This window comes from Semicossyphus pulcher, unplaced genomic scaffold (genome assembly GCF_022749685.1).
Source record: "Semicossyphus pulcher isolate SPU_LCO1_2020_fin unplaced genomic scaffold, fSemPul1.0.p SCAF_10, whole genome shotgun sequence".
Lineage (NCBI taxonomy): Eukaryota > Metazoa > Chordata > Actinopteri > Labriformes > Labridae > Semicossyphus > Semicossyphus pulcher.
The window spans coordinates 7,648,620-7,770,515 of NW_027211604.1; the positions used below are offsets into that span (position 1 = coordinate 7,648,620).

At 42.0% G+C, this 121,896-nt stretch overlaps 1 protein-coding gene across 1 annotated transcript; it reads left to right on the top strand.

Moving 5' to 3' along the window:
* Nucleotides 1-32,156: 32,156 nt before the first annotated feature.
* LOC138595835 (roundabout homolog 2-like) lies at nt 32,157-120,704 on the top strand. The gene is made up of 27 exons (XM_069667303.1): nt 32,157-32,220; nt 35,744-36,070; nt 83,408-83,565; nt 83,711-83,831; nt 83,982-84,120; nt 87,140-87,276; nt 89,261-89,272; nt 89,768-89,892; nt 91,448-91,619; nt 94,553-94,758; nt 96,673-96,754; nt 96,872-97,037; nt 97,544-97,710; nt 97,798-97,919; nt 100,003-100,234; nt 106,118-106,242; nt 106,349-106,520; nt 107,629-107,799; nt 108,930-108,969; nt 110,499-110,626; nt 111,249-111,521; nt 112,357-112,519; nt 114,157-114,414; nt 115,164-115,372; nt 117,960-118,121; nt 118,243-118,503; nt 119,291-120,704. Coding segments are annotated over exons 1-27 (4,185 nt in total). The 5' UTR covers nt 32,157-32,165; the 3' UTR covers nt 119,293-120,704.
* Nucleotides 120,705-121,896: the final 1,192 nt, after the last annotated feature.

The window sequence follows — 121,896 nt, forward strand, 5'->3', positions numbered from 1 at the left end:
CTAACAGTCAGAATGATTATGATACTATTATTAAGACTTATATAGTCCTATTAACATAATGTTAATAAGCATCTTATTAGGACTTATAAGGTTCTATTACCTATTAACTAAATCTTATTACAAATACCTTAATATAAAGCGTTACCAAACTTGAATTCTGCTCTTACTTGGTGGTGCTTCTTAATTTACTTATTTATTTTTGGCATGATATGGGCCTCATTGCTTGCCCTTTGAGAGTGCATTTGGTTTTTTGCACTGTTTGGTACACGTGTGGAATTGGGAGCCAAAGCATCCTTGTCCATTTTGAAACCATTTTCACCATTAACCATTCCACTCTAAGCATGGAAAAAATAACAATGAAACAGTTGAAAATCTGAAAATGCAGAGGTTGGCAGCCTGAAGACACCTGACTTCGTAACAACCTTGTCTCCTAGAGTGATATTTGTTTATTGCAAAACTGCTTTCCCAATAATGTTGGTGTAATAACTTAATCGCTACCTGAATTATGTTCACATAACGTTTTTTAGAGGGAATGAAACACAACACTTATGAACGGCACTGGATTCACAAGGAGCTGGATTGGTTTGTTATTGCAGGACTGTCACAGCGGAGTCCCAGAGACGTTGCCAGATACGTTATAATTAACCTTTCTTCTCTGTGTTGATAGAAAAAAGAATTCAGTTGGCGTAATGTTTTCCACCCAAACGCATTTTCTGTTAACAAGAGAGTTATTTTAAGGGACAGACCTGAGCAATATTATGGCATACATAGTGAACAGTAGCAGAATAACCTTTTCCTCCCCATTTTGTGGTGCTTGTTTTGTGCATTATTAACACTGCAAATATCAATTTTGCTTGAAAGTCTCTGTTTTACAAATGCACTAGGACACAGTTAGATTGACATTCAGGCATACCAACACAATACTACTGACTTCTGACTTACACTTGATTGTAGCATTGAATAGTATAAAGTATATAAAGTACAAGACCGGTATGACTACATGATAACCAACCTGCTGTCAGGATACATTGACAGTCCAGAGCCTGAAGCTGACGTTGAATTGACTCCCACAACAACTGTTGACCCAAAGCCACGAGAAGACTCTCCACCACATCATCAACCTGTTTATAGCCAATGTGAGAGGCAGCATCAATCTCCACATGCCCCAACTCTAATGAAGCAACCTATGCCACTGCTTCGTGACAGGCCTAAAACAGAAAGTGAAGGGAACACGTCAAAGTCTTCCTTCGAAGTTATATAGCCGGTCATTTAGATACAACAGAGTCAAAAGAACATTAAGGTAAAGGAGGACACAACGGTGGTTCAAATTACAATGTCTCAGACCTCAGAAAGTTTTTATCAAAAAAAAAAAAAACCTGCCAGAAAATGACTCGGCTTGGTAATCTACGCTCTCCAATGCCACTGAAGACCTTAAGTTGAAGGGACATTCAACCTGCTAATAAGATGGCTTGGACCAGAATCCCCAAAGCATGTGGGAAAAGTGAACTCAGTTGATGTCAGACATCCTGCTGAGGCCCTCAGTACAGTTTGTGACAGATGAAATGACAGAGTGCAGAGGCAATGGAGACTCCTCTCTTTAACAAGCTCATACCTTCCTCGAATAGAAATACCCAATGTCTGTGGGAGTTAGGTGAACCAGGTCTGTCCTATCTGGACACCTCAAGTGGCTTTGACTCCAGGGTACATGAATATGTATCTAGGCAGAACTTACACCCGACAGTAAGGACCAGCATTCCTGCTGATGACATCTGAACACGAAACTTCCAATCTTCCTTTGACTTGGTAGACCCAAGTTTTAAAATTGACCGGCGACCACAGAATACCAGTGTCAACAGGGGCAGGTCAAGTATTTTGAGAGGTTCTCCGGCAGTTGACCACTTGCAATCCAAGGCCACCATAGTCCATAGTGTACAGGATAATGCCTTCATAGAGGAATAAGAATGCTTCCTTACATTTTTTACTTGCTTGGCTTTCCTTGGATTGGTGGATGCGCTCCAAAGTGAGCTTATGCAAAGATGAGTTATCTAATTCTTCCTTAAATGAGCACTGTCACATCACGCCTCTGCTCATTGACACTGTAATAAGCAGGTCCAGCATCAGGGGCATCAATATCACGAAGGGTTCCTTAAGAGCAGCAGGTCTGAGGATCATTGGTTTTAAATGAGACGTCAGCAGAACCCTTCATCATTGTGTCATATGCCGCAGACTAAGAGGGGAAATAAGAGACTCGGAAGATGTCAAAGGACGGAGCGCCTTCTAACCCTTCAGAGGGATAGGAAACTTATCTATCTTCTGAAACTGAAAGAAAACAAGGTGAAAAGGAACAAATTGCCCTTGTGCATCATAGTCTAGACATTTCCCAAAACAGTTAGGAGAGAAAGGAAGGTGAAGATCCAGACAGCAAGGGATGGTTCGTACAAGACCCTTCTGTGGGACTATCCTACTCCTCTGCCCAAAGACTGATTTTTAGTTGTCTCTTGGACTGTGTCCTTAGTAGTGGCATCTTTGATTGTTCTGAACTGAGAAATAACAACTTTATTCTACAGCCACTAGGTGGTGCTCAATCTGTTTGCATGACATGAGCCTCATTGCTTGCCCTTTGAACCCTGTTGGAGGCCATTTTGCACACCTTGCCCTCCTTGGTTCACATGTGGGTTCTTTAATCACAGCATCTTCATCTACCTTATTTTGGAACTACTTTTACAAGCATTATCTGTAAGTACAGTTTTTATAAGATGGTTTTATTGGTGTTAATATTTACATTTTTTGTGGATGGCTATGCTAGGCCTTGTTTCAGTATCATGCACTTTGTTGCTGCCCACCTTGTTACCTGCCCTGGCTTTTGGATGGCTATGTTGAAAGCCTTACATATATCAGATGGGCTTTATGAAGAATATAAGACTTGATAGACATTTATTTTAATGAGGGCAATCTTACCCCGTGTTTTCTTTTGTTTTCTTGCCCTTGTATTAGCTGTGGCCCATCATTATACTATTAATACAAAGCAGAAAACCATCCTTGATTGACTACTGTGTTGAAGGAGTTAGAAGTTAAAGGAGTTTCTGTCCAGTAAAGAAAGTGGACTCTTTGACGAGGGCAGAACATTATCTTGAAAGCTCATATGCACAAAGTAAATGTTGGGCTTTCTTGTTGTCATACCTTGAAGTTGCTCTAATTAAGAATGATGAAAAATGTGCTTGGTGGATAGAGATAAAAGGATCACCGACCACCTGCACATGGGCCCGTCTATTCAGCCTCTATAGCCTAATAATAACCAAGTATAATGCCAGATACAAAATCCTGCATGAAAACAGGAACATCACTTTGTCAATTGCATTAGGTTGCAATGTGATTAGTGGTATATGTTAAGCCTTAAAGTGTAAACCTTTTCAACAGTGCAAATTACTGGGATTGGGTGTGTCTGGATAGCCATTCATTCATTTAACCGTTCACAGAATCATCATAAAATACCCCCAAAACCCCAAAACAATTAGATTAGAACTGGACTGAGCAAGCCGGTAGCCTGCGGGATAAATACCTTCTTCATTTTTTGCCTATGGCACAGCATATAGCCGCTCAATTCTCACCTACAGGGGGTGTGAAGGAAGGATTTACTGTGTGTTGATGTGCTTTTTACTGAAAATGCATGCATGTACACACCAAATTTATGTTGTTTCTTTCCATAGTTTTAATTGCCCTGTACAGGGAGGGGCTTCCCAGTCTAGTATACTGTATATCTTTGCAAACTTGTTCCCTAACCCGTGTGTCTGATTTACCTTAAAGAACCTTCAGGTCTCTTTACTCTTCTTTGGAGCAGAGTTAGTGGAATTTGTTCTTGCGGCGGCATGTTAATTAGGTTCAGCTCGGTGTCAGCAACATTTCACCTAGCCAGACAGCTATATAACATAATAGCACATTCAACAAGATTCACGGACAGAAACTTAAAGCTGTCTGTTCGATAAATCAATGCATATAGGAGCAAGGGTTTATTCCTGTAATCACTAAGGAACAGAGTTCAGAGTCCTCCTGCGGGTTGGAAGAAATAGGTCCTGAAGCACGTTTTAGCTATAGTGACATTGGATACATACATTTTAGCTTTGAGTGTGCAGCCTGTTCTTCCTAACATTGCCCACAACAGAGGGAAAAAACATGCACCGATAACAATTACAAAAGTAATGTGCCGTTATTATTAACTATTTCAATTTCAGCACTGTACTGTAGAATCCCATTAAGGAAACTTAAATTGAACTGATAACTTCACGATGGTGACTTCAGTGTTGTGGCACATTTCTTAATACGCTTGTTGTGATCCAATGTGGCTAATGAATCTTGCTGAGTGGGCTGTGGGACTTAATGGGAGCCAGCTGTGCAAATCTTCCGTTTTAATAGCTGATTGTTCAGATGATGGTTTGCTTACTTTGAAGCGTATCATTAGTATTATTATTGCGGGATGCAAATATTCAATTGAACTGTTTCTGTCTAATTGATTTTAATTGCACTGAAAACAAATTTAGAGTGACTGAATGATAGACAGGGGTGCATTTTACATTAACATCCATAGGACAAGAAGTTTGATTATACTATCTCTGATCATAAACACTGGAGCAAAGGTGGATCTTATTAGGTTGAATGCCAATTGGCATCATTCATCAACTATAAAAGAGCCCTGCCAAATGAGACTTTGATTTACATTTTCAGAGCCAATTAATGGAGCTCCAAATCATCGGTGACCACCTGTAGTGCTTACATGAAGTATTTATGTTGTTTAGCCTAACTCTGTATATTATTGGTCTAACATATTTAATAGGGCAGTATTTTCAGTTGTCAGCTCCAATTGCTTTCTCCCACCATCCTATCGTCCCTTCAGCCAAACCAATTACCTTCCGTGTCCCACATGGGTTTAAAGGCAATTAAACGCCAAGAAATGTACACAAAACAACAATCAACCTCCTGGTTATGAACGCTGCCCTGAAGCGAACTCCTCCTGCATTCTCCCCTGGATTGGCTCCTGCTTGTCAACAGCTTTTACCCAAACTTGTCTCCTGCAGTGACGCAGCATTAAAGGATATGAAGGATATGAAAATATATGAGGCAGAGGGTCAAGGCTGTGTGAGTGAGTATAATAATAAAAAAAACCCACTTGTGATCTGTAGATGCTGCAATATTCATTACACGGCACGATAAAGAAGATTTGGATGCAACCAACAACATATTTTTTGATGATTTTTTGCTTTTTCAAGGCTGCGCGCAAATGATAAAGGACTTACTGGCAGCTGATCTGGGCACAGAGTCAATATCAGGAGCTCGGCTCTACATTGATATTCCATTAATTTATGACTTTGTGAGATAAACAATAAAGGCTTGCTTTTAACTTTGACTAATATGTCTCAGAAAGCAAACATGCTGTGTTTGTGCTTAAACTCCTTGGTCAGCTGCATTATCACCAGAAACGCTTTACAAGGTCGCTGCACAGCAAGGAGGGTGGAAGTTCAAATCATTTGAAATCTGTGGGCAGCAGAAGTGTGAAATCCAATATGTGCTGCGAGGGGGTGACATCTCTGTTCAGGGTTAAACAATGGCTCAAGCTGCAAAGCGATTCTGCTTCTGCTCCTGTGTAGACTGCCTTCGAGCTTGGTGCAGTTTGTGTTCTGGATGAAATGGGAAAAGCTTACAGTGGTTTCCAATGTTCAAGTACTGATATTGAGCAGATGACATTGCTTTAATAGTCAAGTAAGCTTGTGCATATTTAATTTAACCCTAATCCTTAAAATTAAGCTAGTCACTACATTATGTTATAGTCACTCATTACAGCATCGGACTATTCCAGTGACATGCGGAGAAAGGCATTCCTTTTTTAAAAAGTACATAAGGGTATGAATATGTATAATGAGTGCATTTTAACAGCTTATTTTTCAAAGCAAAATGAGTGGTGTTAAATGAAGCCAATGTGTTGTTTAATGTAATGAGCGATTGTTACCAGGAGATGGCAGCAAATCTTAGTTTCAGTGACAAAATAATTTTCCCCTCATTTCCTCTGACTGGTGTGGGTGTATGATGGCAGACTGGGCGTCCTATTGTTAATCAGTTAATGCCTATCAAATGTCACAACTGCAGACTGCAGTGTAGCGTGTTGTATGAGGCCTCTTTATATTGACTCATGGGAATATTTTCACAGCCGTACAGTACTGCTCAGAAAGCCTTAGAATTAATTCTTTGTTTGTACTCCAGCTATCCTTCAGTGTGTTCCATTTCATCTGAATACCTTCATGAATCACATTTTGCTTTCATACTCTCACTAAACTTCAATACAGGTTCAAGCTAAAGAAATTATTTGTCACATGTGTCTACTGGAGGAATAATGTGCTGCGAAGAAGAAGTATTGAGTCACGTGGAGTGACACTCACCCTAAACACCAAATTACCGCCTTTTACCACTTGATGGCAGTGTAACTGTTGACAATGCATTTGCCCAAATGTTAAAAGCACATCTGCTTCCCTTACCAGGTTATATTATGGCATTTAGTGAAAGTTATTTTATGAAAAACACATGAAGAGGGACACGCATGTATTTCACGCACTGTTAAGAGGCCATGGACATTACAACATGAGAATCAACAGAGACAAATAACAGATGGGTCTAAGAGCACCTCTATATCTGCTCTTCATTGAATAAAAAAACAGGAGAAGAATAAAACATCAGGGGTCTGGCTTTCTCAAAAGCAACAGTACACGACATTCTTTAAAGCAGAGTAGCAAAAAGACTGTGTAGAAAGCACCAGATCTTCTCTGTATTGTATGTTTGCATCTGCACCACTGAGTGAATAATCATATTTCATGCCACATCAAAGTGTCAAATGAAATAAAATGCTTCAAAAATGTAACAAGCTGAAGGATGTATATTGAGACTTCTCCAGTAGATTCCGCTTGTGTGTCTCTCTTGGTCAGTGGAGCAGCAGAAGTCCAGCAGACAGCACTGTTTGAAATGGTAAACAGCATGTTTTGAGCCAGTCACAGTCGGTGTTAAGAAGACTAGAGGCAGCCTGCTGGCTAAGTTTTAATGTTAAACAGAGCGGTGTGTTGTGTACTGTGCTCAGATGAATATTTCATCATGGATGTCATGGCATGCAGCGAGATGACCCCGGCACTGTATAAAATGACCAGCATCCTGCGACTATCAGTGCAATGCTTTGGCAGGGATAATTAGATTAATCTTTGCCCTGAAGATGTCAGACTGTTCTGGGGTCAAATGAGCGTCCAGTCCGGTGCAATATGAGTGTAAAATAATGTAATTATGTTCTTGTTTACTACCCAGTGAAGGTTTTTAGCTCTTTACATCTCTAAGCAGGCAACCTGTGAGCTTTTTCCACCACCGACTTTTGTGCTATTAGCTAATTCTTGCTAGCTCTATTCCCACATCGCACAGCACACCTGTCAGCCATTTTCCTGTGACGACACGCTCAGGGTGGGAAGCAAATAGTTTGACTGCTGTTGCTTTTTTAAGTCATAAAAACATAGGAAAATAAACAATCATTATCATGCTATAACTATCCGCTTAATTAGCAACTGAAAAGACAGCGTATTTGATGTTTAGCATAGTAAGCCATTAGCTACAGTTGGACAACAGCTAACGTGCACTTGCTAGCTAACATCACAGTAATTAATGCCTTTTCTATGACAGCATGTTACACTATCAAATGGTAATGCTAGCATTCAGCCACTCTATAGCTAACTGTAATATTAGCTAGCTAGGTAATAGCAGAAAGCTAACTTTATCTTCTGTCTAACAGTAGCTAATGTGTAACTTGTTGGTTTAACTTTAAATATATTGTCTCTCTAGATGTTCTCTGTCTATTGTCCTTTCAGCTGCTGATCAATTTGGGAGCGGTTTAATGATAATGCTTTGTTCAGTTCTCTACATTTATACAATATACAACCTGGAACACAGCAGCATGACAGTAAAACAACATATAGCTTCCCACCCTGAGCGTGCCATAAAAGGAAAATGGCTGCCGTATGAATATGGTCAATATGTAATTTCAGCCTGATTTCTGTTTACTAACCTTTTTTTTCGAGGAATAAAATAATAATTACAAGCTTGAGTATTTCTAAATGATCCTCCCCAGGAGGTTAAATATTTCATCATTTTAAATCCCACTTATTCCTTGAGATCCCTCATTTCAATGTTGTCAAAATTATCTGCAGACGAACTTCTCTCAAGCCCTCTTTGTCAGCCCGAGTTAGGCTCTGTGGCTGTCACTCAGCGGGGAAAGTGGTGAAGTTGTACAAGGTGTGTCAGCGAGATACAGCAGAGTCAAAAGCCCGGGGCACTGTGTGTATTAAGGTTAATTTGAACTGATTAGATTAAGCAGTGGGGCTGTAGCTGTGGGGAGCCGGAGCGTTGTCGCGTGTCCTGCCGTGAAGGGTGCGTAGTGCGCTTTATCTCGTGCTTCTCAGTGAGTTTGTTGGGGTGCTACTTCATGCTTAGGGATGGCAGGTCACGTGAGTTCAACTCTCTGATAACATATATCCAGCAGCTTGTCACGCTTGATGGGAGAGTCAAATTGGCAGTGCGTGGAACAAGGGAAGCTCTCAGGAGGAGGGTGAATATTGGTTTTTATTAATAGTACAATCTTCCTCACGATTTTCCTATTACCGTTGCACTGTTTATTACATTGAGTTGTGACTCTTTGTCTCTGTGTGGTGTCTCGATGTGATGGAGTCTGTCCCAGGAGAGCTGGAGTCATATCCCTGGTTATCCCTCCTTTTCTTCTTGCTATAGGTCCCTGTAAGACTGCACTAAGCTCAGTGCTTTGCCTATCTGCACGTCCATTACAGCCACAGATGTTTGCCTACTCCTCTGGTTGATTTATTTATTTATTTTTTGCTCATCAGAAGCTAAAAAAAAAAAAAGCCTAAGCCTAAGGCCGCCTTCTCCTACTGTACAGTATTTACAACTGAACTGAGCTTCTCCAAAATTAAAGATGTGAACAATTCTGTTGGTCTTATTGGGCCACTTACAGTTTAGTGCCTTGAACAGGCTTAAAATGTAAAAAGTTATAGTAATGTTTAGCAGGTACCATGTTCACAATCTTTGTTTAGCATGTTCGCTAACATTTGTGTGCTCAACATACAGTACAGCTAAGAGATGCCAGTAGTTCTGCAGGTGTATGATCATATACAAGGTATTGGCGATCCTAAATGTTAAACTGATAGTGGCCCTAATGACAGTTTTAAGATCACCAAAATGTCACATGTTCATCCTGTGTAGGACAGGGATATCTGTAGCAAATTTCAATGTCACATGTAGCCTCTCCAATATTTGACGTTTTACTCAAACCTTAAAATGTAGACCTCATGTCAGCGTAAGGGGAAAAGCCTGCTGCAAGCATGACTAAAGATGTTAGGAATTCTCATATGAGTAACAGTGAACACCTAAGAGGGCGCTCCCATTTTAACTCCCTCAGAGGGTTTAATACTGACAATAAATACATACTGTATTACCCGCAAAATTGTTTATTTGCCTACTAGAGCAAATAGAGGCAAGAATAAAGGTAATACTAATGACTCTGATGAGCATGGCTTGTAATTGTTTTTCATAAAACACACTTGACTGTGACTAATTAGGAGATGAAAAATGAAAATCCAACGCGCATATTGTTTCATCTCCAGTGGAAAAAGTGTAAACATATTAAAGTAACTGTAAGGAATTTAAGAAAAGATCAAAAACTAGAACGTAAAGTGAAATCAGCAGGAAATTGAGTTGTAGTGGTGAGTGCACGTGTGCATTGCAGAAAGGAAGAAGGGAAGGCAGAGAGACAGAGAAATCCACCTGGTTTACTCAGAGATGCTCGGAGGAAATGATGAGCAGCTTGGTTAAGCTGACAGGTCTTAAATCTGTCTGTGCTCTTGTTTAGATATGCAGATTCGTTGGCTGGGAGGATGTGACAGAATTTTGCAAACCTGGCTGATGAGAGGCACGTAAACAGCTGGTAAACAGCTAAGACTGACAATTAAGACACAAACAGATGTGATGCAACCATTAGAAACAGTCTGAAACTACCTGTACATATCTCATTTGGGGCCGTATGAATTTTGGCAACACAACTTCAAATACTTGCTTGTCTGGGGTTGGAATAAGATGATTAAAAAATGCGCCAATTTTCTGTTTATATTGCACATTTTCTCCTCCCGAATATGGCTTCGTTCCATTCCAGGATTAAGCTGAATATGCATGGCCCATTTTTTTATTTGGGTATGAATGTTTTTAATGCTAAAATGTACCTAATGAGCAGATAAAGTCCTGCACAAGACGGATTATACAGCTGATTGAACTCAGTTGAAAAGTTCAAGCGCACTATATAAGAATAACTTCACCAGAACTTCACATCCTCAACTTTTCTTTCTCTTACTCGGATTAGATTTTTCTGTGCGTTCTCAGCGCCGACTTCACTTTGAATTCAAAAACATATCACCTAGGGGAAATTAAATCTCATGGCGACATGCCTGGATATGCATGGTACACTTGCATTAATGTTAACATTGTTTAAAACTACATTGGCAAGGAATTAAAGTGTCCACATCTCCTCTTCAATTAATCTTCCTTCACCACATATTAAGTGCTCAGTGTAAGCTGTGGGCAGCGGAGGATGCATTTCAACACAGCTGGATTTCCTTTCATTCTGTCTGGCATACAGTATGTTTGAAGAAATTACTAAGCCCCTCAAGATTTTAGTTTTTGGAGGAAAAAAAAAAAAAATACTGCAGCCAAATTGCGACTCTCTTCATCTGTAAGCTGCTTTAAGCCTCACTAACGGCTTAGCTTCCCCTTATTAGTATTGGCTGCTGCGATTCTACAGACTACCCCCATTCCCTCTCTTTGCCACCCAACTATTTACCTCTATGCAACCCCCCCCTCACCGAGTTGCATGTTAAGACCACTTATGGTGGTTTTATGCAAGTAGATCTTACTGATTGTTTGTCCTGCGTGTATGCTCTTCCCACACAGCAAAGCCCCCCCTGAAAGAATATTGAAGCAGAATGAGTTTTATCCAAATGAAAACTATATGAGCTGTCAGCTCGAGTAAGAATTATTACAGACTTTTCCCGAAGAATATTTCACCATCGGAGGTGAAATTAGGGAGTATTTCTCGTTCCTGAAGATGACATCATATTTTATGTATGTGAAAGGCACATCTTCTTTCTGAATAATCTAAGAATAGGCTGATCTTCCAGCGAGATGTGCCGTGAGTAGCACCTCTCCTGGGAATGAATGCAAATGTGTTGGATGTATTCCTTTGAATCTTTGCAGTCTTGAGAGTGCCATCTATTGTATATTATGCTTCTGCCTTTCTGCTGTCTGTTTGACACCCAAAACAACAGCACTGAATGAACAAGTGTCTGGAGGCTGCTGGAGACGCTTTCTGTCATTTTTACTTTTGTTCATTGTTTGTAGGAATGAAGAATGGGTGATTTTTATGGAAATTACAGGATGTGACTGAAATCTGGGATATTTAAAAACAGAAAACAAAGCGTGGAAACTATTTTGTACAACTTACTGAACATTGGGGGAGTAGAGGCATAAAATAGGCTGTTTTCTGAGAAACAGATGTCTTCTCCACCTACTGCATTCACAAGAAAGGCGTTCCTCCAATATGTTTTTTTTTTTTTTTTTTACCAAAGCTCATAAGTAGGGGGCAGCAGTGCAGTACAGACAGTTTGTAGCTGTTTTTAATTGCTGCATAGGAAAGGACAAGAACAGCCGAGGCAGAGAAGGCAGATGCTTGTGTCAAAGGTTGGACAAACATAATATTCTGTGCAACTGAAATATTGGCTTTTCATGATAAATGTATCCTCCTTTAGAAATCTAGCCACAAATTCATAGTAAATGTGACATGCACTGTACAAGTACTTCAGCAGCTGCTCAGCACCTACAGCTGTGGGTCCTCTGATTACCTCCTTAAAATCCTTTGTGCATCACACAAACATGCTTCCAGCACTATAAACATAGTGTACACTTTGCCAGGCAGAATGAAAGGAAGTCCTGCTGTGTTTAAATGCATCCTCTGCTGCTTGCAGCTTGAGCTGAGCAATTAATATGTAGTTAAAGGAACTTAATTGTAAAGGGGGATGTAGAGTGGTTTATTCCTGGTTGTGGATGGCCTCTGTATCACCAGTAAGTACAGCACACCTACTGGGTATCGAGTGGTTGCTATACATGTGCAGTAGGTTCAAACATGTATAGAGAGCCTTTCCAATTAGTTAATTTACATACTTCATTGGAAATTCACCATTGATGGATGGCTGGATAGGAAATTCCCCTGTATAAGCGATGCTGCAGGATAGTTTGATCCATGTCCCATCTGTTAACATGGAGGAGGCTGGCTTTATGACCTATACTGCAGCCAGTCAGCAGGGGGCGATAGAGATGATTTGGCTTCACTTTTGGGACGCTGTCATGCTGCCAACTTTTATGCAGTCTATGTACAGTCAGATGCTTTCCATTATTTGGTTTTAAGAAATGGTTGAGTTTGTCTGGTTTCACCTGCAGAGTTTGCAACGCCATCGCACACATTTGCACCCAGTACCTCCACCTTGCCTTACCCATGAGCTGCATGGTTGCAAGCGCAAACACATTGGAGGGTAAGATCTCCATCACCCTTGTGACAAATAAAAACAGCTCCCTCACTGAGAGAGTCAGGTGTTGCTTCACGACAAGCATCACATTCAGGGGGGCTCTCAAGGGTCAACTTGAGGTTAATCCTTGTAGAGATTGTTGATTGCAGGTAAACTGAATTTACAGATATTCTACTGCGACTTCCCATGTAAAGTGTCACTGACCTGCTGAAAAACATCAACACAAACCAAGATTTCAGTTGGAGATCTCGAGGAAGAGGTCAATATAATCCAGCCCTAGCATCTGCACACCAGGGATAACTGGAATTTTCCATGCAGTTTCTTTTTCTTGGTTTCTGTGGGTGACACACCTGGTTCAAGGGCGATGGAAGGATTTTTGTCTCGCCAGTGTGACAAAGCGTAGAAATATGATGTCCTGGGATAAGGATGAATTAAAATGTTTCTATGACCCTTTGCTCTTCAAGGAAGTCAAGAAATTGCTGGTGTTTGTGTCAGCTCAGGTCAGCCCCAAACTCCCAGCAACTCTCTACAGTAAAGTGGGTATAGCTAATGGATGGATGGATTCTTGTTCAATCACTGTGGTGTTTGAGCTTAACTGTGCAGGATGACGCATGTGCAGAGTTTGGCACATAGTCTTCACGTTTAATTTTTTATTCATGCTCATTTTCAAGGTGCCCTATGGTGTTTTCTTGCAAACAAACAAAAGTTGCGTTTGAATTCAATATCACTCTCAAAAACGCATTGTGCGAATCATTGAGGACGAACAAATGTTCTGAAACATTTCCTTCCTCATAAAACATTTGTAAAGTCTTTTCGTTTGTTCTTTTTGTATTTTGAAAGCAGCCTGAGCTGCACGGTGGTGCAGTGGTTAGCGCAGCAGCCTCACAGCTAGAAAGTTCCTGGTTTGAATCCTGTTTAGGACGTAGGGGGCCCTTCTGTTGGGAGTTTGCATGTTCTCCCTGTGCATGTGTGGGTTCCCTCTCGGTACTCCAGCTTCCTCCCAAAATCCAAAGACATATTCATTAGATTAATTGGTGACTCTGAATTGCCCATAGGTGTGAATGTGAGTGTAAAAGGTTGTCAGACCTGTGATTTGACTGGCGACCAGTCCAGGGTGTACCCGCCTCTCGCAACTGACAGCTGGGATAGGTGTGAATTGGTCTGAGTTTAGTTGGCTTAATCATGAAAAAACGACGAGTTAGTGTTAACATTATGGTTTATGTAAGTATTTTGGTTTTGTTAGTAAGAAGTAAGAAAGAACATGTTAGATACTTGATGCAACTTGTAAATGTATGCAAGTTATATAAACCCACTTTTGGTTTCACATAAAACACAAACTCCAGTCTTCAAGGTATGCATGATATTCAGGAGCATCTGCTCTCCGTAGAGGTAACTGGTAAGGATCTTGGTGGTATCATATGTACACAAATTGGTGAAAGCTGGCTGCACTACTAGAGATGGAAAAAGTCCAAAGGGAGAACACCAGCAGGACTTCGTGACGTCTCATCTAGTTAAGAGCCAGTTGTGATCCAGCACTCAATGTTAAAGTGTGATGTAAAATAAAGTGTGAAACCTCCAAAGTACTTTCCGTGAAAATAGACTTTTCTCTGAGACTGTGAAGGACTATTTTTCAGTGAGTCATTTTAAAATGTCTCTAGTAACTTTTGTGAAGCACAGATGATCAGAAGGGGATTTTTAAATCTGACAAAATAATGTATGAGGGTCAACTCAAGTTCATTTGAATTCAGTAAGTATTCCAATTTCAAGTTTGCCACAATTTGTTTTCTCAACCCAGAAAATTAAACGGAACTACGAAACACACAATTAGAAATAAAAATTGCAACAGTTTTAACAAATCGTTCTCACTTTATAGTATCAGTGTTTCAGGGTCAGTGTCAGCACGGCCAAGTTTTCTGTGGTCATATCCAGCTCCAAGGTAAAACAAATTCTGTACAACTCTTTCATCCATGAAATCCACTTCCCTTCAAAGACAAGTGGCCTCTGCAGTACACAGAATGTGTAGTTGTACTTGTAAAGGACAGCGTGAGGCGGACTTGTAGGTTTCTTCAGTGCGTGAATTGATTAGCTACACCAACAAACACATGTACAACCCTGTTGACAACATAAAGACTACTTTAAGGTGCGTAAGAGTGTAGTTTGAAACCATGCTGCGAGCGTTTTGATTGGATAATTGAATGATTGCATGTGTGGCTTTTGAAAAAAAGACATGACTGCTTCTTACAAAAGGCTCAATGAGGCGTTCTTTATACATTTAAGTGCACAAGGCTGGTATGTATAAGATGCAGGGAATATAGGTCACAAAACAATTAAACAAAACAAACAGAATGGATATATAACTCCAGTGTAGTTGTGTTTGTGTTTTCAGACAGAAAGACATGGCTCAGTACCACATGTCTGTGTAGCATTTGAATCTTAATAGTACCAACTGTCATCATAAATCTTCATGAGGCTCCTTTCCAACACACACAAACATGTTCAAAACACTATACTTGCCGGATTCACATTCACTATTCACTCTGGAGAAGCATTAATCATTGAAGCATCATAGAGGATTCTGGGTAAAGAGGGTGACAGGAAGGGGCACTGTCACATCTCGGGGTGAAAAGGCCATTCCAACACTTTGACTTGCTTTTTTCATACATTTAAATTGTGTTTTAATCTTGTAATTCTATTCACCCAGAATCAACCACTTTATTAAAGCAAATGTTATTGTGTTGCTGAAATGAATAATATGGATGCAACCACATGTTCATCATTTTTAAAATGTTAGTTCAAAGCCAGCTAGAAGTTAGTTTAATTGGTTACTTTTAGCCAAATAACAGTGTTTGTGGAATAAAACACTTTCTTCATGATTCGTCTAATTGTATTACACAATATGAGTAAATTCTGATTAAACTGTACTTTGTCCAACAATTCGGTTAAGAGATTAATAATAGACAGTCTTTGGCTTATCCAATATTCACCAAATTTCCACAGCGGCCGTTTTCGTCTTTGGTCACATTAATGGTGAGAAGCTCAAAGGCTGTTGTACTGCTGTAGTCCAGGTTTTCCATTGCATCTGACAACCAGTTATCAATACACTTCTTCTTGCTTTTATCAGCAACTGAAAAGGCAATGAATACCAAAAATCTGGAGTATAATCATGCCTTATACCAGGTGAAATAATAACAGATAATTTGATAACTCAATATACAGCTTAGTCACAACATCCAAAATGATCATTCATCCATTTTCTACCATATCTTACTGTCAGCTTGCCTGCTATTAGCAAGGACTATTAGCAATTGACAATGTATCATGTAACACTATCAAACATTAATGTGACCTAGAGAGGTGTTGAATGCTAACGTTAGCTGTTGTCTTGCTAACACACCATGAAGTAGATTACATGACCATAAGCGGGGAATTTACAATTGTATCATATAACACAATAGGACATTAATGTTACCTAGCTTAATATTACCTTAACTGTTGAATGCTAATGTTAGCTTTAATCGTATAGTAGTTAACATTACAATTATTACCAAGTAGGCTAACTTACATTTTCTTAGCAAGACATTTTCATCAAACTATACTGTTAGCTAGCAAGAACTTATATTTTGTTTGTTTGGAGAGAGGACAGTGGATAGTGGCGGTAATGGGGGAAGAGAGAGTAGGGATGACACGCGGCAAAATAACTTAAATAATGCTAATGTTAGCTGTTATCTTGCTAACATGCCAAGTAGCTTACATTACCATTAGCAATCTTGCTATCGTTAGCTGTTGTCTTACAGCTAATAAGTTATCAAATATGTTTTTTTAAACTTGAAACTGGGCACGATGTCCCTCCAAATGCTATGTTTTTAGTATCCATTCTCCTTCAGTTGCTGATCAGTTGGGAAGGAATAAAATGATAGCGATTTGTCAGATCCCTACACTGTAAAGCAGTGTAACATTATACCAGACTCTTCCAGTCCTGAGCATGTAGTCAGAAGAGATGCCATCCTCATTGCCAACAATATCTTCTAAACTAGAGATATCGAAGAAATAGCTGTCTCAGACATAATATTTAAATAATAATAATTAAGTATTTTGTTTTAGGTAGCTTTGTGTTCTATGGATTCAACACAGCCAAACAAAACTAGGCCCAATGACAAGAACAGAAACAATCCATCTGCCTGCTCATATTATCATCATCTCTTACAAAAATAGCCTAAAAATATCACTCATTATACAAATCAACAGCCTGACAATAGGAGAAAAAATTTAGTTGGTGCCTTTTTATTACAAAAATTCACTCAGCCAATATTTAATACTGTGTATAACATTAGGGAATGGCATGTGACATTAACGATACATGACAATGTTCTCTATCACAGAGGCCAGCAATAGGAACTGCCTCCGCAATTCACTTCATGTATCTCCGCCAGTGAATAGTGGAGGAACTAAGGTTGGCAGAGTTACTGCAGTGACACCAGGGGACATCACTTTAGCTAAGTCTACTATTAGAGCTGACAAATGAAGCAATGGCATTAAGTAACCTTGCAAAGTAAGATCCACATCCCAAATTCAGTTTCTCATACCAACAGAGGCAAGCAAAGCCAGTTGCTGTCCTTCTAAATGTCAAGCAGCCTAACAAGGACCTTTTTTTTCTAAACTCATCAGTCAATCTAAGTTTATTACCTGATTCAGCAGCAAATAATGAGCTTCTTCTTGGACATTGATCTCTTTAATGAAGATCTACCAAGAGCTGTCCGAAAAACCCTCAAGCTGTATTACAGCCTTTGTTTGGGCTCCACTAGACATTTCTCCACACGGGAATAATTCAATAGAGGGGTTAAAAGGAGACCAATATCAAGCCTTACATGCATGGCAAAATTAGTGAGGAAAAATGTAACCATGTTTGGACTTCCTATGGTCACTGATCATTCATAGCCAGTCAAATTCTCTTGTCTGGCAAACTAAATCAGATATGTATTACCAACCATTCAGTATAAATAGCAAGCAATTTTCCCAGTTTTTAGGCACACATCTGCTTCCCTTCATTCGCTAGTAGATAGAGATAAAAGATGAAACTGACTGAGAGACAAGAGAAGGGTTCAGAGACGAGACAGGGCCTCATGCTGTTTCTACATTTTTAGCTGAAATAACTGTCTCTCTGCCAGCATGCATTTTGCACAGACCCGGACCAGCAGGTTAACTTTTAAATACAAGATAGTTTCAAGCTTCACTGTGTGATTTACATTTTACGCAGTGTGGTGGGAGTCAAGGATCTGGTACGATGATACACTGCGGTAGAAGCCGATGCATCATATTAGAGTTTGTATTTCTAGAAGGATTTAAAAACCCTTGTACATCTGAACATTTAACCTCCATAATGCACCCATTAGATTTTTTTTTCGACCGATTTTTAAGTAAAATGGTAAATGCAGAAAAGTGTGATGCAAGATAATTAGCTTCATTTTTACATCCTACAGTGAGGGGTAGCGTTAGCTTTATTAGGATGAGTTTTCATGCTAAGTTTATTTATATTTACTAGTCCTGCTCCATCAGGATTCCCACCAAATTCTACAATTCACAAACTCTGTTATGAATTTATTACAGAGAACTACACCTTAAAAAAGAGTGATCAAAAGGCTTTGGAGGCATCTTTCAATGGGCTGCGTCTGTACTTGAGAAGATAAGATCTGTTGGGAACAATTAAATCTACAGTGCTCTATGTTCTAAGTAGATACTGCAAATGTATATTTTATACAGAGGCTTTCTGTTGTGCAGGCAGGCATACCAGTATGTTACATGCGTGCAGAAATAGTTACCTCCTGGGTTTGTTTCCCTTTTATTCTTTTCCTTCCATGTGGAGATTATGCAGAGTTGCCACAGCATGATGCAGCCTCATACACCTGCCAACATGTTTATGTGGTATATTGTTTGGATTCACCTCGTGCGTAATGACTACTATAAACAACTTCAGATTGCGTTCAAGGTTTTATTAGTGCAGGCATTGTTTGTCCTCAACTCTCTTCTGTAATTATTGAGTTTGCATACTTTTACAAATAATGTAATGTTGATGTTTTCATCCTTTATTATCTACCTCAAAGTCACCATGCACATGAAGCCATGGCAAAATTTGAACCCTTGCAAGTGACATTACCGTCTAGATCACTTACTTTAGCAGCAGTATACTTCTGCAAGATCTTACACGTTCTGTACCGAGCATTCGTATATATTCTTTAACAAATTCAATTCCGATATCCAGCAGCTGAATTGCACTGCTGGGCCTGTTTCGTGGGATATGAATCATTATGTATATGAAACAGTGGCGCAGCTACGTTAGCTTGGTGAGTCATATATCATCCCCAGCTCTGTTGGAACCCAATCATTCTGTCCTGTTCAGACTGATGGTTAGATCAGAAATGACTCTCCTTAATGTTGCTGGGATGCAAGTGTCAGAGTAATGTGAGGTGAGTGTAGATGTACTGTCGTAGGCGTCACGAGAGTATAGCTCTGACTTCTGCTGTCATTTGTCTCACAGACAGCAACAACGCACAAGACGGTGTCCTTAACTGTGTAGTGCACGGTGTTTTCCCAAGGTTAAGAGTGAGAAGTATTGAATTTTTCACACCAAGTGTGAGTCACCTGCAAGTTAAGCTCCATCTCATTTTTCTGCTCCTGTCATTCAAAGGAAAAAGATTGACTCTAATGTTACGCTTCAGCTGCAGTTATGCGAGGGCTTGCTGTATTTGTTAGCAGTATTTTATCCTAAAAATGCTTGTTTGAAATCAAAATGTAAAATGAACCATTTCCTGATGGGTCATATGGGTTGAGAGGGTCACAGCCAAAGCCATCTGCTGCATGTAACACTGTAGTTAAGTATGGATAATGGAAGGCCATAACTTTAGCAGGCTTCTTAATGTGTCAACTTCTTCAAAGACATTTTGTCTAATGCATCCTATTGTGACACTGTCCAAATAAAGTGCAGGTAAAATGGCAGATGGACTGTACTTATAGAGCGCTTTTCTTGTCTTCCGACCACTGAAAGCGCTTTTACACTACATGTCCCTTTCACACACTGATGGCAAAGGCTACAATGCCAATCTCCAATCAGGAGCTATTAACGTTCATCCACACGCTCTCCCTTCTTTACAAAAAATGGCTCTGTAGTGTATATTTATATTGCTTTAAAAATAATCATGGTTTATTTTCCTATGAATTTTTCCTTTTCCAATGCTCCCTCAAACCAATGACAACTTGCATAAGGCTGTATTACAGCACATGTCGCTCCACTGGTCATATCCCTCCACTGGCTCCCAGTCGCCGCTCGCATCAAATTTCAAACCCTGTTGCTCGCTTACAAAACTGCAATAAAAACGGCTCCTGCCTACCTGAACGCCCTCATCCAGGTCTACACTACGCTCTGCCAGTGAAAGGCGTCAGGTACTCCTATCACAACAGGGCCCTAAGTCACTTACTAGACTCTTCTCCTCTGTAGTCCCCTGGTGGTGGAATGAGTTACCAAACTCCATTCGGTCCGCAGAATCCCTTTCACCTTATCCAGATCCAGTTCTTCATGAACACCTCACTTAATGATACCGATGCTATTGATGATGATAACATTAAAGTTGTTTATGTTGATTGGGATATTCATGATGATGATGATGACTATATTGACCTTGTCAATGTTGTTGACGTTGATGCACCAGTTGAAGCTGTTTGTTGGCTCTTACTGACGTTGTTCCCTCCTGTCTTGATCGTTGCTTGTGTTGTATTAACTCTCAGATGTACGTCGCTTTGGACAAAAGCGTCTGCTAAATGAAATTGTAACATTGTATTGTTCAGAATTAGTTATGATCAAGTACAGCTTTCTCAAAAGATTCTTAAACCTACAGAATTTAACAGTCCTGACAGCTGAAAGGCAGCTACAACAATGGTGCTGTGGTTTGACAGTGTATAACACAATGACTGTATATAAAGATGGAGGACACTCCCCCACTTCCTCTCGTTGTGCAGAAATGAAGCCAAATTATATGTTGTTAATGTTATTTAATGCATTTACTCCCATCTTGCATATTTGGAGCAGCGTCTGCGCAGTAGGAATCAGCTGGTGGAGCCACCGTATACATTTAACTGTTTATGTAGTGTATGAGTTTGTTTTCAGCATGTTGTTTTTTTCAGAATTAAAAGAAGTAATTCACTGTGAAAAGGAACAATGGACTGAAATGATAGCACATCTTTTTCTTACAGAAAAAAAAAATCACTACCTTTCCATATGGCAGCGCCCCTGGGTGCAGCCTGGATAGCACTTCCTGCCAATGTGAAGGAGCAGCAAAGACACCAAGGTCCTTTTGGATCACTAAATCCCCCTCGCTCTGTCACGCAGAGAGAGGCCACAAACTCTCTGTTCCTTGTATTCACTATCTCATTCTTTCGGTCACTACCCAGAAACCTCCTGATCGGGAGGGGGTCAGGGAAACATGGACGACTGACCTCAAAACAGAGAGTAGGAAGTGATGCACTAAATTTGCGGGCAAACTCACTTCCCCTCATACTCCTACTTCCTGACACACCTGAACTCTTCTGCTTGGATCATAGGACCTGTTAAAAGAGCAACCATTTATCCAGGGGAGAGCAAGGTCCTTAGACAGAGAGGCGCTTTCTTGTTCTCTTTATCAACAGAAAACAGTCGAACAATACAAAACTCTGTGATTGAAATTGACTCTGGTTGAGGTTTTATTGATGTGCTAAGAATCATATCTGATTTAAAATGCTATTTCATCTTCAATATGACCAAATATGTGGCCTAGATTCTTTTAAATGAATTGTCTATTCATATTTTTGTCCATATGCTTGCCCTGCAAAAGTAGGACACGCTTCTGCTTTGTGCCCTGGTTCACTTTATTAATCTTTCTGACTATCAAATCTTTGCTACTTCATTTTTATGAATCATCAAATAATCTCATAATAAGTCTGTGAAGGTTCTCAGTCACCCAGGTCATGGTAATTCTAAGCTTAATCCAAAAGGCAACTGGAGTCTGTTGTTCTTGAGGACGTTTCACCTCTCATACGAAAGGCTTCTTTAGTTCTATCTGACTGGTGGACGCAGCTAGAAATATAAGCCTCTGTGGGTCATTAGTATGCTCATAGATGTGTGTGCAAACAACTCTACAAACGCGTGGCCCAGCATAGGAGAGCCAGCTCCTCAGGTCAGGACTCAGCTGTCCGCCTACATCTAAAGGACACTCCTTTGAAGACAGCAAGGTTCACATCCTGGCCAGAGAAGACTGTTGGTTCGAAAGAGGTGTCAAGGAAGCCATCTATGTTAAGCTGGAAAAACCATCCCTTAACAGACAATATCACCCACTTCTCTGAGATCACACTCACACTCAGGATCATGTGATCCGAACAACCCATCAACACCAGAGGGTACTAACGACTCTCAGTGATGCCAAGTCAACAGCTCAGGTTAACGACTCACCCCTGATTACACATCTATTAGCATTCTAATGACCTACAGAGGCTTATATTTCTAGCTCCGTCCAACAGCCACTTTAGAGCTGAAGAAGCCTTTCGGGTGAGAGGTGAAACGAACTTCAACCAAGTCCAGTTGCCTTTCGGATTAAGCTTAGAGTCTCATAATGAAAAGCCTTTTTAGAAAAAGGACGATTACAATACTGGCAATGATTAAATGTGTTAAAAAAGACGCTGTAAACACATTTTGACATTTAAGGTGTTAAAGTTCCAGTCTAATTATGAATACGTAAATAAACTTAAAGTGGTAATCTTGAAGATTTTCATGTAAATAAATGTCTGTGAAGTCTCTATCTATCGCCGAATGAGGTCACACAATGGTGATTGAGCCTGTGGCCCACTGATGAAAGCCTTTGCATTTGCAGCATTACAGACTGGGTGTCTGTGGCGACATTCCTGGTGGTTGGTCTGCCAGAGAGGGTAGGCGGAGCTAAGCGGCTGCTTTTCCGCTCTCTGCAAGTGTTGCGAATAAAACAGTAATCTACTATGGCTGAACAAACAAAGAAAAAAATCGATGACTACAGATACAACTTCAAAAATAAGTGAAAATCCAAAGAAAAAGAAACAAATTCAACGCTCAGATGAAGGCAAACAGTCTGAAAAGGAAAGTGTCGCCAAAGAGAACAAAACTGAATTCTTTGAGATTATCACTTCAAACTTTCATCTTTAAAACAAACACGTCTTCACTTCTCTTAAATAGATTTAAGAGAAAATATGCTGAAATAAAAGGAAGTCATTTAATGATGACATCAGGCCTGAAGCTTGCCGTCAGATCTATCAATATTATATTCATAAAATGAATAATCTATTGATTTGAAAGTACCAAGCTGTTTAAAACTTGCAACTCTGGCACATGTTCTCCCTCTGTCTGCACATTTGTCCATCTCCTTTTCCCGTGTGCTATTTTAGAAAACTCTAACACGATTAAGAGTTGAGCGCCACATAACTCTCTCACCCATGACTACCTGTTTGAGACACGGAAAGAGACCATTTCTATGGAAATGCAATGTTTACACGCATGGGAGAAGTCTATTATCTGCCATTTTGAAAATGTTAAGCGCACATTGCTTCCTGGCTTTTTTTTTCTCTTCATATTGCTTTCAGCATTTTCTTCCTTGTTTTTTCTATTTTTTGCTGTGCTCATCCAGAGGAAAAACAAATGGTGTAAATGTCCTTGCGCCTGATTAAACACAAGCTCTTTTTTTTCATCCTCCATGTCTATGTCACTAGAGAGATATCTCACTCGTGTCCTCCAAAGTACCTCTCTTACTTCCAGAAGCTGAATGGGGCCTTTTTCACCTTGGAAGCATTTAAATGGAGGTGGATGGATTGGCCTCTTCTCTTCCCCACTCTGGTAAGGTGTGTCAGGAGTTCAATGGTGTTTTGTGGAGCATGAAGGTATACAGAGGAGGCAATGTGTCCACTGCAAAAGAATAAAGTGATAGTAATATATTGACAACAGCACTCACCTCCTAGAAGCGAAACTGCGTGCGTCTCTTGAGAACAGACATCTTGTGATGTCTTTGATTTCAAGAGTCCTTTGTATGTGGCTTCAAAAGTGTCCCCGGAGGTTTGGTACAGTTTGAGATTTAAAGAACAGTTTCCCGTCAGAACAACCACAGTCACACAAGAGCTTGAAGGAACTCTTAACATAACTATATGTTTTCATTTCATCTTTTTCCTCTGCAGTAGTAGGAAATATCCTGTAGATGGATGTTGTTTTAGGTTTCACAAGTATTCAGTTACTGTGTCCACCCACAGAGCACGCTTTCTGAGACACAGGGCAACATTTCAGGGTGATGGGCAAAGCCCTTTTCTTCCAGGGGCACTGCCAGCTATTTTAGGCTCCATAAAAATCATATTGGGTTACCCCACAGTCACAGGCCACGCCAACCTGGTGCTGTCGCTGTTATCCAAAGTCTGAGACCCAAGTGGTCCATTCAAAGCTTTAATTATCTCTACATGTGCAGACTCATAACTCTCTTGCAGTCCAATTCTAACTGTTCAATATTTACTGACAGTGATATGTGAAAATATAACAGTGGAAACATGCATGCGCATTCTGCATTAGGCTTGTGCATTAAGACTTGTGCTAAAGGATAAATATTAGTTTTGTTAAAGGATTAAATCTTTTTCCATAATAATAATCTGGCATATCATTCAACATAGTGCTCAGCACAGTCTTTAGTTTAGCGAGGTAGACACTACAACATAATCAGGCCGATTTTGGACCCGCTTCCCCCCTTCCGACAAAGTTGCGTTTTTTTAATGTTTCTAAAGATGATCTTGCCCGATTTCCGATGTTCCTGTGGGGTGAGGTTTGTAAGTGATTTTATTTCCCCTAACCTGCTCTGAAGAACGTCTGGGCCGCTCCGATTTCAAATCGTAAAAATTGTGTGGGGTTAACCCCGAGGACAGCCGAGCAAATACTCTGTGGATTGTCAGGTGGAACGAATCGAAAGCAGCACAACTCGCGCTGTAACATGTACAGCCTCCACTACTTCATCCGTTGTTTTTCTTTTTTCTTCCTGAGTTTTCAGTACAAAGTCCAAAAACTATCTGTCGTTCGCCATGTTTGTTTACCCTAAAGTCGCGTTTGGCCATGAGATATTTTGCGAGATTTCTAGTTGTGAGAGTCGGGACTGGTGTGTGCAGTTTTGGTCATATCATTGCTCTCCACACACTACAGAACAAAACTGTTAAATCTATCATTATTTGACGTCATGTGTGGGGTCTCACATTTTCAACATCTGCCAGCTGTATAGAGTAGCACGGCTGGTTCTTTGATGGTAGGGCTAAGAGAAACGGGACCAGGCTCCATCTCTTTGACCTGGCACCAGGCAGGGGCAGCAACAACAGATCTAGGATGAATGGCCAGCTAAAAAATTGCCTGCATTTATTGCAGGAGGAGGAAATGTAAACACTCACTTGTGGGGATATGAATTACTAATGCTAGCAGAGCAGAAGTTACAATAGCGTATTTCACTATGGACTTCGTCAACATAAATTTGCCCTATTCTCTCTCTTCTGTCTTAAGCCAGACTCATGATGCTAGTTTGCACCATCAACTCTCAACACTAGCATTACACTGCTAGCATCTCAATGAGGGGGCTTGGCAAAATAGAGACTCCATAAGCAAAAAAAAAAAAGGATTGACTTGCAAACTGTCCCATCTCACCCAATGTCAGCTTATGCTCCAACTTCCTGCAACACTTGATGGATGGATGGATGGGAAAAAAGATAAAGAACCCTTGAGTTTCATTGTAAAAAAAATCTTTCACTACTATATTACAGCCTGTTCCATGCAAAACGTACTTAGTTGGTTTGTAAGTGTCCATATAACCTTAGAGAAGGTGTTGGCCGGCATCACAAAACACAATAGTCTGCCATGTGACCATCAATTTTTGGTTCAAGGTCCACTGTGCGATGCTGGGACTGTTCAAGCAGCAAATCTCCCAGAGGTATTTGCTCCTTCAACACACAGCTGGACCATCCCCATATCCACAGCCAGCTTACACTGTCTCTCTTCAGTCAGCCCCTGTATACCTTATATTGCATTCATTAGGCAGCGCAGAACACGTTTCCCTGACAGCCATGAAAACACTCCCACACATTATCCTAATAACTTTTGGAACTCAGCCAGTCTGGACAATAGGGGGAGAGGAATAAGGCGGAAACGAACCACAGCCACCAGAGGCCCAATCCCTGCAAATGATGGGTCGTACAACACATGACAACATAATTGATCTCATATGGAACAATTTACAGTTCAGTAAAGTTCAACTTTATGACGTGGAGCACTATGAGATCCAGAGTGACTCAATAATATATAATCCAAAATGACGAGCTGAAACGAGTGGCCTGTGGTGTTGATTCTCAGTAGAATTGGTAGAATATTAAAACCCATTACTCAATGGATTCACCCGTTTGTTAGAAGTATTGCTAAATGGAGCTTTAGCTCACTGTGGAACAATCGACTGTACAGAGCAGTTTCAGCAACGACAGAAGCTAGCTGTGATTAGGAGAGCGAAGGGGGCTTGATTGTTTATAGCAGGTACAAAGGATTTTTGACACATCAAAATAATATTACTACATTAAAACAAGATTCAATGATCCTGGCTATAAAACTGAAATACAATTTATTTAAGGAACACTAACCATACATTAAGAATGAATGAGTCAAATGGATTCCACAAACGATACAAATGGAATGGTAAAGCAGATTCCTCTAGTGTTGCAACAGAAAACAGCAAAACACAACTCTCAGCAGCTGCCTGCTAGCTGTAGCTATCATTAGCCGAAGGCAAACAACTCAGGCGTAAGTGGTTTACTTTCAGCTCACAACTTCACTTTCAATATTAATGCAGTTCAATTAGACAGCTTTCCTCAGTCTATCTTCCTCATAGTACTCATTATCCTCCATATTTGGCATCATAAAGTCCTCCACTACGTTAGCAATTAGCATTTCAATTGCCAATGACATAATCCACTCTTTCTTGTTTAGCTTTAACGCTCTAGAATTTTACCGACTCGATTCGAAGTGTGTACTGTTAGAGACCGTTAGACTAACTTGTATTAAAGTTATCCAATGGTAGCGCAAAATAACTGGGCTGAGGGGAGGGGCTTAGATCTAGCTAAGCTTTTTTTTGTGGGCTCAGGACTCTGCTAGCCTCTCTCTCCCACCACCATTGCATTGTTTTTCTCCTGTTACATATTTGTTGCCTTTCTTTGTTGAAACCAAACAGCGACCTCTGGTGATTAAAAATGAAGCCAATGCGGAAGTGCAAAGAACTGCAGTTCCTTGAGTGGCCACTTGAGGCTGGCTCAAGAAACCAAGACATAACATTACAGCAGATGGGAAAATGCCCATTTCTACAGCAGAAATAAACATGTTTACAGCCTGGTACAAAAATATGTTTGGTCATAAATAGCTAATGTTATTGTTCAAGATAACTGTACAGGGGTTGAATTTGTTTGTAACACACCTGTTTTAATTATATTAAGCCGTAAATCAAAGGGTCGGCTCACTTGATTGACAGGTGGATACTGCTGACTGTCTGCTAGACGTCAACACAGACACACAGACACTGAGCTTAACTAGCACTACGTAGCAGCTATATTGTGCACACCATACCTGTTCTTCACCAGAACGTATCTCAGCAGGCCAGCGAGCGCCAAGTTCGCTACTTCTTTAGTCTGATAAATAACCCCCTCAGCCAGTCACCACAAAAAAAATCACAAAAGTTAAACTAGCTCATTCACGAGTTAATGGATCAGCCACAGACACAGACTGTTTAACTTTGATAGATTGTCATTATTCAACCCCTCGCTCCTCTGCAGCACCACTCTCATCCAAATTTAGTCACTTCAGGCTTATGGCGGCGGCCATATTTCGGCTTCACTTACCAGTGGGTGAGGTCACGGTGGCTACGTCCTTTATTTATACAGTCTATGGTTGAAACAGGATATTGGAGCTTCAATCAGTAGTAGTAAATCCACTTCTTGATGAAAAGGAGAAAGTCCAGGATACTAGATATAAGTGCTTTATTGAATGCCTTAAACTGTATTTTTTTTACATGGAAAATTGGCTTGTAAGGTGAAAAAGTAACATTTCTACTGTTCATTATACCGTAAAAATATGTCAATAAACAAAACAATGCTATCAGTGTGTCACTGAAACTCAAAACAGGTTCATTACATTTATACAACAGAAATCTACTTGCTTCTTGCTTCACAAATTCCATTATTTAGATTGGAAATGAACCAAACCACAAGAAAAGTGTCCAAATATTCACACACACGTACTTCTCACTTCAACAACATATGTTACATGTCTGTAGTTGTACAGGATACAAAAAGGCTTGAATCATCGGTGTACATTTCAAGACACTGTCAGGCTGTCACTGGACTGTACATGCTAACCTGTTAGACAGACGCTTGTCACTTGTGTACAGGATGGAGCTCTGTGGTCAGGACACATGTCTCCTCTGTCTCCTCTCACTAAGGCTGAGCATGAACACACTGTCACACACACCATCTGTTACCTCCAGCACTCCTGGCTTGGACAAACACGCTTATGAGTAGGTAATGGTGCGGACAAAACTTGTGACCTTGACACTGTCTCCTATGTGTGATCAACAGAGAGGGAGCGCTAGATTAATGGGAGCCGGTCGCCCTTTTGATTTTGGTTTTGGTCGGAGGAAGGCAGCAGAATCCCACGTTGCCTGGAAACATGCCTGTCTCAGTGTGTGACGAGAGATGGAGGCTTTCTCTGCCGCTCTTATCTTATTCAGCTTCAAAGATAAACATCAAATCACCTCACTCCATAAACGCACATTCTCTTTTTTGACCTTTTAGACATCAAATGCCATTATGCAATTACTGATGCCATTTTCTCCTGGATTTCTCCATTTTTTATGCTGTTTTTCAATCTCCTCAGCCACATATATAAAGGTACATTTCTGAGATGTACTGGACCTATTTCCTGCTGGGAGTCAAATCTGTGTTTTCTTGCCGTTACTGGGTGGAAGATAGACAGTCAAAGATGATCTGCATCTTTGAATATATAACTCAAGTTGTGTAATGTATGGTATTTAGTCACAGTATCATAATTTAGAAAAATATTGATGCATGATTTCATACATTTTAAGCACAGCAAGTGCATAAGGAGTGCCTGAAGATTTATCAGCATTTAACTTAATAAGATATATTTGAGGCTTCTGAATGGATCTTTCTGGATGAGCTGTTTAGAGTGTTTTCTCAGGCGGGTAACATAAAACCAAAAAATCTTTTTTTTTTTTTGCCTGTATTGATAGTACAGCTGAAGATAGACAGGAAATGCAGGGAGGAGAGGATGGGGATGACACGCACCGAAGGGCCGAGGTCGGAGCCAGGCGCTGCTACAGCATCTCAGGCTCCTACTCTCCCAACTGAGCTGAACCAGCGGCACTTCTGAGCAGATTTTTATCAAAATATGTCATCCATTGTCTGTTATATGGTATATATGGAGCTGTTTTAAGCTACAAGATGCTGTATAATCAGCTCTTGGTTGCCACTAAGCTAAAATGAGCTGCCCTGCGACAGATGTAACCAAATCATGTGACATTTTTATGCTTTCTAAAAGCTCTGATAGTGTTGTTTTAAAGTTGTAATCTTGAAGATCTCAGTTGGTTCTCTTTGGCGGCACCTATGGTGATAAACGGTAATTGCAGGAGCACACTTCCCAGATATCCAGACAGTGTCACATGTGTGACGTCCACGGTTGGCTCCCGTTGTAACTCTTGATTTTCCTCGCTGACGGTCGCTTTCCTTTTTAGACTGTTTGCTTCATCTGAGCGTCAAGCTTGTTTCTTTTTCTTTGGATTTTCACTTATTTTTGAAGTTGTATCTGTAGTCATCCATCTTTTCTTTGTTTGTTCAGCCATAGTAGATTACTGTTTACTCGCAACACTTGCAGAGAGCGGAAAAGCAGCCGCTTAGCTCCGCCTACCCTCTCTGGCAGACCAACCACTGCTGAGTGATGAAAAACGCGTCCCTAACTGGGCGCTGCTTGTAATACTGCAAATGCAAAGGATTCATCAGCGGGCCATAGAATCAATCACCATTGTGTTACCTCATTCTGCGATAGATAGTGACTTCACAGACATTTATTTACCAGATGAAAATCTTCGAGAGTATGAACCAAGTCGTCAGAATAAAATGTTTACATTTGTATTAAACACAGATATGTTGGATGTTTCTGAACCATGTTTCATATCAGCATTTTTGGATACGTGTATGTCAGTGTTATTGTATCTTAAGCGCTCTTTAGTGCTTTTGTTGTTTTGAAGGAACATAACAGAGCCATAGGCTTTGATGTGATTTTCTTAGCTCGGTCTTATTTTGAAAGGTTTCACCACAGAAGGCTTCATACTGTTCCAAACTTCAGACTCTTCACTGTGCCACATCCACTGGATGATGCAAATTAATCTTCATTTTTCAGTGTCTAAACTGAAGATACTGACATTACCATTTTAGCTTTAGCTCCTCTGCAGTTTTCCAATATGCCAATTACTTTTTTCTCTCAACTCTGTGGGATTAGATATGAAATTGTGAGATTCTTCAACAGAAAAGGCTTATGATGAAGAGCAGCTTTACTGTCATTTAATACAATTAGCACTAACGTGTTTTGAAGTTTCCTTCTCGGATCATTAAAGTTCACCTTGATGGATTTTGTGAGGGTATTAATTCCTTGAAAAGCCTATTTATTATCTCCTTGCACTTATAAAAGACGGGACGGGCAATGGGGTCAAGGTTAGCCTCTGCATAAAATCTGACAAACAGTCAGTGACAAGCGAAGTCTTCCTCTGCATTGTGGTTTCCAGGGACAGCTATACAGTCTCCTGTTTTTTCTTCAAAGATGCCACTTAAATAGTGATTCGCTCGCAGAGCTGCCATAAGAACAATCGTGCAGAAAAAATCTATTGAAATCATCACTCTCTGATGGATGAGATCTATCCAGTTTAAATGATTGTGTTCACTTTACACCCCCCTTCATACACACTCGATTTACCCATCGTCCACAATTATTATTCAATCTACTGCTGTGAACACAGCGCCAAAAATGGTTTAATTTCAGCCTCTGGATCAATAGCACCTGATGCAGCCCGGCTCATTCTCGTCTCATGGCGAGGCACTGCATTTATAACGCTATTGACAATATTGAGCAGTATTGATGATGAGGCGGGATAAGCACCTCGGGCAGTGGGCAGGAATGAAGGGCCATTTCTTTACAGCTGTGCACCTTTTGTAATAGCTTTTTTCCAACCATGAACATGGAAATACCACAACTGGGGGCTTTGTTTAATTCTTTGACTGGTTTTATTCTTTATTCTGAAAGGATGTATCTATAGGATATAAATAATAGAGAAATTATGCATCGACTCTTTAGGATCAGATGTGCAAGACAGAGGAAACATATTTTTTTTGAGTGGCTGCAGTGAGAAATCTACTGTATCTCAAATAGCAGTTGGAGAGTTGCATACCAGAGCATTTAGCTTTGGGCTGTTTCTTCCCTTTTAATTGGAGTGTCCTGATTTACTGAAAGTGTGAAAGCAGACCTAAAAGACTGTCCTTAATAGGCTGCATGTTAATAAAATGTTAGGAACGGATGAGAAGACTGAAAGCAAAAACAATGTAAGGGGGAAAGGACTTTAAGTGATTTATTTTGCTGTTTGAAACGAAAGACCTCTATTAAAAGAAAGACCAAAAAGCCTGACCCACAAAACAAAGCTGCGTACTTTTACTTAAATGTATATTGATCTTAAACAAAGACTGTATCCAGTGAATTAATCAGTTGTTTTTGTTCAATTTCCTCGAAGGAAACATTAACAAGCGTCATTCCCAGCATGCAATTGTCTATAAATTCTGACCCAGAATGCAAAGTGCTACTGAGTTTTTGTGTTCAGACCCATTGTGTGTGTGTTTTACACCCCGGTTAGTTTCTCCCCGGGCAGCGGCGTGGAGAGGAGGGGCTGAGCTGTGGTGCTGCACCGCGCAGCTTCTCACCTCTTGACTGAAGCCCCGTCTCCACCTTTCATCTCCCAACTTGTCCCGCGCGAGGATGGATGCCTACTCCCGCGCTCGGACCCGGTAAAAGTGTCAGAAGAAGAATGCGGTCTTACGGGGGGAGCCGTCGGTAACCGGAGTGTCTTTGGGCGTCGGTGATGTTTGCAATTGGTGACTGCAGAAATTTCCCAACGTGTCGGCGAGTCGACAGACAGACCACTGCTTACTGCTGGTGCGCTCTTGGAGAGGAAGAATGGCCACGCGAATGGTGTCTTTCAGCGGCTGAAATAAGTGTTATTGCTGCTTTAGTTCACTAAGTTGAGACAGTAAATTGTCACAAAGTCGCACAGGTGGAAACAGGATTGATCGATTAATTGACTGCTTGTTTGGCTTGAGGAGGAATTCATGCGCCGATAGCTTCTACGGGGCCAATATGCCAGAATGGGTCCTCTACAGTATTTATTTCTCTGTGGACTTCTGTACACCCAAACACACGGTAAGTTTCTGAATACATATGTGGTTGAAATGATGTCTTTGCTCATGTTTAGCTTTAAAAACACACTGGGCTGTGACCCGGAGCGTATTCGACCCATGCTCCTGTCAGTTCAAGTGCATCAAAAACATAGGCTACCGAGTACGTACCCCACGTTATGTACATTAAATCTGTTTTACTCCTAAATTCCGTCTAAAAATCATTAATTCACCGTGCAAATGCGCCACATCAAAGCTGGTTCATTCATTCCTGGTGTAATATAACGTTTATTGTACCAGGCCAACTGTTTAACGGCTTTGCTAGACGAAAGTTGCTCATTTATTTATAAGGTCTGCCCTAATTGAACACATTTGTAACGTGAGTAAAATCTTTGGTAGCTTCAGAATTGGCTGTATTGTGGTTTGAAATGTCTTAAATTAACACTCCAATCGTAACTTTTTCTGTATTCTCCCAAAAAGTAGACCTTTATGTATATATTTAAAATCAATTAAACTCCCTAAATCTAATATGCTTGTTCATATATGGTTGTTTAAAAGTGTTACAAAGCTATAATGTTGCTGTTATGCTCTTATCTTGCGGTCATATTCTGTGTGGCCTGATGCAAAAGGTTGCTCAGGCAGATGATGGAGCTAACTGGATGTCCTGTAGCTGAAATGTCTAATGTGCCATAGAGAAGATGCTTACTCATAGTCTGGAAATTCACCCCTTACTGTTAGTTACTCATACATGGACCCAGTATCCACGTGCTGTCGTATCTTCACCTATAAGAGACTTATCTAAGATTGTTGACAGGAAGTGTTGTCCTTATCATGAAGTGTTTTGCACTGCTGCAGCCCATAGAGCATAAATCTGTGTCAGTGGAGTAAACTGAGTGCAGGTGTGATCAGCACGTAAAGTGGGTGTGGATTCGGGTGTTTTTCAGGACACCTACTTGAATTAATGTGTTGCCATTTTATTCGTTACAGCGCAATGGTGCAATCTGAGGCAAAGTGATGCAATTCGACGGCCATGCAATTAATCCTACAGTATCCTTGTGAAGCCTTTGGTGATCAGTTTTTGTTGATGCTTTTTGAGGGAGGTTATTATTAAACTCTAAGGTCACTTTGGGGCCTGTAGCATTTGACTTAAACAGTCGACAAAAACATGCTATAATATAAAATACTATAAACAATAGGGCTTATGCATTGGCTTAGAATCAGTTCTGCACATTATAAACAGGTTTTTATTTATATAGTTGAAAGTCCAACATCTGCAAGAGGATGCATCAGTATTCCCAGTGGTGATGGGTTCTGATTGGCTGCCCCTGTGGCAGTCCTGTAGGTAATCCATTAGAGAGGATAATGTGGAGCGTTTGCAGTCTGAGCACAATACAGTACATATTACACAGACAGTGCGCCCCCTTTTGCTGCTTGTATCTACCCTAAGCCTTTATCAATATTACTGATTTTGAGCTTGCAGGGCTTTCATACACTGACTTCGGGGCTGTGACATCAAAAACGTCATTTTCCATAACACAGAAAGCAGCTGAAAGAGAAGGGGAAAGCAGGGGCTGTTTGCTTGACAATCAAATGACTCTTTTGGTCATAAGCTGTTATTGAATTCCTTTGAGCTCCACTGGTAGACAGGTGTCACCTCAAAGTGACTTTTATTAGAGTGGTCCCTGCTTACAAGCAGCAAAACAGGTTCTTTACCAGCTTTTTTCTGCAGCAGACATTGAATTTCAGCTTCAGCACCATGGACAGATCCCCCTGAAACAGACCCACTTGCAGACAAAGCTTGATGCTCCAATACTAGGCACATTTTGACCAAAAGGGTAGAAATACAGCCAAATTATCATTGAAATTTACAAGTGACAGTAAAAGAAATCCAAGCATCCCTCCATCTTTTTATTTTCTATCCCATCTTATTCATATTCAGGGTCATGGGGTGCTGCAGCATGCACAGAGCAGAAAGCAAGCTAACCCCCTGGACGGGTTGCCAGTCCAAAGCTAACAGACTGACAGGACCCCGCAGGACCTTCTCGCTGTTAGCTGTCAGTACCAACCGCTGAGCCACTGAGCCGCCCACAACTTAAATCATCTCATTTCTATTCTGTTGTCTGACAGCACGAGTCCCAAGCTCTACATTAGGCACAGTGGAGGCAGGCTAATGGTTCAAGCAATTAAAAGAAGTCAGCGTAACGCAAAGTGTGTGTGTTTATTTGTGCGTCTTACGCTTAATCACGAGACGCATGTATAGGGTTTTAAAAGCATGTTAAAAACATAATGTATCACCACGGTTGGGTGTGTTGGCACCAGCTAATGGAATGCTTTTTGTCAACAAACCTCTTAACATTATAGACTGTCACATCAATTTCACTCACATTCGCAGCTTTATTTTGGTTGCTGTGTAGCAGCCAATCATCATGGCTGCCTTTGCAATTTGCATGATTTGTCACTATCCGAATCAAAAAACACCAGCGACCGTGTAACATCATTTTCATTTATTTATATCTGTCTTTATTTCCACCTTCTGACAGTCAAAAAAAAAGTCTGTTTCAGTAACTCCAAAATCACACTCTCGCTGTGTTGGCATGCGCACACGCGGGCTGGAAGAGGAAGACCTTTTAACACAGACGTTATAATGTGCTCGTACACCATGAAACAGATGAGAGTCGTGGTGCTGTCATGTCTGTAAACAAACAGTGACACTACATCTGGGTCATTCCTCGCTGACATTTGGAGGTGGTTTAGAAAAAAACACCATTGAATGGAGCCAAAGTGTTCCCACAGCCAAATAAATGAAAGAATGAGCAGTGTGGGGTTTGTTATTTGGTTTCTGCTGTCAGGATAGTCAGGATTAGGCATCCTCATGACATTTGCTGAGGCTTGAATCTGAACAGAACACATGTTGATTTAATAATGTAGCATTTAAGCAAGGAAAGGAATAGTAAACTTTGCATATCTATGCTAATACAGTGCAAAGTGAAAAATCTAATGTAGCAGTCGCTGTTCTACACCCACTGAGACAACATATTTGATGATGTCAGTGTTTGATGGAACGTGTTAATGAAAAAGCTAATGAGATGTAATGACTCCTCAGCTCCTGTCTGTGAAAGCAAATATGTGAGCCAGAGTGTAGTAACACAGCATATAGTGCAGCCAGTAAGAACCTGACACTAATCAACTTTCCTTCCAAGGACTGTAATGCAATTATACTTTGTTTAGTTTTACCAACCACATCTGCAAATGTGTGTACGTCTAAGGTTTGCTCTTTAAAAGGCAGCGAGACGTGAGAGTACCTATTCAAGTTATTCTTCTTTTCCGGGATGTGATGCTATTTTATTTAGCAGCGGTTTGCACTTATATTTTTCTGTCTAACAGTATGTTTTAGGTTACTCTCTGGATTTAGTTGCCCATGCCAACAAAACATTAAACTGCATATATCTGCTGTTGCAGCTGCAGCAAAATTAAAATGCATTATTTATGATTGTAATTATTACAGCTATTTCCTTAATGGGACTTTTTACTCTCCCGTTTCCCTCCAGGGTCTCGTCTCCGCCAGGAAGACTCCCCACCCCGCATCGTGGAGCACCCCTCTGACCTCATTGTGTCCAAAGGGGAACCAGCCACTCTCAACTGCAAGGCAGAGGGCCGCCCGACCCCTACGGTGGAATGGTACAAAGACGGGGAGCGCGTCGAGACGGACCGCGACAACCCCCGCTCCCACCGCATGCTGCTGCCCAGCGGGTCCCTCTTCTTCCTGCGCATCGTGCATGGACGGCGGAGCAAACCCGACGATGGCAGCTACGTGTGCGTGGCCCGGAACTATCTGGGAGAGGCCGTAAGCCGGAACGCTTCTCTTGAAGTAGCATGTAAGTCTGACTTTTCATCACATCCCTGTGGGCGCAAAGGTAATGCTTAGGTCAAAGGAGTCTTAGTGTTGCATGACAGAAGAAGGAGGAATTATTATGCAGTAGGTATTGAGGTTTGTGACCTTTTCTTGCGTGTATAAAAATGTGAAAATGTGTTAATGTTGCATCTGAAAAAGGTAGAGTTTATGTTAAATTAAGCATTACATTTTGGGGCTGTTTTGCTTTGGGATCCACATATAAGATGTCATCTGTCATAATACGAGCAGCGTCACCTATCCACTGAACCTACAATTGTGTATGTGTGTGTGTGCTTAGCCATGTGTGCACAGTATTTGTGTGAATATGTTTCAGACTGCTAGTGAGACCTGTTTGGATGACCTGCTTGAGTAATGTATGGGCTGAGCTGTGAATCGCTCCGGGGAGGGAGAGGAAGAGGGGGCAGGATTTTAACCTAGCTAACTCCCCTTTCACTGTTTGGATTTGGAAAGATGCAGCCTGCTCCCAGCCAGTTCTCTCCCTGTGTGGGAGAGAGGCGCTCTGGGCTATTCACATTTCCATTATGTGCTAAACTGAGCTGATTTCTTGCCATGAACAAGATGCACACACGCTCGGACGCACACGCGGATCTACACGCGTGCACACACAGACACTCACGCTGTCTCTGCTCCTCTGCTTTTCTCACTCTCAGAGGGATTTTGTACACAAACAAAAATATGAGGAATATCAAGCAAACAGTTTATTGCAATTTGATATTAGATTCACAAAACATTTACCCGCCTGAGCATTTCTATATCAAGACCATTGTTGAAATTTTACTCCTGTTTCGAATCATAAACTGGACCTAATAATATTACTAATATGTATTCTATAGATGTTGTAATATGACTCTCTCCATTCGAAATATGGTCCTCGTGCTGATTTGTTCCACACTCTAAACGTGTGTTTTCCTTTAAGGAGAAACTAAGGATAGAGTTGACCGAATACAATTTCACCACGATATCGAATACGATCCAGATTTCAGTTGGATAAAATAGGCGGTTAGCCCTGTAGCCGCACGGATAGACGGCTCCTGGTTGGAAGGAGTTTGCATGTTCTCCCCGTGCATGCGTGTCTTCCCTCCGGGTTCTCCAGCATCCTCCCACAGTCCGAAGACAGTCGTTAGGTTCGCTGGTGACTCTAAATTGCTTGCAGGTGTAAATGTGAGCGTTTTTCTCAATGTGTCAGCCCTGTGATTGACTGCCGATCAGTCCAGGGTGTACCCCGCCTCTCGCCCAGTGACAGCTGGGATTGGCTCTATCCCCCCTGCGATCCTGAATAGGATAAACGGTATAGATAATAGATGGATGGATGGATGGACAGACATCTAAACTACTATCCCTGTAAATCAACAGCAGTGCCACCACTGGAAACAGACGCCTTGCATACTTTACCCATCGCCGTTTTATCGGTGTAATTTGCTGTCATTTTGCTAGCTTTGACTAAAGCCACATTGTCTAATAGCATCATATTGCTGTATTTTGCTACTGCATGAAAATGACCTGAAATCAGCTCTTTTTCACAGCTCTAGAAAAGAAGGTTGCAAGTGGCAGCCACAAAAAAATCCATGAGCGTAATATGCTTTGTAGGCTTGCTTTGGTGCATAGACCTGCATACTTGTCGATACTGATATTAAACGTCACCAACACCCATACCCATAACACATTTTAGGCATTATGTGAGGCATTGTGATACTATAACAAGAATCCTAACAACTCTTACCATGGACCAGGACAATGGTGGCTCAGTTGAGACATCTTTAAGTGTTTTTCTGCACCACATCCTCTCTTTGTCTTACTGCCTTTTCCACATTAGACACTTAAATTATTCCTATTGTATTCTTTTACTGGCACTGTTTCCTCTTCTTTCTCTCTGATCAATAGTGGTGAAATGTCCTGGAAACACTAATGCTTAAGGAGGAGGTGCAGGGTCTTTGAGAGGAAACAAACAGGAACGTGTGTATTCGTCCTGTTACAGGAACACAGCGTCGGCTTTCACCTATAAAATGAGACATTATGATGTTTCATATTCCAGCTTATTACTCAGGTCCCAGTGTAATAAGGATTTACACATCACATTTACATTTCACATATTAAACAGTCCAGTTATATTTGGAGATAGTGAGTAATTCTCTCTCATAAAGAATCCAGAGACCCAAAACTGTCGTTCTAGTGTCGGGAGACAAATGTTATAGCCGCTCCACTGATTCCCTTGACTGAATAGAGTCCGACTTTATGAACACAATGAGTGTGTCAGAGTGATTTTGTGGGGATTTTCTGGTTCTCCTTAAATACAATAAAGCTCATTTGTATTTTGTAGCTCAGACTGGCATTCTGAATTCATTTTCAGAATAATTGTCACATTCATTGTGAGCGTAGGAGCTGCAATTATTATTGACAAACGGTTCTTTTATTGTAGGAACACTACCTTATTTATATATCAGCGACATATACTGGGGCTAAAATACCAAACACAATGTCTTTTTTCAAATATTAAGCACCAGACATGCGGAGGTGAATCTTAACACCAGGAAGTTAATAAGGAATATGCTTTCATTTCTGCACCAAAGCAGCTTTTAATGTGTATTGAAATGCTGTCATGTGAGTCTTGAGTGATGCATTGTAGCGCCATGGATTATTATTTTGAAGCCTGTCTTTTTTTCATGAATTCATATGTGTTTTGTTGACATATGGGAACCTCCTCAGGGATCAGTGTTTGTACTGCGGAGTGCACTTCATACTTCAATAAGTCTCCTGTTTTCCTTAGCTGCTGCATGACCATGGAAACCAACCACTGGAAATACTCCTATTTCCAGTGTACATTAAATGTCAAGTGCCGGCGATTTAACTACAGGGAGACTTTGCATGATTTTCAGAGCTTAATTGCAACATAATGATTGTGTAGGCTTTGTAATTTAGTTGCTTATATTAAAAGAGAAATTCCAGCTTCCTAGATTGAGGAAGTGTAGTTCTGCGAGCTCCCTGGCCTCCGCTAGATGACGTATTTTACGTAGTCTAGATCCCTACCATAATGGCATTAGCTCCCCATAATAGCATGACAGGACTGAGGTTGAAAATCAGCAAACTAGCCCTTTAAGGTCCCCTTTGCGTTGTTGTTTTCCTCTAACACCATATATTTTTGATTATCACTGCTTAGCAGAGAAGCGAAACTAAGTTATTCCAGTGTTTGTGGGTTGGAATAACAGTAACTAACCTAGTTTGTTCTGGGATGTCTCCACTTGTGCAGACAGTGTCAGAAGGTTGTTTTTTCTGGAGCGTCTCTTACATAAAAGACAGTACAACCAGGCCAGCCTTTAGTCTTCTTTGTGTAATGCAGAATATCATGGCTACAGGGATGCATAATCGCATGACTCCTCCAGGGGCTGCAGGATCCTGCCAGTGTTGCCGCAGCCAAAGTTGTCATGCGATGCTGCGGGTGGGAGCGAGCGGGTAGATGAAAGTGCTGTGGGGATTCTCTGACAGTGAGCCTGGCTCATGATGGTCTGTTTCTTCCGAGTCCACACACTTCCTTAAAATGTTCTAATGGGCTTCAGCATTGTGTCTCAACCAGTGGCTTAGAAAACGTAGCTAACCAGAGGGTTGCTGCTCCCTGCGGTACGTTTGTGCTGTACAAGCTCAATTTTGGTGGTTGGTGGTGCATTTTATGAGTTAGAGTCTGAGTGAAATTTAAGGGGGTATTATTCATTCCACACTTCAGCTGCTTAAGACGGCAGCAAAGATTAAAATATGTAAATGATTTAGATATGCAAGGACAAATCTACGGCTGGAAGTCTGGCAGAAACAAATAATTTACCTCATAAACATTAGTTTTTCTTTAAACCAAACCCTTACCCAGAAACACTTACTTCTACATGTTGTTTTTCTATACACGCTGCACAGTAGAGCTCATGACAGAGAATCAATAGACAGAGAACTAGAAAATTCATATGGCAGGCTTTTTTTTTGTGTTGGTATTGATCTTCTTAACTGGAAAAAAACAGCAAATGCCCCAAAAACTGGCAAAAAAAACACCCCTGACTCTGAAGAAATAATTATGTTTACATCCCCAGTTGTTTAATGTCCAATCTTGATTTTTATTTACTGCCTACAAACACATTTCATAGTACTTTTATGCTTTTTTCCTTTTGGAGATTCTGTTTGTTCCTCTTGGGTTTAATCATTTCGCTTCAGGCTCTCTTCCAAACCCCGTGGTGTCCATAAGGACAGTATTAACATATTTTTATTCCGTCTGCATGCTTATGTGATCTTCTAAATCTTGCAGCGTTCTGCAAATATCCTACAGAACGAGAGAGAAGCAGTTTACATTGAACGCATATTTTGCTTAAGTAATCCTAGATAAGAGTTCTCAACCATGTTTTTCTCAGAGCAGAAATAAGAGAAGAAAATCTGATCCGAGGCCAGCAGGGGAACATGTACTGTGTCAGCTGATAGACGGGGGCACACATCTTTCACCCTTGTTGAAATTCTATTTCCTGCTCAGTCTTGTCGGGTGCATATTTGACACAAACGATAACATCAGCCATTTCACACAGAAATGAGGCCATGTCTGTTTATTATGAGGAGGTTTTGTGTTTTTGCTTGACAAACAAGCCTCATTGTGCTTCTCGCACTGTTGCAGTGTGTCACTTGTTCCTCACATCCAAGTATGCAATTTTAATAATCAACAGTCACCTGCTGTCAGTGTGTACAATCAAACATGGCCGACCGTCGAGCCCAGCTTTTCACGTCCTCGGCGTGTTTACCCAGACGCTGCAGCTGAGTGCTACTTCACTGCGACGTCAACAAACAACTGTGCGACCTCCAGGCCACCAGCGGACTGGCACTAATCATCAGACTGAGTGGCTGCTGATGGAATTAGAACAGCTCGCTCTAACTATTAAGAAGGCACAGAAAGACATAAACTGTGATGTGTTGAAGGGAGGTGTGGGTGGAAGGGCGGCGGATGCAAGGGTGTTCATTAGTGCAAAACTCGAGAGCAAGATGAGCCCTTCTCTGTGTGACCGTGCTAAGTGAATTAGAGGTAAAGTCACTCAGCGAGACAATCATCAATTAAATCCTCCAAGTTAACAGCAGCCAGAGCCAGATAAAACTGGAGTCTGGATTGTAGTGCACTTTGCTTTTGAATATGTCTAAATCTCTAAAAGCAGGCTAAATAACACTCAGCAAGACCGGGAGCCCGCTACCTAGCTAGCAGCTCTATAAAGCTTGTAATTTTTACCACAGCAGGGCTAAAAGGGGTAAATGCTAACATCAAAGTGCTAACAGTGTCAGGTTGATAACGTTAAGCAGATCAGACCTCTTACTTTAAAAGGAATTGTTGCAACCTTTTTCTTTGGAATCGAATTATTAATGGTTATTGTAGTCGATTAAAGCCATTAATATCTCAGTGCCGGCTGCACTGACTGAGAAAGAGGATCTCTCCTGCTATCTTAGCCATTGCCTACAGTGCTTATATACACGGTGTGCAAGCAGACGCATTCTTACTCATCTGCAATTCTTCAGTCATACACTCGGACTCGAATACATACAGTAAAAACACCAAGTCAGTGCCAAAATAATTAAAAATATATCTTTGTCCATAACATCCTCTAGGCTCAATTTATGATGCTGTTTTTAGCAGTTTTTTGCTAGGTTTGTAGCTAGTTAGCGAAACAAATGAAGGCAGATATAAGAATTGAAAGCTGAAACAGCCTGTAGTTTTTACAGGTCACAGAGAGACATGGAGATGATTGGCAACAACTGACGGCGGTTTTTACACTTTATACAAAACTCAGATACATAAGGTTGAAAATCTGCATAATATCCCTTAAAGGTTAGCATACTAACAGTTGCAGTTTAGCTCTAAACGTTAGGTAGGCTACAGATGTAGCTGATGAGAAACACACTAGTTTGCAGGTATATGCAAACCTAATTATTGTAAAAATTTTGAGGTCATCCATGTCATAGTAATTCAAAGTTTAATCCAAAATTCAACTGGACTTGATTGTAGTCCAGCCCATGTGAGCGACTCTCATTGGACTATTAGCATAGTAATGAGCCACAGAGGCTCGTATTTCTAGCTCCGTCCTAGAACTGAAGAAGCCTTTTAAATAGAGACAAAACCTCTTCAAGAACTTTTGGATCAAACTTGGAGTTTGTACCAAATGTTTTGACAATCCATCCAGTAGTTTTAATTTCATTTATAAGTGAAAACGTTGACCAGCCTGCGGTTCTACAAGAAAAGTCTGGGGTTGCAAGAGTCCTAATGACATCCTCGTCATGGCAAGCCGTGTTAGAGTTGTTGACTTAAGAGGGGAAAATAAGAGAAGTTGTTTTTGTTTTGCTTTGTCTTTTATAATTAGGCTGGACTCACCCTCTGACAGGGCTCTGAGCGATTAATAGCTCATTCCACCGTAGATGTGTTATCACTCTGTTTGTTGATTTTGCTGCTCTGCAAAAAGACAGAATGAGAAAGAGAAGAATGTCAGAGAGTGATGTTTCTTTCGCTCTTTTGTCAGCTTGCTAGGCGTTCTTTTGGACCTTTGGCCAAGTTACTAAACTGCTTTAAATAATTTCGCTAAAACTTTAGCCAGCAACATTCGATTGTGCATCCCTGTTTGCTCGTAAATAAGGTCAAGGACAGATCCAAATTTAGAAAATAAGTGAACTAATTAAATTTGGAAACATCAAAGAGCAAATGAGTATCTGTTATACAAATTGGAAGCATTGAAGCTGTGATTGGCAACACGAGATTCTTTCCACTTGCTCATTTTGACACGTTTCACTAATCAGAACAAACGGTATAATTACACGAGCATGCGAGAGGCCTGTAGCACTGAGGAATGTATCTGTAATTTGGGATCTCTGGGAAGCAGCTCTCCCAGATCCCTTTAGTGAAACAGGGTCAGGGAACCATGCCCACACATATAAGCACCTTAGAGTCAACAATCCACATCTTCTCCTAAGTACTTAGGAATGATCTGCGAAGTGCGAATTTAAAGTGTTGACATTTTTCAATTGAGGCCATAAAGGTAGCTAGAAAACGAGTTAAATCTGACCTCTGCTTCTGTTGTGCCTCCTCCCTGTTGAGAAATCATCTTCATCCTTCTCTGCTTTCTTGTCACTGTTCCCTCTTCAATAACGAGCCTTCCTTTGAGCCACTCAGCACTGAAGACCATGAAAAGAACAGTAGCCTAATTTGCATAATTTAAGAGTCAAAGCCTCGCTTTCTCCAGGCATGAAACAGTGTTCTCTTCCAAAGTGGAAGGCATCATTTATCCCCACCTCCATATTTGAGCTTTACAACATGGCAAACACCATGTGGGTAGCGGATTAGAAAGCTTCCACTAGATCCAGACCGGGGTTCTGGGCGGGATTTTAGTCGTGATACCAGAAATGAGCTTGTTGTCTGCTGTTAATATTATTAAGCACCTACTTAGCTCTAGTTGTGAGTTTCTGAAAATGTAGTACAACACTTACAGTAAGGTTCAGTCGGGTTTCTATTGGGAGGCACTCTCTGGTGTTTTGGAAAGTGGCACGTTGCCATTAATCAGGCATTTCACTCTTACCCATTGACAACATCCAAAGTTGGAGCCTGCCAGCCCTGTGTGTTCCCAGGCAGATTGTCAATGTTTTCTGTGAGTAGATAGGTTGGCCACATTGCACCATCTGTTGCCAGTCCAACAGCCTTCCTGTGTGCTTATCCCCTGTTTGCCTTCCTCCGCCTTGCTCTCGTTAAGCCGCCACAGAGTGCTGCGCTTTCTGAATTGAGCAGATCGGTAATGATCTCTTTTCAGCTCTAAATGTGTTGAGGTTAAGTTTGTGATCTCATTTTTTTAGCCAGTACGATGCCTTAACTGTTAGCAGTCATTGTCATTTTATAAAACAATATAATATATAAATTATTGTTAAGTTATTCAAGCAAAGACACAACTAACGCCAGTATCTTTTAAATCCTAAATGTCAGACATGTTTCATGGCAGAAGCGTACTCAGGCTGTTTGAGGGGCAGGGGCAAAAAGAAAGGGGCACCCGCTGAATGCTATGGGGCACCAGCTCGCAGAAAGTTGTGATGCGAAACAACAACTTGGGCATTTTAAATTATAGAGGCATACCATGAGGGCACATGGGCGGAGGCCAACTAATTTTCCAACATGTATCATTTATCCACTGGAAGGACACCCAGACGGCACTTTATCATCTTTTATCTACAACAGGGGCATCCATGAGGGTACTTTCGCTGCTTTTTTTTTAGAAATGGAGGCACCGGGGGGGGCAATGAGTACACCACTGATATCGGTACGTATCTGAGTTCGCAACCCTTTTGGGAGGTTTAGGATTAGATCCGTAAATTCTCACATTACCAGATAATCTGATCAAGGCAACAAACCAAATTCCTCTTCTGACTGACAGGAGGGGCAAATCAGGTAAAGCCTCCTGTGGTCTGAGTGTGTGTACCTGCACCGAACGCCATAATTCTTTCCCCCCAGTATTCCTCTGTTGCCGATAACAAAGGGCATTTTTGCAGTGTAAAAAAGTGCATCTACGTGTAGTCAGGAAGCACGTAATCAGCTATTAATTTGTCCTACACCAGTGAGATACGCATAACTATTTACAACAGCTACTATAAGTCATTCATATATGCAACTAAAAAACAAATCTAAAATGCACCCGAAGCTTCAAGTGGCCCACAAACGTTCCTATAATCTTGATGTTTGCTGATTATGTCAGGGCAAGTTTTGCCCGTTTAATCAGATACTGTAGCTCCGGGTGGTCAGTAATAAGCACTACTAGCCTTTTCTCTCAGTTTCTGTTCTTGACAGTGCTGTTGGGAAAGACATCCCCTGAGCTCTTTGGCAGCAGGGAAAAAGCTGCAGTGGCCGAGAGCATCTTTTCAGAGCTGAACTTTTTCCAAGTCAGGCTACCTAAAGCAATCATTCAGAGTCAAACCAGGCGCATAAGAAACTTACAAAATGCTCTAAGCCATTTCAAATATTAAGAAAACCTGACAGAGTGGTAAAATCTTGTGTGAAGTAATTGCAGCCTCTAAATTAAGACCTAATGATTTCATACATTTTAGTTATAAGGCCTTCATTTTCATTTTATACTGCTTTGCATGTTGTACTTGCATATGCTTTAATTCTGCTAGCATGCATTCTATTGGTATTTATATAGTCGTGTTGTTTGCTGCATGCATCTTCACCCTCCACTGCTTCATTTTCATTTGTCTTCCATAATGAGAAACATTTAGAAAAGCTGGAGTTGTCTGATCAGAGGATAATGGCTTGTTGCTTTCAATGAGGTCACACAGGAGGTCAGATGTACGTATAATAATTATGTTTGGTTGATTGCTAGTCTTGTTCTCGTTCCAGTTCGAGCAGTAAAATCCCAGTGGATTATTTACATTGGAGCATACACGCTGTAGTTGCTGTCCATTTCAGCACATAGGCATGTTTGTTGTAATATGGCCACACAACCTTCTGACTAGTCTCATCACATCTTATTTGTTAATGTTAGACAATAATAAAACAATACCTTTCAGTCACACAGCTTTGGAACCATATGAGAGGCTTATTTCCCTCCGTCTAAGGTTCTTCTAACAGTCCAAATACAGAGGTGTCCAGGCCAGGCAAGCAGAACTAATTTATGCATATTTTTTTGGCTGAAGACAGTGAGATAAGGGGCTAGCATCTGGTGCTAACTGGACCATGCTCTCTCCTTGGAGGTCTGTGCAGTATGAGGTTTGGTGAGTTAGCTAAGGGCTAGCATCTGTTGTTAATTGGACCATGCAAACACCTTTAAGAGCTCTGGTGCACTTTCTTACAGTTGGTTGGAAGAAGCATATGTCTGGTGTGAAGAAGCAAACTCAGTGGATTTACTGTGTTAAAGGTTGTTGTAGGTTTATAATACTTTTTAGAAGCAGCTGTATGAATGTGTGAATGGATGATATACATCAACATACATTTTAGTGTAAAATATTGTCATCTAAATCAATATACTCCAAGTTTTAAATGTTGATGTTAAAGCTTGTGTGGGGAGTTTTTCATTTTCACATCAATTCTGATGACTCTATATGAGCTACAAAAGCAAACCAGACCATCAGCGACAAGACTGATTATTTCTATGTAGTTATTTTTAATGCCTGAAACTGCTGGTGGGGGGGAAGGTGTCAGACGAAGCGATTAACCGGACGCTGCCTTTGTTTACATTTTACAGGGCAAACATTTAAAGTGAGCGATACATGTTTCTGTTAAAGAAAGCAGGATGAAATTGTTAAAAACCACCATGTACGCATGTACAGGACAAAATCAGCAAAGAGATAAGAGGTACGGCTTTGTCCACAGGGGGCGCCACATTCGACAGTCGGAAGTTCGTCACAGCAGCTTTAAATGTTTGAATGTGTGCTTTCCACATTTGTGTCATACACTTAATGGCAACTTTAGTAGCCTGTACATTGTGATGCAATCCAATACAGCTGTTCTAACACTTGGTCTTCTTTTGTGATGCGTGTATTGTTCAGTTTGTGCGTTTTCAGTGTAAATTAAATTCTATGTTTTAGCATTGAGGTCATAGTCTGATTGTTTTGTATTGGACAGCATTCTATGTTTAAGATGAGATAAGATAAGTTTATCCTTAATTGATCCCCAGGGGGGAAATTCAAGTGACAAAATGGCAAGTCAGTAAATACAGTATACAAAGAAGAATAGATAAATATACGACTGTTATACAAGTAGGAGTAAGTGACAAGTTAAAGTGACATGGTATGCAGGATGAGTACTACAGTATGGTATGAGCTTTAAGGTTTCTGATATGGTAGAATATAAAGTGCAGTGTCAAAGTACGTAAATAATATAACGGTAAAAATTATAATTTATATATAGTATAGTATAATTATAGTATAAGTTTCTAATATGTATGTTAATGGGATGGACAAACACACCTGAGAAACCTCTCAGTATAAAGTATTCCACTACAAAATATAATGTTTGCTACGTTACAAAAAATGAAACAGGCTGTTATATTGCATTGGATAAACGGGTGTAACAAATAAAGTGGCCACTGAATGTATATTATACCTAAGAAATGCTTAGTCATCTCTTCAGTCAACTCAAATCAGTTAAAATGGGTGGTTATGCTTTGATAAGACAAGTTAACTTTAATATCAAATTGAATTTTATTTCAATTGTCTCCATTTGGCACGACCACTTTTCATATGTTTCTACTTCTTTTCTACCCCCCTTCAAGTAATGTGCACACTAAATTTCAATTTAAGGTTCAATAATACGCCATTACTTCTCTTCCCTCTCCGAAAGGCAATTATAATTTGTTCAAGGAAAAATATGACAAAAGATACTTGTAAGCAAGCGTTTTCCATGACAAAAAGAGTGCTTACTTAACCGAAAATAGTCCATTGAAGCAAAAAATATGATTAAATGATATCATTTGACTTAATGCTGTGCTCAGCTGGTTTGATTTCTTTCCCTCGTATAAAGGATTAAACCTTCATGGATATTCCTTTAATTAAATGCACCATCAAGTTTAAGGCTATTGTTGGAATTCCTTCAAAATAAAAGACAGAAAATTGAGGTTGCTTGATGGAGGGTTGAAGCAAGGCTTCATGGGATGGTACATGTTAAATGAAAGGTGCAAGGCTGAAACTAGACCAGGCTGTATCCACTCTAATGACAGCAGCAGTCAGTGCCATCCATTAGTGTAACAGAGGTTGTGTTCGGGAAGTCACTGGTAAAAACGCTGGTAGAGGTCACACAGGGTCAAGCTGCTCCCATGCACCTGTGACAGCCTGTGACTGAGGATCCCTGTCATGAATAAACCAAATATTTGCGTCTGTCCGAGGTGCCCTGCCTGCAGATTTGAATTCCTCCAGCAAAACAGTCTGGAAGAGTTCAGCTGCCAGCGTCTCCATCCCTATCTGACAGACAGTTCCTTTTTGAAACAGTGAGACAAAATATGTTCCCTGTCAAGGCAGCCTTGAGTTTGAATGCTTACGTTGCACCAGCCCGAGAGAGGAATGTGAGGTGAAAATGAATCCAATAGTTCTTTTATATATATCAGTACCTTTTCATATAACCACGCTCTACATAAACAGACATTTTATGAGTTCATATTTTTGTGTACACGTTTGGGCTGGGACACAATACGACACAATCCATCTTCAGTGTGACGGATCACAAAATGATTCATTACACGCCGCTGTCCGCCTCTCAAGGTTGTATATTGTGATGCCGTACACAATGCATTATTGGCTATAATTTAATGCAGTCGTGTTTCAACATATGAAATTGAAATATGGCCATACATCTCCTTTTAGATGAGTTGGCGCTGGCTTAAGCTACTCCATTAGCAGACCTTGAATGAGGCCTTCACACTATTACTGATACAGCTGTAACTTATTGCTGCTGTCATCTGTGCGAGCTGCAGCCGGGTGTTGCATTCTGTCCTCTGCAGGCTGCCATGTTCCATAACTGTTATATAAAGTCAGGTATAGATATCTGGAAGGGATTATAGTCGGTAAAATTTAAAAAATTAGTTGTGCTTCCGAGCATGCCCATGTGTTTATACCCCAGGAATATGTGTGTGGGAATGTGTAGCTACACTCGTGTGTGCACTTGAGTGTAACAAAGCTAAGTCATGTGTCTCTCAGCAAAATGATTATGCTTCATAATTGCTCCTGTGTGCAGTGATTGATGTGCAATCTCTGCATAAAGACATGTCTTGGTATGCTGTGAGGAAGCCATCTTCAGGCGGTTTGTTACTAATAAAAAAAGGGAGAAACACTGCACAGTCACAAGCAGTATTTAAGCATAGTGTCTTCATTCTTTTCTGGTATATTAAGCTAGTCATTGTGTTGAAATATCCTGCCTTTTCATGCTGTAATTCCACTTATTTGAGTAAGCTTTTCCACTCCCTTCAGTGGTCCCCAGTCTGACTGGGGTGATGAGAGTGAAGAACATCACCAGCCAGCCAGAGGGACTCTGCTGGTTTATTATTTATGTACCCTACCCAACACTCCCTCCAATCTAGGCCAAAGCGCTGTTATAACTGCTAAGTGTCACAATCCAGACTTCCGTTCGCCCGTTCATTCACCTCCATCCCATCAGTTTGCCCAGAAATCGTCAACAAATCTATCCATCCTGCCCTCCGATTCACAAAAAAAGGTGGAGAGTGTCTGGGTCAGGGCAGCAATAAGATGACATCAGACTTCCCCTGTATACACCTCAGTGAGTAAAAAGGAAAAAGAATATCCGGAAGCTTGATTAATTCATGAACGCGCTGAGCGTAGTATCTTTCTTTTATCCAACAGCGGAGCCCACACACTCAAGCATCTGTTTCCTCATGCTTTTTACCTGAGTAAAAAGGTTAGATCATAAATAAATGCTCCATACAAGAGAGAGTGCTCACCTTTCTATGGTCTACCTTTTATACCAACACATCCTCAAAGTGCTGCACCCCACTGTGTCAATTCATTCGCCACTGTTGTACAGAATGTAATTGCAGCAAGGCAGCAAATAATATTCCATCCCGTCCAACATGTGTCTGTTTGTGTAAGGCAAGCAAGAGTTGCTGTTGCTGTTGTGAGGGAAAGGTGGTTTGGAGCCAGTGTACAATGTAGCGTCAGTGTAGCCAGTTCTCACTGCTAACCCGTCAAATATGGGAAATTGGTCGGTGGCCCAACAATTTGTCAAAATACAATGCTGTAGGTACCTCGCTCTCCTCTAGTGTTTTGTATTGCCGTGAGAATCGGGTGATGTACTACATAGACAGTGACAGTCCACTTCGGGTGCAGGTTGGAGACAATGGATGGAACAAAAAAATAGACTTTCAGAGACCAGGAATTGATTCACAAGTGAAACAAAATAAATGTTAATTTCCTGTTAACATATACATACAAATGATCATCTTTCTCCCAAACCCAACCAAGTAACTTTGGTTCCTAAACCTAACCAAGAAGGGTTAATGACTTAACCCAACCGAACTGCAACCTTTTTGAAAAATTAGGGCCTGTGTCCACTAACGGCTCAGTTTTAGAGTGCTTCTTATCGGCGCTTACTGTTGCTAGGTTACGAAAGTTTTCTGTCAGCACTTCAGCTTCCCTTGGTAGTGACCGTTAAGTCTGTTTTAAATTGCTCTGTATTTTTGGTATTTGCTATTGTTCAAGGAAATGTTACATAGAAAACATACAAACAATGGAAAGGAATCGTGTCCTGGAATTTAGCAGCAGCTCTACACCTGGACATTGTATCCTCAAAAAAACGAAAGGATTAGCTTCTCTTCCAACATTGTTGTTGACAAAGTTGATATCGTTAAGTCCTGCCCCCTCTTGATGCTGATTGGTTTGTGAGGGAGAAGTGACATTGACAAGTGCTGCAGTGTTCCAAAAGTTGTACTGAGACTTCAACAAGTGTTTAAAAAACTGGGCGTTTTCGCGCTTTGGACTGAGCACTGAAAACACTGAACTGCATTGGTTCTGTATAGAAAATAGGCGCTGTTAGCGCATAAGATGCCTTTAGTGGACACAGGCCCTTAAACATGTACTAGTGATTTCTGCGTGTCCAGAAGCATAGCTTTATCATCATTGCTTTATTTTGAAAATGTGACCTGATGTTGCTTATTTATTGTCGCTAACTGGACTGGTTTATTTTGCAAGTTTGAATATTTTAATTTGACCATAGAGCCTTGCACATGCCAAAGTCAAGCCAGAGAGGTATTTAGATCATGATATTTTGAAGCTTTTGGCCACAGATCAAGCTGCCATATAAGATGAGTAGGTACTTGATCGTATTGAAAGTGTTTAAATGGAATGCAATGAAGAATTAGCTGCTAACTGCTAACCATTCTGCACTGCATGTCTTGCTAAGCAGATTATCAATGTGCTTTATTTTCTTTCCTTTAATCCATACAGTCTATTTTGATCCCTCACTCACTTACACAGTCATTCATAGTGTTGTCATAATGCACCTTGCATATGCACTCTCACCTCTATCCTGCCTAGATTACAGCCTCATCTCAAACATACAAAACATTCTGGACATCTGTGATCCATTAGCTTAAATATTTAAACCAATCTGGGTTGTTCATATTGATCTGTTACCTTCCATTGCATGGAATTTTGCGCTCTGCTTCTGTGCTCCCTTTACTGTATGCTGCTTAAGTCACTTAACGCAGCTGTAAAATTCCCTTATCTGAATTAAAAGTGATAGGAAGCACACGTAGCGAGCTACAGGGTCTATACAGGCTTAACTTCATACTCTAAGACACTCTACACTAGTTCACAAGGAAGCATGGCATACCGTGTAATTGCATTTGTTGTACAAGTGGAACATTTTTTTGCCCAAGACTCTTACCTCTCTCTAGTTTAAAACCTGTGTTTCTCTGTAGGAGAATGGAGAGCAAATGTGAAGCAGGCACAACAACGCTAAGTGGATGTTGCACAATAGTGACATTTGGTAGATCATAGGAGCCACTACACTTTGCTATTCTCTCTTTTTACCTTTATTTTCCTCGCAGACAACCTTTATACCCCCGGCTAGGAAACAGCAACACTCAAACCGAATGTGTCATGAGAACCAAACCTAAACACTGCACAGTAGAATGAGTCACTGTTATCGAACGAGCCAATCGTAAATAACACAATTTAGTTGTAAGAGTACCTGTGACATCCTTTAGATCACACTGAGGACAACAACGCTAACAGCAGTTTTATAAAGCTCTTGTGTTCCTGCGTAAGGGATGATGCTCTCATGGTTACTGGGTTAGCCTGGTCTCATGCTCCAGTAGTTAATGTGCACTAGTCCATCGCTGCAGATGTTTGTCCGCATGGGGACTGGAACTGAGGAGTGACCATCAGAGCCCAGCATGAGGGAGGGATGGACAGTGTGTTCCAGAACAGATGTTACCAGCCTTTGTGCGTTTGTCATTTGGGCTTTAATCTGGTCAGTGAAGGGCATTAGAGTATATAGAAGGCTAAGGGGAGGGATGTTGCTGCGTGCATGGGGACCCCAGCTGTCTGCACCCTTGAGAAGACAACCTCCCCCTCACACACACATCCAAATCCTGAACCCAAGCTCCTCCTCGTCAAACCCATACCCATGAACACATCCAAACCAACCAAACAGCACACACACGTTATAATTGGCTTGGAATTAGGGCACATGGTGTATTGTTGAACCTGTGGAGATTATGCATTATGCTTGAATCTGCAGAGATTATGCAGTGCCGGGATATTATGCCTCCATTTTCTCTGATTGCCTCTGTATTATTTCCCTGCTTCTGCTGTGGTGAATATCCCCACTCATCTCGTTTTATGCCTCCCTAATATTGTTCCTCATTCTCTTTTCACTTTCCTCTCAATTCCCGTCTGTTGTTCTGCACCCTTCAGCCCTCTCTCCCTCTACTCTTCCCCTTCAGCCTCTCCTTCCCAACCCCCTCCTCCTCCTCTTCCCCTCCTTTCTGCTTCTCCTCCTTAGGGCCTCTGGCTGTCTCCCCACAAGTGATGTTCTCCTGGCCAGATGATGCATGCATATCTCTTGTGTCTCCTTGATGCTAACTCACGTCGACATTTGCACGGCATTGTGGGATTATGCTCTCGGTCATATTTCATGTAATGATGAAAATGATGATGGTGATGAGGATTCAGGGAGGGAGGGGGGAGGGTGGAGGAGGGGGGTGCTTCTATTTTCTGCTCTTGTCTTTCTTCAATATCAATCAGTGCAGTGAGATAAGATGGAACAATGGTTGTTCACGGAAAGTTCCGACGGAATAACAAGTTCTTGGTTTGACTTTTGGATGGGTCCTTTCCGTTTGGGTTCTTTCAGGAGGGGGGGCTGCTTACCATAAACGTTCTGTTTCTCGTAAGCAGCACCCGTCTGCTACACAAAGAACCATCTTACATCGTTATTGCTGGTGTTTTTGAATTTTAAACTGCGCCAATGTGTTGACTTCTTCTCTCTCAAATTGAAGATTTGGGGATTTTTTTGATCACATCGTCGGCAAACATGTTTACATGAACACCATGTTCTGATGAAGAGACAGGAAGAAAATATCCTCCTTGGTAGAGACACATTTTCCCTGCAGAAGTGCTAACAAGGGGAAATGTGTTCTAAGCAAAAACAGGGTGAGAGGGAAGCAGGGAGGATAAACACATTGAGGGGAAGAGGGAGGGGGTTATGGATATTGGGCTAACCCTGGAGAGAGAGAGGATGAGTAGGGGGCATGGCAGAGTTTTTGCCCTCCAACAGTGTCTCCTCTCCACTGTGTGTGTGTGCGGTATATTTGAGTGTGTCTATTGGGGAGTAAGAGAGAAAAGCTGGTGGTATAGTGTGCACATTTCAGGGACCCGCCTGCATGCAGAGCCGTGTCAGTGGATATAGCATCTATGGAAGAGAGATTTCTTCACAGTCTTCGCTACACCCTAATTAATCTGCTTAAACCTGCTAGGCCTGTCTCCGGCGCTCTTACACATCAGAAAAAGCCAGGCAGCTCCGAATCCAACCAGGATTTTCTCCATGGATGCCAGTGGAAAATCACTCCAGCCCCACAGTTGACAGGTTTCTGTCAGAGTGTGCAGAAATGCATATAAAGTAGAGGCAAACATACAGCTCATCATTTCCCCTGATGGATGTTTGGGGTGGGGAGGCAGTTTTTCACGAGGGGTCGTCAAGCCCCTGAAACAATCGGTTTGTATTGCCTGCCTGCATCCTCTGCTTAATGGGTAACAGACGCTTCCGTAGCCAACAGATGAAGCAATTTATGGTCAGAAGTGTTCCTTTAGCCTTGCCTCAGGCTACGGCTGTGATCTGGGCTTTACACGAATACCAATGACAAAAGGGTGACGGTCTTTTTTTGTCTCGATCACTCACTGTCATTGCTGGAGCTGTGGTAAACAATTCTTCCGGAAATATCTAATGGAGTCAGACCATACTGTCAACTGCTTGTGAAAGCTGTTGGGAAGAACTTTCCAAACTTGACTTAAATCCAACTCATTTCAGTCAAGTCTGCCAAGAAATATGCTGTTCATAGACATTTTTCACAGGACCATTTCTACGCTTTTGCTGTAGCAACAGATTGCCAAATTGAGCATCATACAATGCAATTGGTAATTCCAAAGCTACTCTTTGCAGCATTATTTCCTGACAGTTATTACCTACCCAAGTTGATGCATCATGTGTTGGTGCTTATCACAAAATGCTTGGATCAGACATAGTATTTGTATAATCTTGTGGTTTTGTTTGTGGGAATCAAGAGTTCAATAAATCAAACCTATGCATCCTTTTGAGGGCGGCTGTGGCTCAGTGGTGGAGTTGGTCCTCTTTCAGTCGAAAGGTTGTGGGTTTGATCCCCAGCAGCTACAGTCTACATGTCAAAGTGTCCTTGGGCAAGACACTAACAGAACCCTAAATTGCTCCCGAAGGCATAGCCATTGGTGTATGACTGTGTGTGAATGATTAGACCCTGATTGGAGATTGACACTTTGCAAAGTGCCAAGAAAAGCGCTATATAAGTGCAGTCCATTTACCATTTTGTGATGAGAATCTGGACGCCCCTATGAGCAAGAGCTCGATCAATGACAACGTAGAATTGTGGACGTGTTTTGGGCATCAAACCATTTCCCTTTCAGTCACAACACAATTAAGGTACCAACACTTGACTCGCCCATTCAGTTGATTTGGAATTACAAATCTGTCCGACTGTTACTGGAGCAGCTGAAGCTTTTGCAATCATACCTATTAAACTTGGAGACAGTCCGCACCAACTTGCTCAATATTAGAGAGAGACAATTATGTGCTTAGGCTTTTTAGTGTGTTTTGAAATGGAGAATCTAATTAATCAGTCAGTGTAGTCTTTTATATTGGAGGAATACAAGAGCACAGTATTTCGGGGGCTTTTAACATAATTGATTTATATTTTAAGGTGTGCCACTTGATTGGTGAGAAATGGATGAGAAGATTAACAAAAATGACTCAATTCATGTAATTTGCTAAGTCAAAAAGCAGAGTTTGCTGGACTAAGTGATGTGTTCAGTAACTGGGTTTCTCACTGTGTGGAGAAGTGCCAGTAGCTGAAGGGGAGGGCCAGGAAGACAAGAAATAGGCTCATTTTTTTGTCTTTGTTTCTAGGTAATCAAATCTATGTTGAAATCAACTGTAATGTGGATCTTTGAGCGTTTGTGTTCAGTTAAATTTCATTTTTCAGAAAGAAAAGCCTGCAAAGTTTTAGTTTGATGTGGAAGTAGGCCACCAATTAGTTCCACATAAAACTGTAGGGGGGAATCGTCGGCTAGCTTAAATGACATTACAGGCAAAACTTAATCTCGATAAGTGTGCAGCTCTGCTACTTGACATCAGAGCAAATACATTTTCTAATCAATGTCTGTTAGATTAAACATTTTAAACAGTCAAAAGCGCAAAATGGTATTAAGAGAGTTGAGCGTGTGATGCTTTTATTTGCTAAGTGCAGTGGATTTCATCATAGCTCCCTGTAGAAGTGGAAGTATGAGCTTTGGTCAGCAAAAAGAAAAGAACTTCGATAGAATCTGTTGAGATAGGAATACATGAGTTGGTGTACATTTTGTACCTTTTGTTGGTTTGAAAAATCAAATCAGAATCCATAAAAACCCCATCAATGGCCGTGGGAGGGAGGCACTAGCCTCGAGCAGTTTCTAGTCGAGGAGTACTAGTGCTGGATCAATTTGGTGAAATACAATACATTGTGCTTTCTGGTGTGTTCAAGCTAATTGGCCTCTTATTGACTACTTTTGTGATTGCTGATGACGTCAGCAGTGATGCTTCACAGAGTGCTAACTCCATTGAGAATGCTCACGTGGTGGATGACATCCTGATGCCAAACATGGAGCATAAAGAGGACAATGAAAATGATAAGGAAGAGGAATGTTTGAACAAGATGCAATGATATTGAAAGTTAGCAGAGTAAGCTACTTCTGTCATGTGCTGTGTGCCTTGGGCTAATACTAGCTGACAGGCAGTTGCTAGCTAGCACGAGTTAGCATAGTAATGTAAGTTGCTTCTGCTTTACTGTAAGGTTTTTCAAATCGAGCAGCGCTACAGTCCTGTTTGCTCTTGTAAATCCACAGATTATTTTTGTGGTGACTTTGATTTGGATGATTATTTTTTCAGGTTATACATTTTTATTATGCATTTACTTTGTTCTGTGCTAAAGCAGCGATTAACATTTAGTAACGTGTATTTCAATTATACAACTGTGATTATTGAAACTTGTTTTTCTGTTGAAATTTTCTGTTAAAATGATTTGCTTTGGGGCGCTGGTTTAGCTCAATTGGTACAGAATGCGCCCCATGTATAGAGGCTCTAGTCCTCGACGCACTGATCGCAGGCTCAACTCCTGGTCTGCCGATCCATCTGGTGCATGTCGCCCCCCACTCTCTACTCCCCACATTTCCTGTCTCTCTCTATCCAATAAAGGCAAAAAGCAAAAAAATAAATTATTTGCTTTTTGGTTTTTACATCAAAAATCATTAGCACCTGCTATAAACAATCCAGACCCACATAGCTCCCCCTATCATAATTCCCTGGCGCCACTGCAGAGTTCTATATAGCTTATGTCATTTATTAAGTAGAGACCACTTTTTTTTCATCCAAGTAATGTAATGGTCACCTACCCTTTCATTAAAGGCTCAACTGAAAGTGCCTATTAAAAACCCATTGTTAGCAGCTAAATACAGCCCACAGCCGACCTGTTTCCTCTCTGTGCCTACTCTTCCGTCCACAACAACGCTGACGCTACACATAAATATGACTCACAGACCGCCATTATCAAAGAAAAATTGATTTTAAAAAAGAAAAAAAAATCTAAACATAATTATAGCTCACTGATGATCTGAGATGACGTCCAAGAAAGTCCAGAATGAAGCCTTCTTAAGTGGTGCAGACAGAACCACCAATTTGCAATTCAGGTTACAAGTTTGTTTGAGTGCACTTGCAAAGAAGCCATTTCTGAAGTCTGCCAGCTTGGCTCAGACTGCCTCAGCTGACCAGTTTCTTTCATGACTTAGCTACAACACGAGTCTTTCCTTGTGCACTCATCCACAAAGGATGCTTTCCAACATCAAATATGAACATTTTCCGTGTCTGTTTTGCATATTTTATTGAATTAATTCACGTTTTCATTAAGTATTTACAATATTAGATGTTTTTTATTACAAGATTGAACCTAGCTGAGTGCCTCATGTCACACTTCAGAAAGAAAGGGAAACATTTGTACATATTCAGTTCACTTCTAAATATGGAGTCATTTATAATCGAGCACAGAGCTCGGTAAGACAAGGGGTGAGCGTAATTAACCAAAATCATTCTTGACAAATGAAGTTTAACTTATGATTAAGCGCGTTGGAATTCATTATCTTTCATGCACAAGAGTGGATTATTAAGATAATTTATGTCATTCAGTGTGACCTGGTTTTACTGTTTGTTAGACCAGACGAGGAGCTACATTTATAAAAGAACACTGAAGCAGCCTTAAATTCAGTATTTCACAATGACGCCGTGCCTGAGGCAAGTTTGATGCATGTGTCTGTTATCTTAACTTTAACCAACCAAAATACATGTTCATATCACAGAACTACATCCTGCTTTTTAATAATGCCTGGTGCTTTTATTCACTGTGTGGGCGTCATTTGCTTGCATCTTACATTTGATATATTTTTGATATTGCTTTTTCATATGTGTTGGAAGGACGCTTTAGTTGTTTGTTGCTACTGCTCTTTTAGCTTCTATTAAGTGCACACATCTCTCGGTACAGTAACCAAACACCTCACATTATGTAAAACTAAATGAACAATAGAAGCTAAACTGTTTTGCAGAACTGCAAACATGACATTGTTAAAATTCTCAACCTTGGAAAAGGCAGCTGTCAAAGCAATCTCCACTCAAGGTCCACCTACTTGTGAAGCAGTTCGGTTTCCATGGAAGTGCAGAGAGGAAAAAAGGCATAGATACACAGCTTTTATGCAGTATAATCACACGCATGCGTGTGAGCTTACAAATGCACACAGCTAACAGCGAACAGACAGGCAATCAATTCGATGATGTTTTAATTGGACTTAGGGCGCATGCTAAAGCAGAACAATTCCAAAAGCAGCCTTCCCCTTCTGTGTTAGCTCAATTAATCCCTGATTGGCGCTAATTGCTTGTGCAAAGTCGATCTAAAATAACAGTGGATATGAAGCAGGCAGAGCATGCTTGGCTGTGTCTCCTTCCCTCACTCTTTAATGCAGTCTTCCTGCCAAACAAACCAAATATTTGATGACAGAGTGTCTAATTGCTTCCTTTCTATCTCAATCACAATCTCCCTGCCTTTGATTAACAAGCATAGACAGGTGCAGTACTACTCCGATGTGTGTGGAATGAAGATTTACATTCACGCCGCATTGGTATATACATTAACGCAGCAGTAGACGCCCTTCTAAATCACTAATTCACCATCCACAAGTCCAATAGTCGTACTTACTGTTCCCCGACCATTAGCACACTCTGGTCCGGCTTCACTCAGGCTATTAGCAGCTGTTAAGCAGGCTGAATAAACTGTGAGCTAATGATTAGAATGCATCTGCAGAATCTGAACTCCATAGCACCACATTTAGCAACACTTAATTAATCTTAATGGATTCTGAAATAAGCCAGCCAAAAAAATATCCTATCCATAAATTACTTTTCTCTGTTGCGTACGCCACAAAGCACTCCCCGGGGACGCTTTAACTCTCGCACATAAATGTATATGCGTGTGGTATATGTGTGCAAGCAGAAAACACTTACACTTTCGCTTACTGCTCCAGCCCTGCAAAGAAGTGTTTACAGCAATATTAGCTCCTTAAATCAACCTCTCTCTCTCCCATTTTTCCCTCTCTCATCATCTTTAATTCCTCTTTTCTTGCACCATAATTCCCCGTCTGTCTCCTTGTGATGTGAGGGAACAGAAAGACCTGCAAGCTCAGTTTTTTTTGAAGGGATGCCATTTAAATTTAGTGTTGAAGTTGGATGAACGGTTTCAGCAAGTGGGTATTTGCAGGAGTATGTTTATTTGTTTGCATGTATGTGTGTGTTTGTGTGTGAGTGTGTGTAGCGCCTGCCACAGCGTCCTTATCACCTCCTCACACACCTGCTTCCCTCCAAGACTGAGCCTCCCCTCTTCTCATGCCTCCTCATCAAAGCCAGATCCAGCCACAGTTGTCGCTTCCCTTTCCCAGCATGTGTTCCCCTCCCCCTGTCGGGCTGGTCTGGCTCGCGTTCAACAGCCACCGCTTCCTGTGTATCAATGTGTTGTCCAGGCAGCGAGGCCTTGCTGGTATCATACCATCCCTGGGAGCAAAATTCATGCGGCTTGGCGGGTGTACCTACAGGTGCTGTAAGTCTTGGAAGGACTATTAAGGATTAGGAAGGAGTTCAAACTGCGGAAAGCGCAAAGCTGAAAGTTGGTGGCACAGGAGGGAAAGACACTGCGAACTGCAGGTGCAAATCAGTTGCTTACAGTCACTGTTAGTTCATGTGTAGTTACACCAACTGAACTACAACTAATACAACAAGTAATAGCACATAAGCTCAGACAGATAGCATTTGCCTAAAGATTATATTAGTTTACTTGTTGTCTTTAGATGTTATTAGTAGAACTGTTGTTGCTGTTTATATAATTATTTAGGTGTATAATGTTGGGGGCATCAGAAATTGGTTCCAGGCCTGAGAAAGACTGTTTGAAGTAATGTATTAAAAGTGTGATACATTATATAGAGATAATAGTTTTGCTAAAGTTTTACAAAAGCACAATAAAACAGACATTTAACAATCACACTGACTCTCGTTAGCGTCCATGCTAACGACACATTTAGCGATGCAAAGTTATCCGGTAATCCAAAAGGCAGCTGGACTTCATTGAAGTTTTTGAAGACGTTTTGCCTCTCATAGAACTGAAGAAGCCTCTCGGACAATTCTCATTTCGGAAAACCTTCAACTTCTAATAACCATCACCTGGATGACTGAGAACCTTCACAGACAAGTGATAAGTTCCTAATTTTTGTTAGAACATCCAACAAGAAGACTGATCATCTGTTAATCTGTTTCAACAAAATTAAAAAATAGTCCCTCCTCTGCTTTGGTCCTCCACAATTTGGTCGGGAGACTGTTTGTTTCTTTAGGCTGATTCGGTTGGCTTTAGCCTGGTTCATAGCGGCTAACTTGTGCTAGCAAAGCTGCAAACACTGCTATGAAGAATGGTCGAGACATGTGGTGACATTGTTTACAATAGGTGCTTTATTCGCTCAGCACCATGAACATAAGACACTTGAATTTACACAACCGATATACTTGAAGCCTTTCGGATGAGAAACGTCTTCAAGAACTTCAACCAAGTCCAGTTGCCTTTTGGATTAAGCTTCGAATTACCATGACCTGGATGACTGAGAACCTTCACAGACTTGAACCTGAGGTTATCTTGACAACTCATGGAAAGAATGACCTCCAAGGTGTCTACAGTACTCATACTTTTCTGTAACTACTAAACAGGAGAGACTTACTTACCTATAACATTTTTGCCAGAGTAGGTCACATGCATACGTTACCCACAAGTCCACATTCATTAAAGGGGAAGGGTCGACTGGTAACACAAAGAAAAGGTTTAACATACCCTCAAGGAACAGACGAAGCGTATAATGGAGGATAAATGACTTCCTGTCGCCGACTCAAGGTTTGTTTGACTATTTGGATGCAGCCCTGATACACAGCCATCTTATTATTGGCATAACATTGATACACTTTGCATAGTGCATTTTTGCAAATTAATACTCCCTAAAACAAAACACAAACACCCACATTAACAGTCCTGTCTAATTAATAGGCATCTGCGTAGGCGGCAGCAGTTTAAATTGGTTTCAAGTCAACCATAGTCCTCTGTTACAAACAAACCCCCTCAGAAACAACAAATACATGTAAGAGAGACAGTTATCAAAGCCGCACATCCAAGACAAAACCACAAAGACAAGGAAATCTGTTTAACTGGTAAATGGCCAAAGGAAGTGCGTTTCTGTAAAGCTTCAAGATTTTAGTATACGGATAATTACTCACAAAGAAGTAGTCCCTTCTGCACCTGCCATGCCATCAATCGTGCTCTGTTGTCAGCTCTTACGTCTCGATGCATTGCATATTCACCTCAGCTCCGTAACATGACCGCACATATGAATGCACCATAATACAGGACTTTTATTATACCTCTCCGTCTGCTTTCTCAGAACTTACAGACCTTCAATTAGCCAACCACTTAACATCTTCTAATTGCCTTCCTGTCTGCCATTACTGTACGTGCAACATGAGCTCTCCATTAATTTCCCTCCCTTTTTCCCACTCTTTCACTCCTCTCGCGCTCCTGTATTTCTCTCTACGTACTTCTTTATAGCGGCGGTAAAGTGTGCACATTTTTAATTAACTTTGCCAAGAGAAGGAATGTCTTTGGATTTCTAATTAACAGCTGAGGTTTAAGTACATTGGGAAAGTAAAATGAGAATTTCTTTGTGTCCCTTGAGGCTAGGATTTTAGGAGCAATTTTGTTATGTCTCATCAAGCATCTAGTGCAGGGTTATAGTGTCTGGGTGCTCACCACTCTCCTGATTGCTTTGATAATAAAGTGTCTGTTAAAGGATTGCTTTGTGCTTGTGCTTTGTGTCTTTTCATAGTGGACGTGCGTCGGTCCACTAAGCAATTTCTTGCCATTGACACAATGCAAACCTCACCCATGCATGCAGTGTAAACAATCATACTTCCAATAAAGCTTTTATAACGGCATCTGTATGTGTGCCCTGCGTCGTCCCCCGCCCGCCCTCCCTGCCTGCCCCGTCCTCCCAGGAGAGCTGCAGCATTAATAACTGTAAGTGGATAATGCCTGAGCTCGAATTCCGATCAAGGTTTAATAAGAGCATGATTCAGTCGGCCACTGGCGGCAGGAGGCACTTTATATGTGCGCGTGTGTGCGTTCGCAGGCCTGTGCGTATGCGTATATATGCCTCAACGTGAAGTATAAGTGCATTACTGCCGGCGTATCCGTGGGTTTCTGACCTTTTTACCTCAAATTGATGCAAATGTGCGACCTGAATGTCGGGGTCAAACTCTCAGGGTCAAACTGTGGTCAGGAAAAATTAACAAGATCTCATGAGTGTGTAATGAGGAGGGCTTTCTGCTAACGCACCTGCTCTTCTTGTGGTTGCAAACCACTGCAGGGGCTTCACTCTACATTCCAAGCTGCATCAATAGGTGGCTAATTTTATCATGGCTTGTGTCTCCACATTGGCTCCATGTTTGCAACTGCGGCGACAGCCGAGCATCATGCACGATCAACCGCTGCACCGCTCTGCATGTGTAGTTCCCAGTGAAGTATAAATGCAGCCCAACAGAGTTAATTGGAGCGTTTCATGGATTCTATATGGGCATGCCTTCAACAGCCACTGATCTAATACAAACAGACTGGTAGGCACTGTAACAGTGAATAACATGAAACATTACAACATGAAAAACAGGGAAGTTGAAATATACATTGACGTCACATTGAAGCAATGTAGAATTATTAATGTTTCTATGTATTATGTAATGATAGGTTCCCTGTTGAAGCCAAAGGACAATATAGAGGGAGCATTATTCATGTTTTGCAGAGAGTGGGAGCCATTAAACATGCTATCTGCTCATTGCCATTAGCTCCAAATGCTCAGAGAGCCAACCTGACTTTGACATCTAATCCTCTTAATCGGAAGAGGACTAATGCACGCAGAGCATGCAGCACAGCACGTACCGACAAACAGATCCATTTTTATGTGCATACGTTGAATGGCGGAGTATCAATGAAGCTTATTTTTTCCCCCGTCTCCCCGATCTCTTTTGACTCCCCATCTCCGTTCCTGTCTCCCCCCTCCTCCCCTCCTTCCTTCCATCCAACCAGATGGCCTCCCTCTAACAGAGCATTGACACCAGATGTGCAGTTCCAGTGTCGACTCAGGGACCAGCTGGGCTGAGTGTGCCAGTGGTTCTGTTAATGAAAATGGCTCTGCTGTGTGTGCATGTGTGTGTGTGCGTGCGTGCGTTGTTTACCGTGGTTCAGTGGCATGTGACAGTTGGGGGAACTCTCTGTGGGTGAGGGTTTCAGGAGTGAGCCGCAGCGAGTTGCACTGCAGCTCAACTCAGCCATATAGCACTCAACAGCACACCCACCAAGGCTGGAACTATACAGCCACCCATCCAGAATAAACACTCCCTCTATCTGCATTGTATCCCGCTCAACATCTTCCAGCTGTAGAGCTGTCTCTCACAACCCCCATCGCCCCTCATACATAATTATATATTCTTTCCTCTAACCTATTTAGCAGCCAGGGGATCGCTGGCTTTATTACTAATTCATACACACTCCTCAAACAAAGAAGTAAGAGTCCAAATAGTCTGGGGCAGAATTTATCCAGCTGTAATTGCTTAGAAAGGAATATGTTAATTTCTATGAAATATGGCTCTAATTTTGATGTTTCTATCGCAGATAAAAAGTGCAAGGTAGCACTATAATGAAGGTTCCACTCTGATAAAACCTGAAGCCCCAGCTAATGAAGTTGTTACTACATGCTGCGCTCTTTAATTTAGGAATTTGCTCGGAAACAATTCATTATTACAGATCCTTCTGCTGATCAATTAAATGATAAGGGAACAAAGGAAGCCTGTTTGCTTGGCAATAACTCCGACAGCCTCCATATAGGATGAAGACAAACGAGCTAAGTGAAAAATTCCAGCTCCTGTTAAAGAAATGTGACGCAGAAACGGTAGATACGGGAGCCTACACCTCTGCGATAGCCCAGTTATCTGAGCTGATTACGCTTCGCCCCTCTCTCCCAGCACAGAGATTATGAGTGGAGGGGTGGGGGCGGTTGGTTTAATACTTACACCAAATGGCTGACGAGGTGGATGAGATTCCTCAAGCTCTTAAGCATGCTCTGAAAGAAGATTCTCGCACTTACAGGATAAATCATAGCCTTTTGAAATTTTTTGAAGGGAACGCGCGCGTCCACTCACCTTTATGCGGTAATATTTTCCGAGCCAGGAGTGGTGCAGCAGAGTGACACGGGAGTGAAGCCTCCCAAAGGACTCGGTCTATTAAGCCAGAGGGGGGACAGAGATGTGATTCCAGATATTGGAAACTTTTAAGCTCCACAGTAATTCATCTTGCTGAACCAAAGCGTACCCGTGAATAGCTCTCACCTGACTTTCGCTGATAACATTTCCTCTATTTCCACATGGCCTGTTCTTTCTAAAGGGACATTTGGGCAGCGGCCATATTTCAATGACAGCATGATGTTTATGGATCAGTAGTTCAATTCCAGCACATTTTGCATCGTGACAAACAAAAGGTGACGCATTAAAAGGAGCACAAATGTACTTTAAACACATTATGTATTTGCTTCCTCATATTTTGATTTCATTTTTCCATGTTTTGGCCACTAACTAACTTTTTTCTGAAAACGTAGCAGAGGACTAATCAGCCATTATCTCTGCCGCTTAGCCTCTTCAGGGTCGGGGCCGATCCCAGCTGTTATTAGGCGAGAGGCGGGGCACAACCTGGACTGAGTCAATCACAGGGCTGACACATAGAGACGGACAACCTTTCACGCTCACGTTCACACCTTTTGTCACCAGTGAACCTAACGAGCATGTCTTTGGACTGTGGGAGGACGCCGGAGTACCCAGAGAGAACCCACGCTCCCACGGGGAGAACATGCAAATTCCACACAGAAAGGCCGACTACCTCCGAACCAGGAACCTTCTAGCTGGGAGGTGACAGCGCTAACCACTGCACCACCGTGCAGCCCTGCAAAATAATAGATACTCACCATTATCAAACTTTATTAAGATACATTAAGGCCATGTCCACACGTACACAGGTATTTTTCAAAACGTAGCTTTTTCTCTGCCTTTCGTCCACACACAAACGCCGTTTTAGGTCACTGAAAACGTATCTTTTGTAAAACTCCGGCCGGGGTGAAGGCTTCTAGAAACCGTGTAGACGGGGTAAACGTCATTTTTGGCTTGTGACGTCAGGCTGTGTGCAGTTATTTCCATGGTGACGCGTCACAAATGAGGCGACATTTCTTGCAAAATGACGGACGTGACAAAAACAGTGATGCTCAACAGGACTTTTTAAATGTTTACACATATATGTACAGTTACTCCTCTACTTTGTTGAGATACAGAGGCGTCGGGATAGATGTTTTCAGACTTTTGACTGGCCGCGATTCTTCTTCTTCTTCTTCTTCTTCTTCTTCTTCTTCTTCTTCTTCTTTGCATGACCGGGTTATATCGCCGCCTGTTGGTGTGGCATTCTTAAGACAGTGTTTCTGTTGTGTTTTAGCGTTTTGGATTGGACGGGGATTTTTTATAACCGTGCTTGTTGGACAGGGGGGTTTTTTGAAACTAAGGAGGCAAAAACTCTGTTTTCAATAACACCTGTGTACATGTAGACAACATGGCCTTATTTGACATGATTGTCTTCGGTTAAACCATTGATATGATTCTTAATCCAATATGAGACTCTGATTATGTCAATTCAAACACATTTTTATTCCCCAAATTGATTCGTTTTAGCATATTGCTGTTATCAAAGTCATCAAAAATTGGAGTCATATTAAACTAGGATAATGACAATAAAGGCACGCTAGTGGCTTTGTGAAGGAGCAGTGCTGCTTTGCACATTGACAACATCAACATAACGATGTTTAGCAGGTGTGTTTACAATGTTAAGCATCTTAATTTAGCATATTATGTTGGATAATCAGCACGAAACGCTAATTACAGCGGAGGCCGATGGGAATTTCATTAGCTTTGCAAGTATTTGGTCATTAACCAAAGACAAATTAATAATTTCACAAGAAAATTGCCAATTTTCTGGTTATTTTTCTCCAAAAGAAACAGAGTGTGGAAAAGGAAAAGTCAGGGCATCACCAAAGTGAAAAGGACATGAAAGCCCATAGAAAATGTTGTGTCTAACTGTTTAGTAGTTTACTGGTTATGTTAAAGATTTGACCTCCTGGAAGCACTCACCAAAGGTCAGAGGATCGCCAAAGTCAATGGTCTATCCACTGAAGAACATGATTATCAATTGGAAATTCAGGGCCAATCCACCTGGTAGATGTTTCACATGATAACTTAAAGATTTGACACTGCTGGTGGCGCTACAGAAAAGGTCAAGGGTCACCAAAGTCAACATGATTCATCCTCAAAGGATCACGATGTCTGCACCACAGTACAAGGCAATCCATGCAAAAGTTCTGGAAACATTCCACGAAAAACAAAAGTGTCAACCATATGCTGACGTAAGACGGATCACCAAGGGCAGGAGAAAAATGAGGTTCATATTCTGGGAGCAGATTTAATGTCAATCCATCCAATAGTTGTTGAGATTCTTCAGTCAGGAGCAAATTCAATAATGTAATAAGTGGAATTAGTGGTGCAAACATAACACAGAAGTTACCTGTCTTGTTTGGTGCCCTGCCTTGAACAGTTGCTCTGTCTGTTCATGATTTATTCATCCATCTTATTCCTCTTAGAGTAAGAAGATAGAGTCCACCTCGGTACGCTCTGGCCGAGAGGCAGGGTTCACCCTGCTGCGGTCACTGCTCAGTCTTTTGCAGGACTAACGCACACATGGACTGACAAACACATTCACACCTATTGGCACTTTCCAATTCACCTATCGTGCGTGTCTTTGGACTCTGGATGAAAAGCAGAGCTCCCACACGGACGCAGAGAGAACATGCAAACTCAATTTGAGCCTGCTACCTCTCTTGCTGTTCGGGGACAGTGTTTACTAGTTTGCGAGTCTTTTTTTAGCCCCTTTTCACAGCGCTCACCCAGCGGATTTCATTCCAACATAAATTTAAATATAGTCAGAGAATTTGGACAAAAAGCATTAGAGGACATGTGGTGGCTTAAGACCATGTGTGTCAGTCTGAAGGCTGATTCTGCTGCTGTGTTGATTAGGCTATCTGCTGGAAACACTTTGAATGCAGCTGTGTTTGCGTACATTACTGCTGCCAGCAGAATGTGACATGAACATACATTTACACATGTTAATCTCCAATCCTGAAATGTTAATTATTACTCTGAAAGAGGAGTTTAGCATAATTTGATATTTTGATGCAGAAAGGTTTCATTATTAGGAGTTGTGACCGTATTAAGTATATTCCGACAGTGAGGAAAATATAATGCAAACAGCGACCAGGTAGACTCCACACGTACTGTAAGCCAAGTAATAATTTGCCGTGGGACTGGACGCTCCAGTGGGTGTGTTGTTCCACGATGTCTCATCAATTACATTCCCTGAGAGAGAACACCCGGCTGTTTTTGTGTTTTCTTCCGATGCCGGGGTTAATGGTCCTTTTCTCGAATGCCGCTGCCAGCCAGTAATTGGAGCAACTTAACAATCATAAGTGCAGTCTTTGTTAGTGTGGGAAGCACAGGCTGAATGCAGTTTTAATAAGCATAAAAAGGCAACTTTTATTGATTGACCTCACATTTTCTTCCACCTTTCTCATCTTCCAGCGTCCTGGTTTTTCAGTCAATTCAAACCGTTATTTAAGAAATCATCCCTCATTTGCTGTGATGTCTAGATACAGATTGAACAAGCACAATTAAAACAACCCAAAAAGACAATACTCTGTGAAAACAATTGCACACTGAGGGAAAGTGGTGTGGGATTATCCATATTGAAGAACACCCCCTCTTACCATCTTAAAAGTACATTATAATGAGTAAAATCTAGAAACATATTATAGTCAATTTTGAATTCAAAAGAAGAGAAGATGTGTGATAGCTACAAGATAGAGGCTGGCCCACGCTAACAGATCTTAACAGGTGTTGAAAATGTAAGAGAGTCCACACACGACGACAGATAATGTTTTGTTCCTGTGGTGTGTGGAGAGCAACGATATGACCAAACCAGCACACCACACACTCACAGATTCATTCACCAACACCCGGAGCAAAATCTCTCGCGGTCAGGCGCGACTTTAGAGTAAACAGACGTGACGGATGATGGGCAGGAAGAATCGGCGACGATAGTTTCAGGAAGAGAAAAGAAAAAAACTATGCATGAAGTCGTGGAGATGCTGTGAACATGGGCTGTACATGTTACAGCGTGAGCTGGAGGTGGCGCCACGCCGTGGTGCCTTTGCTGAGGTTGTCGTGCTTCCTTCTTCAGTCAGCTCGATTCCCAATTGGCGTTAGTTTCATTCCACGTGACAATCCACCGATCCACAAGATATTAAAAAGACAAATAAATCTGATTGACAAGAGCTGTGACTGTTTACAGAAAAAAAGTCAGTAAACTTCTGAAGTAAAAGCATGGACCGGCCATCCACCTCAAGGACAGCGTGCTCAGCTGTCCTCGGGGTTCCCCACACACAACAGGAAATCAAATCGTAAATATTGAACATGTTTAATATTTACCATTTGAGATCAGTGCAGCCTTGACGTTCTTCCAAGCAGATCCAGGGAAGTAAAATCACTCTGAACATCCCTCACACCACAAGAAAATCTGAAAAGAACATCTTTAAAAGCATTAACTTAGCTTACTTTTGTCGGAAAGTGGGAATCAAGCCCAAAATCAGCTTGATTATCTTTTAACGTTTACTCGGCATAAAATGATTTAATGAGCCGTGAAAGGAAAGCAACATGTTCACTTGCTATTCTAGAACTCAGGGATTTTGCTGAATAAACGCATCATTCAAGTTTGTCTAAGGCCAGCAGAAGGTTAATCATTGTTATTCCGTTTCTCGAAGGCTAAAATACAAATCTATTCCTGCTCAGTGGCATCAAAGTATCACCATGTCGTTTGCAAGTATACAGAAAAGAGATTTATTCGCTTGTTTTAATGAATAACCCTTGAATTACAATAGTAAGTTGAAAGAGAACAGGTTGGGGAGCTAACAGGCTATGCTTTGTTTGCACTGTGTGTTTGCATGCTGTGGCAGCGTTAGTTGACTTTCCTAATCCTGCAGATTAAGACAGGATTGTCAGTTTCTTTACGCCTCCTACCTAGAGAATACGTGTTGGCACCCACGCCTGCGTTGCATCTGTCCGTCATCTTTTACATGTCTCTATTACTTCGGACCTCTCCTCTGATACATGGCACAGATGTTGTGCATTCATCTGACCGAAGACAATCGGGTTTGGCACACAGCGTCGTATGCAGATCAGACAGCAGAGTCAGTGCAGACTGGCTCCAGTGTGTCAGCAGCAGAGAAGTGCAGCACTTCATCCTGCAGAGTCAGCCTCTCAGCAGTCACTTTTACCATGATTTAGAGGGTTATTACATTGCCTGCAGGAAAAAAGAACCATCCCTGTGATGTGCACTGTATTTCATCAGAGGGGAGCGCTCTGTGATGAGTGATGGCGCGTCAGTTAGAACTCGGATTGACAGGTTATGAAAGCATTGACAAATATGACTTGATTTGACAAAAATCAGATGAAAAATGGGAGAAGAAAACCAAATGGATCGGCTTCTACTTCACAGGGAGGAGATCTGAGCGAGCTGGGTTGATAGAAGAAGAACAGGATGTTGTGTGTGTTTACTTCCAGGGCTGTTTTTAGTTTGTCAGATACGGATTTTTTTAACCAAACAAATGTGAAGAAGAGAGAAAGAAAGAGACAAAGAAAGCTGATAAATCGGAGAAATAGTTTAATCATACAATAGCAGCAGCTCAGTTGTGTACTAACAGGTGTGGTGATTCTTCCTCCCTATTTTTCTCTATTTCTGCGCGAGCTGTCAGCACAGACATGTAACATTATGATAAAGAACAAAGGACAAAACACACATCCAGTGTTTTGCTGTGTGATTGCAGCAGAATCTGTCATATTCAGTCGAAAGGCTGCATGATGCAACACAAAGACTCGGCTGTTCCGAGCTGCCCTCCAGGACCCGACGATCTGCAGCTTATCGTGTCGTAAAGTGAGCGTCAGGCCAGTCTGCTGCCTTTAGCCCACTTGGCAGCCTGGTGGCTGTTGCTCATCTGTCCCCAAGCCAGTGTGAGCACATCACCGATCTGGACCAGGATTAAAGGACCTAATACCAACAGCTGGGCTGAGATTAGCCATGTCAGTATTTACAGTTATTTTGTCAACCAGCGCACCACACACTGCTCAAATAACAAAGTGCTACATTTGTTTTTTATTTGGACGTTGGCTTTGAAGTCAACATTTTTAACTTGAGAGATATGGAGAGATGCAATGGACATATACACAGACACTGAAGCTCCTCCTTTGTTTCCCTAAATGCATCATAAATGGGGGTTGTGCTTAAAAAGACAGAGGAAGACTGACAGAGGATGAAGACAGAGATGATTAACTTGAAACATGAAATGTCTGCAGCATAAAGATGTTGATGGATGGAGTAGTTTTATTCCTGTGTGCGTGTGTGCGAGAGGGAGAAAAATGTTGGTATGTGCCTTTGGGTTTGCACACCTTCCTCCCTGTGTGTGTGTGTGTGTCAGTGTGTACCTTCACCAGCAACTCCATGAATATGCATGTGTGTGTTCGCACGGGGAGCGACGTGCTCTCTCAGCGGAGACTGATCACCCCATGATGAGCGATCACTGCGAGATTGGACTGATTTTTTTTTTTCCTTACCTGTCCGTCTATGGAAATGTCATATATAAAAAATGAATGCCATTTTCTGAAGTGGCACGACGGTCTTTCTGCTGATAGATGGGGTGTTTTAATCTGCCATGGAAGCTTTATGTGATGGGAGAAGTAGAAAGGGATCCTGGGAAGGTGTCGGAGAGCAGCGGGTCAGTGACAGCGACCGACTGCAGCTCCCTGTGTACATACAGGATCTGTGCTGGGTGGCCGTGGGATCACCAGGGGGGGTGCAGGGATGTGATTAACAGAGATTTGGGGTGAATAATCTTCTAAGCCGCTCAGTGGAGCATTGCTGGGGGGAGATGGGAGGAGCTTATGGTCACTGAGACATATCAATAGAACTGAATATATAAGAAGTTTCATAAATGAAGCCAATGCAGAAAACCTGCATCCTTTCTAATGGCCAGCAGGGGGCGACTGCACTGCTTGCAAAACTAATTCTGATTAAATGGAACTAGATAATTTCGTCTCAGTTGATTTAATAGCTTTGAAAACATTGTCCTAATGAGTTAATTGTCTAAATTGCAAGTATCAAATTAAAGCAGGGTTTGCTTTGGTGCGGGGCTACCTGTAATTGCCAAGTTGCTACCACTGCTCCCTGTCAACCAGAATAGAGACGTGGCAATGCGTATTCACCTTGCTGTCCAAATATGGTCACTTCCACCTCCAAAAAAAACAAGATGACGGTGGAAAAACTGCCAAACTGGAGGCTTCAAAACAGCAATACAAAAACCGTTGGTTGACATCAAAGTGGCTATGTCCACTACTTATGTTCACACTATGCTATCGCCCAACCTAGTACCAGAAATAGCAATATTTAGCTTTCAGACATACAGCATGTCGCCCATCCTTCCATACATTATTTAAACCGCTTATCCTGTTCAGGTCTCGCGAGGGGCTGGAGCCAAACCCAGCTGTCATTGGACGAGAGGCGAGGTATCAATGGTGTCAATCACAGGGCTGACACATAGAGACAGACAACCTTTCATGCAAACATTCACACCTACGGGCAATTTTGAGTCACCAGTGGACCTAACGAGCATGTCTTTGGACTGTGGGAGGCAGCCGGAGTTCCAAGAGAGAACCCACACATGCACAGGGAGAACACACAGAAAGGCCCACTTCCTCCAAACTAGTATTCAAACTATCGGAACATTCTAGCTGTGAGGCAACAGCGCTAACCATTGCACCGTCATGCAATCACTTCTATCCTTAAAATAATTGATTTTATATTGATAACAGTGTGTACCTGTGTCCCACATGTTGGATAGGTGCAGATGGTCACCCTCAGGTCACATGAACCCCGTGTACTTCCACACATGTTTGATCATTTCAGTTCATTTACCCATTTAGAGATCAAAGGTCAAATCAGTGCAATCAAAGCAACACAGCGCACCGTATTTTATCAGTTAATGTGGTGGCATGACATTACCATATTAATTAGTTTTCCTTTGTGCTGAATGCCAGCAGTAGCGGGGGTGCACGCAGTGCCCTGCTGTATAGCTCGGAGCATTTATTCAAATGCAGCCATACATATCTATATGCTATCCAAACATGCACATATTGTGGCCCATCTGTATGTACCCGTGCAAAGACGGATGATGTGGTAAACACAGCTTAGTACCACCATCTCTGGCGGGGTGTGTTTGATCATGCTGGATGGTGCAGACGCACAGATTATCACAGCAGACTTTTTGCTTTCTCCAACATCAATTTTCCTTCCATTAAATCCCACATTAGTAAAGGCTGTTGGGATATATGATCCAGCCTACTATTGTGTGTAGACAGTTAAGGTTTCCAATGCATCGTTACTTAAGGACATGAAGGACAAAATAAAAAGTGGTTCCTAGAATTATAGGACAGGCGTAGAAAAAACAGATTAAGCCTTTTTAACCTTTAAAAGTCTGCAGGCGAACACATTCAGCTTTTGTTTATCCACTCCGTTCCATTGTGACGATGTCCACGATGATGACTGCGAAACACAGCAGCGTGCATAATTTCAGTTAGAGGAGGCGAGTGCATGTAAGAAAGCTCTCGCTCTCTCTCCCTGGGTGACCGCTGCTTTAGTGAAACAAGGCGGATAAAAGGCTCCATTCTGATCCCTGACTCATTTTTCCAGCTCATGTTGTACATCTCGCCGCAATATTGCTGTAAGGGTCTATGATATCCATGGTCTTTGAGAATAAATAATGTGATCGCCTTTTTTTTCTCTCCTATATTTCGCCTTCTCCGATTTTTTTTTCTCCCTACTTTTTCATATTCTTCCAATAAAAGCCGGAGCAGGGCCCAGGTTTATGAACACGGGTGAAACGTGCCTCCCAGCACAATCACGTTTGGCAGACGTTCCTTTAAATACTCGAGATGATAGGAAGACAGAACATTACAATTAACGAGGAGGAATTCAGCATCTTAAAATGCTAAATCGTGAACTAAGGTCGTGTACAAATATTTGCATAACACCGTGCGCACAAATGCGCATCTGGATTTACAGGTGTTAGTAGATGAGATAGTCTGGGGGAGCAGGATGGAGCAGATTTACATAGGTTAGTCTGAGAGATAGAGGAATGTGTGCTTGGGAAGAAATGCGTGGAGACAGGAGTAATTAATTATAGATGTGGAAATGTGGTCTGAGGGAATGCTGTTACTGTAACTAGAGGCATGGCAAGTGAGAGATGAGGGAATGCGGGGAAGAAGAAGTGGGGGGAAGGGAGAACCTTGCTACTATACCATCCGCAACTTCAATTTACATTACATGACAGGAGAATGGAGGTTAATTAAACATGACAATGCTAGGGCGTTTATTGTTAACCCTTCACTGTGGTTGTCTGGCTTCTAACTCAAAGGCCAAAGAATGCATAACAAATATGTTTTAGTCCAGAGTGTAAATTCTCATTCTAATATCGGACGGAGAAGGAGGGTATGAGTAAAAGGTAAATTGGAGCCTCTGGTGATGTGTGGCACATATTTGGATAAATAGGACATTTCCTTATTTTGGACCAAAGCTAAGGAGCATGATTCGAAAGGGAACGGTGGTAAAAACAGCTCTCATCATTAATGCCTGCCTCTGTTTGCAGAAGTCATCCCCAGTTTACAGAAACTAAATAGCATCTAAAAGTCTGCTAAATTTTGTTTTGCCACAGGCGTGCTCACTTTTCACCGTGCATCTATTTCAAACCTTCATACTGACGCTAATTTGACTCGACACTAATGATGCCAAAAAAGCAAAGCGAAGCGGTGCGAGGTTTTTTTTTTTCTTGCTGCCTGCTTGTAATTTTGGAGACTGCTGACTGCTGGGTTACCATGGCACTCCTGAATCGACGCTGCCTTTGAGATTAGATTTTATGCCGGGTTTTAAAAAATGGAAATGAACTAAGGTCACATTTCAAGGCTGTAACATTTGCTGAAAAATATTTTTTTTACCAACACATACAAAAAAAACAGTCCATAATGCAAATTAGAGGTGGTAATTTTGTCATACACCAACTGAGCTCTTATTATGGAACTTAAATAAACCAATGCAGAGCCTCCCTAAATACATGCCTGCAATTGCAATGTTTTCTATAAGCTCGGTTCCATATTCCTTCTGTAATAGTGAGCATTAATTTACTCCTGCTGTGTCCTGCTGATGTGAGGGGAGAATTATAATAGGTAATGTACGTCTGTGCAGGGCTCGTAGCCTCGGGGGACATTGTGTAAACGCTCCTCATCTCCCCGCTGATCGTGCTCCTGACTGATTGCTGATGACTGTTTTAGGCCACAGACATGTTAACTTGTTTATTTATTCAAAAAAGAAAAATCCCCAATGCAAATAGCCTCTCTCCACTCCACTTTTTTTTCTCCTCCCACTAAATTGTGCGTCGGCATTTCTGTCCTTGATTTCTGCGATGGTGATGTGTTGGTGTCATCAGCAAAGTTTGTGATATAAGAACAGGGCAGCTGTTTTTTTTTGTTGTTTATGCCCGGGTATGCGTCAGTGTGCGTTTTATGCATGTGACAGATATGGGACATCCTTGACTGCTGTTGAGAAAGTGACACAAACCCTACAGGCTATCGCATTCAGAAGGAATCTTCAGCAAACTCCAAAGCACAATTTAGCAGACCACTGTCATAAGGGATCTCTTAGCTGCTGTAATGCATGTTTCTGACCCTGGATCACTTACTGTATAAACCATTTCAGCAAAACAGTACCCAACATAAGGCTCAGACACATTGCATTTGTAGAAATTAAGCTGCCATTTAACAATTTCTGCAAAACAACACCACCTTTTTGTGGTTTAAACCTGCTTCACAGCGAGCTTTGTCCATGCACATGCAGCACATCGCTTCCTCTTTGCTTCCCCGATTCCCCGGATGGAAACGCAGCCATCTGCACGCAACAACTCGCAAGGTGTTAGTGTCTTCATCTCTCCTCTCTACTCATAAACAATTCTGTTTCTTTTTTTTTGGCCTCTGCAGTATTGCCGCACACTGCCACCACAACACTTTTCTTATGGGTGGAGTTGTGAGGTGTGAGGTTGGACCAGCAGCCTGCGCAGGCAAACAAGCACGCCAGTGCAAAATAAACAAAATGCTGCATGAGTTAATTAGGTTGTGATTCTGTAACCCATCACCATCTGTCTGTCACTCCTTGTTTATTTACTACTTTGTGTCATGACGTGAACGGATGCCTTTTTCAATTAATTAATGTTCTGAACTGAGTCAATTAGTGCTAAATTAATAGGTCGAAAATGATTATACTATGCAACTCCTTAATTGCTTTGGAGTTTGCATCTCACCAGCTCTCATGTTTCTTTCACAGATGCGTGTACAAACACGGACACGCCGAGGGAAATCACTTGTTCAATTTTGCATTTTGGTTACTTTAACATTACTCCACTGACACATCTTTCTGCAGCTAAGACAATGGCTGTCTGTGCTCACTGAGCCAGATTGTATCGACCTTGCATTGCATTGTTAGCCTTACAATACAATTACACTCATACGTTACACAGCTGAAGTCGAACTGGTGGAAATAATAGTAGGGAAAGATTGTGAAAAATGTTGGAAAGCTGTTTGTTTCAATCAACAGCTTCAACTTCAGTCACACTCGAGCTGTTGCAAGTGCACAGCCATGCTAGCAGCTCTGTGAGGCTGTGCTAGGCACCGTGTTGCTTTGTTTCAAATGCTATTGCACCCATACACTGTACAAGGGGAGCATATAACCACCGTGACTTCACCCATTGGTTTGTGAACCACCCTTGAAGCCTCTTGTCTGGCATTTTAGACGTGACTATATTTGGATGACAGGGTGTATGAGTAGGCTGCTGTGGTAGCTACTTGTCAATCAAAGGGAGCCACGCCCTAAAGCATACCCAGTTTTATTGTTGATTTTACACTAAATTGGACACAACTTACAACATTACATCGTGCTGTACTGATAAAGACTTGAAAATAGCAATTGACACTTTGTTAAGCCCCTCCCTTGAGCGGCCACTGCCCAATCCTATGTTAGCAACCGTAACTAGGCGCAGGAGGCCTGTTAAGCTTTCAGAACAAGGAGAAATGCTGAAACAGTGTGCTTATGGAATGTGCAAGCCCAACAGCAGATTTCCTCAAAGTTTAGAGGCGGTGTCATATTTTTCGCTTTTCCAAAGCCAAAAACTCGTGAGGAGAGATGTCGGACATGGATTCAAAATTGTGGAAGACTGTCTCCTCTTGCGATCCTGTCTGGCCTTCGCTACCGCCGCCGATGATATCGGCACGGCCTTTAATTTTCCACTCTTTGGTTTGTGCCACTGCTGTGGCAAACACTAGGAGATCCAGCGTATGGATCAAGCCCACGATATGTGAGCAATATCCTGACACGCTTTAAACAAAATGATAATAATGATAATGATAATTTAGCTTTGTTAGCAACGGGCTAAAACATATTAGATAATGAAAGTGACGCTTGATTTTTATGTCCTCTTCATTCTCAACACTCCTCTGACAAATTATATTATGGATGTAGCTTTGTCGTCCTTTCTGACTACTTCTCTTTGATATTTGAGAACTAACCTTAACCCTAACCCTAACCCTTGGAACATCTCTCACTGTTATAGTTGAAAACACCATAATATTTACATAGGCTTAGCAACAGTAACTAAGGGGGAGCGGGACTCGGCAAAGGGTTAATTGAGACCATAAACTCATAAGAAAAATGTCAAGTGAGAAGTAGGGTCGTTTTCCCATCTGGTTCCTTATAATCGGACTTCTTTGTGCAACCACTTGAGCTGCCACAGTGGCTTCAGTTTTGAAACCAGGAGCTTTGTATACTTATTATACTTACTATACGGTCTATTAATGCATCCTGGTTTAGCACGTTAGCATGTTAACATCCGCTAATTAGCAGTGAACACGAACTGCAGCTGAGGGTGACGGGGATGACTTTAGTTTTGCAAGTATACGAAATAAACCAAAGTACTATGTCAACTGACTATGCTCTGGACCAGGACATGCAAGGGTGAATAATATACAGACATAACTTGTTACTTTTTGTCCCCCTGTTATAGCTATTTCATGTCAAAAAATCTCGGTTACACCGACTTGCATCCTTGAAAAGAGACCCTGCATGCGAGCTTAATGGATACACGAGACATTAAGTGTTCCGTGGGAGATAAATGCACCGCTCTGTTTCGAAACATCGGCTACTGTATAGAAATAAATCCATGTTTTTGGTACCAAATGGAGTTCTCCTTCTGCATCATTCTGGGAGCGCGCAGGCTGAGCAGCACGCATCAAGATCTCAAGTGGGATCTTCATGGATTTGATGTTGTGGTGAAACGGTGAAATGAAATGCAGTGTTAGAGGGCTGCTGCAGCTGAAGGGGGTCTTGAGAAATCAGAATGCTCAGATGGAATATCTAAAAAAAATCGACATCAACAAACACGTAACCCTGTTCCTGTTAATCATATTATGCAGCCCTGTATAGTTATTTGTATTCAGATACTTCCACCATGTCACACATTCTCACCACCCATTGTGTCATGAAATGAAGCCCATTTACAAATCATTCTCCTTCTGATTTGATAAATGAAGCCGGTGAGCGAGTGACTCCCCTGAATGGCTGTTTGAATAATTGAGCAATACTCAATCAGACAACATTAGGCGCCGGTGTCGGGGCCCCGCCATCTGAAATAATTACCAGACTACACATGGGTGCTGCCTCCACAGGGGCTCCACATTTCAGATCAATAGATTAGAACAACACCACCCCCACCTTCACACATCTCCCATACCTTCATGAACACCACCTACAGAACAGAAACCTGCAGAGGCCTCACTGAGAGGGCAGGACACCCACAGCAGGGTTGGGGGGTGTGGGATAGCTGTCATTGCAGTGGGGTAGTGCAGACTGCAGGGACTGAATAAATTACCACCACAGAACCAGCAGTCTTCATGTGTTTGGACAAAGACCCCACCCCCCAAACCCTTTCAAATTAAAAGAAATTGTATGGAATAGGTTATTCACTTCCAATTTATTTCAACATGATTTATGTGCACCATCAGTCATAAAACAATTGAAACCCCCCCCTTTTTTGCAATTTCAGATGCGCAGTTCTGGAGAATCCTTGAAACTATGGAAATGTGCTAAACATATAAACCAATGAAGATTTGTAAGACTGAATTATGCAGATAATTGCAAATCGCTTCAACCTTGATGACTCTAATTAGCACCAATAGTAGACAACATATTCGTTTTTGTCTCTTTTGTTGGGATCAGGTTTATTGAAGAGGTTCACCGATACGTTTATTCATTCAAACATTTGTTGAAGCCTCGTAAAACAGGACAATACTCAGTGAAACCTTTGCACACAGAGGTGTAGTGGTTTGAGATATTCGTCTTGAAATGTCCACGAGAAATGAAAGTGTTCTTAAAGTTGTAATCTCGAAGGGCTCTGTTTCCTTCTCTTTGGCAGTCAACGGTAACTGCGGGAGCACACTTCCCAGATATCCAGACAGTGTTGCATGTGTGACGTCCACGGTTGGCTCCGGTTGTAACTCTTGATTTTCCTCTCTGACAGTCGCTTTCCTTTTTAGACTGTTTGCCTTCATCTGAGCGTCGAGTTTGTTTCTTTTTCTTTGGATTTTTTACTTATTTCGGAAGTTGTATCTGTAGTCATCCATCTTTTCTTTGTTTGTTCAGCCATAGTAGATTACTGTTTACTCGCAAAACACCGGATAAACAGCCTCTTAGCTCCGCCTACCCTCTCTGGCAGACCAACCACTGCTGGGTGATGGAAAAGGCGTCTCTAACTGGGCGCCGCTTGTGATTTTTCCACAAAAATCCCCACAGACGCCCAGTCTGCAATACTGTAAATACAAAGGCTCTAATCAGTGGGCCACAGGCTCAATCACCATTGTGATACCTCATTCCGCGATAGATACTTACCAGACACTTAACAGACATTTATTAAAATTAAAGTCTTCGAGATTATTATTTTAAAAATGTGTTGTAAATAATTCCTCAAAAAACTGAAGGCAGATTTTCCAAGATTGGAGAAACCCATTTGACCTAAAGCATTAGCGAGCTGGTAGAGCGGGTGTGGAAGGTTATGGTCTATTCAAGCACAGGTGTTATATACGGTGGTGAAAGTCCAGTAAGGGATCTATAGATGAAAAGGTACTAGTGTCTATCATGCCTCTGTGCCAGAGAGGACCAACCAACATTATACAGAGTACAATGGTGGGTGGCCTGGGGATCTCCGGTAATAAATCTGAGGGCAGTGATAAACTGATTTCAGAATGGGAGCAGCATGTCTGTAGATTTTATCACCATAATCAAGAAATGAGCTGTACACATACCCGTTCATTAAATTGTGTTTTCATTTCCTGATGTGGACCGTTCTGTTGTCCTGTTTGTTGGGCTTTACTGTTTAAGAAGCATCTTTAATGTGCTTCTTTAACACAGGAAAAGGCAGGTAGTCACGTGACTGTGTGAGTGTTTTGTGTATGCGATGGGTCACTTAGTGTACTGCAACCATGTGACAGCCAGCCAGGCATATTATGCACGTGCCAAACAAGCGTCTGCAACAGAGACTCATGGACTCCAGCTCTCCAGACTGGATGTGATTGACAGCTGAGCCAAAGGGCCTTTGGCTCCTTCCTGATTTTCTTTTTCACTCGAGGTGTCCTCTGGGACTTGGAATCCATGCTAGCGTATATCAGCAGAAGAGCTTATGGCTGTAATGAGGATGAAAAGCAGACTGAACACCAAGCCAGTTTTTTTTTTATCCTATGCTGCTCTGACTTTTAAAAACCACCATTTAATTAGACTTTTGCAGGATGCTTTTGATTTACATTCAGCGTTATTTGGACAACCAGTCACAACGCTTACAACCATTTTATCAGCTAGTATACATGAATGGGGGGATTGATACTGTGCAAAGTTTTGCTATCTACATTTAGCCAGTGTTAATATAACAATATAATGATGTTTACTCGTTCTTCATTATAATTCATTAAACCTGAAGTTAGAAATGACACTTAGCTGCCTATTTTAACAATTGTCTTTTGTTTTTGTTGTCAAAAAAGCTCTTTATAATTCAAATTAGGCTTACAGTAAGACATTTCCACAAAAACAACATGTCCTAAGTTGTTAATGCAAAGCTGCTCGGTTGAAATCATGAGCTCTATTTTTAAGCATAATTACGGTGATGGCTTACAGGACAGTCACTCCTGTAGCTACTTAAAGCAGGAGCCTTTGAATTATTCTTTGGGATAACAATTGTGACAGAATGAGGAAGTTTTGAAGCTGTAACCTTTTTAACTTCGCAGCAGCTAGCTCATACCTCTCTTTAAAATGTATGAGTATGGCTTTTAAAGGCATCGCTTGACAACTCTTGATGTCCTCGCTCCTTTGAAAACAATATCTTGTGCAGACACCCCTGCCACGGATGTTTTAAAACGCTCGTCCAACAGTGGAAGGACGCAGAAATACGCTACGAGTAAATGGAATTGTAATGAAGGGAGATTTAAAAAGAAGCAATTTTTGGCATGTTTTACGAACTGCATTTCAAGCAGCTGTCATAATTCCTGTCTGAGTTGTTACCCCGCTCTTAGCTACAGTATTGACTCATGTAAAGAAAAACATGGAGGACATTTGGTGTATTATTCAATAGAAACAATATGAACCTCTAAGAGGAACATCTCGGAGCTGTTAATGACATATTCTGAATCCCCTTTGTCCTAAAAGAGACCTTGCTGTTCCCTGTTCCCTAGTCAATTCATAGAGCCTCATAAAGGAGTGTTTGATTGAGTCCTTATCCATGGTCACTGGTGCTTTCTCTTCCCAACCGCGCATGCAGCAGTGAGTCTCTTTTCAAGAAACCAAGGCCTGACCCTGGGCCTGCTACAAAGTATAAATGGCTGTCTTCAAAGTGCTGTTTTCATACAAGGTTTCAGAGAAAATCCTTAAAAACAGTCAGCCAAAGCACTTCCTTTCATAATTATATCTATGGAGTCTCAACATAATGAATTTCAACAACAAACTGTTACCGATCTTTTATTTTGAAAAGTCTCATGGATGTTTGAATGGATTTAGAGCTCAGAGCAGGACCAACACTTCAGCACCTTATCTCGCCCAACAACAAGCAGGGTTCACTTTTTTTGGCTCACATGGACACAAAATATAATTCAACACAATTAAAATGACAGTATTGAGCAGGGTTGGGACAAAATATCGATATGGCAACATATCGTCGACTCGTGCAAAAGAATGAATCGATAAGGTGTTGCCAAATATCGCTCTAATCAGATTTCCCTGTTATCTGACTCACCGTCCCCACTTCATGTCTCCTCACGGGGGCGATTATGACATGAGGGTAACATGAACGGAAATTAATTTGCCGAAGAAGAAGTTAATCAGATATTGTGATGTATCATTGCATGATTGTCTTACAATGTATCAGTTAGTCACGTATCATATCGCGAGTTACCCTGCGATTCCCACCTCTAATATTGAATGTGTTTTCAATACGCTGACCGAGTTAGAGAGGGATCGGATAAAGGACCTTGGAGGAGTTTGTTTAAGTCTAAGAAGAAGAAGCGATACTAATTCAATTTTTTCACTCTGTTATTGCAAACATGCCACACAAACATAGGCCCGAAATACAATCATGCACAAACAGGACCCTATGGACGTGCATTAATTGAGAGGTGTCAGAGTGAGGGGGGCTGCACATGGACATGCGACCCGAGCAGTGGGGGGATTCGGTGTCTTGCTCAAGGGCACCTCGACAGTGCTCAGGAAATGACACGGCACCTCTCAAGCTACCCGCCCCAATTTCCACGCTTGGTCCGTACCGGGACTTAAACCGGCCACCCGACGGTTCCCAAGCCAAGTCCCTACAGACCGAGCTACCGCACTAGCAGAAAATACTGGAATACTAAAATTCCAAACTCAATTCAAAATGGCTGACTTCCTGTCCTGTTCTTGGGGAGGGTCCGACAGGCTTGTTGGCAGAGGTAGGGCTTGACATGACACATATGCCTTTCAAAATGAGTGCATCTAGGTGAAACAGACTGCAGAGGCCCCGTTAAAACTTCGTAGGGGGCGCTATGGAGCCTTTTTGCCACAGCCATGTGCAATACCTATATCACATGTACAATTTTGCCACTACTGATGCATCGACAGAATATCTTAAATGTATGTATGTTTAGCCCCTAAAGAGGTGAGTAATTCATTCAGTTTGCCCCGTTTGGTGCTCAGGTGGTCGTTTCTGGCAATATAAGGCAGATAGCAAACTGATATACTCTCACCATACATCCCAGATACCCATATTAAGTCTAGACTTTTATATTGAATTGCATTTAAAATATTATGTTGCAAATTTTCTGTGGCTATTCAAGATTCCCGGAGGGTGAAATTATATAATTTGGTGACCCGCTGACTTTCCCTCTAGCTCAATCATCGGGCTTTACGACTGTAAGCATACACTGAATTTATTAGAGGAGGTCATTCACTCTCCCCAGAGGATCAACCTCATACATTATGAACTCCATTAGGCAAGCACTGATGTTTTCATGTCTCTCATGGACTCGAACGGTGTGTTATTTGCTTTGACCCACACTTTTACTCAGTGGGATGTAAGGAAGTTTGTTTAAAGACGCCCCTATAGGGATGCGGAAACGTCGTGCCGTTTGAATTTTTAATGCATGATCCTTTGCACTTATGGCTCTATACCTCCCTCTTTGTGTTGCCTCCAAAGCTTTACCTTCCTTCCATGTTTCTCGCTCTTCTGCGCTGTGTCTTTCCCATCTATATTGTACCATTAATCCTACCTGGCTTTACTCGCTCTTACATTTAGCTGCTGAGATCAAAGACGAGCCCACACCCCCTCAGGGGAACAGCTGTATTATTAAAGACTGAGAGATTGCAGAGGATCCTGGGAGGCAGCTCTGCTTGATAGAATTGTCTTTGGACTCTCGCATTAGAAAAAAGGTGGTAGAGGTTACGAAACCCCAGACAGCTTAGTCTCAGAGCAACTCTCCGGTTCACACAACGGAATCTGATTAAACTCAGAAGTAATCAACTGAATGAGCGACGGTCACAGTTTAAGTAACGGCCTCGTTCCCCTTTGTTTTCTCTCGCAGTGTTACGTGACGACTTCAGACAGAACCCGCAGGATGTGGTGGTGGCCGTCGGGGAGACTGCCAGTCTCGAGTGTCAGGCTCCACGCGGGCATCCTGAGCCCACCACCTTCTGGAGGAAGGATAAAGCTCGTCTTGACCTGAAAGATGACAGGATCACGGTGGGTTACTCCTCAGGGAGCTCTCTTTTTGACTCACACTCTCAACCCTCACTTAATGCTTCACCTTCCACATTTATCTTCAACTGTTGCAACAAAAAGCACTTAAAATTGTTTTATTGTGATTACATGCTTTTTTTTGTTGCAGGTGCGTGGAGGAAAGCTGACCATCTCAAATACCAAGAAGAGCGATGCTGGGATTTATGTGTGCGTAGCCGCCAACATGGTCGGAGAGAGAGAGAGTGAAAAAGCTCAGCTCTCGGTGTTCGGTAAGAAGTCATACACGCTCTTTTCCTTCTCAAAAAGAAATAAATCATGACTCTTATCTCAGGTATTCACTGCACACTAGCACATCAAGTATTCACCACTCCTTCAGAAGTATATTTAGCTTCTGTTTTATTTGTACTAACCTCATCCAGAAAGACCAGTGTTTGTGCAGCGGCCTGTGAACCAGGTGGTCTTAGTGGACGAGAGCGTAGAGTTCAGGTGTCAGGTCCACGGTGACCCGCCGCCTACGCTGCGCTGGAAAAAGGAGGACGTGGATATTCCCCGCGGCAGGTGAGGGATGTGTGTGTGAATGTGTGGAGTTAATTCGCCTGTGTGTGCGTGTGTGTGTGTCATAAATGGATAAATGTCGAAGTAAAGCTAATGAGTCCCACTAGAAAAATAATAGATTCAGCATATTACTCGAGAAAGACTTTCATCAGTGTGGCAAAATAATTTATTAGCAGCAGAGAATCTCATTATTTGCTGTTTGAACTAATGTGCTAACAGCAGATGAAAGCCTGTCTATTGGCTGCTTTGACTAATATACACTTTCAAGTAGCACTGTGCTTTATGTGTGTACAAAAAACAATCAAGAGTCTGACGATGGCACATTGCAAGATAGTGTTTTATATAAAGTAATCAAATACTATAGCCATAGTAGAAATAGTATCTCTATGACGGGCCTGTTCAATTACCATTTCAGAAGTGCCAGAGTGGGTATAAAAGGAAACTGTCAAGGGTCCACACAATCAGTTTTTCTATGACAATATATATCTATGTATATAAAGATGGACAATGCGTCTCCATCTGCTCTCATTTTACAAAATGAAAGCCAAAATAGCCCCCGTGATAAGCGCTGCCCTCTTATGATGGAGACGCCATTTGGAGCCAGAGACTGTGCAGTAGATATCGGCCGGTGGAGCCGCTGTAGCCACTTCTGCTAACCAAAAAACACACTTAACTTACAGAAAAAAAACAGCAAAGATCCTGCACGTCGGCGTGTTTAACAGCAGAGCAGCTTCTTGTGTTGGTCTGAAGCAGACGCTCACAGATGTGTAACCTTTAATGACTGCAGTGATTGTTTCCTCTCGCCGTTCCTCCTCTACTCTGCTAATCCAGAACAGATCGGCTGCAGGAGCCGTCAACAGAGCTGTCAATCATCCTTTTTACAGCATCAAATAACTAATTAAAAATAAACTTGTCAGAAAAATGAACACTTGGACGTAAATCAGCATGATAAGAACTAACTATAATGACAGAAACCGTGTTTGAGAAAACATTTTTTGATTTTATAGTTTGACTCATGTCCCATCTGTTAACATGGAGGAGGCGGGCTTTATGACCTATACTGCAGCCAGTCAGCAGGGGGCGATAGAGATGTTTTGGCTTCACTTTTAGGGAGCTGTCATGTCGTCCATCTTTTTATACAGTTTATGTGAGAAACCTGTGAAGCAATGAGTTTGAATGTGTTTACAATGCACCCTTTAAATCTTTGACTCTCCTGAATCCCCTCTGCTTAATTAGCCTTTGTTAAAACTCTAATACGATTTTAATTTCTGTGCTTACAACAGCTTATGACTTCTAAACAACTTATATAATTATTATCTTCTAATTAAACAATTTGCTGATGTTTAAACTTACATTAGCTCTGTATGCTTGGAATTGAAAAGGTCTTCTCTGTGAGATGTTTCGGCCCTCGTTTGTGATGCTGATGTATTGCATCGCATCATGTTAAAAGGTGTTCCTGCGGTTTTCTTCCCCCTTGTGTACCAGCATCATAAGCACATATTAATTGCATTGCTGTCCCATTAGAGCACCTATTTTTTTAAGTCCCTGTCGACCTGTCATGTTGGTCTTAATGGCTGCTGCTCAGCGCTTTTATACTTTTAATTACAGCATGTCCCATTATGTGATCTAGCCATCCATCAAGACCTTATATCAGACATTAAGAATCTGAAGCACAGTTTTATGATTAGTTTGACTGGGTTAGTCATGAGTCTGAACTGTTCGGCTGCTTTTGAAAGCTAAAACTGGTCATAGATTATAGTCTTGGATAGGTTATTGTAATTAATCGGCATCAAGGAAATCAAATAAAAGTATCGATTAAAATGATCCCTCTAAAAAAGACAAACATTTCTCGTGCTACATGTTAAGCTAACACCTGTTACAAGCTGTTAATGAAAACAGAAGGATATCCTCTCTGGTGTGTCGGTATTAGAATAAATTCTCTGTCTGTCTGGTAGTCTGTCTGTCTACCTGTGATGTGTCCTCTACCTCAGAACCCCTTGACTCTAAAAACATGTCCTACTTTCAGCCCTGCCTCGCCTCACTTCCCTCCTTCCACTTCTTTCATTCTTCTCCTAAACCCCTCGGCCTCCTGGGAAGTCTGTATCTGGGTCAGAGATGTGCTGTGAATGGAGTCCTCACTAGACTCCGGACAGACCCCACAACCCCGATCGATATTCTGCCCACACCCTTTGGAACATCTATTTTCAAATGTGACTTTTTCTCACCCCTTGTGCCATTTCTCTGCCTGACTTGCCTTCCATCTCTGAATCAGCATGGCTGGCTAGACAATTTCACAGGATCTCTCACGCCAAAAGGGACCCCAGAGAGGGAGAGCCTGGCTCCTCGCTCCTCTACTCATTCTGTGTGTAGCCCCTCTGAGGCGCTTATCTAAACTCTGGTCGCTGAGATGTTCCTCTCTCTAACTGCTCCGGTGCTGCCTTTTTTACAGCGTGCTGCACTGGTGGATACACACGGATGCATGGAACACGTCTATGAATTAGTCATTTCTTACCGCTCGGCTCATTCATCAAATTCAGTTTGTCAGACTGTGCCACTCCCTTCCTCTCAGACTGTTTGTCTGTCTCTCCCTCTGTCTCTGTCTCCCTCTCTCCAAACACAGATGCACTCACTCACACAAACACACACTCATATGGTATAGTATACCGCGCAGCCCACACCGCAGTGGGTGGCTCGTCGTTATAAATATTGAAATAGTGGAAAAGCCAGGGTTCCAGCTGAAAGCACCTTTCATTTTGCCATGCCTTCATCTTAGCATAATTGCTCGCCTTTCTTTGCCTCTGTAGCAGAGTGTGTGCAGCGGGGAGTCTTAATTGCCTTACAAAGTCTGTCTTTATTCCATCAAAAATGACACAACCTTTACAAAAGCTTCCGTCTTCAGCTTCACACAACTTTACACAACCTTGATCCAGTCTTGTTTGTTGTTTACTTAATAAATGAGTCTTCCAGTTTGATTAAACCAACATGAGACGTTTCTGATGTCACTGTTCCTCCTTGTTGCCAGATATGACATCAGATATGAGAAAGAGGACTTCCTCCTGCGGATAAAGAAAGCGTCGGTGAGCGATCAGGGAACGTTTGCCTGCCTGGCAGAGAACCGTGTGGGTAAAGTGGAGGCCTCTGCCTACCTGACGATCAGAGGTGGGTAACTGCTTGTGGACTCAAAGCTCATAACCCATCCCTGATACACTTTGTGTGTCCCAAAGCAGGCCACAGGACAATCACTCCTTTATTGCCCACTTTACGAGCGTTATTGCCCCCCTGCTGAAAAGGCTGCGCCGGGCCTCGGCTTTTCTTTCATATAACAGGCTGATGTAGTTGATTGTTTCAGATCTCCAGCTAGGCTCCAGATATGAACAATCTAACCAGCTTTAAGTGAACAGTTATGACTTCTCCTGGGGGGCTCATTCTCCATCCACTCGCCCTCTCACTCCATATTTACACGATATCTATCTGAGGAAGCAATTTCATAATAAAGGTTGAAGTTGTAAAATAAAAATGATTGCTTTTGGGCGGGTCAGATCCCTCGGTGTTCTCTTCACGTTGTCATTATAACTTTAGAGTGTGAAACTTTGGTCATACAAATTAAGACATGTCACAGTTTACTTTCTTAACACCTGATAACTGCAGTACCTCATACATCATCATACATACCGTACATCACAGATCTCATAACCTTAACCGTTAATTATTTCCCTCGATATTGGGTTCTAATGCTTAATCTCGTCACTTGTGATTGGATGCATGGCTTATATTATACCTTGAGAAGTCCTGACCCAATCTTCAGATTGGTGCTGGAGCCAAAGAAGATTTACTTCTGCTTGAGTAAAATATTACTCTGCGCAAAACTCACACTGGACAGTCAGATAGTGTCTATGATTTACTATTTAAAGGGGGGGTATTATGCTAATGTCAAGCTACATATTTTTTAATCTGTGATACCTGTGGAGTAGCTTAGCATCATTTACAGTTAAAAAAACTCCTCATGTTTCTCACACTGGTGCTCTGTGCAGGCCCTCATACAGCCTCTGCCTGAAACGACTCAGTCAGCTCTGTCCCTTTAAGAAACCCCGACCCTACAAGCCAACTTTTTTCTGATTGGCCAGCTCTCCGAATCCTGCTGAGGCCGCACTTTGTGACGTCACAAAGTGCAGCATGTACAGTGTTGCTAGATTGATAATACAGCAGTATCGTACAGCAGCTTTAAAATTCGTATCGTAATCGTATTTTACCATAAACTATCGTACATATGAAAAAAGAAAACGAGAAAGGGTCAAAACACCACACTGAATTGCAAAACTATGCCCTGCGTGTCATATTAATGTAACAACACGGAGTCGGCAATTGTATGCTTCACACAGCAGAGTCAATTGCAGCCCAGTACACAGTCATTTCTTACGTTACTACCCTTCAAGACAAAAGCACCATTTCTACTACACATTCAGGGAAGATGCTTGCAAGCCACGCTCATTCAGAGATGCAATGAGTGACAGATGCATCGCTGAACTGTTATTGTGGTTTTCTTTGAAAGGGCAAAATTATCGTACAATCTGCCTTTTTTGGCATTATTGATCGTATATCATACCGTTAGCAAAAATATACAAATAGGATAGTTATCGTACATCTGGCAACACTGAGCGTGCAGAAACACCTGTGTGAAACCTGGCGTTCACAGCAGACTGAGCTGAGAGGCCTGTTGATTACTCCAACATATTTTTACCTTCAGATTTGAAACTTCACCTACGTTTAGTCTGAACATCCAACATTGTTACTTTATATATATGGCTAAAAATGTGAATATACCCACTCTTTAATCTATTTCTGTACTTAACCAGCCTTTGTCGGGTATAAGTAACAGATAAAAAGTTCATCCAGTTGTTTTTGGTATTTTCACCCCTCCCCCTAATGTTGCCAAGGTACTATTTCCTTGAGGCCCATGCCATCACCTGCTTTCGGTGACTGAGCTCCACCCTCCTCCCCCTCTAATCTTCATGGATGGAAACCCGACTCCATCTCATTCATTTCTGATTTTCATTCTTTTTTTTTTCTGTCCCTCTGTTCTACTCCTCTGCTCTCCTTCTCTCTGTGTGTGTTAATCTCACCCACACCATTGTTGTGTCACCAGCTCGCCCCGTCGGTAAGTAAGAGCTGATCCCATTGTGCATGCTTTGCTCTCTTTCTTTTTCTTTGATCACACACGTGTATGCATGTACTCTTGTGGCATTCCACAAACACGTTCATCGAACTAATACTGGACATGCATATCTACATTGTAACGATCAACCCCTGACTTCCCCTGGCAGTTTATCTACAGACAGTGGAATTAACACCTCACTTCTTTCCAATGGGGGTCCAGATACGGTCTGGTTGATATGCCTTAGGTTAAAAACATAGAAGTAGCACCCTGCTAATTAGCTGATATCATTCATTCTGACGTTGTCACAGCTGGATGAATGGCTTGTGTGATTGGCATAGTCTAGAAATAGTTCGTAAGCGGTTACAACCTAATGCATGAACCTTTTAGCTCTAGATGGACCGTCAGTCCAAGCTCTTCTCCTCCTGTAACACGCACTTCTGAGCAGTCTGTGCAAATGTGTTGCTATGTTATGTTTTATTTCACCTTTGACCTCAGAGGCTCCCCAGTTTGTGGTGCGACCCCGTGACCAGATCGTGGCGCAAGGACGAACAGCTACGTTCCCCTGCGAGACCAGAGGGAAACCTCAGCCCACTGTCTTCTGGCAACGAGAGGGCAGCCAGGTGAGTACAATGATTTTGACGACATATACTTTACGTAGGTTTTCATGCATGATGGGGAATTCATGGTATCTTATTTAGGCCCACATTGCTACAGAACAAATTGTGCAGCAGCATCCAGAGTATCTGAATGTTTTAAAAAATGTCCAGTGATTGGACTAAAAGGATCAAACCAGGGGACAGCGGAGTGCAGTTCTATTCCACGTACACATAATGAAGTGGTCATTTATCATCAATCTACACCAGTCCGGCCGGCTAATTCACTGTGCAAGAAACAATGTCATGTGCTGCATTAGAGTCATTAGACATAATGAAAGCAGCCTAATGTCCTTTCCTGCCCATCAGCTTGTCTGCTTGGGGTGCAGAAACAGACAATGCTGATGCCTTAATTTCATGACCGTGACTGCAGGTTATCACAGTAGGATTATCACTGCGGGGGTAAACTGCCATTTAGACAAAGTAGAAAAGAGACATGGACTCACTTTTCTGGCTTAAGTTGGTGGAATATGTGAGCAAATTAATGGAATATGTTGAACAAAGCAGTGATTCTTAAATGGTAGCTAGCCAACAGTTTGAAGTTAGAAAACATAAAGTACAATCAACTCAGTCTTTCCCCGTCAGAAGAAAGAGAGCTAACACTTTATTTGGCAAAGTCTTTCTTTGGAGTAGTTTCAGTCACCATTAGGGACAGGACGAATGAAAACAGTATCATCTGCACACAAAAAAAGCTCCATATAAACACTGCAATCAGAGTCAAAAGGGTTGGTTTAAACCTTTTCATAAACCGATCAAATGAAAAATCGTACCATTCAAACGATTCGACCCGATGACGTCCTGACTGCGTTCTTCTGCGCGTGCCCTCCGTCTTGACGTAAATGCGTGGTGATGTACGTTTCAGATAATGGCGACATCCTCGGAGAGCATATTTTTCAATTTAAACATTAAGAAACCTTAATATTATTGGATGGCTGATACGTTGGTGTCACGTGGTTGCTTGATTAACGGCAACACAACAACGCTGACTGCCTGAATAGACGATAGCTCTCAATCTTGAGCTGATATTTAACGCGCTGAACCGAATGCATAATGCACGCATGTCACACAGTTGAACTGATCAAATGCGTTGGCGCATTTAAACAGCAGATCGTAATGGATCACACCCCATGTTAATATGTAAGACAATAAATCTTAAGTTGGAATGATGACAAAAAGTGTGCATGTAAAGCCAGCTACTGTAAAACACAGATGACTTACATAGTCAGAAAGATGTGAGTCAAACTACTAGAGTCTAACAATTCCATATTGATTCCTCTTGATACAACTCAAGATGTGCTGCTAAGCATGTGACAATAGTCTTAATCATTTATTTTAAGTATTGGAGAATCTAGTATGGGACACGAGTACTCAAAATATCTCACTATCAAAGTAACATTGTGAACAATATTCAGATCACTGTTTGACAGCGAAAAAGACACCCAGGGATTTCTGACATTCAGATGATTCAGACTGAATCCATGCTTACCAACATTACATCACTTCCCACTTTCATTCCCTGCAGGATCTTCTGTTTCCCAACCAGCCGACACAGGGAGATAGCCGTGTTTCCGTGTCCACCGACGGAGAGTTGACCATTTCATCTGTACAGCGCTCGGATGCTGGTTATTACATCTGCCAGGCCCTCACTGTAGCAGGCAGCATCATGGCCAAGGCCCAGCTGGAGGTTGCAGACGGTAAGTTTGGATGGATGTGCATCGATAAAGTGTAAAAATAACTACTTTTAAGTTATGTGATTTAACAGCAAAACATGTGCTTATAGCAATTACGTTGAAACTATTAATACTTACATTCTACTGTTATGCCTTGTTAGGTAGATTATGCAGCAGGGAGTTATATGCACGGAATTAGTGAATGCTGAAAACGCTATTGCATGATTGCATGGCTCAATACACAGGTAATTTCACCTGAATGAAGCCATTATTTTTCTCCCTCGTGGAATTATCTGGAGGGATTTCTCCAAATAGCTGGTAGAGGAAAGAAACGAAACTTCTTCTTCTTCACGTCCTTCGCGACATCTTTCAGAAATGAGGCTGGTGGAACATAAAACAAATGAGGCCACATATTGTCGAGCACTGCTTTCCAAACTGGAAATGTGTCGCACTTATAATCCTTGTAGCATTGTGTAGACCAGATAAAACCTTGTCTTGCGGTGTATCTGAGGTTATCTTTCTACCCACACTTACATCAGCGTAGATGCATGTGTATGTTCTAAAAGCCAGTCCTCCACTTTTCATTATCACCTCCCTGTGGTAAATTTGAATGGACTGAAAAGACTGAAACTGTGTAAAATAAAACTGTCTCCTTGATGGAGAGACACTTTACACTTTTTTTTTTTTTTTTTTAACAGAGCTTTAATGTCAGCATTAAGTGCTGAGCCGCTGCCAGCTGGGAGCTGTTTATGCCCTTCTCTCCATTTGTTTCTTGGCTTTTCCTCCCACACATTATTAAATTAACATCTGTTGAAGTGTTTTTTGGAGAGGAAATGACTTCTGTTCTGTCACTCAGAGGAGATGGATCAATATCAAAATGTTTGCTTTGGAGCACGAGGGATGGGAGGAATGTGCTTGATTGATGGCTGTAGACGCAGAGCTGCTGTGATACAAGCTCGCACATTTCCATATCTAAGTGAAGATTTAAGGTGTGCAACAACGTCCTCCGATGAATTAAAACTTTCTGAAGGCTCAGATATGGACTTGTGCTACATCCTGGACGTTGCCTCGGATGCGTGACTGGCAGCTTTATCAATTATCCAGTTAGACTTGAAAGCACGCTGCAACTTAAAGACTTCTTGTGCCGTGCACTCTCACGCACACATGCCACTGCATACATTAGCATGCAAGCTAAGGAAATAAGTGTGTGACGATCAAAACAGAGGCGTTGTATGTAGACATTTGTTGCCTGAACTTGCTCTGAACCTCCTGAGCACACGGATAGAGACGTTTGACAATTTCCTGCGGATGTGAAACTGGGTCACTCTTAGAATTCTGACTGCAGAGAATCCAAACTGACCGGAGCAGCTGCCCTCCATGTAGCAGCAAGCTACACTTTCCTTTTTTCAAGCCATATTTCGAGTCTACAGGGGATGAGTGCTTGATACAAGATAGCTTTTCAGTGTAGTATCACCTCGACCTGTCTGACTGATTCCTACAGACACCGAGGATGCCTTGAGGCGAACGTGGCCACCGGTGTGGTGCTGGATCAGAGGATACAGACCCTGACCCGGGAGTTACCCCTCACCTCTCATCTTAACCAGTGGTGCCACAGTGTTTGTAGAAATAGATGCTTGGATTAGATGCTGTCAATGTTTTTATAATCAACATCTAATGAGTAGCAGATTTGCAACAAGTAATTAGCTCTCCCAACAACAGACCTTTATCTGCAAACCTTCTGGAAAGCCATTTATTTTGCAGCCTGAGCAGCCTCTGGTATTAATAGGTGATACACAATCTCAAACCAACATTTTGTTATTACCTTTGTCACTGAGGGTGGAGTGTATGATTGCATTTCTACTACGGCTGCAGCTAAATATAAGGAACAGCTATCTGATGGTGGTTCTGTTATCACTGTAATGATTGCTGTAATGCAATGTTTTCCTGGAAATCTTCTGCTGCTGCTTATAAAGACTAATTGGTGACGCATAACATATAACATAACATATCAGTTAATCCCACTTAAGGCTTGCCTACACCAGGATACATGGTGTTTATATAGCGACATAAATGCTAACTCCTCAGCCTCCATAATAACCGGCATATCACATGTGCTTGTGCTTACTCTCCCTGCACCTATTTGTAGCTGAAGTCTCGGCTATTCTGCTTGAGTTGCCGCGTTCCTCATTGTGCTGAAGGAGGTGTGATGAAAGATAAGGCTTAGGGAACCTGCTGTAAACGCTTGTGCGAATGGAGACGGACCTGATAAGAGTGGAGAGGAGCCCGCAAGGAAATTGGAAGCGGGGGGGTAGTTACAAGGCCTACATAGCTTTAACACTCCAGAAATTACTGTTTCAGAGAGCAGAGGCTGTTTTCTGGATGATATAACATGCTTTAAAAAGCTTTAAATGAGATGAGTTGTTGTTCTGCTTGGCATGCTAATTCCCACTTTAGTTTTGTGTGCGTGTGTGACTGATTTTGGGGGGGCTACGGAGGTGGGTTGCACAGAGGGAGGAGGTGCAGCCATGAGTCAGAGCAGGGGGAGAGAGAGAGGACAGAATGTGTTGAGAGGTGTTATAAAGAAGGTATGGTAATTAGCACCGCGGGTGAAGCATCGTTAATCCTCCCCTAGTAATTAAAGCTCAAAGGTGTGATGCAGTGCCATGAGCACACTGCCCTACTGTGGAAAAGCCTCACAAAACAGTCACTTCCCCTCACAACAAATCCAACAGATTGAACCCGAACATCTTGGGCCTGCAAACACTCATGCAATTACTGCAATCACAAATTAACACCTTGTGATAAGGTCATGTCTATTTTTTCACAAATCAAACCAGAATCTAACTTGATAGAACGCAGAGTGATTGTTCCATGCCAAGCCCATGACGTCAAAATTACAGAGCTACAAATAGATTCCAAAAATGACTAACCCCCTTTCCTTGATTGTTTCACTTCAGCCCTGAAGGACCGCCCACCACCAATCATCCGGCAGGGCCCATCCAACCAAACGCAGGCGTTGGGAGGCGTGGCCCTTCTCAGGTGTCTGGCGTCAGGGGATCCGGAGCCCACGGTCACCTGGAGAAAAAACGGGGCCAGTCTGCTTGGAAAGGATCCACGTTTTTCCCTTCTGGAGCATGGCAGCCTTCAGATCCAAAGCACTAAGGTGGGTTGTAGTGATATGCAAAGAGATGCTCAGGAGATAGCATGTAGCATTGTGTTCCCCAATGGCCTATCTGAAAAGCTTTCGTTCACTGATCTGATACCCAAAAGAAAACCAGCTAGAGATCATATCTTGTTAGTTGCTCCAAAACAGAATCTTACACAGCAAGTTGCTCTGTGCTGCCATCATGGATGGAAAATGACTTGAAGAATTTAACAAGTAGAGAGAGAGCTAGCCAAGAGTTAGAGTTAGAATTAGCTAGCAAAATCAGCTTTATGCCAGTATTTTAAACTGGGAAATTCCACCATTGAAATGCTGAATTGAACAGTATGTAAAGCTTGAGCACTACTTTCAGCACAAGCAATGTTTACTGTCCCATACTGGACAGATAAGTAGCACACAGGCTGTCCAAAATAGAGAGAACAGTGAGGGATGTGCCAAAAAATTATCTCCATAGAGGGTTGCTATTTATTCCTAGACTATTTCGGATATTTTTCTGTTACTGTCAAACTAGTTAATCAAACCGCTTTTGGTTTCGACAGCTGAAGAGAGACAGGAAATATTGGGAGAGGAGAGTAGGGGATGACACACAGCTAGGGGCCGGGGGCGGGAGTCGAGCCTGCGCTAAGGACAATGACTGTATACAGTGTTTGGTTAAGGACTGTAGCCTCTGTATATAGAGCGCTTGCTCTTCCCACTAGTCTAAACCGGTGCCCCCTCAAACAACATTTTCTCTGGCCTTCACTCTATTCATAAATGTGTTGATGTTTTATAAAAGGTTTTAACCAGAGCCAGAATTCAAAACAATGATAGCAATCAATCACGTCGCTGCAGGTTTAGTTAATGTTAAAAATGAATGATTGCACTGCTATTGGACTGGAACTCAATATCAGCAGGTTTGCAAGTGCAGGTATCCGAATATGTATGAGAAGAAAAATGTATCTGAGCATCTCTTTTTGTTATATTGAGTATAAAAACTTAACTCCAGTTTATGGCAGTGCCGGTCTTATTTTGGCAGCTTTGGCCATCAACTCGGTTTTTGTGTTTGCACCTCTTTCCCTTCTATTGCATGCGGAAGATGAAAGAGAAACTCTACCATCTGCGAGCTGATGTCATCTGAATGTAACTCAAATGGACAAGTGCAGTCAGGTTGCTTTTAAAATATGAATAGGGTATTGATTTTTAAAAGATGTTAAACGCCGCTATTTAGCCTGAATCTCTGAGGCAGCGGTTAGACTCAAGGACTCAAGGACAGGAACCAGCGAGAGGAGTCCAAAGGGCCTTATATAATGGAGGGACTGCGATATACAGTGTCCTGTCACAGTGTCAAAGTGCTCCGCCTGTGTCACTCTCTCCCTTCTTCTCCCTCTTGAGAGATAGCCGAGCTGTCGGCAGCTCCTAAGGCATCGGCAATATAAAATAGACCGTCATATCACTTATATCCTGTGTCAGCACTGATGATGGTAATGCTGATGACTCGGGGAATGGAGGGTGACTATTATTGGAGGAAATCAATTAAGAAAATTAATGTCAGCTCTTACTGGGCTCTTTTTTTTTTCATTGGCCGGTGCTAAAGTTTCCTCTCATCCACTCTCGGGCTTTTCTCGAGCCAAATGCAGGCCAGTGGAGGTTAATGCATTTTTACTGTACTACTAGCTGCGAACCTCCTTCAAAAGCCCAGACTGACGTAAGAGCTTGTACAAACCATCTGGGATCACAGTTACAAAGGCTATTGGATTGAGTGGAAAACAGCAACAGAGAACAACATGGAAGCTGCATTATTTAGGATTTGAGAGGGCGGAGAAAATCTTTAAAGAGTTTCACAGACAGTTTCACAAACTTTTAGTTTCTTAGGGTTGAATTTGTTTGCTGTTAGGACTCTGAAATGGGCTGCTTGTTCTTATATGTCTTTCTTAGCTGTCTGATTTGGGGTTATACACCTGTGTTGCCACCAGCTCCAGCGGAGAAACATCATGGAATGCCTACTTGGATGTCAGAGGTCTGCTTCTGTGAAATAATTCACGTGAAAAATTAACACAATATTTGCATACCAAGCATAAAATTACCTCACATGCTTTGCTTCTGCAGGTATTAATTTTGTCTTCCTCTTTGGCAGACTCCCCTGACCTCGTAGACTTCATGTCTCACAACGCGTCCGCCCTCCCAGGGCCGCCCTCCAAGCCAGAGGTCACTGATGTCACCAAGAGCAGTATCTCGTTGTCATGGGAACAGGGGCCAGAGGCGGGCTCCCCGGTGTCCTCCTATGTCATCGAGGCCTTTGGGTATGTCTGTGACCTATGGCCTCTGGCTACATTTAGTGACCCCGAAAACTCTCATGGCACTAACAGATGGGGGGGTGTTTTTTGTGGGCATTCAATCAAGCCAGCAGTTTCAAGGAGAATGTTCCGGATGTTTTATCTCTTTCATTTTACAAGAGGGAGAAAATGTTCTGTTATGGAAACTTGAATGCCTATAATTTGGCAAATAAAAGCTCACTTCAAGCAGAAAATGATTGGCACATTAGAGCCAGCTTTTTTCTTTCCTTATCAAATAGTTAACTAAAAGAAATACAAAGGAGAATGTTTCATAATTGTTACCCTGATCAGTCTTTTTGATGATGACAGGAAGCATTTAAAAAGATTTCCTGCCATTACTGTGCGCCGTTTCTGCCCCCAGTCTCTAGAAACACGGCCCAGTAGTGTTGCCCAAAATAAACTGTCTGCATGACTTCTATAGCGGGGAAAATATTTCTCCTAATTAATTAGATTTAATCACGCTTTCTCTACAGTCAGTCGGTGAGTAACAGCTGGCAGACTGTGGCGGACCACGTGAAGACCACCGAGTTCACAGTCACGGACCTCCGACCCAATACTGTCTACCTGTTCATCATCAGGGCGGTCAATGCTCAAGGGCTCGGGGACCCTAGCCCCATGTCTGAGCCAGTGCGGACTCAAGGTACAGAAATAACTATGGCTTTTTAATGGATTCTTACTGATCATTGAGATTCTGCTCTACATGCATATATTCCTTTCTGTCTCATAGACATTAGCCCCACAGCACAGGGAGTGGACCATCGCCGTGTGCAGAAGGAGCTGGGGGATGTGGTGGTCAGCATGCATAACCCTGTGGTCCTTAGCTCCACTTCCGTGCAGGTCACATGGACTGTAAGTAGCTCTAACATTTTAAGTAGTTATCTCACAGAAAAAGTCCAATCTTGTCTGAGATCTCAACACTTTGCGTGTCTCGATGTTTTGGGATAACGCAGCACACACACACAGTCAACACGATGGGCTGGTTTCACATTCATAGTCTGAACAGATGGTCCTCCATCAATTTAGAATGGTTTGAGGTGATGCAGGAATCAAGACTAATGTTTCTATTCAGGACAAATACATCACCATTAGTCGCTACATGTGTCACTTCTGGAGGCAGTTTGCAGCCAGCCCTTTATCTGGGAAATGTTCTCTCTGTCTGTTGGCAAGGTGTCCCCACAGTCTGCTGCTGTAGGTTAATGACACACCTAAAATGGGCTTACACTAGTCTGCTATTTCATGCTTGTCAGTATAACAGCCATGTACTCTAATAGTGCTTAGAGACTGACAGCATAAACCTTGGTATGCGGTTCAACTTGGACATTATTCTACCAGCCCCTGTTTGTGGGAAAATACTCATGTCGTGCTCAATGTCAAGCAGACGTGTCTGTAAGAAATGTTTGTGTGGATTGTGACACAAGCATGCTTTTTTCTGGAAGAAGTAGACGTTTCAAATGTGAAGCTAATGGGAAGTGCCTTAAACCTGAATTCTTTTTAGTGGCCAGCAGGGGGAGTATACACTGGTTGCAAGAAGTCTGTGTAAAAAAAAGTGCGGAAGACAACACTACTTCTCAGTTGATTGATTTTCCTCATGCGTTTATGGTCTTATTCGCTATTTTCAAGTCTTCTTCAATACAGCATGATGTCCATTTTGTTAATTATAGTCCCAATAAGATTAAAATTGAGGATACAGTAAGATATGTCAACCAGGTTAGAGATGTACCTGTGGTCTCAAGTCTTTGTTGCCCTGTGGGTGTCCTGCTGGAACAATTGCACACATCTACATTTTCCATTTTAGATGCCATATTAAAAAACTTTAATTTACAATCTTTTTCTCAGTTAAATGTTCGGTGACAAAGCTGGGTTCATGGACAAAGTGTCACTTGCTGAGGTCTCCATAACCCTCTTTCCAGACTTCACCTCACACCCCAACTTAATCCTGAAACACACACTCAATATGTACAGGCTACTGTGACACTTAATGTACATGTTTAGTTATCTTTGGGATCCTTATCGAATTTTTTGCACAAGACAGTTTAAAGGCAACAACACACATTCTTGCAGCCTATCTGTTCACCAAGTACACAGTACACAGATAAAAATATAACTTAGATACAGGCTCGCATATACAGTATACACATAAACATAAATACACATAAACATATCTACATCCTCTCTAGTATCTGTACTGAAAACAAGCATTTCTCAGGAGACTAATCGATACACTATTTTGCTTCAATAACTCTGCAGTCTGGTTGCTGTTTATGTGTTGCAGCAACTAAATGCAAGATTTCACTGCAGTGAATCAAAGTGTCGAGTAGGTACACTGTGGTTATCTTCAAAGAAAGCGAACACAGAGAAAGTCAATTTATTTCAAGGCCTAAAACCTATAAATTCCTTTTCAAGTAACACAGTAGGTAGTGCTACATCAAGTGTTTATCGGGATTTTAGATTCCCCAAACTTACAACAACATACAGACTGAGGCTATACAGAAAGAGAGGAGAGGGAGATTCATCTAATACTGTATAGTTGGACTGGTTGCATGAGGAACATCTGCTTTATATTGCTTGTAAAAGCCTTTTCCTGCTCCTGCCCTTGTTAGCAATCCATAACTATGAGTTGGATCTGTTACATATTTTACTGTTCTCTGGAAATGCACCAGCAAGAATGGAAAATATTCTGACTGTTGTGATTCAGCATTTTGTGCCGCAGGTCTCCTACTCAGGGGTTCTGTTCAACTCTCTTCATTTGGCTTCTTGCGTCTCTGCCGCTAATTAAACTGTATGATTAACTAAGTGTGCATTGTCACTGACAGAGGACACAGACTGAGTACTGATCCACAGAGCTCCAAAGCAGTTTACACACACAGATGTACAACACCTCCTACATCATTACCATACAGCATGTATTCATCCCACTCTCTCTCCTACTCAGGTGGAGAATCCATCCCAGTTTATTCAAGGCTACCGGGTTCTGTACCGGCAGACGTCAGGTCTGCCCTCCCCAGGGCCGTGGCAGATAGAAGACCTGAAGGTCGCCTCAGAGAGGGACATAACTCTCTCAGGTCTGAAGAAAGGCATCGTGTATGAGATTAAAGTGCGGCCATACTTCAACGAGTTCCAGGGTGCAGACAGTGAATCTATGACAGCACGCACCATGGAAGAAGGTAAGCGTGTCACATTTCTCACAAAAAACGATTCCTCAGCTGCCTCTATAGGAAGAAACGTAAGATTAACTTACTTATGCATGAGCAGATGCTCCTGTTTAAACGATTCTACCTACTTTTATATTTAGTTGCCGCTAGTAATGGCTTCGTGGTGAGATAGTAATGGATAATGGCATTTCAAGTACACCCACCCACACACGCATACTGCGGCTGTGCCAGGTCCCCTGTGTGTGAAAACAGGTCTCCCAGACGGCGCAGTGGGGGTCCGTGACAGACCCGAGCCTCTGTGGCTCGGTAGGCAAAGGGGCGGGGGGGGGGCAAGAACTGTCTCTTTTGACATAAGCCCGACTCTCTCTGCTCCTCTGTGGACCCCTGCTGCCATGTCTCCGTCACACACCAACCAGACCTGTGTGATATGACGCCCGCCTTTAACAACACACACACACACATTCACACACACATTCTAGACATACAGTGAGCTCTATTGGTGATACCACTTGGTGTCCTCCTTGTTCTCATGTAGTGCAGGTCAATTGGTCAGCTACTAATACTTATAAGTGTTTGTAGGATAAGTGAGTCTAATTCACCATGTTAGTGTGTATAGTATGGATTCCTCTCAGTATAGCTTCTTTAATTAATTAGTCTTAACCCCCAAATATAGAGGATACTTGTAAACTCGTAACACACTTTTTACCATCTTCAGTCTGACATTGCTTTCACTCTAACTGCTTCAATGGCGGAGATAGATTCCTTTTTTCTCAAACCAGCCATTTGTGACCCACCTATTCGACTAAATATAGCTTTGTTTGTAGATGAAACTGGTGCACAGCTTTGCCAACACACTGTTTTTGCCAGGTATTTAGAAATGGAAAGTAAGACCAATCTACGATGTCAGACATATTGAGAAGACGTGTCGACTATGAGTGTCGCCGTTGATGGTTTCACATTTGCTTCTTACCATCACTTATTGGCTCGTCCTTTGTCCAACCATGGCACTAATTGGATGGTTGTGTCGTGCCGGAAAGACCTTTGTTTCATGTCAGAATCCTGGACCAAATAATTAACTCGGTGGAACAGACGATTCAAGGTCTGGACCTAGACAAACCTTGCGATGCAGTTTTTAGTTTCATTTCTATTTAATTAGCTTTCATAGAGCCTTCAAAAATATCTCTCAGTCCTTATCAGAAAATATGTTATGCTTAACAATCATTGACATGGATCTAGGGGCTGCACTTCCTGTGGGAGGAAGCCGGAGCTCGTTGAGCTCGTTAAGCCCGTTGAGCTTGTTAAGCTTGTTAAGCTCGTTAAGCATGTCTTTGGATTGGTGACTCTTAAATTGCCCGTAGGTGTGAGAGTGAGCGTGAAAGGTTGTCTGTCTCTATGTGTCAGATGTGTCAGTGTGTGTGTCTAGCCCCCCTGCGACCCTGAACAGGATAAGCAGTATCGATAATGCATGGATGGACATGGATCTATTGACATGCCCATTAAGTATTTGTTGTGATTTCATCCATAACATTCCTCCGACTTCTTGTTAACACTTGGCTCTTAAAGAAATCAATTCTTAACCTTCAGAGTCGTTCTTTAAGAACCCTAATTCAAGGCCCACTTACTAACTTTTTCTAGAAGTCGTAACTTGTTTATTTCAGGAAGTCCTAAATTGTTGTGGGTGACCTTATAACCCCTGCTGAGCTCTTGCTGGAACAGATCCATCTTCATGCACAACAACAACCAAGCAAACTCCATTCACTGATAAACACCATGTGACCAAGCTCCAGAAAAAGTCAGTGGCTCTTGAGTTGGGAAACTACTGTTTCCAAGGTCAAGAATGCTTACTTGCATTTATATTTCAGAACAGTTGGGTTGTGTCTGCTGAATTCTGGTGCTGCATCAGCTGGACTGTCTGGAGCAGGGCTCGTACTGGAAACAAGTCATGCTGAAGACCATTAATGCATCTTCCTCCCAGTAGGAGGATCGGGAGGGGGGTGGACTATGAACAGGGGAAACCACTGGTGTAAAAAGAGAAACTCAGCTCGCTGTAGCCCAATTAAAACGGCCACACAGGATCACTAGAGGTCTTTGCGGACCAGGGAACATCTAGTTATTTGGGATTCTGGAGAGGAGGCACCACGGAGGAGGAAAAATTGGCTTGATGTGCAGAAACTGTGAAGCCAAAAAATCTGCTGCTCGGCACAATTTGGAGAAAAAACCACTCGATATCCATCAAAGGCAGATTGGGAATGTTGCTGTGCCTTTGTGAAAACCCAGCGGAGGGCGTCTTTGGGGTCTTGGGGGTCAGGACAGCTGATGTCTCCCACTCCATAGAGGGGGAAGTAGTGTATCAAGATTAATGATCCTCACAATCCTTCGATGAGTTATTAGGGAAAGAAAAGTGGCCAGAGGCAGTAGGCTCTATGACCTCACCGTCATCACTGTAGCCAATAGTATCCTCAGGCTTTCCACCACTCCAATCAAAGGAAATGCTACGGTGTGCTGAAGTTCCAGGTGTAGCTGTTCAGATGAAGATATACGGAGGGGTCAGCGAGGAAAAAGACAAGGTCATCCTGTGTGGAATAGAGTTCCTGACCCTGCCTGGATAGATTTAATTTAACATTACACTAGTGTTACGTGGGGACAGTTATGTAGATGCTGAAATGTTTGCTAATTCCTGAATTAATTAGCTTAATTGATGCACTCATTTGCATAACAGGTTATGTTTAGCACTTTATATAGCAGGACATTAAGCAGCTTAAGTGCCTTTTGTTTAATTGCACAGCTGTGACTAAAAACCAAAATGTTCCCTCAGACATGGGAAGCGTTAATTGCTTTAAATTACTCTCCAGCCACAGTGTTCACGAGTCCTAATATGAGTATTAGTCACATAGTTAAGAACACGCTCTCTGACCTTTTCTGCTGTTGTCACCATTTATTGTAATGTTTTCCTGAGTCATTATCACTGCTATTGTAGCCATTATTCATCCTCAGGGATCGTTCACGTACATGTGGAAATGGCAGAAGTACACTTAATGGTTCCTGTCTTCTCCTAATGTAAACCTCTGACTGACTGGACAAGCTCCATCGGGTTGCTGAAACAGCACAAGTGGAATGGCTCTGGAGAAATGAAAGCTTACTTGCATGATGGAGCACTCACATTTATATAAAATACACATTTATATATTCGAGTAAAATGTCCTCTTTGGCTTAAAGAACGATCTGAAACTTTAATTCTCTGCCTTCCCATGATTGTTTGGTTCATCCTACTCATTTCAAAAAACAGTTGCTTCTGTTGCCCCATGGAAATCTTATGAAGCTACTTCCCTGTGAAGTAGTGTTCAACGAAACACTGTCCTCATGGTCTCTTTGTCCTTTCTGAGTGGAGAATATATATTTTTAAAAACTGTCAGATGGACAGCTTGTAGTCCCAGCCCAAAGATAGTGACAATCCAGATGTGCAATTTCCACTACAGAACCATTTTTAATTCCCAGCTATAACTATTATTCTGTGCTCACGTGCGAGCACGAACCTGCAACATCTGGATTTTGCAGCTCTGATACTGAGCAGCTTTGTGTCTGTGTATAAAAGATAAATGATAATCTAGCTGTCACTGACTGAAGTTGTGTAAACTCTGCAATTTGGGCTCCATCAGTTGTTTTTGTTTGGTTATTTTTCTCTCAGTAGATTCATGATTGTGATTTGATTTTGTGAAATTTGGCCGACAATAATGATGGATTGCCTGAGTTAGGATAACCAGAGAGCCACATAGAGAGGCTCACTCAGCGTTGATAGAACATCCAAATGATTAATTAAGTTGATTCTCTTCCACAACGGTCCACCTGAATTTGTCCTGGTCATTTTTTAGGAAAATAGTTGTCCAAGCAAGCTGTCCCTGCTCGGTGATATTCCACCATAAATATATATTAAAGCTCCTGTGAGGAACTTTCAGTTTCTGTTGATTTTGGCGCCCCCTGTGGACAAAGCTGTACCTCTTGTCTGTTTGCTGTTTTTGTCCTGTACATGCTTAAGTGGTGGTCTCATCCTGCTTTGTTTAACTGTCATATGTATCACTCACTTTAAATGTTTACCCTGTAAAATGTAAACAAAGGCAGCGTGCAGTTAATCGCTTCATTTGACACCTACCCCCCCTGCCAGCAGTGTCAGGCATTAAAAATAACTATATAGAAATAATCAATCTTGTCGCTGATGGTCTGGTTTGCTTTTGTAGCTCATATAGAGTCATCAGAATTAATTTCAGTCTGTTTCAGAACCAGCGAAAAACTCCTCACAGGAGCTTTAAGTGGAGGATCGTTTCCTGAGTTGTAATTTGGTCGGCCTGTCATTCTTTGTGTCATCTTGCTTTCTGAACCGTAGAACCATCAATACATTGTGACAGTCTATCTGCGCTAGTTGTTTTTTTTCTGCCTCAGAGGATCAATACAGTCCAAATGTCTGAATATGGACAAGTCAATTTGTTAAACGTATTAGAAATAAACTGTGTCACATAAGGCAGATTTTATTCCTTTGAACTGCCTGGCTGTCATATATTGTGCCTACTTGCCACCTCTGTTTACATCCTCTCTTTCAAGCACGTTAAGTCATTCAGGGAGGTTTGTTTCATCTTTCCAACTCAGTTGTTTTACCTTCTTATATTAGTTAACTGGGCTAGTTCATGAGACCTTCCCAGATGTCCTAAAACTTACAGGGTTCAGTCTTTTACTGATGATACCCGGCTTTATTACTCCAAACTACAGATAAACAGACTCCATTCTGTTGCCTCACTGTGCACATGTTTACTACATATCACTCCAACCAATTAGAGAGCCAACCCCATCTGGAGAATTTAAGTCACAGTAACCATGTTGCTCTCTGTCCAGGTGGCAAACAAGTAAATCTAGCTAGCGTCATGGCCCACCTGCTTTGGCTCCTCCGCACTGCTGTCCCTCTCAGTGCCTTGCTTACATTACGCTGCAGATAGCATTATTATTTTGCAGCTCCTTAATTGTGTTCGGAGTACTTATTTCACCCACTCAGTCAGAACATAATGATAGCTTTAATGGGAACCATGTGAAACTATGTGCCCAGAGCAGTCAGTGAGAGATGATGATCTGCTGAGTTGCATAGACGCGGTGTTTGCCTCCCGCCGCCTGCAGTCTCTTTAAATCACAGATATGTCGACGCAGGTCATCAGGACAGATTGATACATTTAAAAAAACGACCCATTAAAAGAGGGAATTTGAATTTGGCACCGTCAGGCACAGATTTTCTGTTGACCGTCTCAAAATCCTCATTATAGGACATGGAGATTGACCATTTTCATCAGATACGATATGCAGAATTGAATACAGCTACTTTGGAAGCATTTACGTGTGGTCATAATGGTTCTAATCCATTATGGAAGTGATGTGCGCTACTGGGCTCAGCCATTCGTTCTTGGCAGCGGGGGGAATCCAGTCATGTTTTAACTTGCTGGTCTGCTTGGAATGGCTGGAATCATTTGTGCAGTAAGTAATGTGCAGTTTGGAAGTGAAAGGCCTGGCGCCATCTTATGATGCCAGTAAGATAATAGAATTTGAAACTCACTATAATAGAGGAATGGTGCATTTTTAGGTCCCAGTGCATCCTAGTTGTGTGCAAAAATTCCGCCATTACTATATGAAATTGAGATGAAGTGCTTAGCTAGCCATCTGCTACACTGGCTTAGAAAAGACTTTGTTGTATGGCTTGCTGTATGAATATAAATAGAGGTAGAGGGTGAGACAAATCCTTTCTTTTACATGAGAAAAAAACAGAAGACTTGCTTCTCTCTGAAAAAACAATATGCTGCTCTGTTTTATCCTTTTTTTGTTTCCTATGTTTCTTTAATCCTTTCACGCCTCTTGACCCTACAGCACCCGGTGCGCCTCCGCAGCAGGTGACAGTGTTGACAGTCGGGAGTCACAACAGCACGTCCATCAGTGTGTCATGGGACCCTCCTCCCTCTGACGAACAGAACGGCATCATACAGGAGTACAAGGTACGATCAAACCGCGCACCTGATCCACTGCATCACACTGAATATTTTATTTAATGTACTGTAAAACCTCACAGTGAATTCTGTCTGCCGTGTCCGTCTCTGTCAGATCTGGTGTCTGGCCAACGAAACCCGCTTTCACGTCAATAAGTCTGTGGACGCGACCATCCGTTCAGTGGTGGTCGGGGGGCTGCAGGCTGGAGTGCAGTACCACGTGGAGGTGGCTGCGGGCACCAGCGCAGGGGTGGGGGTCAAGAGCAAACCCCAGCTCATCATCCTGGGTAATCCACTCACACTCGCACCACAACTGGAGTCAAATGAAACGACCTAATAATGGGGGGCCTGGGTCTCCGTCACAGATTGAGGGGGGTCTAGGAAAAATGATTTATCAATTTATTGCACTTGAAGAAAGAAGATTGCGCTTTACTAACGCAGACGTCCACTGAGAAATCAATAGCGTTTCATTAAGTGTAGTGTCTGGTAACAGTGCCAAGTACTGTTAGCCATATCAATAATCCTCTTTAATATGTGGGCAGCTGGCGCTAACAAAGTAGACAGTGTTTTTGTAGGAGCTTATCAGACTATCACATCTTATCAAACAGCTAAAGGATGCCCAGAGTATATAAGCCCAGAATCAATACGGGAGCCCAGGCCAGATGCTCTTCATCTGTGACTTTTGACTGATATATAATAACACCCTTAACGTGCGGAGAAAAGGGGAAACACAGGCCTGTGGACCGCAGCTTAATGACGGGGAGGGGGGTGGAGGGGGTGGGAGGGGCGGAGGGGGTGTTCCTGCTGGAGACTGTGAATCTAATTTCACAGCACAGTAGCCGCAACAGAAAATCAAACTCTGTCAGAGCTGCTCTGTCAATCTCGTGTCTTGCAGCTCAAGTTGATAAGTGCACTGCTGAATTGATTTACTCTGCTTACATATTGGATGCACTGATGCCGCCTTTTTATTCTTTATTTATTTTGTTTTATTATTATTTTGCTTTTAAGACACTTCCATGTTTTTTATGTGCTCCATGTGTCTTGATGTTGGATATTTGCTGTCCTTGTTTTCCTGCATTATTTGACCTGAACAATGGATCCTTTGCTTTTAGTGGAAATGCCTTTATTTTTTTACAGTGTACACCTTTTTTGTTCTTTGTTTGAATTTATTGATTTATTATGTTGTTGTTATTTACTTTTGAGACATGTTTTGAAGCAATGTATTGATTTTTTTGTCTTCATCCATTTTTATCCCAAATGATTTTCACGCACAGCAGCCATTAAGATACAGTCATTAGTTAATCCGCTTGTCTCAAATCGACATTCAACCATTCATTTGTCTCCTTCCCGTACGTGTGTGGTGTACATTTGTGTGTGTTGCCCCCTTAGGTGCAGAACTGCGGGACATAATGACGGGATCGGAGGGCAACAACAGCATCTCAGACGTGGTCAAGCAGCCGGCCTTCATCGCCGGTCTGGGAGGGGCCTGCTGGATCGTCCTCATGGGCTTCAGCGCCTGGCTGTACTGGAGGAGGAAAAAGAGGAAGGGACTCAGCAACTATGCAGGTAAAAAAAAAAAATCAATTTACATGGTTCTGCATCAACACAGACTCTCAAAGCACGCCGGGCCTCTCCCTCCAATGAAAGCTGATGTCATCACAGATGCGACTCCATTTGAGCCGGCTAAAAAGCAGAACAAAGGGAATATATTCAGCGCAGATGGAAATAGGCCCTATTGACTTTAATTCAGTGTGCACTGATGTGCATCAACTGTGCTGAGTTCCATCAGCAGCGCACCTCAACACTCTAATACATTCATGCGAGATAAGTAATTTAACATCCCCTTCCATTACCAGACCATGGCTGGTGTTGTTTGCACATTAACACGAGGCGCGCCGAGTTTAACGTATGAAATATTCTCATCCCTCTGCGAGTCAAGCATATAGCCGCGTGCCATTATCATAATGTGTACGGAAGCTTTCATTGTAGTGACGTGGGGAGAGGTGCCGTGATTTCCTGATTCAATGGGGATTTACATGATTGAGTGCTGCTTCTCTGATCCCCTCGCTCAAAACATATTGAGGAGTTTAATTCCAAAACACCACATTTCCATATTAAAGCAGATATAGAAGTTTAACAGGAAGAAGACGTAGAATAATGTTTGATTTCTTGAACCAACGTCGACCTTATTACAGTGATTTAAAGTGTGTTTTCACCTGTTTCAAATGATTGAATATTTCATTTCACTTGTATGTCGGCCCACCACGCTCCAGTTTGTAATTTTTAAGAAATAAATAAGTAAAATGATGATGATGCTGAGGCCCCAGGCTACAAGGGGGTCAAATGTGTGACCTTCATTTCAACTTCATCCCCCTGGGCAATCAGAGTAATGCAGAAAATGCTGCTGCAGTGCTTTGACGTAAATGTTGCCCTCCGTTTCATCAAGATGTAATTGTTTACCTTCGTACTTCTGACACTCTATCTACCTTCTCTTTTCAACTGCAGTCCAGTCCTTCACCTTTACCCGAGCAGGTATGTCTTTACGTTGTGCGTTTTATATGAAAATATCAGAGGAATTTCGCCGCCTACATTCCTGACAGCAATAATTTATCAGTCATTCAAATTGATGCCGGTGCCATACATTTGTAGATGAAATAATTGTACTTGTGTTTCTCTGTCTCTCTTTTCTCCACTAGTAACATTCCAAAGAGACAGAGGCCTGATCCGAAATGGAAGGTGAGAATTTAAATTAACTTATAAAAATAAAGAAACCCCACAGCTAAAGCTTTTCCACTGACATTTCAGTGCAACGCTCAGTCCGCCCTCCATGACAAGAGCCCATTGTTGTACCTGTAATGAAGAGTTCTTTCATGATGAATGCAATTTGCATACATGTTCCAATATTCGCCCCTGCTTGCTCATATCAGTGTATGATTTGCCCTGATGTACACTTGATGAAATCATTAATCACGCCTTTGAAGTGAGTGCTAACCAATTAATGCAGGTGGGCCGCTGTTTTATTCACTGGCTGCCTCTCAGTTCATCCGAGGATGTTGGCAGAGTGAGAGGTCGTGGGAGGAGGGGAGAGGTGATGAATGTGCTGTTTGAAAAAGCTTGGCGTACAGTGCACTGTGATTGCTTTGAACAACAAAGTGTTAGACCTTGAGATTCCACTTTGTGAGAATTTTCCTGCCTGCGCGAAAAAAGCCCAAAAACGAAGCCGACACGTGAAAATCAAAGTGTACCGAAACTGCGAGGGAAAGGGAGAGAGTTTGCTTTGCAGAAAATGAAATAATCTCCATTTTTATTCCTCCCTCTTTCCTTTTTGTCACACCTAAGCAAGCAGATAAGCCCAGAGCTAGAACAAATGTTGCAAATAATAGACTAAAAATAAACACTTTCTTCCTGCCTGACCCTTTTGGTGTGCATGAGTGTGCTTCTTCACACTGTATAATCCCACATGTGTTGGTGTGTTGCTCAGTAAATGTATGCAAATGTATGTATATTCCTGTGTGTTTTAAAATGGAAATTATTGACGTAATTGTTTGAACACCTTTGAGCTATCACTAAGTCAGCTGTGAACAATTCCCCTGACACTTGGCGAGCCGGGCTCAGTGGAAAAATTCCCCGTGTGGCTGCACGTTAAGCAAACATATGCGAGCGGGATGCACGAGGCATGTGAATGTTTTCGCCGCTCTTTACAGCCGCTGATACAAAGAGGTTGTAAATTGTCTTTTTTTTTTCCCTCTCCCTGAATTGCCGCCCACAACTTTCCTACCTTGAAGTCAAAGCCTGCATTCATGAGCATTGTATTTCACTAAGACAAAATGACACGGTAGCTTTCCCTAAACCACCTAATGGGCTTTTGCTGTCTCTGTTGCTATGGAGACAGTGCACCAGTGTAGCCGATCTGCCAGAGGCTGTCCATGATTCTCAATTTAAAATGTAAATTTCTGTTGTGCTAAGGCTCTAAAGTGGATTTAGTGTGTGTTTAGGCCTGCTTTGTATCTCCGGGGAGAGTTCGTAGCGGTGGAGTTGAGGGGAGGCAGAAGTCTGATTTATAGACTTGCCATTTTATGTCTCTCTGTTGTTTATTGTCGCTTGTGTGCGCAGGGGGCTGCTCCACAGGCGAGAATATGCTGAATGAGTTTTCACATCAATTTGTTGTTGATGCAGCAGGAAGAAAATGAGCAATACTGTTACGGTGCGGCCTGGAGATTTAACAATGTCTCACCCCCTCTGCTCGCTCTCTTTGTCTCTCACAGCCGTCCGGGGCTGCTGAAAGCGGGCGACCAAGGCCTCCCCTGGCTGGCTGACTCCTGGCCCTCCACCAGCCTCCCGGCTAACGGCGGCTTGGGGAGTCCGAAGGGCGGCAGCAACTTTGGCCGAGGAGGTAGGACACATAAACATGGGTTGGGGTGATGGAAAATAGAGTTTCAGCAATGCCTGGTTGGACAGTTTTGATGCTCATCCATTGGGAAGTACGGTGACAGGACGTCACACACACACACATACAAATTAAAAGAGCCTTTGAGGGCTTTACTCTGCTAATTTGATTTGACAAGCTTGATATTTGGCTTCACTTAATGGCATTTGCATATACTTTTTGCCCCTCATTTGTTCCCATACTTTGCACTTTCTATTTTCTCAAGGATTTATGCAGTTCCTCGTTAACTTTATGTATTTGTGATGTGTATTTGTGTGTTTGCATGCTCTCAGCCAATTGGAACCCTGCTGAGCTGCAGGCTTTATATGTGCATGACAGTAGAGCTGAAGGTTAGCGCTGTTTGAATATCCCCCTCGTGAACACTCCACCGGGCTCCCACAGCGCGTTGCATGCTAATTATGGTTGTAGATAATCACTTTCATTTATATCAAGTCCATTTGAGACCTGTATTTAACTAATACCGAGCGCCAGAGCAGCAGGGAGTGTTAATGACCTTAAAGATCGTTAACTTCATGTCAACTCAACTCTCTGTGATCCCTTCTCTCTTTTCAATCCGCTTTTGTTTTAGATGTTTTGCCGTCTGCGGCGGTGGAGAAAACGGGCACCATGCTGTCTGATGGTGCCATCTACAGCAGCATTGACTTCATGGGGAAGGCAGGCTACAGCAGCCCGGCGCGAGTCAGCCAGCCCACCCCCTATGCCACCACGCAGATACTCCAGTCCAACAGCTTCCACGAGCTGGCCGTGGACAGGCCAGATCCCCGCTGGAAGGCTTCCCTACAAGCCCAGCAGGAAATGGCAAACCTGGGCTACTCGCTAACCGACAGACGCCCTGGCAGCGGTACGAGCCACCATGACGATAGAGATTAATTCTGTTTTTATTTGGTGTGATGTTTGCTTTCTTATGATGTATCTCGGGTCCCTGTGGACTGCAGCAGTGCTCGAATGGCAAGTGAAAGCAACGGTTGGCCATGAAACGGCAGGTAGTGGGGCTTTATTTTTCCAGGAAAATAACCACAAGGGAGTTGGTGAACTGAAGCAGGGGAAGAGCGAATAAAAAGGAGGAAATTTATTTACATATTCACTGAAAATGGACCCTTAGGATAATGTTCTTAATTACTCTTCTGTCTTCATCACAATTCTACCCTGGGAGCTTATCTAGCCCTAGAAATGTCACACAATCATGACGCATTTCTTAGGGTTAACTTGATTAGTGATGGCGGAAAAATCCCTCAGTGTTTCTGCCTTATTCATACACGGAATATACATTTACCGAAGTCATTGAGGCATTTATGTCCGGGGTTTTTTTTTTGCACAATAGCCTGTGTGCTCAGCTAAATGTCAGGCTTACCAGAGATAAAGTAGAGCAAGCTGTATGAAAGCAACTTAAAGTGGTTTGCCGCAGGTTTTGATGCCTCTTTAGGAAATGTCAACATTTGGAAAAAGTCCTAATGTGCTGTCAGGACACAAAGAGGAGAAATAGCGAACGCTGGGTGGGAGACGGGTTTAAAAAAGTTCAGATAGCAGAGAAAGATAGAAGACAGCTTTCAAGGCAGTGCTGTATATGAGAGGGTGAATCCAGTGTAGAAAGATGTTTGTGTGCAAAGCAAACAGGGATTTTTTTTCACTGTTGTGTAGACAAGACTGAAAGTTCCTGCCTTCTTTATCGACCCCAGGTGCAAAGGTCGGGAAGAAAAAGAAGGTGAAGGGTGGAACAAAGGGCTCTAAATCAAATGGGACATGTTGGGCGAACATCCCCCTGCCTCCGCCACCCATGCACCCGCTCCCTGGTACCGAGGTTGACCTTGACCGCTACCCTCAGGAAAACCACGGAGGAGGGTGAGACACATTCATATCTCATCAATCTCTCTGCCCCGGAACGGACACACACAAACACAAAAACACGCCTCGACTGAAGGAACACATGCAAACGCTGAGGTCACAATATCCTGCACCTGTGCCCAGATAGTGTGTGTGTGTTTCTTTCAGAGAGCTTGAACAAGAGCTACACAATTCAAAAGATGCTTATATCAACCTCTGGGTGCCTCTTTTTCCCCCATATACCAAAAATACACTTTATTTAAACTATAATACACATTTATTTTTCAGTAAAATTATTATTTTGATAAATATTGGCCGGATTTAGCCTGATATAGAAACATCTTTACATATTTAAACCACTTAAATGTGTCAATCATTTGTGCAGCAAAGTGAGGTTGTTCAGATACCAATACAAGTATAGTAGAGTCCAATGTAGTAGGCCTATATTTAAGCAATATCACACGACAGGGAGTGATGTTGTACTGAATGTCATCATGGCTGTGATTCGGTCGTAGGAAGATAATCTCATATTATCATATATATCAATCTCCATACTGGGCTTGATTTATACAGTATATATATATAGCCTCCTTAGTCACTTTGACACTCGCTCACCCTGCTGCTCGTTATATTTGTGTCCTTGTTTTTGTCTTATTCTTTCATTGTAATCTTTGATGTTTGATTACATTCTAATTTCCTGTCTATTAATCAACTAGTTCCACAGTTTACTGAAACAGCACTTTTGTTGCCCAGCAACCCAAACAGTCTCCTGCACTCTGTGTCTACAAGTTACCACAGATCAGCTACTCTGTATGATGTAGGCTACATACAGTATATCTGTTTGTTTAAATTTATCATCAACCAGTGAATAAGAGTCTGCTGGTTGATTGACGGCCTGCTGTAATGTTAATTAACTGTATTCAGAACACCTGGCTGAGGCGGAGTGATACACAGAGAGACCCAGAGTCCCAGTTATCTTGTGCTCTATTTTGGCACTCATGGAATGCTTCTTGTCCAATCGGATTACTTGGTCGGAACTAACTATAAACAATAATATATAGCAGTTTCATGATGGCCCCGATCAGATAGAACGCCTCTTCCAGGCTGTAAAACGCGAGGCGCACCACACTGCCTTTTTTGTTGAAGCCTACGGTTAAAAAAACAGCAGCTCGCAGCACCTTTTTTTTTTCTGTTGTTAAGGCAACCACCGAATAATTAGCTGTCATTAACCTCTTAATGACAGCTAATGACACACAACTCTTATATTGCAAACTGACAGAAGGCCTGCCTCTCCATTCATCCGTTTGGACAATGAGAATGCAGAGAAAAAACGCCAATGACGTCGGCCGTTTTTTTAAACTCGAGGTGCTCAAAGCGTTTCCCTAAAAACGTGAGGTGCACAGAGCAGATAAGGCGAGGCCTCAGCAACGAAAAAGCTGCGCGCAAAAAGTGTCCCACTCATTGAAAACAACTACAAAAAAGCCCCCTCCTGCTGCGCTCTGTCTGATCGGGCCCTTAACCAGTGTATGTGAATTTACATGTATGTATATGCTACTTGGTATAAGTCCTGCGTTTGACAAAAAAATCATTAAAATCATCTCTACAGCAAAGCCGATGTAATGACTAACACAGAAAACATTTTGTCCACCTGCCAGGTATGACAGCAACAGCTGGGCTCCTCCCATGTCCGTCCAGACCTACCGCCACCAGAGTCTGGACAATGAAGTCGATGAGGAGAGAGGTCCCACTCCTCCCCTGAGAGGAAGGTCCTCCTCTCCTGGAGCCGCTACCTTTGGCCAGCCGTCATCTTCCACTCTCAGCTCTGCCCACCACGAGGAGATGCAGTCCATTCTGCAGGCCCACTTGGACGAGCTGACCAGAGCTTACCAATATGAGGTTGCCAAGCAGGCATGGTAAGCAGGAGACTTCTTTCTTTCTATGATTTGATGTCTCTTCTGGTTAAGAAAGGACCATTAGATCACTTACAGCCAGTGTGTTTGCATCACTTATTTGTTCAAAGTCACTTCCTTTGCGCAGAAGAAAAGACACCTGTAATTTTATTCATTTCATGCTGTTGATAGTTCGGGTTTTTGCATATCAATGGCCGGTATTTGAGCGTCTTATAATGCTGCTATTTACATGTGTCAGCCAGACTGTGCAGACTCTGTTTCTTCAGAGCGATAAAAAAACACATCTCCATTGATTACACCTCTGATGGAGCATTGGAAAACTTGACAAGTCGGTGGCAACACGTGTTGGAGGGTAATGACTGGGTTTAGTCTAACATGCTGCTCTGACATCAGTAAATAGAGTTGGTAATTATGCATGCTTCTCCTCTATGGCGGGATGCGAGCCATCACGGAGGACAGCTGTGGGCGAGATAACAGGCATGTTGGTGACAGCCCTGCCCATCCACATATCCTTTATCCAGTCCAATTACAACTCCATTGTGTTAGCACAACACACACCAGCGCTGAGAAAGTAATCAGGGAAATCACTGCAGGCATCCTTGTCTCTGCATCGCTACCTTTCTGAATATGCACTCAATCTGCATGCTAAAACTTGTTTTGCACTATTTTCCCTGCTCGTTATCTGACCTCAGCTGCTTTTTTAAAACGCATATTGTTTATTAATGTACAGTATTTCCCCCACAATTAATTAGGCACATGAAGAGCAGTCCAAGCGTGTCCAACACCCCCATCCCTCCCATGGACTTCATGTCGGGTACTCTGGGCTCTGATCTGGGAGCCACTCTGCTTTCTGAAGAAGACGAGGAGGAGGAGGAGGAGGAGAGATACGCTGTGGTGTCAAAGAATTTGTGTGGCTTCGAATACACTCCCGGTCACAGCGTGGATAACCTGGAGGGCTCAGGTATGTTTTACATGTTGGAAAAGTAATTTGACTAAGGTCAGTCGGTGCTTTTAAATGAGTAGACCACCAGGTCATTGACAGAAAAGCAGGCTCACAGCTTCCTCCTCGCATCTTTTCCACGGCCCAAAATATGATGCACATGAAAAATGTGACCAATGCAGCTGCAGATAATTATACACAGATGAACAAAGATAGCAGAACTCCAGATTCATGATATACCAGGCATGCCATATGTGGGCATGCATGAAATATGCTGTTACCTTTCAGCAATAGAACATTTTGTTTTCTTGTTGTTGTTGGATGACATACACCAAGTGATCGGAAAACTTTATTACATTACTTGTATTTACGGAATATAAAGATTTAGGGGCCTGTGCCCTGTAACGGCGCTTTTTTGCCCTGGCAGCGCCAGTGACCTCAATTTCAGAGCGCTTCTCACCAGCGCTTGCTGTTGCAAGGTTACAAAAGTTGGTAGTGACCGGTAAGTCTGTTTTAAATTGCTCTGTATGCTTAATATTTGCTTTTATTCAAGGACATTTTACAAAGAAAACATTGAAACAAAGGAAAGGAATGGTGTCCTGGCATTAGCAGCAGCTCTAGATAAGGAAATTGTACCCCTGAAAAAAAGAAAGGATTAGCTTCTCCTCCGCCGTTGTTGTTGTTGTGCCAAGTTCTGCTGCTCTGCCAAGCTAATATCTGAAGTCCCGCCCGTCTTGATTTTGATTGGTCAGTGAGGGAGAAGTGACATTGGCGAGCGTGGTGGTGTTCCAAAAGTTGAACTTTTCTTTCAGCTGAGTGCGCTGTGAGCGCAGCGACAAAAAAACAGCTGCTGGCGAGGATGTTTTTGTGCTTAGAACGCTGAGCACTGAAAACACTGAACTGCATTGGTTTTGTGTAGAAAATAGGCGCTGCCAGTGCAAAAAAGGCCACAGGCCCATAGATTGTTTTATCATTTCATTAATACTAACAAATGAAGCATACATTCAAAAAATATGCCCAAAGACACAGATGTAGGACTATAACAGCGTGAAATTTCCAATTCTTTCTGCAAATGTCTAAAATAGCTGTGAACAGAATATATATAAAAGTGCAGACACGTTGCTTTTTTCCCTCCCACATGGAGCTCGAGAGCGGGCAGCCTTTTAGCCGAGTCATCAGAAACTGTGCAAACTCATTTTGGACAATTTGAAGTATTTGCTTCCAGTATCCTACAATTTCTTTTGCTTTTTCTAACCATGACTTCAAGCTTTCTCTAGCAAAGCTCTTGCTATGCCATGCATAGATACTCCAGGAGTAAATTATATAAAACACATGCAACTGCATGTTTTAATCCAGGATTTAGCAGAATCATCCAATATAAGGTTTCTGTCCGCAAATAGGGTTTGGATCACTGATGCAGAAAACACTGTGCAGGCTGTTAGCTGGTTGAACTAACACCTGAAGACATGTGCATAGAACAAATAATGCATGTGAAAGTCAGCTTAATGACACACATACAAGCCTCCCTATACCACACTACTTATTGTAATATCCTAAAGTGTATGTCTATTGTGGTAGCTCAGGAGCATGGTTATGAATCCAGCCAGGACAGTGACAGACACTTTAAGTTGATGTAGAAACAGTAAAACAGTTGTAAGAGCTCAGAATGAATCAGACATCCTTCTCTGAATCATGGGTAATCTTTTTTCTCTGCATGCAGTCTTCATCAAAGAGACGCGTTCAGACACTCTGTTAAAAGTTACTTGAAGCCGTTCTTGCGTCGACATCAAAACCACAACATAGCATATTTTAAAATCTTTAGTAGCGCTCTACTGACGAGTCACACGTCGAGCGTTTACGGTTTGATGCATTTATAAATAGGGTTCTGTCTGAAGGCGTTTCTTTAGAGAGGACTTTGAAGGCTTCTCCCACAGGGACACAAACGCACCATTTTTAGACTCCATTGTTTGGTAGGTTAAGAGATGACTTGTGCATTGAGAGTATGTGTTTTTTCAACACTTTTGATAACCTCGAGCAGGGCAGGATTCAGGTCGGTTGGACTAAAAATATTTACCAACATTAGCAATGCAAACATTTCATCATTTCATGTGTAGTTGTCAGCTTTTGTAAGTCGTTGGCGCTCAGGCGGATGGAGGAAACAGTCCAGGAAAGCAAATCATAATGCTGCATTTTACTTCTACAGTGGGTGCCACAGTGCAGTTGTGGCTTCATGTTTTAAAAGGCATGTTTTTTTATACATATTTCCATGATGTCTGATTGAATCAAAACATTCAAATGCTGCTCTAGGATAAGTGTGAGGCTGCAACAAGGAAAAGTAGTTCCTGAGGCCAGTAACATTACTCCCCAAGTATGAAGGAGTTGTAGTTAATTTCAACACATATTCCGCAGAGGACACTGTTTGAATCATCTTTACATCAATAGTACGTTAAAAACAGGTTTTGTTTTGTGATTTGGACGCCTTTTCTTTTGGTTTATTCTGTACATCCTCATCACACTTTGGTGCCTAACTTAATTTCCCGTCTGAAGCCAAATACCTATTCAGACAAACATCTGTCTTCATGAACTCTCTTCCTGCTGCTCCTTGTAGGTAAAAGCTCGCAGCAGTGTCGCACAGACAGCTCCAGCTCTGCAGACCACGGTGCACAGAGCTCGCATAGCCTCGGCCACACGAGGGCACCACTGACTGGAATCAAACCCCAGACAGACAAGGTCGGGACTCTGCCCAGACGGAGAGACACCAACACAGACGGTAAGTCAAGTCTTTTATTTATGAGGGCATCCGCAATTAGAACTAGCTCAACAAGTACTGCCTCCATCATGTTGTCTCATTTGCATCCTTTGCCAAACACCCTCGTCTACCATCCACTCAGCAGCCCACACACCGGCCATGAAGTCCCTGCACAGTGTGGGATCCCGCATGCACAGCTCGTGGGCAGCTGCAGCCTCGGACCCCTCTGAGGAGTGCATGGTGACCGTGTCGACTCTAGAGCGGCAGCATATGGCTTCCTGGAGCGGCACGACAACATCCAACAGGGCCACCCTGAGCAGGGGTTCCCACAAGAGACCTGGCACAGATCCCACCCACCATAACGGGCATCCTCCAACAAACAGCACAGAGAAACGGGAACACTGTAAGTATCAGGCTGCGGGAGGACGTATCTGTTGCACAATGGAATTAATAAGTGGAATCTCAGGAAAGAAAGAGAAATAAGGCAGGTTTTACTGAAACTTCTGTTACATTTTTATGAATCCATTTCATGCTTTTATTGTGAAATACCCTTATGGGTAAAGAATACAAGAGAAAACATGCAATTTAATAGTTGTAGTGCTCATAATTAAGCTTTATTTTCACCAAAATTAGACAAGGTTCCGCTTATAACGGGGACACATTCACTGAAAAGCCGCCTCGCGTAACTGCGTGTCTGACTCAATCATCCCGTGGACACCTGCATCATATATGACGGCTGAAGCGTCACACGCATGTTTACAAACGAGTGACACACACTCTGCATGCAGAGCGTCAGGTTTCTGTGTGCTGTGTGGAAAAGATGCACTGTGTGATATCAGACGGACTTTTCCTGTAGATAAGGAATTATGGAAAACGTGTACGAAAACCAAATCGTGTGTTTATCACGGTACTGCAAAATCCATGTCGTTGCAGAACGTGACACCGGTGACAGTGTGAAACCGGTTCACCTCCCACCCCTAGTGTGAATTTTATTCTGAAAATCGTGGCAGTCATTTTCTTAAGATTATGTCAGTAAGGGAGTTGTCGAATCTCACCGTTTTCCAGCTTTCCTCCGAGCTGAGTTTCATCCTTGGATTGTGAAATATAGATGCAGATATTTATAGAGAAGTATTTATTGTCACCCACATTTACACCGTTGTTCTCGGTGTGTCTCCCTGCTTCTCTTTCAGAGTCTTTATCGAAGCATCATTCCCTGCAGTTGCTGCCTGCCTGTCCCAGGACACCTTGTTTGTAAGCGCTATGAGATTTTCTCTCTGCGAGTGACACGGAACGATGCCGGGGAAGACGGAGAGGAGACAGAAGGAAGACAAAGCAAGCGAGCGCGAGATAAGATGCAGAGCTGTAAATGTCATGTACAGACACAGACACCAGTCTCACAGTGTTATTTTCATCCCCCTCTTCAAAAGAGTAAACAGTATGTTATATGTCCGCTTCTATTTTCTGTCACATGCTGTACAAAGATTCACACGGTGGAGACGAAGACGAAAACTCACAAGACTAATGAAGAAGAAAACGGACTTGCATAATTTGTAAATATATTTTTTAATGTTTCTCTCTTTCTTTTGCTTTGCTATGCAAGCCAAACCCAATGTCGTCTCTTTTGTGATTTATTACTGTGAATCATTTTTCATCAATGCTCAAACTGTTAGCTTATTTTGATGAAGCTACTGTATTGTTGTACTTTGCACAGAGCATTTTGGTAAAAATAAGCACAAACCCGTCGTCAGCCGAGCTGAGGAGGAGAATCATAATGGCAAAGAGGGACGTCTATGTTAAACAGAACCTACACAGAAGATATATAACTGGCTGTGCATTTATTGTATCGAGAACTGCTCATATATTGAGAGTCACGAGGAAAAAACACAGATAAATACTTGGAAATGACAATATAACACGTACTACTTGCTGGGAATCTTATTATGCATTATACTAAAAATGGTTCTCAGCAATTTTACCAGAACATTTTTTATCGTAACAAAGCAACACGTGAGTTGTGAAATCCAAAGCAAAGACGAAGGAAAAAGGGAGATTTGTCACTTGTCTGCCATTCCCAAAAAGAGTATGTTCATAAAATAATTTATATATTTGATTTCCAATTACACACAGTGACATAATGCAGTGCAATATTAAAGGGCAATGTGACGGTGAAGGGAAATGTCAGTGGATCACACAGGCCAAAATGTCCTGATATCACCTGGATCAAACGAGACGCAGAGTTTAATGTGAACTATGTATGATGTGAAACATCAAAGACGTTATAGTAGATTTGTTCCTGTGTATTTCACTGTTTATTGGTTATGGATTTATCACCTGACAAAGATGTATAGACTTGAACGACTGCCAAATTTGAGAATCTTTTAAAAAAACAACAACTTTTTCCACTTTTAAATCGCAGCCAATTAGCATTTTGTGCCGATGAGATTCACGATGCGATGTCTTTACACTTGTTTGGATGGTTTTGTTCTGATGCTTGTTCTGGTAACGGCTCTCCCTTTGAAGAATCTTTACCTGCCAGATTGGTTTTTGCCCTCAGGAATACACAGCCACATACAGTAGGGCCGTTTTTCAATCCTTTGATGCAAAATAAAATGTGTATGTGAAAACGAACCAGAGTTCTTCTCCCAGTGCCTCTGAGTCTCACACACTGTTTGCATTCAGCCACAATATTCAGGTCATGATGTAGACATGTTTTAGATTTCAGTGGTGGTTTCTTTACACTTAATTTCTCTTCAATTTATCCAATCATCTTTACAAACACAGACACCTGGCCTAATAAAATAGAAATCCTGTGATGCTTTCCGTTGCATAGTAAGGCAAAAAGCACATTGTGACCTGTGCCTGAACATTTATCCTCCTACTAGGAGAGACGCTGATTTAAGGAACATTTGGAGTGGTCTCTCATGTTTTTTCCAGAGCTGTATGTGGTTTTAAGAAAACATGTTATTTTGGGTCACACAGGTACTGCAGAGTTCAACGATGATTTTGCCTTTAAAAGAAAAAAAACTTTATTGATTCTTCATCTCAGAGACAGCTTGTGGCAAAATGAATACCAGTTCCTCCTGGTGCATTCATAGGTGTATGCGAATTAATTAAACAAAGCAGTGTTTCTATTCTATCTAGATATAAAATCAAAACTATTGATACTTATATGAATGATAGGGTTACATTTCAGTATGTCCCATCTATACCCAAGATCAGTCTGTTCTTATCTGATAGTTTTCATTCTTCTTCTGCTTTGAGATGGTCAGATGACATTACCTAAAGAAGGTCCCTGTAAGATCTAAATTTTTCTCTGTTCAAAGTGCTAATCTTGAAGATCTCAGATTTGTTCTCTTTGTCGGTGCCCAGGGCGATAAACGGTAATTGCGGGAGCACACTCCCAGATATCCAGACAGTGCTGCATGTGTGACGTCCACGGTTGGCTCTGGTTGTAACTCTTGATTCTCCTCGCTGACGGTCGCTTTCCTTTTTAGACTATTTGCCTTCATCTGAGCATCAAATTTGTTTCTCTTTCTTTGGATTTTCACTTATTTTTGAAGTTGTATCTGTAGTCATCGCTCTTTTCTTTGTTCAGCCATAGTAGATTACTGTTTGCTTGCAACACTCACAGAGACCGGAAAAAAGCAGCCGCTTAGCTCCTCCTACCCTCTCTGTCCAACCATGGATGGAAAACACGTCACTAACTGGGGGCTGCTTGGGATTTTTTCCGCAAATGTCGCCACAGACACCCAATCTGTAATACTGCAAATGCAAAGGCTTTCATCAGTGGGCCATA

Excerpts from the sequence above, each read along its gene's own strand:
- LOC138595835 (XM_069667303.1), top strand. The coding sequence starts at position 32,166 with ATGGGTCCTCTACAGTATTTATTTCTCTGTGGACTTCTGTACACCCAA. Across the intron at positions 106,521-107,628 it reads ACCCCAGCTCATCATCCTGG|AACTGCGGGACATAATGACG; the intron begins GTAATCCACTCA and ends CCTTAGGTGCAG. Across the intron at positions 115,373-117,959 it reads GGATAACCTGGAGGGCTCAG|GTAAAAGCTCGCAGCAGTGT; the intron begins GTATGTTTTACA and ends TGCTCCTTGTAG.